Source organism: Sturnira hondurensis, unplaced genomic scaffold (assembly GCF_014824575.4).
Source record: "Sturnira hondurensis isolate 20B ecotype Veracruz unplaced genomic scaffold, ASM1482457v3 Scaffold0001918, whole genome shotgun sequence".
NCBI lineage: Eukaryota > Metazoa > Chordata > Mammalia > Chiroptera > Phyllostomidae > Sturnira > Sturnira hondurensis.
This window is the reverse complement of record NW_028074549.1, coordinates 1,194,938-1,321,206: the sequence shown is the minus strand read 5'-3', so window position 1 is coordinate 1,321,206 and position 126,269 is coordinate 1,194,938. Positions and strand designations below refer to the sequence as shown.

Genomic DNA, 126,269 nt, shown 5'->3' with positions numbered 1-126,269 from the left:
TGTCCCCTAGAGCAAAGCAACATAAAGGAAAGAATAAACAAATGGGATCTCATCAAAAGAAAAAGCTTTTGCATGGCTAAACAAAACAGTATTAAAATAAAAAGAGAAGAAACTGTATGGGAAAACATATTTGCTAATGATTCCTCAGAGAAGGGTTTAATCTCCAAAATATAGAAAGAACTTACACAACTCCACTCTAAGAAGATAAGCAACCCAATGAAAAAGTGGGCAAAGGACTTGAACAGACAGTTCTTCAAAGAAGACATACAGAAGATCCAGAGACACATGAAAAGATGCTCAGTATCCATACCTATCAGAGAGATGCAAATTAAAACCACACTGAGATACCACTTTACACTCGTCAGAATGGCCATGGTAAACAAAGCAACAAACAACAAGTGTTGGAGAGGTTGTACAGAAAAGGGGACCATATTTCACTGTTGGTGGGATTGCATACTGGTACAACCACTATGGAAAACAGTATAGAATTTTCTCAGAAAACTAAAAATGACCTGCCTTTTGACCCAGCAATTCCACCACTAGAATTATATCCTAAGAACCCTAAAACACCAATCCAAAAGAACCTATGCACCCCAATGTTCATAGCAGCACAATTTACAACAGTCAAGAGCTGGAGGCAACCTAGGTGCCTGTCAGTAAATGACTGGATCAAAAAACTATGGTATATATACACAATGGAATTCTAAGCAGCAGAAAGAAAGGAGGAGCTCCTATCGTTTGCAACAGCATGGATGAAAGTTGAGAGCATTATGCTGAGAGAAATAAGCCAGGCGTTGAAAGACAAATACCATATGATCTCACCTTTAACAGGAAGTTAATCAACAAAACAAGCAAGCAAAATAAAACCAAAGACACTGAAATGGCGAACAGGGGAAGAGTGACCAGAGGAGGGAGGGGAGGGATGTTTGGGGGAAAAATGGAAGGATTTACAGGAACTAGTATGAAGGACACATGGATAACAACTAAGGGGGGTGGAAATGGGAGAGAGGTGGGGAGCATTGGAGAGGTTGGGAGGGGAGTAAAGGACAGAAACTGTACTTGAACAATAATTAAATTTAAAAAAAAATTTTAAAAAAGAGTTTAGCCAGAAAGGCAGAAATGGTCAAAGAAATTAAAATGATAGAGAAAAAAATACTACATGTGTATGTATATACACACTATATATATATACAGATGGATACAGTATATATAAAATATAGAGCTATGGATAAGATAAAGTGTTTTCCTTTAAAAAACAGGTATTACACAATAGGGAGAGGTGAAGCAGACCAGTAACAAAACAAAAGGACTAAGAAAATGGAGCGGAAGGAATACTCAAAGATTTAACAGCTCGAGCAGAAAAAAAGATCCTAGTCTGGTCATTTAAAGAATTTTTCTCACTGTAATTAATGATGAGACACCCAAATTAACTGTCCTGTGGTTTTTAAAAGAAACAAACATTCCTCTTTCAAAGTTCATTCCTAAAAAATGACTTTAACAAAAAAGGGATAAAAATAGTCTTTGGATTTCTATAAAGTTAAATGTCACAGGACTATGGAGACAATCTACAGAGTTGTGAGAAGGAAAGTCTATAACCTCATAATAGACGAGGTGGAGTCAAGCCCACAAGAGTTCAACAAAATACATGCTAAAAATCAGAAACAGTTCTTGAGAGAGAGCTTTGATGTTGGCAGGACATGTGTGAAAGGTGAGAATCTACAATAAGAATAATAATAAAAATTCAACTAAATAAGTTAAAAAGGAGACTACCCCCCAAATCCAAGGAAATAAGGATGGAAACAACTAAATCAGAAAAGTAAAAGAATGCAATCTCTGATAGCAATATGGTCCCCATTTCTCTGCTCTACTTCCCTCCTCACCCTACCAAATGGGTGGGAACAGGACCCAAGTATGGCAACAGGATTTCTTCTACTGCCCTAGCTATAGCAACTGACAAACAAATGATTATGACAAGGTCAAGATAATCAAAATGCCTCACCAGGGCTTCTCCCTGTAGGTATTAATTTAGTTTAATTTAAATGTAATTTATTTTAAATATTTAGGAGATAGAGAAAAGGAAATAGAGAACAATATCTACAACCCAGCTTATAAAATTAAAAACAACTGAAGCAACCCCCTTGGTACATCTCAATGATCCTATTCCCCTCTGGCTCATATTGTGACTATCATTTATCCTTCCTAAATATGTTTTCACTTTTTAACAATCTCTAGTTTATTCATCTTACCTGCTGTGTAGCATCCCATCTTATGACTAACATCACTATTTACCAATTTTCTGAAGTGAAAACAAGCAATTGTTTTCAATTGCTTACTGTTACAAACATTAAGGTAATACTATGCACATCTACTTGTACATTTGTATAAGAATTTGTTTAGAATATCAGTTTCAAACTTTTTAAGAGTGATTTGTGGTAGGGAACACATTTTACATTGCAATCTACAAGTTATGTATAAATGATTGAGTGATTATGTAATTATTTCATAATACAATACCTGTCCTCTGGATAGGTATTGTCTATTCTATCCTACATTGTTTAAAAAAGCACTGATCATTATCCCTTAAATTGACTTCAGTACCTCATAATGAGTTACAAGCTAGTTAAGAAAATACTGCTCTAGGCCCTGGCTGGTGTAGCTCAGTGGATTGAGCGCGGGCCTGTGAACCAGAGGATTGCGGTTCAATTCCCAGTCAGGGCACATGCCTGCGTGGTAGTCCAGTTCCCTGCAGGCTAACTCCCAGAAGGGGACGCACAAAAGGCAACCATACATTGATGTTTCTCTCCCTCTCTCCTTCCCCTCTAAAGATAAATAAATAAATAAAATCTTAAAAAAAAAAAAGAAAATACTGCTCTAACATGGATTCAAAGGGACAAACAGTATGATCATCTTTACTAAAAACAGCCCAAGTTGTTACCTAATCCTTCCCAACAGCTGGACAGATCAGAATTAAAACTTTTTTTAACAATATGACAGTTTAAAAGGTTATCCCATTATTATTTGTTTTATTTCAAATTAATAAGAATTAGCAGTCTTTCATATACTTACTTAGCTTTTAAACTTTCTTTTTCTGTAAATTTCCTATTTCTATACGTTCCCCATTTATTTAGGTAATTGAAGAAAGCCTTGCCTTGCTTAAAAATATAAATCACAATCAAGGATCTCCAAGGCATTTGAGGAAAGTCAGGAAGTGCAAGATAAATATAAACAGAGAAAATCCATGGGGAAAGGGAGAAAAAAAGAAATTAAAGGAAGAAAAAAATTAATAGCCCCCAAATATGATATGCTATCATAGTCATAAAATAAGGACAGGTTGCTATAAAAGAGAAATAAACAATTAACAATAAAACATTCTTAAAATCAAAAGCACTCATAACAAGAAATTCAGTAATACAGATGACTCATAGAATGACATAGAATTGAAAAATAAAAAGCAATCTGAAGACTAAGCCATGGAAATCTCCTAGGAAGGAGAGCAAAACAGAAAGACAAAGAAGAACCCATTCACAGAAAGGTTGGAAATGCAGAGGACAGATCTGAAGAGACAATATTGACCGACTAGGATTCTTAAAGAAAAACAAAGACAGAAATGTGTGACCCTCTCTTTAGAGTAATAAATAAGTCAACGAAGAAAAACCATGGAAGAAAATTTCCTTGAGCTGAACAAAGACACATGTCCTCAGATATAAACTAATGGTTGTACTGAAATAATGCAACAAGGTCCACTCCAAGAAAATTCTACAATTTCTGAACTCTTTAACACCAAAGAGAAATCCTACAAACTTTGAACGGGGGGAAATCCAGAGCAGCACCTAAGAACCAGACTCTGAAAGAATTAGGATTTATAACTTGAAATCAAATGTTGCAAACAGTGAAACACTGTTTAGGTAGTTTCTAGAGGAAAAGATTTTTAATCTAGAATTCTATACTCTGTCTAAATTATTAGGCATTTGTGAGGGCAAAGTGAAATAACCAAAGATTAATGGAGGAGGATGAAAGGATGAGAAAGGAAGAGACTGGAGAAATAGGAAAATGAAAGAAATAGTTGAAAAGATATGGAGTTGAGCAAAGAACCTGGTAAAATTTAAAGTTAACTTTAAATGAAGGCTGATATGTGCCTGTGAAGCTTAATACAATTGTTTAAAAAGTATTCTTAAAGTATTTTGATAGAAGAAAAATGTAACAAAAACAACAATAATAATACCTGGAAAAATACAAATAAGTTAAACTCTTTTTTAGATTTTATACTTTGTTCAAGGAACAACAACAGATGTAAGAGGCAGAACTTTCAAGTACCAAAAGGGGGAACAAAGGAACAAAAATAATTTGAATCAGGAGTAGAAAATTTGATTATATACATCAAAAACCTAAGATGAACAACTAAAAAGGCTTGGGATTTAATAAAAGTGGAGTAAAGTAGTCAAATAGATGATGAATATACATACACTACTAGCTTTCATACATAACCAACACCAGTTAGAAAATATAATGAAAAATATATCCCATTCACACTAATAACTAAATATACACATTATCTATACCATGTATATACTTGAAAAAAAATACAAAAACTTTTAAAAAGTGAAATATCAAAGTATACTATTATGGCATATTTAAAACCAAAGACATACACAACAAAAACTTTCTAACTAGATTATATAAAAATTCTCAAAACTCAACAGTAAAATAACCTATTATCCAATTAGAAAATGGGCACGTGACATGAAGAAACATTTCAGTGAAGGGGATATACAGATGGCAAATAAGTATGTGAAAAGGCATTTAACATCATTAACTATTAGGGAAATACAAATTAAAACCACAATGAGATATTACATACATATCAAAATGACTAAAATAAAAAACAGTCATAACACATCAAATGCTAGTGAGGATGCAAAGAAACTGGGTTACTCTTACACTGCTAGTGGTAATGTAAAATGGCAGTTATTCTAAAAAACAAAATGGCAGTTTCTAACACATGTGATCATCATACAAACCCCTTTGATCACAGAGAAATGAAAACTTATTTTCATACTAAAACCTGTACACAAATTTTCACAGCAGGATTATTTGTAATAATGAAAGTTTGGAAACAACCCACATATCCTTCAATGAACCAATTGTTAAATTGTGATACATCTATACTATGGAAGAGTACTCAGCAATAAAAAGAAACAAACTATTGCCCTGGCTGGTGTAGCTCAATGGATTGAGCATGGGCCTGCGAACCGGAGGATCAAGGTTCGATTCCCAGTCAGGGCACATGCCTGGGTTGCAGGCCAGTTCCCCCCAGGGGCCAGTTCCCAGCAGGGGATGCACTAGAAGCAACCATTCATTGATGTTTCTCTTCCTCTCTCCTTCCCTTCCCCTCTAAAGATAAAGTAAAAAAAAAAAAAAGAAACAAACTATTGATATATTCTACTACTTAGATCTCAAGGGAGCTATGGTGGGTGAAAAAAGCTAATCTGAAATGGTTCCATATTGAATGTTTCCCTTCTATATTCTTAAAACATTAAAATCATAAAGAGGGAGAACAGTGGTTGCCAAGGGTTATGGAACGGATGAGAGAGGGAAGAAGCTGTGGCTAAAAGTGTAGAAGAGATTGCTGAAATGGAACTGTTCTGTATTTTTATCTTGATGATGTTCACAAGAATCCACATGTATGGTAAAACTGCAAAAGAATTAAATATACACACGTAAGATAAGGGCTGTAACTTTTATCAATGTCAAGTTTCTCATTGTAATATTGTACTACAGTTATGTAAGATGTCATTACACGGAAACTGGATGAAGGGTATACAGAATCTCTTTGCATTATTTCTTTTTTCATCTTCTTTGAAAATTTTAATTGTTGTTCAAGTACAGTTTTCTGCCTTTAACTCTCACCCCAGCCAACCCCCCCAGCCCTCCTCCCCACCTCCCTCCCATTTCTACCTCCCCTTTGTTTTTGTCCATGTGTCCTTTATACTTGTTTCTGTAAACCCTTCCCCTTTTCTCCTGAAATTCCCCCTCTTCTCCCCTCTGGTCACTGTCAGCCTGTTCTGTATTTCAGTGTCTTTGGTTATATTTCGCTTGTTTATTTGCTTTGTTCACTAGGTTCCTGTTCAGGGTGAGATCATATGGTATTTGCCTTTCACTGCCTGGCTTATTTCTCTTAGCAATACCTATTAAATTACCAATGGCATATTTCACAGATACAGAATAAACACTTCAAAAATTTATATGGAACCATCAACGACCCCAGATAGCTGCTACAATTTTGAGAAAGAAGAACAAAGTAGGAGGGATCACAGTACCTGATACTAAACTGTATTACAAGGCCACTGTAATCAAACAGCCTGGTACTGGCACAAGAACAGGCACATAGACCAATGGAACAGAACAGAGAGCCCAGAAATGAACCCAAGTCTCTATGGTCAATTAATATTAGAAAAAGGGGGGCAGTAACATGAAATGGAGTAAAAATAGCCTCTTCAACAAATGATCTTAGGAGAACTGGACAGCTACGTGCAAAAAAATGAAACTTGAGCACCAACTTACACCATACACACAAAAAAATTCAAAGTGGATAAAAGATTTTTTCACCTTATAAAATATATTTTATTGACTATGCTATTACAGCTGTCCCATTTTCCGCACTTTATTGCCCTCCTCCATGCACACCCCTCCCACCTGCATTCCCCCACATTAGTTGATGTCTGTAGATCATACTTGTAAGTCTTTGGCTTCTATATTTCCTATACTATTCTTAACCTCCGCTTAATCTGTCTACCATTTATACTACTTACTCCCTGTACATTCCCCCACCCCTATTCCTTCTCCTCTTCCCCATTGATAACCCTCCTTGTGATCTCCACTTTTGTGATTCTGTTCCTGTTCTAGTTGTTTGCTTAGTTTGTTTTTGATTTTATTCTTTTAGGTTCAGTTGTTGATAGTTTAGTTTGTTGTCATTGTGCTCTTCATATTTTTTATCTTTGTCTTTTTCTTAGATAAGTCCCTTTAACATTTCATATAATAAGGACTTCGTGATGATGAACTCCTTTAACTTCACACTATGTAGGAAGCACTTCATTCTGCCCTATCATTCTAAATGCTAATTTTGCTGAATAGAATAATCTTGGTTGTAGGTCCTCGCCTTTCAAGACTTGGAATACTTATTTCCAGCCCCTTCTTGCCTGCAAGGTTTCTCTTGAGAAATCAGCTGACAGTCTTATGGGCACTCTTTGGTAGGTAACTGTCTCTTTTTCTCTTGCTGCTTTTAAGATTCTCTCCTTGTATTTAATCTTGGTAATGTAATTATGATGTGCCCTCATGTGTGCTTCCTTGAGTCCAACTTTTTTGGGACTCTCTGCACTTCCTGGACTTCCTGGAAGTCTATATCCTTTGCCTGAAAAGAGAGGTTCTTTTTCATTATTTTTTCAAGTATGTTTTCAATTTCTTGGTCTTCCTCTTCTCCTTCTGTCACCCCTATGATTTGGATGTCGGAATGTTTAGGGCTATCCTGGATGTTCCTAAGCCTCTCCTTATTTTTTTGAATTGTATAAGGGATGGAGCCTTAGGTGTTTTCCAGGGTGCGGCAACTCACATGTCTGTGTTGTGGTGCTGTAAGTGGAGAAGGGTTCCAAGCGGGAACAAAGCCGCTTGCTCAGCTCTTGGCTGGCGTTCAGTCACTTCGGTTGCTACTAACAAGCAAATTGGGCCCTTCTGGTGCTAATTCCTGGGTGGGTGGTTTTGTGTACATTCTAGGACCCTATGGGTTTCTCCAATGAATTCTCCTGTGAGGCTGGGAGTTTCTCCCGCCGCCACAACACCCACAAGTTTTTGCAGTTGGAGGCTTTGTTTCTCTGCATTGGAACCCTGGATTGTGTGGTTTGTCTCAGTCCCCAGTTGTTCCTCTCAGTTTATCGACACACAAAAGTGGGATGGCCGGGTCTTTAGCTTCTGCCTCTCACAGTCCTCCAGCCAAAAATCCTTTCCGCCCACCTGCCCATCTCTGCCCCTCTTACTGGTCTGAATGAATGTTTCTTCTTTAACTACCCAGTTGTTTGATGTAGGGTAAGTGAAGGCACTCTGGCTTTCTCAACCAAGTGTCTGGGTAATTAAGGGAAGCAGTGTTCTCACAGCCTTGGAGGGGCCTCATAAGTAACATTCTCATAGCCTTCAGACAGGTCCTGATAAACTTTTCCTATAATATGAAGTGGGCTTATGCACAGAATTATGTTATGTTATGTAATTTCTGGCATCTTGCCAGCTTTGTTCCCCTGTAGTACTTAAACAGGTAGGGACTCCCTGTTGGGGGCAATGATGCTGAGAGACACGCAAGGGGACAGGAGCTACAATGGGTGCCACAGTGGGGAGCAAGGGCCATGACATGAGACATGTAGACATACATGCAGCTTGTAGCATGTGTGGCTCCCCCACCCATGAATAAAGGGCCAGACATCCCAATGGCTCCATGAACATTATCCTGTCTGTAAGAATACCAAGGACCTCCCTATCCTTGAACGGTTGCAATACATCAGACTTCCATATGGCTCAATTTTCTGGCAGTTCTGGTTGGTTTTTGCTTTTAAATTGTTGTTGTCCTTCTTTTGGTTGTATGAGGAAGCACAGTGTATCTACATATGCCTCCATCTTGACCAGAAGTCTTTTTTGTATTATTTCTTATAACTGTATGGGAATCTATAGTTACATCAAAATAATAAGTTCAAAAACAATCTATCATTATCAAAAACTGACAATGACAATCCAAAATAAGGATAAGTACTTGTTCCTAAAGTAGTAGACTAACAAGTGAAAGACATGTTTAAAGATATACAAGATGTGTCTACTTATCTATTCAATCTTTCAGCAAACCATCCTTTTAACTTTACATGTCCAGATAACAATTTCTGGACCATGCTTCAGCTAATGTTCATGGTATAATCTGAACTATAAAATTTGAGATACCTTTAAAAAATCTCCATCTTGGTGTTTTTCTGTATTGTTTACAATGAGAACATTGCTCCTTTCCTGAAATAAAGAGGTTTGAGAAAAATCCCACATAACTAAGAGAGAAAAGATCTGAGCAGAACCCTGATCTTGTTTGCAAGAGACAAACGAAATATTATTAAAGTGACAATTATACTGCAAGTCTTTGGTTTGATACAATTTCAATGACAAGTCCAAAAAAGTTTTTGGTAATAAAATAGGAATGCTGTAAAAGCAAGGACACCAAACTTTAGAAATATGTACTACTTAGGAGGAAATGAAATTAAAACTTTATGAAGTACTATAAGAAAAACAGACTAATGGAATAAAAGATCCCAGATACAAATGCTAATACATGACTCTCTAGATGTAAAATAACTTTTAATTCTAGAAGTGATGAACCACAAAAATACCCACAAAAAAGACTGATAAATCAGTCAATATAAGTGTTACAAATCTAGCACAATGTTTGAATTTTATGAATGAAATAAAATTATAGGTAAACATAAGACAATTCTATGATATGAATATAAAAGACAGAGGGCTAATATAAAAGGAGCTCTGTCAAGGTGAATTAAAAATATTATTAAGGAAATAATATAGAGATAATGTAAAAACCACAAAGGAGGAAAAAGAGTTAAACATAGTAAATCTGTTCATCCTCTATAATGAAAAAATGTGAAACTTAAACTAAAAGTGAAAGACTACTTTGCTCATCATATAAAAAGTATTTTGTTGTTGTATGAAAATTCGATTCTATTGATCATGAGATGCAATTGATTTATTTTTTTACTGGTAGGAAAATAAATTGGAGAGTTCCAGCCAAGATGGAGGCGTAGATAGAAACCTTTCGCTTCCTCACACAACAAAAAGGAAGATAACAATCAATCTAAAATCAATAAACAACCTAAAGTGCCAGAAAGTCAAACTGCACAGAACTCTTACAACCAAGGAATTAAAGAAAGAATCAACCAGAACAACCAAACTGGTAAGGCCGTGGACATTGTGGGTGGACTCAGAAAAAACACAGTGAAGCAGTGGACCAGGCGGGCAGGGCCAGCTGAAAATGAAAATAAGACTCAGAGTTGATCCAGTGAGGACATACTGCAGGGGTTTCCACAGTGGGAGAAAATACCAGTCTCACACCAGATTCTGTTGGAAAGTGTGCTAGAGACTAGCAAGCGAGCTGCATTGATCCCTCTCTGGCCCCTCCCCCACAGGCAGTGTCAAAGCCCAGCAAAGAGAGTTCTCCTGCATGGAGGAATACCTAAGACCTCGCCCCCTTACAACTTATCAGGTGTGCCAAGACAAAAAAATATGGCCGAAATGAAAGAATAGAGCAAAACCTCAGAAAGAGAACTAAGTAATGAGGAAATAGCCAACCTATCCCATGGACAATTTAAAGCCCTGGTGAACAAAATGCTCACAGATCTGATTAAGCTGGGAAGAAAAATGAAAAAATAAATGAAGGATACCCAAACTGAAATAAAGCAAAATAGTTCAGGAACCAATAGTGATAGCAAGGAAACCAGGACTCAAGCAACAATTTGAAACAAAAGGAAAAAATAAACATGCAATAGGAATAAAGAAACAAGAATTAGACTTCTGGCCAAGATGGAGGCATAGGTGGAAATACTGTACCTCCTTGCACAATCACATTTAAGGACAACAAAGATTAAGAAACAAAAACACAACCAAAACAGTAAAAAAAAAATGAACGGTACAAAAGTCCGACAACTACGAACCATTCATCCAGACTGGTAAGAGGGGCAGAGTGGGTGGCCAGTGGAGAGTGGTCCCCCAGGGGAAAAGCAGTGGCTGCTGGACCAACCCAAGTGTGCAGGCGGCAGTTGGCAGATCCCAGGTGTGGGGAGGCAAGGGGAAGGCCCAGTGAGGGCGCAAGGTGGCTGACTGACCATGGTAACAAATTCATTTGCAGATAAATCAGGTGAAAAAATGGACAGTGAGACAGACTGTGCAACGCAGGGCCCTAGCGCAGGGAAATAAACACTAAAAGCACAGACTGAAAAACTTTCAGGGGTTGAGGTGCGGGAGGGGCTCCCAGCTTCACAGGAGAGTTCATTGGAGAGACCCACAGGGCCGGAGAACGTTCACAAGCCCACCCACCTGGGAACCAGAACCAGAACCAGAACGGCCCAATTTGCTTTTGGGAAGCTGCAGAGAAGACTGAAATCCGAGAAAGAGCAGAATGGAACAAACACCACCTCTCCTTTTCCAACCCTGCCCCCAGTCACAAATCAGTAACTGGACTGACCCGCCCTGTTAAACACCTAAGCTTTCACCCCTCATACAGAACAGGCGCAAACAGACCAACATATGGCTCAACCACAAGAACAACTCAAAGTCCGAGAGCCAATATTTCTCTTTTTTTAAGTTTAATTTATTGATTATACCATTACAGTTGTTCTATTACAACCCTTCATTCCCCTCCACCCGCACACTCCCTCCCCCACCATTCTCCCCACCTTAGTTTATAACCATGTGTCTCAAGTTCTTTAGATTCTATATTTCCCACATTATTCTTGCCCTCCCCCTATCTATTTTCTACCTACTGTCTATGCTCTTTTCTGTACCTTCTCCGCCCTTCTCCTCCTCCCACTCCCTTGTTGCTAACCCTCCATGTGTTCTTCATTTCTATGGTTCCACTCATGATCTAGCTGTCCTCTTGGTTTGCTTTTGTTTTAGGTGTGGTTGTTAATAACTGTGAGTTTGCTGTCCTTTAACTTTTCATATTTTTCATCTTCCTTTTCTAATATAAGTACCTTTAACATTTCATATACTAAGGGCTTGGTGATAATGAACTCCTTGAACTTGACCTTATCTGAGACACACTTTATCTGTCCTTCCATTCTAAATGAAAGCTTTGCTGGATAAAGCAATCTTGGCTGTAGGTCTTTGGATTTCATGACTTGGAATACTTCTTTTCCACCCCTTCTTGCCTGTAAGGTCTCTTTTGAGAAATGCGCTGACAGTACCATGGGTACTCCTTTGTAGGTGACTGTACTCTTATCTCTTGCTGCTTCTAGGATTCTCTCCTTCATTTTAGTCCTGGCTAATGTAATTATGATGTGCCTTGGTGTGTTCCTCCTTGGGTCCAACTTCTTTGGGACTCTCTGAGCTTCCTGGATTTCCTGGAAGTCTATTTCCTTTGCCAGACTGGGGAAGTTCTCCTTTATTATTTGTTCAAATACGTTTTCCACTCATGGCTGTTTCTTTCCCCCTTCCGGTACCCCTATAATCCGGATGTTGGAATGTTTAAAGATGTCCTAGATGTTCCTAGGCCTCTCCTCATTTTTTTGAATTCTCAATTCTTCATTCCTTTCTGGTTGGATGTTTTGTTCTTCCTTCTGATCCATTCCATTGATTTGAGTACCAGTTCCCTTTCCATCACTATTGGTTTCCTGGACATCTCCCTTCATTTCAATTAGTTTAGCCTTCATATGTTCCTCTAATTTGTGACTATAATCAACCAGTTCTGTGAGCATCTTGATAAACAGTGTCTTGAATTGTACTTCTCAGAGGCTGGCTATTTCTTGGTTGCTTAGACTTATCGGTTCTGAGACTGTGAGTTCTTCTTGCGCCATCTTTTGGGCTGTTTGTGCCTGTTACGTAGCAGGATCGGAGCCCTAGGTGTTCACCAGAGCAGGGCAACTAAGTCGCTGGGTTTTGTGACGCTGTATGTGGGGGCGGGGTCAACAAGGAGCAAAGGCGTCCTGCCTGCCACCTCCCGCCGTGGCTCCCAAAGGTGCGGCAGCTGCCACCATCACCAGGTCCCGCGTGTTTCGTCCCACTGCACACGAGTGTGCCACCGCTGTCAGTCCTCGCCCACTGGGGCCTGCGTGTTCCGTCTCACTGTGCGCAAATGTGCGACGATGGTCATTCTGCCCCACTCCCTGACTGGGTCCGGGCCACTTGCGCGCCTAGGAATTCGGGCAGGAATCTGTCCTGCCCAACCCTGCTCCACTGCTGGCTCCGCCCCTCTTACTATCCTGGTTGAAAGGTTAGTTGTTGTCAGACTTCTGTATTATTCAATTTTCTGTTCTTTGGCTGTGTCTTTGTTCTCCAAACCTTTGTGGTATTCAAACTTGGTTATGTGAGAAGGCACAGTTTTTCCACCCATGACGCCATCTTGGCGTAAGTCCTTTGAGAGCCAATATTTCTAAGTGACCAAGGGATAGCCAACCTGTCAGATGCCTAGTTCAAAATACTGGTGATCAGGATGCTCAAAGAACTGGTTGATTTTGGTCAAAAATTAGAGGAAAAAATGAAGGCTACACTAAGTGAAATGAAAGAAAATGCACAAGGATCCAATAGTGATGGGAAAACTGGGACTCAAATCAATGGAGTGGAACAGAAGGAAGAAACAAGCAGAGAAGAATGAAGGAACAAGAATTCAAAAAAATGAGGAGAGGCTTAGGAACATATAGGACATCTTTAAATGTTACAAAATACAAATTATAGGAGTACCAGAAGGGGGAAAGAAACAGCCACAAATGGAAAACGTATTTGAACAAATAATAAAGGAGAACTTACCCAGTCTGGCAAAGGAAATAGACTTCCAGGAAATCCAGGAAGCCTACAGTCATCCAGAGAAGTTGGACTCAAGGAAGCGCACACCAAGGCACATCATAATTATATTAGCCAAGATTAAAATGAAAACGAGAATTCTAGAAGCAGCAAGAGATAAGGGGACAGTCACCTACAATGGAGTTCCCATCAGGCTGTCAGCTGATTTCTCAAAAGAGAACTTACAGGCAAGAAAGGGCTGGAAAGAAGTATTCCAAGTCATGAAATCCAAAGACCTACATCCAAGATTACTCTATCCAGCAAAGTTTTCATTTAGAATGGAAGGGCAGATAAAGTGCTTCTCAGATAAGGTCAAGTTCAAGGAGTTCATTATCGCCAAGCCCGTATTACATGAAATGCTATATGGACTGATCTAAGAAGAAGAAGATAAAAATATGAACAGTGAAAGTACAGCAAACTCACAGTTACTAACAACCACACTCAAAACAGAAGCAAACCAAGAGGACAGATAGATCAGGAGTAGAACCATAGAAATAGATATTCCATGGAGGGTTAGCAACAGGGGAGTCAGGAACAGAGGAGAACAGGGGAGGAGATACAGAGAATAAGCAGAATAGACAGTAGGTAGAAAATAGATTGGGGGAGGGCAAGAATAGTATGAAATGTAGGAGCTAAATCACTTCTGACACGTGGACATGAACTAAAGGGGTGCCATGTGGGAGGAGGAGGTGTGCAGGGTAAAGGGGAATGAAAGGGAGGAAATGGGAAAACTATAATGGCATAATCATTAAAATATACCAAAAAAGAAATGTAATTGGTTAATTATAACATCATAATTAATTTGACCTTTTATACTTAAAAACCTCTCCTCCTTAGAAGAGATTATTTGTGAAGTGTTTTTTTGCCACAAAAATATTTTCTAAATAGGTGGATTCATGAATAAATTAAATGCATGTATGATGTACTCCTACAAATGAAGAAATAAAAAGAATTTTTAATTTTGATGAGATCCCATTTGTTTCTTCTTTCCTTTATGTCCCTTGCTGTAGGGGACGTACCAGTAAAAATATTGCTGCATGGAATATCTGAGATTTTCCTGCCAATGCTCGCCTCCAGGGCTTTAATGGTTTCTCGGCTTATATTTAAGTCTTTTATCCACCTTGAATTTATTTTGGGGTATAATGTAAGTTGGTGCTTGAGTTTCATTTTTTTGCATGTAGCTGTCCAGTTCTTCCAGCACCATTTGTTGAAGAGGCTATCTTTACTCCATTTTATGTTATTGCCCCCTTTGTCAAATATTAATTGACTGTAGAGATTTCGGTTTATTTCTGGGCTTTCTCAGTATCAGATAAAAAGAGAAGGAACTGTTTGGGAAAACATATTTGTCAATGATACCTCAGACAAAGGTTTAATCTCCAAAATATACATAGAACTCATACTACTCCACTCAAAGAAGATGAGCAACCCAATTAAAAATTGGGCAAAGGACTTGAACAGACACTTCTCCAAGGAGGACATACAGTGGATCCAGAGACACATGAAAAGATGCTCGATATTGCTAGATATCAGAGACATGGAAATTAAAACCACAATGAGATACCACTTTATACCAGTCAGAATGGCTATCATAAACAAAGAAACAAACAATAAGTGCTGGAGAGATTGTGGGGAAAAAGGGACCCTAGTTCACTGTTGGTGGGATTACAGACTGGTACAACCACTATGGAAAACAGTATGGAATTTTCTAGGAAAACTAAAAATGAACGTGCCTTTTGACCCAACAATTCCACTGTTAGGAGTATATCCTAAGAACCTTGAAGCACCAAACCAAAAGAACCTATGCACCCCAATGTTCATACCAACACAATTTACGATAACCAAGAGTTGGAAGCAACCTAGATGTCTATTGGTAAATGACTGGATCAAAAAGCTATGGTACATTTACAGAATGGAATTCTATGCTACAGAAAGGAAGGAGGAGCTCCTACCCTTTGCAACATCATGGATGGAACTGGGAAGCATTATACTGAGCGAAATAATCCAGGCAGTGAAAGACAAATACCATATGATATCACCGTTAACAGGAATCTAAACAACAAAACAAATAAGCAAGGAAAATATGATGAAAGACACTCAAATAAGGAACCAGCTGACAGGGACCAGAGGGGAGAGGGGGGAGAATCACAGGGGAAAAGGGGAAGGACTCACATGATCAAGTATAAAGGACACATGGATAATAAATAAGGTGGGGGGTGGAAATGGGAGGGAGGTGGGGAGCACTGGTGGGGGGGGGCAGGGATGAGAATATAAGACAGAAAACTGTACTTCAACAAGAATTAATTAAAAAAGAAATAATATCAATTTTGACAAATATTTTTTGAAAGATATTTTAATAATTACTTCTACCTGCAAAAGGGAATTCCTTGCTTTTCCCAAATCAAAGTTCTTTATTTAGACTTTTTCCCATTATTATTAATTAAATTCTATGTTCGTATTTGTTGCTGAATATTCTAACTGTGTGCTCTTATAAAAATGACATTGTCACAATTCATCTGGATATATTTTATTACTTTTTTTAAAACAGATATTATTTATTTTTAGAGAGAGGCAGAGAGAGAGAGAAAGAGAGGAAACTACCTATTGGGTTCCTCTTCCACACCCAGCCCAGGACCTGACCCACACCGAAACAGGTGACCCAAGTGGAAAAAGAACTGGCAGCATTATCCAACCTGCTGACCAGAAGAGTCAGGGTTTCTTTTACTTTTTAAAAATTTCTTTTCTTTCTTGGTTACTTAAAGAATTAGATACAATTGGTACATGTGTAAGATCAAATCATTCTGATTACATTAAAATGGGGGTGCAGTGAGAGATCCTTGGACATTTCATTGGACTAAAACATTTTTTCACAAATTTTTCGTGCCCATATTATTCCTGTTCTATTGATGAATACAGAAGTAAAAACAATATCTTAAAAACAATATCTTCAAGTTCAAAGAAGTCACAATGAGCTACAAAAAACTACAGGGGATTACAATAAACTCATTGCAAACTATTTCAACATGTAAAAGAAAATAGAAACTATCAGCAAGGGCCATGAGGAAATGAAGAATACAATTTCTGAACTGAAGAACACAAAGGAAGGAATCAAAAGCAGGATCGGAACACGAAGTTGGAGGACAAAGTAGAAAGAAACTCTCAGAAACAGAAAGAAAAGGAAAAGAGGCTCAGAAGGAATGAAGATGGATTAAGAGAAATGCAAGACAATATGAAACATAATAATATTCGAATAATAGGGATACCAGAAGGAGAAGTAGAAGAGCAAGGGATAGAAAACCTATTTGAAAAGTAATGATTGAAAATTTCCCTAATTTGACGAGAGAAAAACTCACAGAAATCCAGAAAACACAGAGAGTCCCAATCAAGAGGAACCCAAAGGGGCCTACGGCCAGACACATCATCATTAAAATGGCAAAATTCCAAGACTAAGAGAGAATCTTAAAGGCAGCAAGGGAGAAAAAGGAAGTAACATACAAGAAAGCCCCAATAAGTTCAGCTGCTGACTTCTCAATGGAAATGGCCATGCTAGAAAACACTGGGAAGAAAAATTCAAAGTAATGAGAACCAGAGGCCTGCAACCAAGGCTACTTTACCTAGCAAGGCTCTCAATCAACATAGAAAGCCAAATAAAGAGCTTCCAAGACAAAAGAAGTCTAAAAGAATACACCTCCACCAAACCAGTTCTGCAAGAAATACTAAAAAGCATTCTTTAAGGAAAGAAAGGGAGAGACAATGAGGACAGGTATAAAAATAACAATGAATAAGTACCTATCAATAACAACCTTAAACATAATGGATTAAATGCTCCAATCAAAAGACATAGAATAGCTGAATGGACAACAAAGCATGACCCAAACATTTGCGGCCTACAAAACACCCACCTCAGGACAAAGATTACACAGACTAAAAGTGAACAAATGGAAACAAATTTTCCAAGCAAATGAAAAGAGGGAAAAAATATGGGGTAGCAATACTCATATCAGACAAAATAGTCTATAAAAAAAGGGCCATAAAAAGAAACCCAGAAGGTTACTTCATAATACTCAAGGGAAGAATCCACCGAGAAGACATAAACATTATAAATATATATGAACCCAACATTGGAGCATCCAAATATGTAAAGTACACGTTAGAGGACTTCAAGAAAGATATTGACAGCAACACAATTATAGTAGGGGATTTTAACCCCCCACTGAAAAAAATGGACAGATCTTCCAAACAAAATATCAACAGATATTGTAGCATTGAACAACGCCCAAGATAAAATGCACTTAATTGATATATAGGGAGCCCTTCATCCCAAAGGTGCTAAATACACATTCTTTTCAAATGAGTATGGAACATTTTCAAAGATACACATGGCAGGACACAAAACAAACCTCAACAAATTCAAGAAAACTGAAATCATACCAAGCATTTTCTCCAACCACAAGGGACTGAAACTGGAAACCAATCCCAAAGGAAAAAACCCAAAACACCCAAAATGATGGAGATTGAATAGCATGCTACTAAAAAATGGATGGATGAAGAATGATATTAGGGAAGTATTCAAAAACTTTCTGAAAACAAATGAAAATGAACTCACAACAACCCAAAACTTACGGGACACAGCAAAGGAAGTCCTAAGAGGCAAGTTCATAGGAATACAGGCCTACCTAAAAAAGATAGAAACATTTCAAAACAAACAACCTAACCGTACGCATACAAGAACTGGAGGAACAATAACAAAGACAGCCCAGAGCAAGTAGAAGGAAGGAAATAACCAAGATGAGAGAAGAATTAAATGACAGAGAGAGTAAAAGAACAATTCTAAGGATCAATAAATACAGAAGATGTTTTTTTGAAAGCATAAGCAAAATAGACAAGCCTTTAAGCAGACTCATCGAAAAGAGAGAGGACCCAAATAAACACAATTAGAAATGAAAGAGGAGAGATTACAACTGACACCACAGAAATACAAATGATTGTTAAGAAATTAGTATGAAAAACTGTATGACAAGGAAATTGAAAACCTAGGTGAAATGGACAAATTTCTAGAAAAATATAATCTTCCAAAACTCAACGAAAAAGCAGAAAGCCTGAACAGCAGATGGAATTGAAGCAGTAATCAAAAAATCTCCTGACACATAAAACCCCTGGACCAGATGGTTTCACAGGGGCATTATACAAAGCATTTAAGGAAGAGCTAACCACTATTCTTCACAGACTATTCCAAAAAATCCAAAATGATGGAAGACTCCGAAACTCTTTTTATGAAGCCAGCATCACTCTAATCTGAAAGTCAGAGAAAGAAAAAAACAAAGAAAGAAAACTTCAGGCCAATATCACTGATGAATATAGATGCTAAAATCCTCAACAAAATATTGGCAAACTGCATCCAATAATACATTAAAATAATCATACAGGATGACCAAGTGGGATTCATCCCAGGGATGCAAGGATGGTTCAATAGCCACAAGTAAGTAAATGTAATACACCACATAAACAAAAGAAAAGACACAAATCATATTATCATATCAATAGAAGTAGAAAAACCTTTTAATAAGGTATAGCACCCAGTTATGATAACAACACTCAGCCAAGTGGGAATAGAGGGAGCATTCCTCAATATAATAAAGGCCATATATGGGACACCTACAGCCAACATCATACTCAATGGGCAAAAACTAAAATCTTTTCCACTAAGATCAGGAACAAGACAAGGTTGTCTGCTTTCACCACTTCTATTCAATATAGTATTGGAAGTTTTAGAGTTTTAGTTACAGGAATCAGACAAGAAAAGGAAATAAAAGGCATTCAAATCGCAAAGGAGGAAATAAAACTGTCAGTTTTCAGATGACAGGATAGTGTACATGGAAAATTCTATAGACTTTACCAAAAACTGCTTCACCTAATCAATGAATTTACCAAAACAGCAGACTACAAAGTCAATATCCAGAAATCAAAGGCACTTTGATACCAACAATGAAACAGCATAAGCTGAAATCAAGAAGACAATCCCATTTGATATACCAAAAAGAAAAATAAAATACCTAGGAATAAACCTAACCAAGGACATAAAAAACCTGTATGCAGAAAAGTACATAATATTGAAGAAAGAAATGAAGGAAGACACAAACAAATGGAAACATATACCATGTTCATGGATTGGAAGAATTAACATAATCAAAATGTCCATACTACCCAAAGGAATTTACAGATTCAACACAATACATATTAAAGAACCAATGACATACTTCACAGACAAAGAACAAACACTTCAAAAATTTATATGGAACCATAAACAACTCCAAATAGCAGCTACAATTTTGACAAAAAAAAAGAACAAAGTAGGAGGGATCACAATACCTGAGATGAAAGTGTATTACAAGGCCACTGTAATCAAAACAGCGTGGTACTGGCATAAAAACAGGCATATAGACCAATGAATCAGAATAGAGAGCCCAGAAATAAACCCAAGTCTCTATGGTCAATTCATATTTCACAAAGGGAGCAGTAACATAAAATGGACTAAAAATAGCCTCTTCAACAAATGCTGTTGAGAGAAGTCAACAGCTACGTGCAAAAAAAAGAAACTCGAGCATCAACTTACACCATACACCAAAATAAATTCAAGGTGGGTAAAAGACTTAAATATAAGGCGTGACAGCATTAAAGTCCCAGAGGAGAACACTGGCAGGAAAATATCAGATATTTCACACAGCAACATTTTTCCTGACATGTCCCCTAGAGCAAGGGATATAAAGGAAAGAATAAACAAATGGGATCTTATCAAAATTCAAAGCTTTTGCATGGCTAAAGAAAGTATTAAAATAAAACGAGAACCAAGTATATGGGAAAACATATTTGCCAATCATACCTTAGACAAGGGTTTAATCTCCAAAATATACAAAGAACTCACACGATTCCACTCTAAGAAGACAAGCAACCCAATTAAAATGTGGGCAAAGGACGTGAAAAGACATTTTTCTAAAGAAGACTTACAGAAGATCCAGAGACACATGAAAAGATGCTCAGTATCAATACCTATCAGAGAGATGCAAATGAAAACCACAGTGAGATACCACGTTACACCAGTCAGAACAGCCATCATAAACAAAGTAAAAAACAAGTGTTGGAGAGTTTGGGGAGAAAAGCAGACCCTAACCCATTTTTGGTGGGGTTGCAGAATGGTACAACCACTATGGAAAACAGTATGGAATTTTCTCAGAAAACTACAAATGGACCTGCCTTTTGACCCAGCAATTCCATTGCCAGCAGTATTTCCTAAGAACCCTAAACACCAATCCAAAAGAACCTACGCACCCCAATGTTCATAGCAGCACAATTTACAGTAGCCAAGTTCTGGAAACAACCTAAGTGCCCATCAGTAAATAAATCAGTCAAAAAACTATGTTATATACACACAATGGAATTGTATGCAGCAGAAAGAAAGAAGGAGCTCCTATCATTTGCAACAGCATGGATGGAACTGGAAAGCATTATGCTGAGTGAAATAAGCCAGGCGTTGAAAGACAAATACCATATGATCTCACCTTTAACAGGATCCTAAATAACAAAACAAACAAGGAAGCAAAATATAACCAAGGACTCTGAAATGCAAAACAGGCAGACAGTGACCAGAGGGCAGAGGAGAGGGAATTTCAGGGGAAAAGGGGAAGGGTTTAAGGGAACAAGTATAAAGGTTACATGGACAACAACTAAGGGGGGTGGAAATGGGAGGGAGGTGGGGAGCACTGTGGGGGTGGGCTGCGTTGGGAGTAAAAGTCAGAAACCTGTACTTAAACAACAATTAAATAAAAAATAAAAAAATAAAACATTGAAAAAAGAAAAAACCATCATTGTTGACAACACAGTATTAACTTACAGTAATTAACCTTACTCATTATTGCTGACATTTAGTCTATTTCCCACTTGTTACTCATATGGTCAATAGTGTCAAAATTGTTGGTGCCTTCTTTCCCTCGCTAAAATAACTCAAATAATAAAATAATCTGAGTTATTTTATTAGGATAAATTCCCGCAAATAGGTCTTCATGAAAACATACACATTTTGAGCACCTTGGTATATGTTTTTGATTTCAACAAATGTTATACTAATTAAAAATGCTACCAGCATGAGTACACGATGAAGTTCAGGAATCTCACCATCTTTAAGTAACTTTCTGAATTTTTGCTTATATAGAAAGACAAAAAATGTTTTATCACAATTTTAATTTGCATGTTTCTGAACATTTCCCTTTGTGTTTGTTTTGAAGTTCTTTTTTTAAGAAATATAAGTTCACATCAGTATTTCATTTATCCATCATGAACTTGAGATTTTCTTTTATAAAATTTAGTAAGTTCTGCCCTGGCTGGTGTAGCTCAGTGGATTGAGCGCGGGCCTGCAAACCACACAATCCCGGTTCGATTCCCAGTCAGGGCACATGCCTGGGTTGCAGGCCGGTTCCCAGCAGGGGACTCAAGAGATGCAACCGTACATTGATATTTCTCTCCTTCTCTCCTTCCCTTCCTCTCTAAAGATAAATAAATAAAATCTTTAAAAAAAATTTAATAAGTTCTTTATTTTTTTAAACATTAATCTTTGTTATTTGGTTCCAAAATTTCTTGTTTTCTTTTTCATTTTGGTTTTACTAACACTCATCTGTATAAAAATATCATATAATATTAAAATGTATAAATGCTCTTTAGTGTTTTGTTTTAGATTCCAATGCTGAGAAAACTAGCATTACTTGCTGTAATGCTTATTTTCCTCTTAATCAGCCTGGAATATATTTTGATCTGTCATGTTCAATTAAATTTAGTTACAAAGTAGAAATGTATATCTTTCTCATACTGCTAACTGATGTGAGATAAAATAGATTTCTTTATGCTGTAGATATGCGGGGGCAAGTGGAGTTAAGATAACTCCAGTAATGTGGAACTACTATAAATAATATGAATACTGTGAATTTAACTCTAAAATTTGCCATAGAAAATGAGTAGACATGTACAGTAATGCCCCTGTTATCTAGGGAGATATATTCTAAGAACCCTAGTGGATTCATGAAACTATGGAACTATGAAACTATATGTACTGTTTATCCTATACATACACACCTATGGTAACATTTAATTTATAAATTAGATACAGTAAGAGATTAACAATAATAACTAACAATAAAATAGAATAATTATAACAGTACATGGTAATAAAAGTTATATAAATGTGGTCTCTCTCCCTCTCTCTGCAAAGTAGCACACATTTCTTTCTCGTTCTTCACAATTTCACAGGTAGAAGACTAGTTTTTACCTTAGACCTTAGCAATTTCAGCATGTGATATTTTTTCTTTCTTTATTAAGTCAAGGACCTTTACCTTTTTGCTTTAAGGAAGTACTTTACGGCTTCTCTTTGGCATATCTGAATTGCCAAGGTCACTATTCTTAAACTTTGTGGCCATATTAAGTAAAATAAGGGTTACTTCCACAGAAACATTGTAATACCAGTAAGGTACACCTGATAACCACGACAGCTACTAAGTTACTTAGAGGCAGGTTACTTATCCAACTTGGAGTTCATATCCTGAGATGGGCTGAGTAGGGCAGTGAGAGATTTCATCAAGCTACTCAGAAAGGCGTGCAATTTAAAACTGATGAATTGTTTATTTCTGTAATTTCTCATTTAACATTTTCAGACCTTGGTTGACCTTGACTAACTAAAATCCGAGGAAGTGAAACTGTGGATAAGGAAGGACTACTATATAACATTACCTAAAAGAGAAAAAATGGCTCTGAGGCCCATATAACTTGGCTATAATTGGAAGTAGGTTTTTTTTCCCCTTTCTTTTTTTTTTAAATTTAATTCTTCTTCAAGTACAGTTTTCTGTTTTATATTCCCAGCCCTGCCCCACCCCAGTGCTCCCCACCTCCCTCCCATTTCCGCCCCCCACCTTAGTTATTGTCCATGTGTCCTTTATACTAGTTTATGTGAGTCCATCCCCTTTTCCCCTGTGATTCTAACATACCTATTTTAAAAGACAAATAGGTCATTCAAAAGAGGCACTGGGCAGCCAAGGAGCATATGGTGGGAGTGAAAATGTTTAATTTAGCAAGACCTCCCTCCCTCCCCTCTCCCCTCGGGGCACTGTTAGCCTGTTCTCTATTTCAGTGTCTTTGGTTATATTTTGCTTGCTTGTTGGAATTTCAGGGTAAAAAGGAAAGGGTTTACAGGAACAAGTATAAAGGACACATGCGCAAAAACTAAGGGGGTGGAAATGGGAGGAAGGTGGAGAGCACTGTGGGGGTGCACTGGGATGGGGGTAAAAGACAGAAAACTGTACTTGAACAACAATTAAAAATTTTTTTTTGAAAATTTAGCAAGGCCCATTCAAGTACACTCTAGGAGAGTTATCTGATTCCATGTTCTTGTATACTTCTGCTACACAGAAGAGGCTAGTATAGTGATATGCAGCACAGTGATATTTCTCAGTCAATGAAGGACCACATATATGACAGTGGTCTTATAAAATTACAATGGAGCTGAAAAACTTCTATAACCTAATGATGGTTTAGCCATCCTAACACTGTAACACAACATGTTACCCATATACTTACCACTGTGTTACAATTTCCTATAGCAACGATTCTCAACCAATGTGCTATAGCACACTAGTATGCTACAATAATTTTTAAAGCATGCAACACCTGACTATTTAGTCAGGGGCACTGACCTCTAGTTCCCTTAGACTGTCCAATACAAAATGATAGCACTGGGACTTCCGCCACGATGGAGGCGTAGGTGGAAACACTGTGCCTTCTCCCACAACCAAGTTTGAATACAGCAAAGGTTTGGAGAACAAAGACGCAGCCAAAGAACAGAAAATCGAACTATATGGAAGTCCAACAACAACGAACCCTTCTACCGGACCGGTAAGAGGGGCAGAGCCAGCAGCGGAGCAGGGTTGGGCATGAAAGATCCCCCGACTCCAGGCATCAGGGTTAGCATCAGGCGGACCCAGTAAGGGCTCTGGACGGTGGGAGTGAGCAGTGAGAGGGACCGCATAGCCCCCGCAAAGAACCCAGCAGCGGCTGACCACAGTCGCACATCCCCTAGCAATGGGATGAATCGTGCGACCCACTGTGGTGGTGGGAGAAAACAAAGGGTGCCCGCCATTGCTTTCCTTTGGCCCGGCCCCCACATATAGCGTCACAACCCAGCGACTGGGTTGCCCGGCCCTGGTGAACACCTAGGGCTCCGCTCCTCATATGGAACAGGCACGAACAGTCAAAAATATAGCTCAAGAAGAACTCAAAGCCCCAGAGCCAATAAAGCTGTGACCAGGAAATAGCGAACCTCTCAGATGCACAGTTCAAAATACTGGTGATCAGGATGCTCACAGAACTGGTGGATTTTAGCCACAAATTAGAGGAACATATGAAGGCTAAACTAATTGAAATGAAGGGAAATGCACAGGAAACCAATAGTGATGGAAAGGAAACTGGTACTCAAATCAAGGGGGTGGACAAGAAGGAAGAAAGAAATGACCAAACAGGAAAATGTGAAGTTACAAGAATTCAAAAAAATGAGGAGAGGATTAGGAACCTCCAGGACAGCTTTAAATGTTCCAACATCTGGATTATAGGGGTACCAGAAGGGGAAAAGAAACAGCCATGAGTGGAAAACTTATTTGAACAAATAATAAAGGAGAACTTCCCCAGTCTGGCAAAGGAAATAGACTTCCAGGAAATCCAGGAAGCTCAGAGAGTCCCAAAGAAGTTGGACCCAAGAAGGAACACACCAAGGCACATCATAATTACATTAGCCAAGATGAAAATGAAGGAGAGAATCCTAGAAGCAGCAAGAGATAAGGGGGCAGTCTCCTACAAAGAAGGTCCCATCAGACTATCAGCGGATTTCTCAAAAGAGACCTTACAGGCAAGAATGGGCTGGAAAGAAGTATTCCAAGTCATGAAATCCAAAGACCTACAGCCAAGACTGCTTTATCCAGCAAAGGTTTCATTTAGAATGGAAGGACAGATAAAGTGCTTCTCAGATAAGGTCAAGTTCAAGGAGTTCATCATCACCAAGCTCTTATTATATGAAATGCTAAAGGGACTTATATAAGAAAAAGAAGATAAAAAATATGAACAGTGAAAGGACAGCAAACTCACAGTTATTATTGCTTTTGTTCTCCCACCTAGAACAAAAGCAAACCAAGAGGACAGCTAGATCAGGAATGGAACCATAGAAATGAAGAACACATGGAGGGTTAGCAACAGGGGAGTGGGAGGAGGAGAAGGGGGGAGAAGGTACAGAAAAGAGCATAGATAGTAGGTAGAAAATAGATAGGGGGGAGGGCAAGAATAGTATGGGAAATATAGAATCTAAAGAACCTGAGACACGTGGTTATGAAGGGGGGGAATATAACAACTGTAATGGTATAATCAATAAAATATATATATTAAAAAACAAACAAATATTACACATTTATTTTACATATTAATAATTCTAACACCTGAAATCTCTGTAGTACTGTTTTATTTTCTGGTTTCTGATTCTTGCTCATAGTGTTTTGATTTTTTCCCCTTGTGTTTTGAGATTTTTTATTAAAAACTTTTTTTTATTTTTAAAGATTTTATTTACTCATTTTTAGAGAGGGAAAGGGAGGAAGAAAGAGAGGGAAAGAAACATCAATGTGTGGATGCCTCTCACAGGCCCACTATTGGGGACCTGGCCTGCAACCCAGGCATATGCCCTGACTGGGAACTGAACCAGCAACCCTTTGGTTCACAGGCCACAACTCAATCCACTGAGCCACACTAGCCATGGCTGATTTTTTAAATATGTGTATGAGCTTACTTGTTATAATTTTAACTATGATTATTTGATAATGGGGTTGATAACTCCTTTCATGGAGCATTTGTGATTGTTCTGGCCAGGAACCAATGAGCATTATAGACCCAAGTCCACTTTAAATTAAAATTCTGCACTTGTGGAGTTTTAGGGACCATAAAAGTAGTGTGATTTAAGACCACAAATCCAAAGGAATGTGAACTGGTAACTGGGAATTATTAGGGGAGTATCGTCCACCTAGGGTTGTATGCTTCTCCAAAATGGTCTGTGATCAGGCCCCCTATACTTTGTAGAACCCAAGGAATTTTCACCAGTCCCCATTTCTTTCCATGCACAAATTTCTATGCCAATAGAAATCCATAGATGCCCCCAAAGTATTCAGTGACTTCAGTACTTGCTTACCTCACAGAATGTACTTGTTTTGTTTCTAGCCCCAGAAAATTTCCATTATTTTCTTATAGGTTTTATCCATTTATTGTAAAACATTTTTTTTTTTTTTTTATCAATGTATGGTTGCCTCTCCTGAGTCCCCTACTGGAACTGGCCTGCAACCCAGGCATGTTCCCTGACTGGGAATCAAACTGTGATCGTGTGGTTCGCAGGCCTGTGCTCAATACACTGAGCTACACCAGCCAGGGCCATTTATTGTAAAACATTTTTAAAATACTGAATCTGGTATTTTATATATTTGGTGGATCTGTAGCCTAATATATTAACAGAAATGGAAATCTATTTAATACTTCTGCAATTGCTTTGTAAAATTTAAATCAAGGTATCATATTTACCCCTGATGAATTTTGTTTTAGTGTGCTACTCTAGTCTACATATCTGTCAAGAGCACTTGCGATCTTGATTGAATTATTATATTAGCTTACCTTACAATTTGTGTGTCATTGGCAAATTCATTTCAACTCTCTCAGTCTTCACCAGTTACTGATCAATACAGCTTCTGAAAACAAAGCTTCATAACTAATTTTGAAAATCTTCATAGCAAATTCAATATATTTTCTTGTTATCAGCATACAGAATTATAAAACCAAATTTTTATCATCATCTTATACAGACAAAACAAATTAAAATAAGAAAATCCACCTAACCCAATGACTTTAAGTGTCAAATATTTTAAAAACTAGTAGTTAACTGAATGCAAATATTTTATCTCTGGGGGAACCAGCAAAAGTGTGAAGGTGTAGCCTGGGTAAGGGAAGCTCCAGCACCTCTGAATTCTCTATCAGACCTTGTCTTCCACAGAAGAAAACACTACTTATTCAAACTAGCACAATGAAACTGTACAAAGCTTATAAGACCTTTGTTTGAAGTGTCACATAGAGATGTTTGAAGGGCGTTTTGCTTTTAAAAGCATCATGAAAACCCAAGCCCACTCATTTTTTCTGCTTTGTCATACTTTTACTAATTTCAATCATCAATGAACTTTTGTAAAATTATTATCTCCAACAACAGTATAGGACTTGTGTCAGTGGGTATGTTTACATTTTCTCTATCAGCATTAGAGAAAACTTACTCTTCTGTCCTTTAGTTCATTGCTCTTGCATGAAGAATGATAAACAACTAATTGTGGGTCTGCATCTTCACTTTCTGAGCAGCAACTACAGGTTTACATAGAACATTTAGCTCTTGATTTTCTTCCTTCTCAATATATGATGTATATCCTGCAATAATGTAGTAGAAAAAGGCATATGCTTTGGAATCACATAGATCTTGTTTAAATCCTGTCTTCTCTGAACCTCTTAGGAAAATAATACAATAGGACCTTTTTTATTTTTAAAATTTTTTTTTTAGATTTCATTTATTTATCTTTAGAGGGGAAAGGAAGGAGAGAGAGAGAGAGAGAGAGAGAGAGAGAAATATCAATGTATGGTTGCCTCTGGTGTGTCCCCTGCCAGGAACTGGCCTGCAACCCAGGCATGTGCCCTGACTGGGAATCGAACCGCGATCCTGTGATTCGCAGGCCCGTGCTCAATCCACTGAGCTACGACAGCCAGGGCAGGACCTTTTTTAATTTAGTTGATTTCTAGAGAGTGACAGGAAGGCAAAGAGAGACACACATTGATTTGTTGTTCTACGTACTTATGCATTCATTGGTTAATTGTTGTATGTGCTCTGACTGGAATCAAAACCGTGACTTTGGCATATCAGATGATACTCTAAACAACTACGCTACCTGGCCAGAATCAATATCGTTAGTCCTAACTGGGTAGCAGCAAGAATCTAATGATACAGCATATTATTATACAGCATATTACTAGATAGCAGTTACTGCCATATAAAATGCACTCTATTACGTCAGCTGTCCTAATTTTGTACTCCATTTTCACTTTAGTCAATCTGCCAAAGGTCTCTCCAGACTAAATTTAAGTTATGAGGAAGTTGATATATGAGTTCATGTAGCAAATAAAAAAGATAAGTTTCTAAGGCTTTGTTCAGTAACTGTCAACATTTTGCAACACTTATTTTACCCCCAAATAAACACAAAATACTTTAAAAACAGAAATATTAAAAAAACCCTCAAGGCAACATTATACTCAATGGACAAAAACTCCATGTGTTTCTCTTAAACTCATGAACAAGACAGGGATGTCCACTTTTACTAATCTTATTCAACTTAGTACTCGAAGTCTTACCCACAATGATCAAACAAGAATAACAGGCATTCCAAATTATGAAGGAGGAGGTAAAACTGTCATTATTTGCAGATAGCATAATAGTATACACAGGAAAAAAAAAACCCTCTACCCCCCAAAACTGCTCAATCTAATAAGTGAATTTGGCAAAGTAGTGGGATACAGAGTCTATTCAGAAATCTATGGCATTTTTGTACACCAACAATGACCTACCAGAAAGAGAAAGTAGGAAAAAACCCTCCCATTTACTATAGCAACAACAAAAGATAAAGTACCTAGGAATAAATTTAACCAAGGAGCTAAAAGACCTGTACTTGGAAAATTATAGAACACTGAAGAAAGGAATTGAGGAAGACACAAATAAGTAGAAGCATGTACCATGGTCATGGATTGGAAGAATGAACATCATTAAAATGTCCATGCTACTCAAAGCAATCTACAGATTCAACATAATCACTACTAAAATACCAGTGGCATACTTCCCTTATCTAGAACAAATGCTACAAAAATTTATATGGAACCAAAATGACTCCAAATAGACTCAGCAATCTTGAGAAAAAAGGATAAAGTTAGAAAGATCACAATACCTGATATAAAACTACACTTACAGGGCCACTGTAATCAAAACAGCCTGGTACTGGCATAAAAACAGACACATATACCAAGCAGACAGAATAAAGAGCCCAGAAATAAACTCATGTCTCTATGGTCAATTACTATTTGACAAAGCAATTGCAAGCATACAATGGAGTAAAAATAGTCTCTTCATTAAATGGCAGTGGGAGAACTGTACTGGTCGATGAAGAAAAATGAAACTATACCACCAACTTAAACTATATACCAAAAAAATTCCAAATGGATAAAGTACTTAAATATAAGTCATGATACCATAAAAGTCCTAGAGCAAAACATAGGCAGGAAAATTTCAGATATTCCACAAGAATATTTTTGCCAATATATCTACTAGGGCAAGGGAAATAAAGGAAAAAAATAAACAAATGGGACCACGTCAAATTAAAAAGCTTCTGCATGGCTAAAGAGATCATCACCAAAATGAAAAGGGAATTGACTGTATGGTAGAACATATTAGCCAATGATATTTTGGATAAGGGTTTAATCTTAAAAATATATAATGGACTCATTTGACTCATCAGGAAGACAAACAACCCAATTAAAAAATGGACTAAGGACCTGAATAGTAGACACTTCTCCAAGGAGGACATAGAGGTGGCACACAGATATCTGAAAAGGTGATGAACATCACTAGCCATCAGAGAGATGCAAATTAAAACCAAAATGAGGTATCACCTTACACTTGCCACAGTGACTATCATTAATAAATCAACAAACAAGTGCTGGTGAGGATGTGGAAGAAAGGGAACCCTACTGTACTGTTGGTGGGAATGCAGACTGGTGCCACCACTGTGGAAAACAGTACAACACTGGAATTTCCTGAAAAAATCTAAAAATGGACCTGCCTTTTGACCCAGTGATTTCACTGCTGGGAACATACTCTAAGAATCCTGAAACACCAGTTCAAAAGAACGTATGCACCCCAATGTTCATAGCAGCAGTATTTACAATAGGCAAATGCTGGAAACAGCTTAAGGTCCATCTGTAGATGACTGGATCAAAAAACTGTGCTACATTTACACAATGGAATAATATGCAGCAGAAAGAAGGAACTCCTGTCTTTTGAGATGTCATGGATGGAACTAGAGATTACACTAAGTGAAGTAAGTCAGCTAGTGAAAGACAAATACCATATGATCTCATTTATAAGAGGAATTTAATGAACAAAATAAACTAATGAGCAAAATACAACCAGAGTCATGGAAACATGGAACAGACTGGCAGCGGCCAGAGGGGTGGAGGAAGGAGAATAAGGGGGGGAAAGGAGGGAAAAGGACTAATTAAAGAACATGTATGAATGACCCATGGACATAGACTATGGTGTGGGGATTGACTATGGGATTTGGGGGTGGGTTGGGCAGAGGAGGACAAAAGGGGAAAAATTGTGACAACTGTAATAGAATAACAATAAAACATAAAAACAGCAATACAATAGTACTGAATATACCCCATTAAATACAGTTGAAGATCTATATTCTAAAATCACTAGAAATTGTTCTTTTCCTTGTGTGGTATATCACCAAAACGCTATAGTTATATAAATGTTTCATTCCTTTTCATATTTTTCTTTGTACCTTTTTATATCACTTTACTTTTGAATATGTAAATATGATTCCAAGATTAAAACTATATAAGTTGTATTCAGAGAAATCTGTTTTCTACTGTTGGCACTTTTCCCATAACCTCCTTCTGCATATAGATTATTCTATATACTGTGCCTTTTTTCCCCCCACTTTGTAATATATTCTGCAGATCATTCTATATTGGTACATGCAAACTTTCTACATCTCTTATGACTTCTGGGAAGAAGGATGACTTGAAAGGGACATCATCTACCTAGAGACAGCCCCATGGTTGCATGTAACTTTAGTCAATTCTCTATTAATTGGCATTTTGGTTGTTTACTTTTATGCCAGTGTCTTTAGAACAAATTCCTCTAAGTTAATTACTGGGTTAAAAGATAAATGCATATGAAATATTGCTGGATATTGCCAAATTCCTTCCTGGGCTTTTGTATCCCTACCAGCTATGCATCAAAGTGTCTGTTTCCCCACAATCATAGAGTATGCTGTATAATTTTTAATCTTGATGAGAAAGACTTGGTGTCGCTATAATTCTCAGCATAGCTGTCATTTGCATTTATCTTTGTATGACTAACACTGAATTATCTTTTAAAGAGTTCTTTTTAAAAAGTTAATAGATTTATTGATGATAGAGAGAGAGAAACATTGATATGAGAAAGAAACATCAATCAGTTGCCTCCAGTATGCACCCCAACTGTGGACCAAACCCATAAAACAGGCATGTGCCCTGACTGGGAATCAAACCCGCGACTCTTTGGTGCATTGGTTGGATGATGCTCACACCAGCCAGGGTTAATTTCAACAGGTTTTGCATGTTTGTTATCTGCATTTCTTTTTCTGTGAACTGTTTTCATCTTTTTCTACAGGGTTGATAATTTATTTGCCTTGATTTTTAGATTATTTTCATTAAGGAGGTTAGCTCTTTGTGGTATACAAGGTTTGTCTAGAAAGTATCCAAATATGTAATGTGCAAAATAAGAACACTTATTGAAGATGATACAAGAAACACTGTACATAGGACAATGATGCCTCAGTCCCCTTCAAAGTAGGTACCTAGGGACCTCACACAGTTATCCCAATCAACATTAGCTATCCCGTAGTATTTTTCTGAATCTCAGTCGTCTAAAATCACTTCCCTTTCAAAGGTGATTTTAGTTTGGGGAACAGCCAGATGTTGCAGAGTGCCAAATCTGGGCTATAGAGGTGTTGAGCCACCTGGGTTATTTGATGTTTCACCAAAAAACTGCCCAAGATGTGATTCATGAGCAGACACACTGACACAATGAAGCTGCCAATCACCTGTTGCCCATAGCTACAGCCTTCTGAATCATCTGAATAGTTTTTGCAGAGAAATGTTCAAGCTTAGTGCAAAATTTGATGTAGATGTGTTGGCTCTACTCACTCATTTATTTTGAATGTGTTGGCCATACAGTACACATCCTCACTCAATGGCATCTACCACCCCCACTGACTAGTACAGTGAAGATGTCATTGTTCACGCATGTACATTCCAGTCCACTCTCTTTGGTTGCCAGGTTACATTGATGTCCATATCCTGCAAGCTATTCTCACTATATTAACAATGCTGGACTTTTTCTGGACAAACCTTGTAAGTTTAAATATTTCTTCCCACTTTGTCGCTTGTCTTTTTCACTTTGTTCATGGCATTTTCATCATGAAATTTAAAAAAAGATATAGTGGTATTTAGCATGGATTTTACTTTATTTCTGGAATTGAATAAGTTATAAAATTCTTAGCTTACAAATTTCATAGACTTTAAACCTAAAATTTTTCATTATCCTCAAAGTCCAATGGTTTTACTAGAACATGACTCAGAGCTGACCATTTTGATCAATTTTCATGGACCAAAGCTTAGTGATTAGCTCTACTATTGTTTTCCTTCTTAGAAACTTTTTTTTAAAGATTTTATTTATTTATCTTTAGAGGGGAAGGAGAGAAGGAGAGAAATACCAATGTATCCCTCTCATGAATCCCCTGCTGGGAACTGGCCTGCAACCCAGGCATGTGCCCTGATTGAAAATTGAACCACGATCCTCAGGTTCGCAGGCCCGCACTCAACCCACTGAACTAAGGAACTCTTAATTTTACATATTGTCTGTATCACTTGTCTCTTTTTACCTTTCTTCATTTAATTTTCATTCTTTTAGCTGTCTTCATGTCTTTCCCCAACGCCCTTTATTCAGTCAAATTTATTCTCCTTCATGAAGGAGAATAAATTATTCTCATTCAATGAAGCACCTTGAATGTTAGCTTCATTTATTTTTAAATCCTCTCCCAAGGACATTTTTTTTTCCTTGCCATCAGACAGAGGAAGAAAGAGAGAGAGGGAGAAGGAAGGGAGAGGTGGAGGCAGAGGGGCAAGGAGAGGGAGAGGAGAGAGACACATAGATATCAACTGGCTGCCTTCCCGTAAATCTACAACCTGAGTATGTGACCTGACTGGGAACTGAAGCTGTGACCCCTCAGTCCATGGGAGAGCACTCCAAACTGTGTTACACTGGCCAGGGCAATGTTAGCTTCAATCTACAGAATGATTTTTTCTTTATTTTATTTCGTGAGTTCAGTAATTAATTTTTCCTATCTTCCTCTTTTTGTGCATTTTGGAGAAGCTCTGAATCTGTATTTGAGACTTAATTTCTGAAAATGTTTACTTAAGGATATTTAATTTACACAGGAGTTTAATTGTGCAGTTTTCTTTAGCTCTGCAGTTGAATGTTTTGGGGAGTATTTTGACTCTCCAAAAATACAATTGCTGAAGTATTTTGACTCTCATTTCATGTTTCCTACTTACAGTAACTTTATATGGGTATTGTGTACCATTTTCTGTTAATTCTATTTTAATTTTCCTAAACCAGATAACAATAGTACAATAGGCAGGAGTGAGGGATTTGGAAGAACTGGTAAACTTTTTTTCCTAATGCTCATTCAAGGATATGTTTGTTGATTTTTAGAGAGAGAGGACAGAAGGAAGGGAAGGTGAAGGGGGAAAAGGGGAAAGGGAAAAGAAACACAGATGTGAGAGATCCAACCGGGGATGGAACCTGCAACCTACAGATGTGCCCTTTTGGTATAGCGGACAACACTCCAACCAACTCAACCACCTGGCTTAGCACACTTTTTAGTTCAACAGTACCTTCCTTCTATTGGTTAATAAAGTACACTTTTTGAAAATCAATGACTCCTATTTTGGGGGCCAGAAGGAGAACATATGATCTATTGTTTCACCAAGATCCTTAATTTCTAGCACTTCTTCTCTTTACCATCAAGCTTCCAGGTAAATGGTGCCCCTTCCAAGTCATCTTTTCCCAGAAGCAATGCTTTTCTGAAACTGCCTCTTTGTTACATGCACTTTCAAGTTCTTTCATTTCCCAGCTCTCAAACCTTAGTATTTCCCTCCTTAGAGTGGAGTTTTCTTTTTCTACAGTTATTTCATATGCATTCTACTGACCCTATCTCCTGCTTACCTCTCCTCTGTTCTGAACAATCTGAACTTCACTTACCACTTCAGCATGAGTTCCACAGCTTGCTCTGCTACATTTCAGTCTTTACTTCCCTACACACCCATAATTTTTTATTATGTTAGGCAAGGGTGGTGGTGGTTTAATCTGCTCCCTTCATAGATCTGTATAATCTCTTAAAGGTGTGCGGAGAGATCTGCATTTAGACAGCTGTCATCATCCTACAGAAACTTGGAGTCAGATTTTTATTATTTTTACTTTTTAAATCATTTTCTAGTTTTATTGTACATAAGCCAAAATGTTGACTTTTCACTTTTTGGAACTGAAGTTTTCTTTGTGGCTTAATATATAATAAAATTGTCCTTAAAAAAAAAGATTTTATTTAGAGTGGGGGAGGGAAGGAGGGAGGGAAACATCAGTGTGTGGTTGCCTCTTGCATGCCCCCTACTGGGAACCTGGCCTGCAACCCAGGCATGTGCCCTAGACTGGGAATCAAACTGGTGACCCTTTGGTTCGCAGGGTGGCACTCAATCCACTGAGCCACACCAGCCAGGGCTATAATAGATTTTTATAACTATCCCATGTGCACTTAAGAAAAATGTATTCTCTATTTGTGGATTTAGACTTTGATATGTTTATTTACTACCTTTTTTTGGTCCACTTAACATGACTTTTCCTTTTTTGGAAAAGGTGTGTCAAAGTCCCTTATTATTAGCAGGTTTCTATTTCCCCTTAAATCTTGTATAGTTTTTACTTTATCAAGGTTGTTGATTTGTCATTTGGTAAACAGGCATTTCAAAAATATCTTCATTGTGCATACTGCCCTTAGTCTATAAACATCAGCCACCTTAATGATTTTTGAGCTAAATTCTCCCTTGTCAGATACCAAGATGAAGTCTGCTTTTTAAAATTTTGCATGTATCTGGTATCTTCACCCTTCATTTTCAAGTTATTCTTTAACTCCTTTATTTACACATTTTACAGCTGACCTTTTGTACACAGTGATCATTAAGTTGAGCTCATGTACATTTATTAATACAACTGCTCTTTGTGTTGTGATGTTTCATGTCATATTCATTTTTTGTCTGTGTATACACAAATCCCAGTGCATCACTATATGGCTGGTTTCATTTGCTCTTTTTAGGAGAGGTTTCTTTGAGTAGTTTTTGAGTGTTTTGTTCTTGAGGTTAATTCTTCAGTAATATCTTTATACAATACTGTTCATTCCCTTCCCCTCTTAAGATACAAGTTCCCTGCTTTTAGCAGTAACAAAGTTAGTTACTGCTAATTCCCTTCCTTCTCCCACACCATCTAGTTTTAAACACTGGTATTATTTTTATTAGTATTTTGTCTCAGATCGAAGTATGCATACTTATATGTTTCAGCTTCCATCAGTCAGCTTCAAGTGCTACCCTTTACCTAACAGTTAATTCTTAAGAGGAAAACACTTTATTCTACTTTTCATTTATTTACCCTCCCCTCCCGTTTCTTATGGGTTATATCATTTCTACATTGTCAGACTATATAACATTTACATACCTTCTACCATCATTATTTCTATCTTTTAAACTTAGTGCTACAAAAAAATGTATTTAATGATCACTACTTGACCTAATGTTGAAGATCTTTAAATCATTTCTCGATTGTCTGAAATTTGTTCTCTGGTATATTCTTCAGGAAGGATTCATTGGGAATGATTCATAGAAACAATTCCTTGAGTTGTTCTTGGGGTTAATTCTATAGTAACAGCTTTACATAACACTGTCCATTCCCTTCCCCTCTTAAGATACAACTATTAATTTAGCTGTTTCATGTTTACAAATGTTTGTTGAATCTTCAATTCTTTTAAAAAAAAATCCTCACCTGAAGATATGTTTATTGATTTTAAGACAGAGAGGAAAGGGTAGGGGGAGAGATCCTAAAATCTTGAAAGATAGTTGGTAAATAGGAAATATTTTGTCAACATTTGAAAAATGTTGCTTTACTATTTGGCATAAAATGTTGCTGCCAAAAATATAATCGCATCTGCTTCTTTCCCAATGAGTTGGTTTTTTTTTACCATGAATGCAAAAAAGATGGTTTTGTGTGTTTCTAAATTTTTTAAATCCAACGACTGTATAATACATCTCAACATTAACTGTTCTGGGTTGAATTCCCCAGATTCAAAGTGTGTCTTTCAACATACGGAGACTTAACTTCTTTAATTTCAAGTACTCTTGAATTCTAATAGCTGTTCTATTCTATTACTGTGGTTTACATTTTTTATTGTACTAAACATAATTTGTCCTTTTAAATATTGTTAAGTATACAACCCAGTAGCATGAAGTATATTCACAATTGTTATATAAATATTACTACAGTGATTTGATTTACATTTGGGGAACTCCTAACACATATATTTTGGCTCTTTGCCTGTCTTGTCACTTTTTCCTTACTCCTTAAATTTTTCTTCCTCAGTTTTCTCTTTTCTATTCTCCATTTCTCTTGTTGTGCTGTCTATAATGTGTATTCACTCCTTTCTAATTTCCTTTTTCCTAATTCTTTCTTGAGTTGTCATCTGTCATTGCACATCCTTCTATGGCTTAGTCATTTATGAGGTCTAATTTCTGATTTGTGTGGTTGCTCAAAGGTTTCATCAGATTGTGAAACAGATTACCATTGTCATGTGTTTTATCACCATTTTTGGTGTGTTTTCATTGTATGATGGCTTGTTTTTTAAGTATTTTCCCTATAACAATATATAGTTATATCACAGGCCCTATTCCCACATATTTGTATCATCTGGACTAAGAGGTTCACCCCCGTTATTTATGGATATACTTCTGTTTTTAAAAATCCATCTCTCAGTTGAGAGACAACTGGAATGCTTCCTGTTTTAGATGATTATACATACAACTGCTATAAATATTTGCAGAGAAGTAATTATAGGTTTTTATTTCATTTTCATGAGAAAAGCATGTTATTACAGAAACACTAATTGAAATCCTAATGAGATGCCACTACATCTCTCATATAACGCCTAAATTTTTAAAACAAAACTGATAAAGCCAAGTGCCGACAAGAAAGCTAATGGAGCTCTCATATTTTGCTGGTAAAATTCACCCCAGGAATGGTATTGCTAGGTCATATAATAAGGATATGCTTGATTTTATAAGAAATTATCAAACCATCTTCCAACTGGCTGTAGCATTTGAATTCCCACCAGCAATATCTGAATCCCATTTCTCTGCATCCTTGCCACTTGGTCTTTTTGTTATTTTTGGCTATTCAAAGTGACAGTTTAGTGGTATCTCACTGTGATTTTTTTTTTAAAGATTTTATTCATTTATTTATCTTTAGGGGGGAAGGAGAGAGGGAGAGAAACATCAATGTATGGTTGCCTTTTGTGCGTCCCCTGCTGGGAGTTGGCCTGCAGGGAACTGGACTACAACCCAGACATGTGCCCTGACTGAGAATCGAACCGCGATCCTCAGGTTCGCAGGCCCGCGCTCAATCCACTGAGCTACACCAGCCAGGTTCACTGTGATTTTTAATTTATTTTTATTCAATGATTTTTCTATACTTTTCCCATTTAACACAAAATGGTTCCCATTTTCCTATGTCATTAAATAGCCTACATCACGACACTCCCTTTGAAAAACATTCCTCTCCAAAAGTTGAAATATAGTCTATCATGAAATGTAGCCTATCATGGGTTTGCCCATGGGGTATTTTTATTATTATTTCCAGTTTTTCACAAGTATGAGATTACACAGATCATAAAGCTTTAACTCCAACTCCATCTCCATAGAAGTTTCCTAGAAAGGGTCAAAGAGTACATATATTTTTGTCTCTTCATGTATAACAAATTGCTTTGTTCAAATATTTACTTCTTTATTTGCAATTTAATTATTTTTCGTGAAAGTCATTTGTTTTCTTCTTTTGTGATGCAAAGTTCATGTCCTTTGCTCATTTTCTATCAGGTACTGACATTTTTATATTAATCTTTAAGAGATAAATACACTCCCTAAAGGCAGAACACACTTTACATACAAAGATAGGTTTACCTCTGAATTCCCTTCTCAATTGTTTTCTGTTTGAAATCAAATGAGCAAACATACCCAAGGATCAACTGTGGTGCAAATATGTTCACCAGACTAAAGAAGGACTCTTGCCTTCCAAGAAGTTGTTACTCACAATGTAACATAAAATGTGTGTAAATGAAGAATTTAGGTATAGGGCAAAAGGATATTGTGGTTGAATAAAACCTGTCCATACTTCAAGAGGAAGCTGAGGTAGGCATCAATTACTTTCAAAAGAAAGTAATTTGAGGCAGTAGGAACCATTTTTACAGAAAGGGAAAGTACAGTCTCTAGGTCTGCAAGTAATAATATATTCCACAAGCATAGTATCTGGTAGACACAAGCTATCAACCTTACTCCTTCCAGATACAAATGTAGAAACCAACAGAACCATCAAAAGGTCATGAAATCAAATTGTTACTTAAAACACACAACTTTATAAAAACTGATAGAAAATAAAGCCCTATTCCTACTACCACTTATAAATATTCTGTGTGCCTAACTATAGTCCATCTTAACTGTTGGGAACAAGAAAAATAGTCTCAGCCCCAAGGAGCCTGCGTCCCTAGCAAACATCCTGTAAGTTGATTGCCATCTGTTTAGTTTCAAAATTTTCCTCTCAGTTGAGTTAGACCCCACCCTGTTCCCACGTGCGCACAGGCTCTGTAAGCCAACAGCTAACTGCCACATCTGCTTCTGTGCAACGCTTGCTTGCTTGCCCCTATATAAGGACTTGGCTATAAGCGCTAGGCACGACTCTCATTTGCAGCCCCTGCGGGCACTGTGTCTCCGGACACTTTGAGAGTTTGCCCCTGCGCAGGTTAAACTTGACCAATAAAGTAACATCTTTGAAACCCTTAAAGTCTCCGACATTTGTTCTTGCAGTTGGTGGATGCAACATTAACCTGTTATATAAGCACATGAGACATATTGGCAGCAAGTGAAGGAGCAATCTTAGTCTGTAAGATGGAGCTGCATGACGATGGTAGAGTAACAGTTTAGAGGGAGTGTGGGGTTCCTGACAGCTTTCTATAGCAAAGCCACTTCATCAACTCAAACGTTTAAAAGGGAAAAAAGTAAACTTTTATTAAAAAAATTCCTTAGTCACAGAAGCCAAACCTGTATCTTAATACAAATTCTAAGTTGAGGAGTGCCAACTTTGTCAATACAATGTGTCATGTAAGTGTTTTCATGAAAAAGGAAAAGGTCTAAATTAGGGCATTAGTGATGAGAATAGAAATCTGGAAAGAAAAACCATTTTGAAGGTTGAACCAATAGATAATATAGTTGGGCAAAAAGGGAGTGGTAAGATTTCAAGTTACTTAAAATAAGAAACATAAAAGAGGGAGAACTGTACACAAATTGGGTTGATTTAACTGTCCAAATGTTGTGAGTAATGTGTTAAGCACTTGAGAGAGAACTTAACAGTCCTGAGGAGTATGGCTCAGTTGCCTGGGTGTCACAAAAGTAAAAGGAGGTAATTTCAGGAGAAAAGGGGAAGGGTTTGCAGGTACAAGTATAAAGGACACATGGATAATAACAAGGGGGTGTGGAAATGGTAGGGAGGTAGGGAGGACAGGGGGGTGGACTGGGATGGGGGTAAAAGGCAGAAAACTGTACTTGAAAAATTAAAATTAAAAGTAAAATGTCTCTCCCTGGGTGGTGTAGTTCAGTGGATTGAGTACGAGCCTATGAACCAAAGGGTCACCAGTTCAATTCCCAGTCAGGGCACATGCTTGGGTTGCAGGCAGGGTGTCTGTGTGTGTGTGTGTGTGTGGCAGGGGGTGGGAGGGGATGGCATATGAGAGGCAACCACACACTGATGTTTCTCTTCCTCTCTTTTTCCTTCCCTTCCTCTAAAAATAATTCAAACTCTAAAACTCTAAAAAAAAAAAAAAAAAAGTAGGGCTCAAAGCGAAAGGTCGGTTGCTGGTTCAACTTCTGGTCAGGGCACAAGCCTGGGTTTCAGGTTCATCCTCTTTTGGGACGAGTACAAGAGACACTGATCCATGTTTCTGTCATATATGGATGCTTCTCACCTTCCCTCTAAAGAAAACGACAAATGAGATCACAAAGGGAGAAGTAACAGTAACATCAGTATCTCTATTCCTCCATTAAAAAAAAGCCAAATATATAATACTTCAAACGTTTCTCCTTTAAGTGAAATGATCTGTTTATCTCACAAGCATTTTTATCTCACAAGCATTTTTAGCAGTTAATGGACATCCTTATGATTCAGGAGTTCAATCTCATTGATTAGTTGAATAGCACAAAGTGCAGTGGTCATTTTGATGTTTATATAGTATCAAGTTATTTTAAATTTTTAGTTACATTGTTCAATTTGTCTCCGTAATAGACCATGCTGGTTAAAAACCAGAAAAATGATGACAAAATGCACTAAATTATTGAGAAATAGAAAAACTTTTCTGAAAAGTAACCTCAAAATTTTTGCCGCAAAGTGACATTTTATTTACATGATCAAAACTCTTCCAAAGCATAACAAGGTATTTCTAGATTTTGGAAATAACTTTTGAGAGAATGACTATTATTTGCAACTTGGCTTTTGAGTTACTGAAGCGGGAAGGAAACCTTATATTTTAAATGTAGTTCTTAATAAAAAAAGTGCTAGGAAAGATACATAGTAAACCAAGGCAGGGAGTACGAGGGAGACACGTTTCACCCATTAATTAACTTAGTAGTCCCGAGCGTGGTCCAGTAAGATTGCCAGGTGTTCTAACATCACAAGAAAAACCATGATAGCGGAGCCCTTGAAGTTCTGTATGTATCATTTCCACTATCTAGGAAATAACTTAGTAGTCCTGAGCATGGTCCAATAAGATTGCCAGGTGTTCTAACATCACAAGAAAAACCATGATAGCACAGGAGGGGAGCCCTTGAAGTTCTGTATGTATCATTTCACAGTTTCCTTGAAACTGTGTATTAATCCCAAAGTCTAGAAAAGGGAGGAGGTAGGGGAACCTAGAAACTGGCTTCAAGCATAAAACTCCTAAAATCCCAAGAGTTGGTATACTCAGACTGGTCGAGTGCCTGCCTGCAGCTTCATGCTCATATGTAAACTTGCAATTTTATTTCCACTAAACGTGGGGCTCTCAGACCAGCTGGGTGCCCCCTGTCAGCTCCTGCTCAAGTGCACTCTACAAATAAACTACTCTCTCATTTCCACCATACCTGTTGTCTCTCACCTGAATTCTTAGCTTGTGAGCAAGGCAAGAACCTAAGAGTGGAAACCTTGTAACTCGGGTCCCCCAGGTAACAAAAGTACTCTAAAATTTTTGCTCATAAAATCATTCAGATTATTAAAGTACCAAATGTAAGAACTCCAAACAGGTCCTGAGAGCAGTTTTTTTATTTTTATGCTAATTTAGATAAATTTTAACCTATATTCTGTCACAAAACACCACATTCATTTAAAAGGTATTATCAAAATATTTTATAATTACACAGCATATATAATTTGATAATGGGAAAACCTAAACTTGTATACGACTGCAATGAAAACTAATCTCTAACATAAGTTAACTCATTTTTACTTGGTCACTTAACATTGTTCATGCAAATGTGGTATTTTAAAAAATTTCAAAGAATCTTCAGATTATATTGTTAAGTCTACAAAACTGTATTCCTGAAAGAAAAATTGAGGATACTTGCCTATTTTTAAATTACTTCTCTGTTTAAAATAACAGAATATACTTATGCAATATAGTAAATTTAAAGCTGAAGTCTTTTTAAGTTGGTAAAAAGAAACTAGAAAAGTAATAAATTAGCAAATGAGATGTACGACTGATAATTTTGTATTCATTTACTGAGAATGTATACTTTCAAGAAAAAATGGCAAATAGAATATTATCACTTAAGGCTTATCTTCATTATTTAATTATTATTTCTCTGTAGTACAGAAACAGACCTTAGAAAAAGGATATGAACCTATCCTTAATATTATTTTTTATGTATAAATTGGAAGCAATAAGTACAGTTCAAACAAACTGAAAGTCAAATCTTCCAGAAAACTTGCGTTTCTTAGCCACTTATTTCTAACATGTACCTTAGCCATCAATTAAATACAACTTTAACACTAATTTAATGATACCTGAGGCCCCCACCAAGCAGCTCAAATGGTTTGACCATTGTTGCCAATATGCCAAGGTTTGTGAGTTCAATCCCAGGTCAGGGCACACACAACAATCAACCAATGAATGCACAAATAACGGGAACAAATAGATGTTTCTCTCTCTCTCATCCCCCCACCCTCGCCTCACAAATCAAATTTTTTAAAAAAGAATCGACCGATGAATGCATGAATAGGTAGAAAATCAACGTTTCTCTCTCTCATTACAATTAATAAACGACTGATACCTGAACTCTCGCAACTTGTGTTTTATAACATTCATGAATTTTTTAAAAATTAAAAGAAAATATTTAATCATTATTTTACTGTTTTCTTTGGAATTCCTACAACAAAACACTGTTGACTCTGCTAGACCATCAGTTAACCGTAAATAGTTGAAAACTAAATTCAAGACAACAAGATGAATATATTTGCTTTCTTCTCATACATGTCAAACTGCTAAAGATAATCTCTCACACAATCTTTTATCCTGTAGGTTTTCCGATTCGATACAAATTTCCCCCTTAAATGAAGACAACTCGAGCTTTCTACATCGATTAAAAAAAAAAAAAGGAAGAAGAACTTCTTGCGTCCTTCTCTCCAACTCATATAGAACTCAGCAGTTAAGATGGACATAGACCAGAGGGGAGAGGGGAAGGAATTTCAGGGGAAAAGGGGAAGGATTTACAGGAACTAGTATAAAGGATACATGGACAACTAAGGGGGGGGGTGGTAATGGGAGGGAGGTGGGGAGCACTGGGGGGGGTGGGCTGGGATGGGAGGAAAGGACAGAAAACTGTACTTGAACAACAATTAAATTAACAATTAAAAAAATTTTTTTAAAAAGATGCTTTGCTCACAAAAGCCTCCCCCAGGCACATAGGAAGCGACCAAGCATGCCAAAGCAGAATCAGAGATTTCTAAATCTCCTACAGACCGTAACTAGGGAAACCAAGATTTAACACAATTGTTCCTTCACTTCTGTTCCTTACAAAGACCAATATTTTCCAGCTTAAAAAAACCCCACAAAAATATATATAAATAAAAAAGATCACTGCAGGAATGTTGGCTGCACACTTGTGAAAAAAACCTGCTCAAATGCAGACCCTAGCGCGCACTGCTACCAAATGAAGGCCTTAGTCAAAACATAATTGTACACAAAGGCAAACACTTCCAGAGCTGCTCCCTCGCCAACAGCTGAAAATGACGACGTCTCTTTCGAACCAGAGTATACAAGTGTGGCATTCCCTCTCTCCCCCTTTCATTAATTACCAGTCTTCTTCCTTTCTGAACCAGTCCTTCAGCCAACCTCTCAGTAAAATTTACGGTCAGAGTCTTAATGAGGCAAAGATTATTTGAATGGCTCCCTGAAATTCAATAAATCGATTTCAACGCATTATATTCCGCCTCCAAGCCTTCATAATGATGAACAAACCAAAGCCACCAACACCATTCACTGCTATCTCCACCCAGGCGTGAGAATTAGGGCAAGAAGACCTTTCCCTTTCAGGGAAGTGAAACCCAGCGATCGGTTTGTCCAACCAGCCTACCCCCCGCCCCCCATGGGTCCCTCAAGACCCCTCTACACCTTGAGCAGATTAGCTTTAAACGCAAAGAAGCACAGTTTCAGCCACACACAAAATGGCAGCCAGATACCTACCGGTCGGAGCAGCTTCGCAACTAAGAGCAAACCCAGCCTCTCGACTGAGGATATCCCTATTGGCCCAGAGAGAGAGCGCGAGACAGCTCGAGACCGCTGTCAGCAAATCGGACGGCAGCGCACTTCCCCACTTCCGTGTTGCCGAAGGTACGCGCGCGGAAGTCGGAGGCGTGGAGCCCTTGGGTTTTACAACCGATGGGCATCCGGCTAGGCGTTGTCCGGCTCCTCTCAGTTAGGGTTCGCATTTGGGAGGCCTGGGTGTTACGGATTGGGCGGTCTTCCCTCCCGCAGAGGTTAAATCTAGTAAATGGGGGTGTACTTGCTGGCCAGGGGGTACCCCGGACTATAGGGTCCTTCGGAAAGTATCCTGACCTGCTGGTCAACTCAGGCTCACCAACGAAGTGGGTGGAGCGCAGTCTTCATTTAGCTTTGGTGGGCGACCAGGAAAACTTAGCGAAGCTGGTGTAACTGAGGTACGGCTTTGAGTGGCCCTCAGACGGGCCCCTCGACCCAGGACCTGGGTACGTGGGGGAGCCCTTGCAACCTCTTTTCTTTCACCCATGTGCAGATCCCTTCTGGAGAAGGGACTGCGGGAGCACGGCATTCTCAACCCCCACTTCAGTCTCTCTCTTGCGGTATATATATTAATGTGAGGTGATTACTGAGCAACTGGGAACCAGAGGCTGTGAAATGCACTGCAGTATAAAAGCAAGAAGCAGAACTTGAAGGTTTAACCACTGATCCATTTCACAGGTAAGGCTACACAAGCCCTAATCATTTATCCAAAATCACGGAGTTGAGTTCAGATCCTAGGAGCATCTGACTTATTCGTCACAACCCCGTAGGTAGTTCTCCAGTGAGTAATAAAATAAGGAAACAGTATGTAATTAACTGTGCTCTTCCGCATGTGAAAACCTGCAGTTTGTTCTGTATGTATTAATGAATAAGACTAAGAAAAGATGTACCTGACGATAGAGTGGAATAAAAAAACATGGGCTCTGAAATCGTAGTGCCTGGTTCGTTATGTTTTGTTTCGGGCACTTTCACTCGAAATGCTAATGTGTCTGATTGTTACGCAGAATAAGAACAGGGAAGTAGTATTTAGAAGGGTACCTGACACATGCTTTATACTCAAATTATGCTCCTTACTGTTAAAACTAAAACATAAGGAAACAAAATGATAAAAGTTTCATAAGGCCCTATTTTTTAAAAACGAAAAAGAACCGCAAATTCAAGTGAAATTGACTACTTTTCTGCTAAAATAAAAAAAGTGAGAAAGGGGAAAATTTACATCAAGTTACACTCCAAAATAGTAACACCGGTTGTCTCTGGATCATGAAATTATGAGTGATTTTTAAATTTTCTTCCTTACGCTTTACTATATTTTTGCATATTTTCTCCAGTAAAAGCTTTACTTTTGTAAGTTCAGTTACTTTTAAATTTTTAGGAATTATGAACAATACTGATGAGAGCTTTTTTTAAAAAAGAAGCTATTACTGAGTGTGCTGATATGCTGTAGATGGAGGTGTAAATAGGTGGAACCTTTCCGAAAGCAGTTTAGCAATATGCTCCAGAAAGCTTTGAAATGGGCAGTCCCTTTATGAAAATTATATATTTTTGAAATTAAGTACACTTTTACATTTCCTTTTACAAAATTAGAACTTTACAGATATATAAAGAGAACAATCCACAATCCCTGAATTTACTCTCCCTCCCCCAATCCCACAACAAAGCCTCAAGTCCTTTTTTGTATTTATATATTCTCGGTAGGTGCATATATGCATTTATAATTTTTAAAAGGGAACTAGTATACTATATAAATCTAACTTTTAACTTGATGATGTTTTGCAGTGTATGCATGTTATAGCTCATGTTATTAATGGTTTGTTTCAGGTTGGATAGTGTTCTAGTGTGTGACTAAATTGTTCTGTTAATGTAAAATACTTATTTTTGTATCTTATTGGTTTTCATATTAAATTCTATTTTGTTTGATGTGTACTGCATAGCATATATTATTTGCCATTCTTTTGATGGACATTAGGTTGTTTCCAATTTTTCACCTTGTGGGGCAGCCCTTTCATGTGTTTTCTTGTGCACATGTGCTATTTCTCAAGATATATATCTAAAACTCAGATTGCTTGGTTTTAAGTTATGGACATTTTTAATGTCTTACCACATTTGCCTTGAAAATATTTCTACTAATTTACACATCTCACAAGTGGTTTGTTACCATTCATTTTTCCTATAATCTAGACCAGTGATTTTTAACTGGTGTGCTGCAAGAACTTTTTAAAACATACAATTCCCAACTATTTAGTCACGAGCACTGACTAAATAGTTTGCCAAGTTAAAAAAAAAAAAAGACAGCAGCCAACACATCAATAGCTGTCTGGTGTGAATGAATCAAAATTATATTTTTTGTCAGGTCAGCAAAAAATATAATACATTTTTTGGTGTACTGCAGAATTTTAGTAATTGGTTTATGTGTGCCATGGGATGAGAAAGGTAGAAAATGCTGATCTAGACCAACACAAGATAGTATCTTACCTTTTGATCATCTGACAAATGAAAATGATACTCATTTTTTAAAGATTTCATTCTCTGATTACTAAGATTGCAATATCTGTTCATGTTTATGAACTCATTATTTATGTAGATTTCTATTATTTTTTAAATAATAACCACTTTCTATTTAGTTATCTTTTTCTTAATGATTGAAGGAGTTCTTTATGTGTCCTGGATACTGTGTATCATGTATAATTTAAAAATTTTTTTTATGTGACTGCTGGTTATGTCCCTTTTTTGTTAACATTGTTAAAATATGTTACATTTTCTCCCAGTTCTTTTCTTGGCTTTGAATTTTATTTTGTTAGTTTTTGCTTATTTATTTCACAGATTTTTTTTTATTTATAATCTTTAGGTCTCTTATTATACTGCCTTTCTCTAAGACTTCCAGTACAATATTGAGTAAGAGTAGTGGTGGCAAATGTCCTTATCCTGTGCCTGACTTAAATGAAAATGCTTTGCTGCTAGGTGTTAGTAAATAGTCTTTGTCAAATTAAAGAATTCTATTTTTATTATTACTTTGCTGGGAGTTTGCCCTCTTTTCTCCTCCCTCCCATAGTTGTTGACCTCTCTGAATTATTTTGTTTTCTTGTATCACAGATGATAGTTTTCCTTTATTTATCTGTTAATATAAAAATTAACATTGAGAAACTTTCCAATGTTAAACTTTTTGGGTATTCCTGGGATAAATCTTACATTAATAATATACTTGTCTACTAATGCATGCTTTTACTTTCTGTTTTTGCTTTTATACCCATAAGTGCTTTTGGCCTTGGGTTTTTTTTCTTTTCTTGTCAAGTTATACTAATCTTTAAAAAAAAGTTCAATAGCTTCCCATATTTTCCCTGCTCTGGAACTTTTGTATACATATAGAAATTACCTGTTCCCTGAAAATTTTGTAGAATTCATCTATAAAACTTTATGGACATGGTATGCTGGAAGTAAGAGGTGGGGATGTGTGGCATGCAGCTTATTTTTTTAAAATATTTTATTTATTTACTTTTTAGAGAGAGGGGAAAGAGGTTAGAGAGAGAGAAAAAAATATTAATGTGTAAGATACATCAATTGGTTGCCTGTCAATAAGACTGCCCTTCCCATAAGACTGTCAGCTGATTTCTCAAAAGAAACCTTGAAGACAAGAAGGAGCTGGAAAGAAGTATTCCAAGTCATTAAAGGCAAGGACCTACATCCAAGATTATTCTATCCAGCTAAGCTATCATTTGGAATGGAAGGGCAGATAAAGTGCTTCCCAGATAAGGTCAAGTTAAAGGTGTTCATCATCACAAGAAAAATATGATAAAAAATATGAAGAGTACAATGACAACAAGCTCACAACTAATGATAACTGAACCTAAAAAAAAATGAAACAAAACAGAAACAAACTAAGCAGACAACTAGAACAGGAATAGAGTCACATAAATGGAGATCACATGGAGAATTATCAGTGGGGAGGGAGAGGGTGTAGAATTGGGGAAAAGGTACAGGGACTAAGAAGCATAAATTGTAGGTACAAAATAGGCAAGGGGAGGTTAAGAATAGTATAGGAAATACCTGGCTGGCGTAGCTCAGTGGATTGAGCGCGGGCCTGTGAACCAGATGATCGCGGTTCGATTCCCAGTCAGGGCACATGCCTGGGTTGCAGGCTGGTTCCTTGCAGGCTAACTACCAGCAGGGGACGCACAAAAGGCAACCGTACATTTATGTTTCTCTCCCTCTCTCCTTCCCCTCTGAAGATAAATAAATAAAGAAAGAAAGAAAGAAAGAATAGTATAGGAAATAGAGAAGCCAAAGAACTTATATGTACAACCCATGGACATGATCTATGTGGATATGATCTAGGTGGGTAATGCAGGTGGGTATGGGGCAGAGGGGAATAAAGCGGAGGGGGGAGGAATAAGTAATGATATCCCCCCGATGAAGAACTTCCCTTGCTTTTACTTTGCTTTTTCAGATCTTTTGATGAGCCCCTTCCATCACCCCTCCAGAAAAGAATATAATTTCCTGTGGTTCTGTCTTCTAGCATTTTTGTGTCATTGGTTATTAGCATCCATTGGTAATCTGTGTTTATCTAGCATTAATTTGTTTTACTCAGTTTCCAACTATGCTCTTGTACCCCAGTACTTCTTTTCAGATAGTTTTTATTTATGCTGTACTTCCTTATTTCATTGAGAGATTCTGAGTGGCTCTTTGAATGTATGTAAACGTTTTTAATCTCAAGTATTGAAAGATAGCTTGGCTTAAATAGTATTCTGGCATTCAGAATACTATTCAGAATTATTGTCCTTTAACATCTGGCATTTCTGATGAGAAATCTGATTACCAATCTATTACACATTCCTTTCAGATAATCTAGATTTTTCTGGAAGCTTCTAAGACTTTGTCTTTTTCTTGATATTCTGAAGTTTATCATAAGTTGTTTAGTGGTGTGTATTAAAAATTTTATCCTGATTGGTACTCAGTGGACCCTGGTGGGTTTATGTGTTTACCAGTTCTGAGAAATTCTTGGTCTTTATGGTCTCTTTATTCTATTTTATTCCTCCTCTTATTATTTCTTTGTTCAGTGTTTTGAGTGAATTATACTCAACTCAGCCTTCAAGCTTACCAAATGGCCCTTCATCTGAGTTTGTGCTATTACCTAGTCATCTGTTTAGTTTATTCAACAACTGTTTTTATTTTTAATACTCACTTGAGAACATGTTTATTAATTTTAGAGAAAGGCAAAGGGAGGGAGAGGGGGAGATAACATGGATATGAGAGAGAAACATCAATCTGTTGCTTCTTGCACTCACCGTAATTGATGTCAAACCTGCAGCTCAGGGATGTACCCTGATTGGGAATTGAACCCACAACCTTTGGGTTCATAGGACTACACTTCAACCAACTGAGCTCCACTGGCCAGGGCAACAACTGTTTTTATATTCAATATATGTATCTAATTGGTTATTTTTCAAAATTGTATGTTATTTCATAGATGAGGTTTTTCTCTTTTGCTCTTTGAGGATATTAAATACAGTAACATTTATTTTAAAATTATTTTCAGGATGCTCTATTAATTCTTCTCTTGAATTTAAATCCATCCATTTGTGGTTCTGTTAAATCTTTTTCATGGTATAGCTTTCCCCAGAGGTTTGATGACTCTTCAGTGTGCACTCCTCTCCTCTGAGAGGTTTTGCTCTTCAGTGTGCCATATTATGATGGTGGTTGACATTATCTCTGCAGCTTCTCTTTTGTTTCTTTCCCTAGAGAGGTCTCACAGACTTGATCCATAAATAATTCCTTTTTTGTTTTCAGCGTAACTACATAGTTTTAAATTTAAAAAAATAATACTAGTATATCTGTGGGAGTGGGAGAAAAATTTACCATATGTTGACTAGTGTCTTGAGACTGAAAACTGTTGATCTCTTTTTGACCTGTTCCCCTTCTAGGTATATATCTTAAGGGAATAAATGTAGATATGCGTAAAGCATATTCCAGCATTAATTAGTACTGAAAAAATAAAAATGATATAAATGTTCAGTATAGAGATTTATTTACAGTACTAATGAATAATTTTCCAAATTTTAGTTATTAAAATTCTTTAGCATATTTTAATAAATGTATTATTGACCAAAGTACATTGTATACTTAAAAGCCATATTATAGAAAAATATTAATGACCGGGGAAAGTGCATTATATGTTACCAGAGAAAGATTATAAAAAATTACATATACTAAATTCCAGATTTTGTTTTAAAAGTATACTTACTGAAAGAACAATAATTACTGCTGGTACTTATTGAGTCCTTTGTGTGTGTCAGGGGCTATTTTAAGTGATTAAGTCTTATTCTGCAACTCTATACCCATTTTAAAAGTTTTTATAAAGTATTTATTAAGTGAGGATAGTTTATGTTAATTAAAAATATATTAAATATGGACAATTTTAATTTCTCTATAGTTTTCTAATTTGGACATTTTATACATTTTTCTAATTAATATGTACTTCTAAAATAAGAGATCATGGTGTTTTTAAAAGATAGAACTATTGATAGCAGTCTCTTCTTATGTATTTTGTTCTTTACAATTATGCACCATTCTTTATTGTTTTCTTTACAAAATGTTTTATACATTTATGGACCAATGATGGAGTTGGTTTTTATTTTTATAAAGATACTGTCAGTGATCTGATACAGCTATAAATATGTAATTGATGGAGATTCATGGACTTGTCACAATGTTGGACTAGTTATTTCTTAAATTGAAGTTTCTTCAATCACAATTTCTATTTGAACATTCAAATATCAAAGAATACTGGGTTTAGAGTGGTATAATGATTTATTTTTCTCTGAGGACTGCAAATTTCACACAGTTGGATTACAGTTATGTTCTCTATCAAAGTGATTCAGCCATTTGATAAAGTTAATTTTGAAGAGTTTTGTGTGTATGAATAACACCAAAAGATGGGAGAAAGAAATGGTAACTTGAAAATCTATTGTTAAACTTTATATTTGAAAGTATGTAGACTACTTCATGAAGCTGAATAGTGGAATTTTCAAGGTGTTTTATTGCAAGTGTCTTTCTTAATTAGAAGGAATTAAGGGTACATTTTGATGTGGTCAGTAGTTTCATTTGTTCATAATTAATTGTGTAAGTATCTGTAATGCAAAGTCAGTACTTTAAGGTGCTTTTAAAAATATTTATTCTTTAGAAACAATTTATATTTACAGAAAAATTAAGAGGCTAGAACAGAGTTTCCATATTCCCTGCTCCCAGTTTTGCCTATAATTAACATCTTATATTTGGCTGATACATTTGTTACAATAAGTAAACCCGAATTGACCATTATTATGAACTAAATTCTATGGTTTATTCCTGTTTCTGTAGTTGTTACCTGATGTCTTTTTCTGTTCCAGGATCCCACATTACATTAACTTGTCGTGTCTCCTCAGGGTCCTCTTAGATGTGACAGTTTCTCAGACTTCCTTTCTTTTTGATTTTGTAGGAATTTGTCGTCAGATACTTTTTTAGTATCTGACCTTCTAATACCCTCTATTCGAATTATTGACTTACATTTTTTCTCATGATAAGCCTGGGATTTATAAGGTTATGGGAGGTAAAATGCCATTTTACCACATCATATCAGGGTTGTATTTATTAACATGATTTCTCACTTGTTGCTACTGAGCTTGATCACCTAGCTTAAAAGTAGTATCTGATTTCTCCATTGTAAATTCTTGTTTTTTAATATTTTATTTCATTTTTTTAAAGAGAGGGAAGGGAGGGGAAAAGACAGGAAGAGAAACATTGATGTGATGTGCAAAATATACATCAATCAGTTGCCTCTCACACTCCCCCAACTGAGGACCTGGCCCACAAGCCAGGCATGTGCCCTGACTGGGAATTGAACCAGTGATCTTTCAGTTCACAGGCCAGTACTCAATCCACTGAGCCACACCAGCCAAGGCTCTGGTTTTATCTCCCTTTCCCTACTGTACTCTTTGACAGTAAATCACTATGTGCAGCACACACTTAAGCTGTGGAGATTTATGCTCCCCTTCTTTCAGAATAGAATATCTACATCAATTATTTGAAATTATTCTGCAAGAGGGATTTGTCTCATTTCTTCCACCTTTGTATTTTTTAAATTATTTATTTATATCAGTATGGAGTAGTAGATACTTATTTTATACTTTGGGTTATAATGTAGTACTGTTTTATTTTGTCACTCAAATTATCCTAGGATTGGCCATTGGGAGCTCTTTCAGTTGGCTCTCTGTCCCCTTAACATATCCTTATTAACGTAGGTGGGTTTTTTCTCATTTTATTTTTTAGTACTTCCTTATTTTCTGGTGTTTTAAGATGCTCCAGGCTCATGTATATTTCCTGTTCCAGCCCTAGAATCAGCCATTTCTTGAATGAGCCCTGGTTCCTTTTATTGGAATATGGTATTAGAAACTAAGGGCTGGACAGTAGGTATGCTCTTTGTTGCTGGGTCCTATTGCTTTAGGCTCTCTCAGCTTACAGAGCACAGCAATATATATATATATATATATATATATATATATATATATATACATGTATACTAATATAAGTGCTCAGCTGATAGAGCATGGAAATATATATACATGTATACTAATACAAATGTGTATACTAAACTTTATATATATATAGCTATATTTCTATATGTAATCATGTGTGTTCAACATGAGTTTATATTGATGTGTCCAACTCTAATCCATTACCACATGGATCATTTTAGTCTGCTTTCCTTGTTTACCTGTACACGCCCACTCCAACAGTAAGAAATTTGGCTCCAGCCATCTGTTATCCATTTGTTTAATTGCTCAATTCCCATATACAAACATCCCTTGGAGATACTGCTGGTTGGATTCCAAACCACTACAATAAGTTATCAAAGAAAGTCATGACTTTTTTGCTAGTGTAGGTTCTTGCTTCAATTTGTAGAAAATGCACTATGTGTAACTATAATAAATGAAGCACAATAAGATGAGGTATACCTGTTTATGTATAGCAGTATAAGAAATCATTTAACTCTGGCTGGTGGGGCTTAGTGGATTGAGCGCCACCCTGGGAACCAGAGGGTTGCAGGTTCCATTACTAGTTAAGGCACATGCCTGGGTTGCAGGCCAGGTCCCCAGTAGGGGGGCGCATGGGAAACAACCATACATTGATGTTTCTCTCCCTCTTTCTCCTTCTCCTTTCTCTAAAAATAAATAAATAAATAAATTTTAAGAAATACACATTTATTCCTAGGTGGGAAACTACAGTGCTTGTGCACACTTCCTGTTACTTTTACTGTCATAGACTCTATTGATTTCTAAAGTTATTTAGGTCAGTGTCTTTTCCACCTTGCCCTTGAGTGAGGCTGTATGTATATTTTTTAATAGTTAGATTTTCTTATTACATTCCTTCCTGGGATCCCTAACCTCTTAAATTATACTTTAAAATTTGCATACCAAAAGGTTTACTTTTTTGTGCTTTAAAGTTCTTTGGGTTTTGACAAATGCGTAATGTCATGTATCCACCATTACAGATTGTACAGAATAGTTTTAATACCTTTTAATGAACTTGTAATATGTGGATTGTTAAATAGATCACATAGTACTGATTTCACTGGACCATTTCTAGGCCAGTGGTTCTTAAACATTCTTTTGCTCCCAGAACTACTTTATACTCTTAAAACCCCTAATAGCTTTTGTTTATGTGGATAATACATTTTCATATTTTCTGTATTAGAATTTGAAACCAAGAAATTTCAAAATATTAATTGGCTCATTTAAAAAAATTAATAAATTAAAAAATTACTTGGTGTGGCTCAGTGGATTGAGTGCAGTCCTGTGAACCAAAGGGTTGCTGGTTCGATTCTCAGTCAGGGCACATACCTGGGTTGCAGACCAGGTCCCCTGTTAGGCAGCATGTGAGAGGCAACCAAACATTGATGTTTCCCTTTCTCCGTCCCTTCCCCTCTGTCTAAAAATAAATAAATAAAATCAAAAATAAATAAATAAACCAAATATTAATATGAATTATATATTTCTGAGAAATAACTATTTTCTAAAATATTAGTGAAAACAACATTGTTTTACATTTTATAAATTTCTTTCATAGTTGGCTTAATAAAAGAGAGATTCTGCATTTAATCTGTTATGATATGTTGCTTTGGCTAAAATGTATTATAAAAATGAGGCTTCACACAGACAAGAAATTGGAAAAAGGAAGAAAGACTATCTTAATAGCCTTTCAGATAATTGTGGATATTTTCCTTTAATACAACTCCAGAAATCAGCAAGTAGTCATTCCTTCAAGGTTATAGTATAGACTCTGAAATTATATCAGTAAGTGTCTTTATACTCCATTGCATTAAAATTCGTTAGTCTGTGTTGAACTTTGATTTTAGTATGTGTGCTGCCAAAGTGAGCACTGTCTTTTACTTTGAGTGGTTCTTTTACACATGTATGATTTTATAGCATCATGAATTGACCATTTAGAAGATATTGATTCAGTGAATAATACAGATTTTTCCAGTGCTGACATATTTTATCATACACTTAAAAAATCATGTTTCTTAATATTGCTACCAATATCATCATAAAGTGATTAATTATTGAGAAACTGTCAAGCTTACCATGGCAGGTGCAAGATTTCCAAATTTCTAGTTTTACATTGGTAGTTTGAACCAGCATTATTAGCAATAAATGCTGTCAGTTCTGTCCTTCAAGTGATAGTCTCACTTTTTTCATTTTCAAGAAAATGTATGCCAAACACCCAAGTCCATAAAACCATAATTTTATTATTGGGCCTTTTAAGGAAAAATAGTTTTCATGAAAAAAAACCCCAGATAATTTAGCATACAGGTCAAACATTCTGAAGTGAAATTGGTGGTGAAGAATACAGTGACTTACTGGTACTTGGTGCCTTCCTTAATTCATGCTAAAAGCAACACTCACCAGTGCTTTTGTACCATCAGTACCAATATAGGAAAAAAGGGCAAATAATGTCTTCGTATTACTGTAAAAATAGTTTGACCTAGTATATTCTCTGAATAGGTTCGGAGACCTCCCCAAAAGGTCATAGACCATACTTTGCTGATTGATACTAGGCTCCAAGATGTCTTAGAGACCCTCTAGACTAATGTCCTTGAAGCTCCTCAAGGAATATATAGAAATAAAGCTTTTTATAGAAATGAATATATTTCTGTGTACCTAGGACATTATCAATGTACTTGGTAAGTACTCCCTGTATATTCACTTAGTGAATGAGTTTAAATCGGTGTAATTCATGAGCATTGCCTGTTTACAAAGATGGTCTATCTGAAGTAAGTTTGGGAGACATATAGTGTAACTATATAATTTGCCTTCCTTCTTTAAGCCGCTGTACTTCTTCATGATTATGCTCTTGTAATAAATTATCATATCTAACTAAGTAAGGGAGCAAGTTTAGACAGACAGTAGCTGTCAGATAGTGCTCTTCATTTCTGCAGGCAAATGGCAGCACTGATAGTAACTAATTTGATTGTCAATTGAACACCTGCTTCTGTACTCCTTGTAACTGTCACCTAGTGACATGTACTGAAATATTTGCAGTTTTATTTATTTTTATTTTTTTTAATTTTGAAGATTTTATTTATCTTTAGAGGGGAAGGGAAGGAGAAAGGGAAAGAAATATGAATGTATGGTTGCTTCTCGTGCGTCCCCTACTGGGAACTGGCCTGCAACCCAGAATTGTGCCCTGACTGGGAATCAAACAGCAATCCTTTGCTTCACAGGCCCGCACTCAATCCATGGAGCTACACCAGCCAGGGCCAATATTTGCAGTTTTAGATTATAATCCTCAGCATGCATACAATGCACAAAAAAGTAAAGGAGCAAGAAACTAAAATTGCTTACATTGTAGTAACCACCTATCTATACAGTTGAAAATGAAAGTTAGTTATAATGTTTCTTATGAGTCTTCATTTGAAAAATTTATGAACTGAATCTCTTAATCTCATTTATCAGATAGGTTTATTACCTCTTATCTCACTTAATACTACTGTGGTTAAATTTTCCATAACAAGAAGATGAAGAATGATCAAGAAGGAAGAGATGAGGAACAGTAGCCATTGAAATACAAGAAATAAACCTAGCAGTATAAGATTATATCAGAAAAATAAAAACATTAAAAACTCAAAACAAACAAATATGAATTACTGAATTACATTTATTTATTCTGTAAGGAAATAGGTTCAGTATTTGCTGATTGACTTTATTTTCTTAAATTATATTGGCAGTGCCCTTGTTATTAATCCACTCCAAAATTAAGTTTTTACCCTTTTTACCATTCATTATTAAGTGCTTCCCGTCAATATCATTTGGTATCATGTGTTGACATTTCTAACTTTTATTTTTATTTAATCATTTTTAAATCCTCACCTAAGGAAATGTTTCCTGAGTTTTAGAGAGGATTGGGAGAAGGGAGAGAGAGAAACATTGATGTGAGAGGGAAACATCAATCAGTTGCCTCATGTGTGTGCCCTGTCTGGATATTGAACCCATAACCTATGAATGCCCTGACTGAGAATTGAAACCAAAGCCTTTTGTTCTACAAGAGGATGCTCCAATCAACTGAGTCAGGGCTCTAACAGTTTTAAATGATGGTCACTGAAAAAAATACTTTTAAATCCTGACTGCTGTCTTTCAGTATCACTGCTTATTTTCTCTACCCTGAAGTTTAGCAGAGGATTCTAATGATATCAAAAGCTATTTCTAAATATCTTTCAAAATCCTTCCTTTCTAGGTGTCAACCTCAAATAAAGACAAATCCCTAGTATGAAGTAATGATTCATGTACATGAAGAGAATCATGGGAACAATAATCAATTACATGTTTTACAAATAGTTTTGCCTAAAAGAAGTGGGTTTTTTTTGGTTGTTGGTCAGTGAAAAACTTAATGATTTTAAGGATTCTGAGAAAACCTTGCTCTACCTAGCTGAATGGTCACTAAAATTCCACATTTAAAACTTAATTCCTTTTGTCTAAGGCTGTATTCCCTTTTAAATTATGAGGGAGTATCACCCAAATAGAGTTTATTTATTTAAAAATTGTGTATTTAGCCCTGGCTGGTGTGGCTCCGTGGATTTAGTGCCGGCCTTCGAATCAAAGTGTCACTGGCTCTATTCCCAATCTACACATGCCTGGGTTGCAGGCCAGGTCCCCAGTATGCATGCGCAAGAGGCAACCACATATGGATGTTCCTCTCCCTCTCTTTCTCCTTCCTTTTCCCCTCTCTCTAAAAATAAATAAAACCTTTTTAAAAAAGATTTTATTAAAAAAAGATTTTATTAATTTATTTTTAAGAGAGAGGGAAAAGATAGGGAGAAAAACATCCATATAAATAAGATTTGTTAGCATTGTACACAAGGCCCTTATGCCCTGGCCACTGCCTGCCTCTACAGTTCTCATCCCTTTTGTTGTAACATTGTTTTAAATGTTGAAACCTTCTCTGAACAGTGCCAATGGGAATTAAAGATAGGTTGTCTTGTGTAGTACACATCTAGCCTGAATGTTAACTGGGAAATAACACCCCTCCTGAGGCTGCTGTGGTAGCAACAGCCATAATTAGCCAGGGTTCCCTTATGGGTAAGGTGACTTTGCCAGGAAGAGTTTTAAGACTCTGAGGCCCAAGCCTCTTAGGAAGATACTCACTCCTTTACAAAACTTACAGGTCTTAGGTTTAGTTTTTATTAAGGAAAATGGTGGGTTTTTTTTGTAAACTTAATGGGATCTCATTAATCCTAATGTCTTCTCCAATGACCTTTCTAGAGTGCAATTATTATGTTCCTCCATTGTCCCCATTAATTGATTTTAACATTTTACACATTAACTTAAGTAGTGTTTAATATTTTATATATATTTTATAAAATATATAAAACATGTGTTACTCTTACACATGTTTTAAGTTAGATTTGGCTTTTGCAAATGTATTTTGATTGCTTCATTCTTTTATTTAAAAATTTTTATTGTATTTTTTCCATTACCATTTATCCACCTTATATTCTCCCCGCCCCCCACAATCACCACCCTGTTGTCCATGTCTGTGAGTCATTTTTCCTTTGTACTTTATGGCTCCACCCGTGAACCACCCTCCCATAGATGTCATCTTGCTCTCTTTTATTGCACCTGTTTTGCTTGTTATTTCAGTTTATTAAGATTCCACATATGAATGAAATCATTCGGTATTAGATTTCATTTGGCATAATGTTCTCCAGATCCATTCATGCTGTTGCAAAGGGTAAAATTTTTTCTTTTACAGCTGAGTAGTAGTCCACTGTGTAAATATCCCTGTTGTTTTATCCACTCATATACTGATGGACACTTGGGCTGCTTCTGTATCTTGGGGATTATAAATAATACTACAATGAAATTAATGGCACTTATGTTTTTAGAATTAGTGTTTTAGGTTCCTTTGGATATATTTCCAGAAGTAAGATCACAGGGTCAAAAGGGAGATCCATTTTTAATTTTTTAGGTATCTCCATACTACTTTCCACAGTGGCTGCACCAACCTGCATTCCCCAGAACAGTAGAAAAGTGTTCCCCTTTCTCTACATCCTTGCCACCACTTGTTGTTCATTGATTTATTAATGATAGCCATTCTGACCTGGGTGAGGTGATATCTTATTGTGATTTTAATTTGTATTTCTCTGATAATGATTGACATTGAACCTGTTTTCACATGATTATAGGCAATGTGCATTTCCTTTTTAGAGAAGTGTCTATTCAGGCCCTTTTCCCATTTTTAAATGGATTGTGTGGTATTTTGATGTTCAGTTTTAAAAGTTCTTTATATATTTTGATTATTAACTCCTTTCCAAGATGTATTGGTGAGTAACTTCTCCCATTCTGTGGGTTATCTTTTTGCTTTGTTGATGGTTTCCTTTGCTGTGCAAAACTTTGATTTAGTCCCATTTGTGTATTTTTCCTTTTGTTTCTCTTGCCTGAGGAGATATATTAGAGAACGTACTGCTACAAGCAGTGCTCGAGATTTTATTGCATGTGTTTTCTTCTAGGATTTTTTTATGGTTTTGAGTCTAACATTTAAGTCTTTAATTCCTTTTTGAATTTATTCTTATGTGAAGTTTAAGGAGGTGGCCTAGTTTCATTTTTATGCATGTATCTGTCCAGTTTTTCGAGCACCATTTATTGAATAAACTAGTTCTAGCCCATTGTACATGCTTTCTTCCTCTGTTGAATATTGACTATAAAGGTGTGAGTTTATGTCAGGGCTCTCTCTTTTGTTTCATTGATCTATATATCTGGTTTTATACCAGTACCATGCTGTTTTGATTACTATGGCCTTATATTATACATCGGTATTAGGTAGTATGATTCTTCTAACTTTCTTCTTTCTCGGGGTGGCTGTTGCTATGCAGGGCCCTTTGTGGTTCCATACAAGTTTTTGAAATATTTATTCTAGTTCTGTAAAATGCATCATTGGAATCTTGATAGGAATTGCATTGAATCTGTATATTGCTTTGGGAAGGATGGACATTATAATGATGTTAATTCTTTCTATCCACGAACATGGTATGTGCTTCCACTTGTATCTTCAGTTTCTTCGGTGTCCTATAATTATTTGAGTATAGGTTTTTACATCCTTAGTTAGATTTATTACTGAATATTTTATTCTTTTTGAAGTCATTGTGATCTCATATTTTTGTTTTTAACATTGATAGGATTATTTCTCTAGGAATTGTTACGGTGTTAGTTGTTGAGATATAAAATTTTAGCTCATGTTTATAAAAATACATATAAAAACTTATAAACATTTTGTTTCACATAATTATTTAAAAGTTGATATAAATGGCATTTTAAAAGGCATTATTTTGGGATATTTAGTAATTTCAACAATTGTTGAGATGTTTCTGAAACCATCAACTTCAATGGACCTTACAGCCTAAAATTTTTTTAATTAAAAATTTTTTAACTTACATTCATTATGCTATTACAGTTCTCCTGACAACTTACAGTTTTCCTGTGCCCTCTCCATCTACAGCAGCAATACTGCATCAGGAAGTCTTGCCATCACTGTTCATGTCCTTTGGCCATGTAAATGACGAGTTGGTCAGGTTCTTTAGCTACTCCCTTTCCTGTGCTATACTTTCCATTTCCATGGCTATTCGATAACTACCTATTTGTACTTATTTTTTTCATGTATTTAATTATTTTTCAAGTACAGTTTGCTGTCTATTACTCCCATCCCACCCCCCATGTTTCCCCCAGTCCGATTTCCACCCTTCGTAGTTGTTGTCCCTGTATCTTTTATATTTGTTCCTCTAAATCCCTCCCGTACTTCCCCTGAAACTTCCTCCCCCTCTACTCTCGTCACTGTCAGCCTGTTCTCTATTTCAGTGTCGTTGGTTATATTTTGCTTGCTTGTTTGTCTTGTTGTTCAGCTTCTTGTTAAAGGTGAGATCATATGGTATTTGTCCTTCAACACCTGGCTTATTTCACTCAGCATGATGCTTTCCATGCTGTTCCATCCATGCTGTTGCAAAAGGTACGAGCTCCTTCTTTCTTTCTGCTGCATAGAATTCCATTGTGTATATGTACCATAGTTTTTTGATCCATTCATTTACTGACGGGTACCTAGGCTGGTTCGAACTCTTGGCTATTGTAAATTGTGCTGCTATGAACATTGGGGTGCATATGTTCTTTGGGATTGGTGTTTTAGGGTTCTTAGGATACAATCCGAGCAGTGGAATTGCTGGGTCAAAAGGCAGGTCCAATTTTAGTTTTCTGAGAAAATTCTATACTCTTTTCCATAATGGTTGTACCAGTCTGCAATCTCACCAACAGTGGACCAGAGTCCCCTTTTCCCCACACCCTCTCCAACATTTGTTGTTTATTGCCTTGTTTATTATGATAGCCATTCTCACCAGTGTAAAGTGGCATGTCATTTTGGTTTTAATTTGCATCTCTCTGATAGCAAGCAATATTGAGCATCTCTTTATATGTCTCTGGATCCTCTGTATGTCCTCCTTAGAGAAGTGTCTGTTGAAGTCCTTTCCCCATTTTTTAATTGGGTTAGTTGTCTTCTTAGAGTGAAGTCATGTGAGTTCTTTGTATATTTTGGAGATTAAACCTTTGTCTGAGGTATCATTGGCAAATATGTTTTCCCATACAGTTGGTTGTCTTTTTATTTTAATGCTGTTTTCTTTAGCTGTGCAGAAGCTTTTTATTTTGATGAGATACCATTTGTTTATTCTTTCCTGTATGTTCCTTGCTCTAGGGGACATATCAGTAAAAATCTTGCTGCATGGAATATCTGAGATTTTCCTGCCAACATTCTACTCTAGGACTTTAATGGTGTCATGGCTTATATTTAAGTCTTTTATTCACCTTGAATTTATTTTGGTGTATGTTATAAGTTGGTGCTCAAGTTTCATTTTTTTGCATGTAGCTGTCCAGTTCTCCCAATACCATTTGTTGAAGAGGCTATCTTTACCCCATTTTTATGTTTACTGCCCCCTTTGTCCAATATTAATTGACTGTAGAGAGTTGGGTTTATTTCTGGGTTCTCTGTTCTGTTCCATTGGTCTATGTGCCTGTTTTTATGCCAGTACCAGGCTGTTTTGATTACAGTGGCCTTGTAATACAGTTTGATATCAGGTATTGTGATCCCTCCTACTTTGTTCTTCTTTCTCAACATTGCAGCTGCTATTCAGGGTCATTTATGGTTCCATATAAATTTTTGAAGTGTTTGTTCTATGTCTGTGAAATATGCCATTGGTACTTTAATAGGTATTGCATTGAATCTGTAAACTGCTTTGGGTAGTATGGACATTTTGATGATGTTAATTCTTCCAATCCATGAACATGGTATATGTTTCCATTTGTTTTTGTCTTGCTTGATTTCTTTCTTCAGTGTTGTGTAATTGTCTGCATTCAGGTCTTTTATCTCCTTGGTTAGATTTCTTCCCAGATATTTTATTTTTGTTTTTGCTACATTGAATGGAATTTTTTCTTCATTTCTGCTTCTGCCGATTCATTGTTAGTATACAAAAATGCCTTTGATTTCTGTATATTGACTTTGTACCCTACTGTTTTGCCAAATTCACTTATTAGTTCGAGCATTTTTTTGGTAGAGTCTATAGGATTTTCCATGTACACTAACATGTCATCTGCAAACAATGACAGTGTTATTTCCTCCTTTCCGATTTGAATGCCTTTTATTTCCTTTTCTTGCCTAATTGCTGAGCCTAAAACTTCGAATACTATATTGAATAGAAGAGGTGAAAGTGGACAACCTTGTCTTGTTCCTGATCTTATTGGAAAAGGTTTTACTTTTTGCCCATATAGTATGATGTTCGCTGTAGGTCTATCATATATGGCCTTTATTATATTGGGGAATGCTCCCTCTGTTCCCACTTTGCTGAGTACCTTTATCATAAATGGGTGTTGTACCTTATCAAAAGCTTTTTCCCCATCTATTCATATGGTCATGTGGTTTTGTGATTGCTTTTGTTTATGTGATGTATTACATTTACAGATTTGTGGATATTGAACCACCCTTGCATCCCTGGGATGAATCCCCCCTTGGTAGTGGTGTATGATATTTTTGATGTATTGTTGGATGCGATTTGCCAATATTTTGTTGAGGATTTTAGCATCTATGTTCATCTGTGATGCTAGCCTGAAGTTTTCTTTCTTTGTTGTGTCTCTATCTCGTTTTGGAATTAGGATGATGCTGTCTTCATAAAAAGAGTTTGGGAGTTTCCCATCATTTTGCATTTTTTGGAATAGTCTGTGAAGAATAGGGGTTAGCTCTTCCTTAAATGCTTTGGTTTCTCCTGTGAAACCATCTGGTTCAGGGCTTTCGTGTGATGGGAGTTTTTTGATTACTGCTTCAATTTGATCTGTTGTTATTGGTCTGATCAGGCTTTCTACTTCTTCATTGAGTTTTGGAAGATTATATTTTTCTAGAAATTTGTCCATTTCACCTAGGTTTTCAAATTTTTTGGCATACAATTCTTCATAGTAATTTCTTTCAGTCCCTTCTATTTCTGTCGTATCAGTTGTAATTTCTCCTCTTTCATTTCTGATTGTGTTTATTTCGGCCCTCTCTCTTCTTTTCCTAGTGAGCCTAATTAAAGGCTTGTCTATTTTGTTTATCTTTTCAAACAACAAACTCCTGGATTCATTGATCCTTAGAATTGTGCTTTTAGTCTATATGTCATTTAATTCTGCTCTGATCTTGGTTATTTCCTTCATTGTACTTGCTGTGGGCTGTCATTGTTGTTGCTCCTCGAGTTCTTGCAGGCGTTGGGATAGGTTGTTTGTTTGAAATGTTTCCATCTTCTTTAGATAAGCCTGTATTGGTATGAACTTCCCTCTCAGGACTGCCTTCACTTGTCCCATAAATTTTGTGTTATTGTGAGTTCATTTTCATTTGTTTCAAGAAGCTTTTTGATTTCTTCCCTAATTTCAGTGTTTACCCATTCATTGTTTAATACTGTACCATTCAGTCTTCATGAGTTCGGATGTTTTGGGTCTTTTTCTTTGGGGTTAGTTTCTAATTTCAGTCCCTTGTGGTCAGAGAAAATGCTTGGTATGATTTCAGTTTTATGAGTTTGTTGAGGCTTGTTTTGTTTCCTATCATGTGGTCTACCTTTGAAAATGTTCCATGTGCATTTGAAAAGAATGTGTATTTAGATTCTTTGGGATGAAGGGCTCTATATATATCAATTAGGTCCATTTCATCTAGGGTGTTGTTTAGTGCAGCTGTATCTTTGTTGATATTTTGTTTGGAAGATCTGTCCATCTTTGACAGTGGGGTGTTAAAATCCCCTAGTATAATTGTGTTGCTGTCAATATCTTTCTTGACGTCCTCTAGGATTTTCCTTATATATTTGGGTGCTCCTATGTTGAGTGCATATATATTTAGGATGTTAATGTCTTCTTGGTGGATTCTTCCCTTGAGTATTATGAAGTGACCTTCTGGGTCTCTCTTTATGGCCCTTTTTTTGAAATCTGTTTTGTCTCATATGAGAATTGCTACCTGGGCTTTTTTTTCCTGTCCATTTGCTTGACAAATTTGTTTCCAGCCTTTCACTTTTAGTCTGTGATGGTCTTTTGATCTGAGGTGGGTCTCTTGTAGGCAGCATATGTGTGGGTCATGTTTTCTTATCCATTCAGCTATTCTATGTCTTTTGATTGGAGCATTTAATCCACTTACATTTAAGGTTATTATTGATAAGTACTTAATCATTGCCATTTTTGTACCAGTGTTCCTCTCTGTCTCTCTCTTTTCCTTCCTTTCCTTACAGCAGTCCTTTTAGTATTTCTCATAGAGCCAGTTTGGTGGAGGCATATTCTTTTAGACTTCTTTGTCTCGGAAGCTCTTTATTTGACTTTCTATCTTGATGGAGAGCCTTACTGGGTAAAGTAGCCTTGGTTGTAGGTCTTAGTTCTTATTACTTGGAATATTTCTTGCCATTTTCTTCTTGCTTAGAGTGTTTCCATTGAGAAGTGAGTAGTTAACCTTTTTGGGGCTCCCTTGTATGTTACTTTCTTTTTCTCCCTTGGTGCCTTTAAGATACTCTCTTTGTCTTAGAATGGTGCCATTTTAATGATTGTGTGTCTTGAAGTGGGCCTCTTTGGGTTCCTCTTGAATGGGACTCTCTGTGATTCCTGGATTTGTGTAACTTTTTCTCTTATCAAATTAGGAAAATTTTCCATCATTACTCTTTCAAATAGGTTTTCTATCCCTTGTTCTTCTTCCTCTCCTTCTGATATTCCTATTATTTGGATATTATTACGTTTCATACTGTTTTGCATTTCTCTTAATCCCTCTGCATTCTTTCTGAGCCTCCTTTCCCTTTCCTGCTGTTTCTGGGAGATTTTTTCTACTGTGTCCTCCAACTTTCTGATCCGATCTTCAGCCGCATTGATCCTGCTTTTCATTCCTTCTACTGTGTTATTCAGTTCAGAAATTGTATTCTTCATTTCCTCGTGGCCTTTGCTGGTAGTTTCTATTTCCTTTTTAATGTTGATATAGTTTGGGTTGAGCTCATCATAGCTCCCCTCTAGTTTCTGGTAGCTCATCTGTTGTTTCTGGTTGCTCATTGTGAGCTCTTTGAATTTCCTCATAACCAGTGCTTTGAATTCAATATCTGATAGCTGACTTGCCTTTCAATCTAACATTATTTCTGAGACTTCCTCCTTTTCTTTCATTTGGGCATTATTTCTTTGTCTTCCTATTGTTTATGAGACTGTTCTTGTTAGCTTCAGCTTCTTAAATTGATCTGTTCTGACTTCCTAGGTTTATGGTGTGAACTTCTGTGGTAGAATACCTGTGAAATTCAGTGGTGCAGTGTCCTGCGGGTATCTTGATGTTCTGTACTTCCACCTACTCCTTTCTTTGTGCATGTGTGATCAGTTGGAGTGGGAGGCAGAATGGTTTATGACAGCAGGAGAGTACTTTATGACATTTACAGTCACAGCCGGTAGAGAAAAGATAGAAGATCTGTAGGCTATATATAGTGTTAACTGTAATCTTCAACTCAATTTTTCACGTTTAAGAAGGGATAGAGCAAAGATAAGTCTCTATTTGGGGAGGGAAGGCTTGTGAGTTGTATTTAGAAAGGAGTGTGGTTGCAGGCGGTCAGATTTTGAGGTAAGGTGAGAGAGAGTAAGGAATAGTAAATAGGTGTAGCCTGTGAGCAAGTAAGAGTTAATCACTACAGTAATAGAATTCAGGAACCTGTAAAGAAGGGTAAGACCAGAGAGATGTGTTGTGAAGTATTTAAGTGGTATAGAAAGCAGGAAACAAACAAACAAACACAAAAAAAGGGCAGGAGAAGTGAGCAAAGTGGTAAGTTTGGGATGAAAGGAAGAAGGACTAAAACAGGAAAAAAGAAAGGAGAGGAATAAAGTACTGAAAGATACAGCAACAATAAAATTTAAAAAATATACAATTACTGAAAGAAAGTTTAAAAAAGTAAAGAAAAAAAAACAAAAAACCTTCCCTTTTTGGTTTCAAACTGTCCAATCCGGTTTTCCTGGTTTCAGCAGGACCCCTCTGTGGGCTGGGTTGTAGGCCCAGGCGCACACCCACCCACCAGCCAGACTACCAGACTGGGGTGCAGGTGCCCGCCCACCTGACAGGCTGCCTGGGTTTCAGGGGATCTGTTACTGGTCCTTTCCAGTCCTGTGGCTGGGTGAGAAGCAAGTCAAGGTGCCTTCACAGGAGAACACCTCAATCCACTGTCCAATAAAAACTTCTCCAGAAAGCCTGCGTCTCAGCCCAGCCCAATCACCAACCGTACTGCTTCCGACAATGCTCCTCTCTAATATCCCGGGCTGGCGGTCTTGTGGGCTGGCGACCACAAAGATCACAACTGAGCATGGCCCCCCGTCCTTGCCATCCTCCCTGCAAACCTAGGCAGACAGGTCTCTGCCACCCAGCATCGCCTAGATGGGGAGGGAGGGAACCAGCTCTCTTCCAAGGACCCTGTAGCTGGCCCAAGGCTCCACTGGGTGCCAAGCTCCCGATGAGTCCTCCGAAGTAGACACCCTCCACGCTGGCTGCAGGGGGAAGCCTCTACACCCCTGACACGGGGGCAGCAGTGTCTCCGAGGCCATTAAGGGCTGGCCGAGGGCAGCAGGCCCTGCCACTGCCGCTTTCGTCTTTACTCACTGGTGCCGGACTCCTGATGAGTCCTCTGTGGCAGATGCCCCTGTCACTGGGCCCAAACTGAAGCCTCTGGGCCCCGAGTGCTGCGGCAGCAGCAGCTCCGAGGTCTTTACACGCTGGCCAGGGGCTGTTGTCCTGGCCACCTCCGTCCTTACTCACGTTCCTGAGACTCCACCAACCCATAGCTGTCTGGTCCATCACTATATCTGGTCTGTTATTTTCATAAATGCTGGTGAATTGTTGGTTGGGGAATTGGTTGCACTGATTGCTCAGTAGATCTGCCAGGATTTTTTTCCAGGAGTACGAGAACTGGAGTCGCTCTGTCCTACTCCGCTGCCATTTTTTTCTCCTCTTCATCTTTAATATTTGGCATTTTCATTATAAGTGTCTTAGAGTGGGCCTTTTGGCATCCATCTTGTTGGACAATCTCTCTGCTTTCTCGACTTGCATGTCCATTTCCTTCACTAAATTAGGGATGTTTTCTTTCATTATTTTTTCACATAGATTTCCAATTTCTTGCTCTTTCTCTACTCCTTCTGGCACCCCTATGATGTGAATGTTGGGCCACTTGAAGTTATCTCAGGGGCCACTTATGCTGTCCCCATTTTTTAGATTCTTTTTCTTGTTCTAATTTGTTCTTTTTTGCATACTTATGTTCCAAATCATTGGTCTGTTCTTGGCTTCATGCACTCTGCTGTCGTTTCCCTGTAAATTGTTCCTTATTTGAAAAGAGCCTATTATTATAGGCTTTGTTTCTGACTGGATCTTTTTTATGCTGCCAAGTTTCTCACTAAGTCCCTCGAGTATCCTTGTAACCAATATTTTGAATTCTGCATCTGATAGATTGCCTATTTCCATTTTGTTTAGCTCTTTTTCTGGAGTTTTGATCTGTTCTTTCATTTGGGCCATGTTTCTTTGTCTCCTTTGTTTGGGGAGCCTCCCTGTGTTTGTTTCTGTGTATTATGAGGTAGAGCTGCTTTGACTCCATGCCTTCGCTGCATGGACTAATGAAGTAGGTGTCCTGTTGGGTCCAGTGGCACAGCCTCCCCTATCACCGTAGCTGGGTACTTGAGATGCACCCTTCGTGTGGACTGAGCACACTCTCCTCTTGTACTTGAGCCTTGGTTGCTGTTGGCAGATCAATGGGAGGATTTACTCAGGCCAGTCAGCGGCAAGGATTGGCTGTGACAACTTACTACCAACCTCTGCCCTCTGTGGAGGATCAGCAGTGCTGAGGCCCACTCCATGGAGCAGAACTTACTTCATCAGGACTCTAGTGCCTGCTTACTCTGCCCCTTGAGGGTGTTATTTGTGGAGGTGTTTAGGTGGTACTGATCTGCTGTGGTCTGTAGCTCTACAATGGATGCACAGGCTCTGGAGTTTCCCAGGAGATAGACTTGCAGTGCAGAGTCAGCCACTGCCTGTGTTCTATCTAGGTAACTTGGAATAAGCTATAAAGCAATCTGCAGATGGACACTGCTTGTGCTGGGTTTAGGAGTGCCCATGGCCAGGCTGTGAACCAAAGCCAGCTGCTGTTTGTGCCAGGCCTGGAACCATTTTGTGATAGGTCCAGGGGCTTGGTGAGACCAGCTGTGAGGATTTAGGAAGATCCTAAAGCATGAGCCAAGAGAAGCATTCATATGGAAAAGCCACTGGTAACAGGTTTGGTGGGTTTGTAAATTGGGTTGGGCTGAGAGCCTCAGGGAATCACCAGGGCTGGGCAAACAGTGTTAACCAGGTAGATGTTATATCACATATGGCACCTGTCTGGTGGCTGTGTGGCTCTTTGTGGGGAGGGTACAAAAAAGCAACAATGGCTTCCGCCTGCTGTTTTGTCTGGGAGAAAACTGTCTTCAGCTCTTGCCCTGATGCCAGGTACTTCATTTCCTCTCCATGTGTCACTGGTGCTTTTTAAGCTGCTGCCCCAGTGCTCAGCTCAGAGGAAGTAAGTCTGGGTAAGTCTGTGTGTGGGTTCTTTAGAGGTAACTGCTGGGGAATTCAACAGTTTCTTCCATCTACTGAGTCCCTGGTGGTTTTACAGCCAGAAGTTATTGGGGCTTATCTTCCTGGCAGTGGAACCCTGGGTTGGGGTTCCTTGCTCCCAGGATATCTCTATAGATTTTTATCCACCACACATTGGTATTTTAACTGGCCCATTCTACGTCTCTGTGTCTCTGCCCCTCCTACCACTCTGGATAGATGTGGTTTCTTCTTTAATTCCTTGGTTGTAGGACTTCTATTCAGCTTGATTTCTGCTAGTTCTGAGTGATAGTTTAGTTGTAATTTTGATGTGGTTATGTAAGGAGGCAAGGCGTGCTTACCTAACATCATTATTTTGGGCAAGGCCCTTGTTGTTTGTTTTAAAAATCAAGTGATTTCTTCATCATCTAAAATCCTGACATCAGTTCCGTTTGCCTTTTTTATATGTGTGCTTGGTCTGCTTCTATAAAATCTTGCTTTTACCGTACCATGGCTATATTGTAAAAATGGAGAAGATGCTTATTTTGAATAGCCACTAAATATATCTCTTTAACTCAGGCTACCTTTTACCCCACCCTATTTCTTTTTTCTCTTTTTTTTTGGGGGGGGGGGGTATTACAAAAATAATGTCTGTTAATGTACAGCATTTGGTACACATAGAAAGCATAGCAAAAAGTATCCATTATCCTATCATTCAGTGACAACTAGTGTTTTTTACATACAGTGGTACATATAACTATATTGTATCTTGTTTAAGCAGAACTTGCTCTATTAGGCTTCTGAAAGCAAAACTGTGTATAGGTAGGTGGTCAGTACAGTCAATGAAGGTTTGAATTTTTTTCTTCAACTCTGGTTGGTTGTAGATCATAAGACTTTCATGTGGAAACCTCCTCGTTCCATTAGGAGAGATGATTTTCAAACAAAATTTTCCCCATGTTTCTGAGCAGAGTGGGTCCCATCCACATGGCACCTCTTTGAATGACCAGACATGTGCCATGTTACTCTGGATCATGGTGAACCTCAGGAAAGACACAGATCTTAAAATCCAGGTAAAGTCCAGGTGCAGCAGGACAGGATCTTGCAAGGAAGCCCTTTCTTATTACTCCTTTCTTATTACTCCAGGTCGCATGGCCTCCTTCTTCGTTATAAACTGCACAGCTGCTTGTTTACATCTCCCATCTCACTGCTGTCTTTCAAACAGAGTAGTAAAAAATCACTTACCACAGATAGCATGTCTCCTCCTTCACCACTGCTTCTCTCATGGCCAAGAAAGCCCTTCTCCTTCCCAAGCAAGAACAGAGGGAGAATTGCTGCTGCACCTTGTTTAAATATAGGCACCTCTTCCTTAACCCCATTTGCAACTCCTCCCACAGTTGACTACATCTGCCAGTTCTCTGTTATCTTCTGCCTTTCTCTGGCTGCTGTTGTTAGTGCAGGCAGGTGTGGCCCATGACTGGGAGTGAACCCATTTTCTGCTTCTCCCAGGCAGGCACAGCAAGCTTCTCAAGCTATGTCATGAGTCAGTCATGCCCATCTCCCTGGCTTAGCACATCTATTTGCATAACTGTAACACTGGCCTCCTGATATTGATTCACAAAATAGCTCATCTCCTAGCCTTGGCTGTGGAGGCTTCTTTGGGATTTTTCCCCTATTTTCTATATTCCTGGGAGGAGGAGGGACTTCTCTGGTTTCAGGAGTCCCCCTAGCTCAAACACTGTTCTGAGCCTCATACCACATCTGTTACACCCAGATGTTTCTTTTTTTCTAGGCTATTTTGAGTTCTTTCTGGATATTCTCATAACATTGGCTTATTATGTACTTGTCCAAAAAGTGAGTACTGTTTTTCACTTTAACATTATTTTCCCATGCTTTCATGAGTCCACTATACCTAGGACTGAATCAAGTACCACTTCCTAGCTGAATGTCCCGAAAGGAATAGGTTAACCTCTAAACTGTAATTTGTTGCTCTCTAATACAGATATTTATAAGGCCATCTCAGAGGAGTTGTGAAGATTAAATGAAATAAAATACGTAGATTGTTTTATACAGTTGGCACTTGAATAAAGGTAATACTACTGCTGATTGCTTTTGTTCTTTTTTTCCTTTCCTTAACAGAATACATCCAAGCAATGATTCTAGTGAATGAAGCCACTAGACGTAACAATTCAACACTGATAAAAGGTATGTACATTTCTAATCCCAACCTAGAGTATTCTCTGTTATTTTCTTGATCTGAAGCAGGCCTCTCAGGCTAATTAACAAAAGATAATTTAAAATAAAATGTAAGACCTATACTGGTAAATTATATAAATAAGTTTCCCTATTAAATGAAAATCTCTACCCATTCAGTGATAAGAAATGCATACCCTACAAAGCCCCCTAGGGAAGGAATGAACAAATGTATCTCTTCAAAAAAGTTTTTGTATACCAAGGGCAAATAGAATTTTAAGACTCCAAACCACTGTCATCCAGTTTTGTGTGAAGAACAATACTAGAAAAGAATGTTCTGGTATAGGTAAATGGGTGGCAAATTTTTTATTTTTACATTATTATTAGACTATCAGTCTGCTAAACTCTAAACACATTTATTTTATTTTTTAAGATTTTACTCATTTATTTTTAGAGAAAGGGGAAGGGAGGGAGAAAGAGAGAGAAACATCAGGTGTGATTGCTTCTCACATGGCCCCCACTGGGGGGACCTGGCCTGCAACCCAGGCTTGTGCCCTAACTGGGAATTGAACCAGCGACCCCCTGGTTCGCAGCCCACGCTCAGTCCACTGAGCCACACCAGCCAGGGCTAAACAAATTTATTTTAGAAGGAATTAATCAAAGATAGTATACCAGGGCTAGAAAGAGAAAAATTAAACATTACTTTATTAGAATTATTATCTTACAAATCTTAGTCTTTCACTGATTTGCTAAAGTATTGAAGAAGTACATTTACTAGATTTTAATTGCTACTATGAAATATCAATAAATTATAATAATTTTCACTGTTATAATTTGGAGCCCTAAGGTTTTAAATCTCTGAAAATATAGCTTAGCATTATCAGTATATTTTAAAGAAATCTTTTGTTACTGATAAATATTCTCAATTTCAATAACTAACATTTTTAGAATAGTAGATTCTGTAAGGAAACAGTTAAGCTATCACACTATCCTTCATTTGCACTTGGAATTAACTTGCCCTTCATACATTAGTTTGGAAGAAAGGCTTTTAAGTGCAGGAGGTGGTCAGAGGAAATACAGGTAATTCTAAACAATTCTTTTTTTCTTCTTGAGACAGTCTGTTTACCACTAAAATAAAGTAAGTTGGGTTTTAGTTTCAGTCTTTTAAAGTAATAATTTTCTCAATGGGAATGCTTATTAGTATTATAATTTCATCTTTTTTATGCAGTTAATTTGAAATGTAATGAATGTATTAAAATAAAAGTACGTGTTTGCTAGTGGTAGACCAGTGTTTGTAAGTGATGGGGGAAATATGCAATTAACAGTTTTGGCAAATACAAGTATTAACAACTTTCTAGTAATAAAATTTTATGTTAGTATTTTAAAAAATACTGAGACTGGGAGAAACAAAAGGATTTGGTGTTGACGTCAAAACAAGCCATCCCAGAGCCAGCCTAGTGTACTCCACAAGTCATAAATTACCTTTATTTTTCTTGCTTCTGTATAACAAACTATAAATATTTGCAGTGTGCTTATACAAAGGATTGGATATCATATTCTTGATAGAAATTTTTCCCCTTTCCCCCTTCAATACATGATTAATTTTAAATCTCCATTTTTTTTCAGTAAGTCTTACTTTTTTATTTTAAAATGTATTTTATTGATTATGTTATTACAGTTGTCCCATTTTTTTCTCTCCTTTATTCCCTTCTGCCCTGCACCCACACCCACCGGCACTCTCCTACCCCTTAGTTCATGTCCATGGATCATACATGTAAGTTCTTTGGTTTCTCCATTTCCCATATTATTCTTGACCTCCCCCGTCTATTTTGTACCTACAATTTATGCTTCTTTTTTTTAATATATTTATTTATTTATCTTTAGAGGGGAGGGAGAGAGGGAGAGAGACATCAATGTATGGTTGCCTTTCGCGCATCCCTTGCTGGGAGTTGGCCTGCAGGGAACTGGCCTGCAACCCAGGCATGTGCCCTGACTGGGAATTGAACCACAATCCTCTGGTTCGCAGGCCTGTGCTCAATCCACTGAGCTACACCAGCCAGGGCCATATGCTTCTTATTCCCTATACCTTTTCCCACATTCTTCCCCCTCCATCTCTCTTCTGATAACCCTCCATGTGATATCCATTTCTGTGATTCTGTTCCTGTTCTAGTTGTTTGCTTAGTTTGTTTTTGTGGGCTTTTTTTAGGTTTGGTTGTTATTAGCTCTGAATTTTTTGTCGTTTTACTGTTCATCATACTTTTGATCTTCTTTTTCTTAGATAAGTCCCTTTAACATTTCATATAATAAAGGCTGGGTGAATGATGGACTTCTTTAACTTGACCTTATCTGGGAAGCACTTTATTTGCCCTTCCATTCTAACTGATAGCTTTGCTGAATAGAGTAATCTTGGGTGTAGGTCCTCACCTTTCCTGACTTGGAATACTTCTTTCTAGCCCCTTCTTGCCTGCAAAGTTTCTTTTGAGAAATCAGCCGACAGTCTTATGGGCACTCCTTTATAGGTAACTGTCTCCTTTTCTCTTACTGCTTTAAAAAAAAGAGAGATTTTATTTATTTATTTTTGGAGAGAGGGGAAGGGAGGGAGAAAGAGAGGGAGAGAAACATCTGTACATGGTTGCTTCTCAGCAACCTGTCCTGCAACCCAGGCATGTGCCCTGACTGTGAATCAAACTGGCGGCCCTTTGGTTGACAGGCTGGCACTCAATCCATTGAGCCACACCAGCCAAGGCTCTTGCTGCTTTTAAGATTCTCTGCTTGTAATAGCATAATCAATGAGAAAAATACGTTAAACAAACAAACAAAAGATTTTCTGTTTGTCTTTAATCTTGGGTAATGTAATTATGATGCGCCTTGGTGTATGCTTCCCTGGGTCCAAGTGCTTTGGGACTCTCTGAGCTTCTTGGACTTCTTGGAAGTCTGTTTCCTTTGGCAAATTAGGGAAGTTCTCCATTATTTTTCAAATAACTTTTCAATTTATTATTCTTCCTCTTCAACTTCCAGCATCCCTATGTTTTGGATGTTGGAATGTTTAAAGTTGTCCCAGAGCTTCTCGTTTTTTTGAATTCTTGTTTCTTCATTCTGTTCTGGTTGAATGTTTATTGCTTCCTTCTCCTCCAAACTGTTGATTTGACTCCCTGTTTCTTTCTCTTCACTGTTGGTTCCCTGTACATTGTTACTTATTTCACTTTGCATAGCCTTTACTTCTTCCTCTATTTTGCAACCATACTCAACCATTTCTGTTATCATCCTGATTACCAGTGTCTTGAACTGTGCATCTAATAGGTTGGCTGTCTCTTCACTGCTTAGTTCTATTCTTGGACCTTTGATCTGTTCTTTCGTTTGGGCCATATTTTTTTGTCTGGGTGGGCCTATTGCGTAGTAAGGGGCGGAGCCTTAGGTATTCATCAGGGTGGGACAGCCAGTTCACTGGGTTGTGGTGCTGTATGTGGGGGATGGGTCTGAGGGAATAGTGTCACTTTCTCTGCTCTTGGCTGGCTTTCCATCACTTCCCCGGCTAACCACAATCATAATTGGGCTCTTCTGGTGTGATTCCTGGGTGGGCAGGTGTGTTTGCATTGTAGGACCATGTGGATCTCTCCAGTGAACTCTCCTGTGAGGCTGGGTGTTTTTCCTGCTGCTGCAACCCTCACAGGTGTTTTTTCAGTCAGAGGTTTTGAGGCTTTCTTTCCCTGGCTGGAACCCTGGGTTATGAAATCTCTATCACTACCTTGCTCCTCCTGGTTTATCCACACACAAATGTGGGACTACCCAGTGTGCCAGCTACCACCTGGCCATCCAGGTCCTGCAGCCACCTCCTTGCCTCATTTCGTCTCCATCCTGGCTGCCCATCTCAGCCCCTCTTACCAGTCTGGATGAATGTTTCTTTAACTCCTTGGTTGTTGGACTTCCATGCAGTTTGATTTTCTGGCAGTTCTGGTTGTTTTTTGTTTTTAATAGTTAGTTTATATAGCTCTCTTCAATTATCAGATTTTAAACCTTTTTTCTTTACCTAGGTAAGTAAAGAAGAATATTTGTTTTTCCATGAATCAAGGAGTGTCCTTGGGTTATAACTTAAACTTTTATTTATTTAAACCTTTTTCTCTTTTTATTAATAAGACTGTTCAGCACTAAAGGACCAAGACAAGTGAATAATCTGAGGCAGGATGAGAAATCTTTTTTTTCTCAGGTCCATCATTGTGTAGGAAACAGCATATTTTTTAAAAATATATTATTTAAACCAAACATACAAAGTATTCCACATACCATTTTTTACAATAAGAACTGGAAATCTGTAATTTTTTTCATTAAATACATAGCTTATTTCTATATTATAGTCATGTTAAAAGAATAGATTAAGAAAAATGGACAAAAAATGAAATTAAGTTCAGGAAGATATAGGAGAGACTAAGAGAAATGTGAAAATACAAATGGAAAGACAAAAAGAGATACACAGATATCCTACCCCATTACCCCCCCATAAAATAGGTAATAGTAAAACAATGAGAAAACAAAGAATATATAAAGTTACCTCTTTGTGACCTTTTTATAGAGCCTTTAAGAGTTATGTTATTTTTCTGTAAAATGCCAGCTGAAGTAGGGACACTTAATGTGGATCTTAATGGTTGATTAAAAATCAGATACAGTTTAGGCCAAACTGGAGTTTCTGAATTAGAAATCTATTCTTTCTTAAGTCTTATTTCATCTTGTCTTTCTTTCTTTTTTTTAAAATATTGACACCTAACTTTTGGGGTAAATCGTGTTTATCTTGATATGTTTTCAGATTTAAGGACTTCATATATCTCTAGTTAATTAAGGTATTACTTAGACATTAGACTGGATGATTTTTAATTGGCGTACTTGTTCCTGATATGTGTATTTTTCTTTCATGTAGCTCATAAGTCTGTGACTGAGAATGAACAGGAAAACAAATCACATTCATGGCCATCTACATCATACGAAGAATCCTTTCCAGAAGACTGTACAGTTCTGTATGTGTATCAGTTAAATTTATTCATGTTCTTAATGCTCTTGCTCCCAGATAGAGATTTACTATTTATAATCATTTGACAGAAGAGTAGATAGAATATATCAAAGAAAATTCCATCAAAAGCATTGAAAGTTGTACATTTTAGTATTTTGTATGGGATAAAGGTTCATTAGTCCCTTAATAGGTTATTTATTTTGTTAATATCCTTAGATAATCAAGTCTTTCAATAAAATTTAGCTTAAGATGTCTTTGTATATTATTATTATACTGAAATCTACCAAATTGTTTTTTCTTTACTATGAAAATCTTTTTCTTGTTTTTTTTTTTAAGTTGAGTATTTTTCAAGTATTTTTTCAGTATTGGCTAAAATCTCTAAATTAGTAGCAGAAAGTTTATAAGAATGGCTACATTTTTCTGACCTTTTCTTCTTTTACAAGTAATTTCAGTAAAGATTCTGCAACAGAATTCCTCAGTAGAATTGTATAGGAAGAAATCTGCCACTCTTGACATTTAGTCTTTATGTTTAGTAGATAATGCCTGTGCTAAAACTTTTAGCTACTAGTTAAAGGGAAGTTTATGAAAATGTTTTATGCTAGAGTAAAGAACAGAATATCAAAAATCTAAAAAATGTCTTTAGAAAGGAAGTCATTAATTTGATTGTCCTTTCAGCTACATATTAAAGTGACCCAACCAATAACCCCGACTGGTGTGGCTTGGTTGGGTGTTGACCATGCAAAGCAAAGGATAGCTGATTCAATACTGGGTCAGGGCACATGCCTGGGTTGTGGGTTCAGTCCAGGTTGGGTTACATACAAGAGAAAACCAATAGATGTTTCTCTCTCATATCCATGTTTCTCTCCCACCATTTCTCCCTCTTTTTCCCTTTCTCCTAAAATTTAATAAGTAAAATCCTTTAAAAATTGTCAATATAGAATTATTTTTTTTTGATCATGAGAGTTGTTGGTTGACACTATTACATACAATTTACATTTACAAATATTACAGATGTCTTTGCAGTTTGAGTCTAAAAGGCTCAAAATTTATTTCAAACAGCTGTTAGAGAATGCTAAGTTCACAGTTTTAAAACTAAAAAAAAAACCACCCAGATTTTATTTATTTATTTTTAGATAGAGGGGAAGGGAGGGAGAAAGGGATGTGAGAAACATCAATGTGTGGATGTCTTTCACACCCCACAACTGGGGACCCAGCTTGCAACCCAGGCATGCCCTGACTAGGAATTGAACCAGTGACTCTGGTTTGCAGGTCAGTGCTCAGTCCACTGAGGCACACCAGCCAGGGCACTTTTAAACCTCTTTAACTGGCCATTTCACTAGCCTACTTCTGACCTTCTTATATATAGCATAAAATTTTATTACCTTTAACACTCTAACTCATTAAAATAGATTTTTACATAAATTACCACCAAACTTCCCCGTCTTATGTTTATATAATTATATTTTAAGCCTAAATGAAAGAGTTGGTTTATTCTTGTTAAGTGCCTCTCTTGGTTTTAAGTTTATTGTTTTAGCTTATCAGAATCCTTTTGAGTTTTTAATCTCTTATGTTTTCTTACTAGCTTTTCACCTTGCACAAATATATTAAATAAGCTTTCTAGTCTTTATTGTAGCTCACTGCTAGAGACCTCTTTTCATTACTCCTCAGAAAGAACTGTTCAACCAATTGGGAATTTATTTAGCTGTACTATTGTCCCAGCTACGTTCCTCTGTCTTAAAAGATTCACTGCTATAGCATTCTATATTATTACCAAAGTTTATCAATCCTTATCAAAAAGGATAATTATTTGTATTTTTTCATACCTTGTCCATGTTGTCTTTTCAAATTATAAGTAGTATTTAAAACTCAAATGCCTGATTCTGTTTTTCAGAATTCTTTAGGGATCTATAGTAAGGTAATTATTATGTACTTTCTGGAATGTTCCATTTTAAAAACAAAAATCAGGGCAACAGTTTTCCATTTTTCATTTATATTTAAAATTTTGTTAATACATTGGGATTTAATTTGTTTGGGCCTAGAATCTTAAATATCTGTAAAACTAACATTCTAGGACCTATTTTTAACTATCACAGACTTCTGTTTCTTCTAATTTTTGTCTGATCTTTCCAACTGAGGGCAGTGATAGTTATAGATAAAAAAGGCAAAGACAAATTGTTTTTGAACTTCTTTTCTCTATTATCGATTAACTTATTATGGTCTTTCCGCAATAGATTGTCATTTTGTTCCAAACATAGCTTGAAAAATTTTGTTGTTTTATTAACATTTTTGGAAATTTTAGTTCTTAATAGGCTTGAGCCTTTGTGACACTTTTCTTTATTTTGTAGTATTCTTTTAAAAGTCTGAGCTTCCCAGAGAATGAAATTGGCTTCTCTAATTGCTTTCCCATCTCATTAAGATTATTTGTGATTGCTTAATCAGGACTTGATTTCCTTAGAACCTGCAATTCTTGTGCTACATTCCCATTTAGAGGCTTTGTCCTGATTTGAGGCTTTGAGTTGAACTTCCTGAGATCTTTTCATTTAAAGGGATGAGTCTATTTAGGCTCAGGATTTTCTTATGTAGCCATTGCAAAGTCCAAGACCACATTTTAATCTTGAGCAGAATTATGTTTAAATAATTCTTTTGTATTTCCTCTGCAGATCATGAGTTTGTTACTGTTTTACTTTCAGTAGTTAAACCTCTCACAGGCCAGTAGCCCACAGGCAAACTGGCAAACTAAATGGTGAATAATTTAAAACGCAGGTTCTCAATCCCACCTGAATTGCTTAATGTCATATAATTTGTCAGTGGCAAACCAGAGTGAAAATCTTTTGTCTGATAGGAAACTGGCTTTCTATCTTTCATTCTTGAGTTTAATTTCCACTTCATATATGTGAGCTCTGACATAGGTAAACATAAAAATAAATTTATTCCAATGATAATTTTTTTACAAAGATACCTACTTTTGTGATGTTAGGAAACCAGTCTTAATTCTTTTTCTTAGTTAAGTACTTTGGTTTGTTAGGACACGCAGGCAGCTTAATTAGTGGAATTTATTAGAGATATACCTGGTGTGTAGTTTTCGCTAACAATACATGGTGAAAGTGGGGTTTTGCTCCATGCTAAAAGACCCAAGTGTGAGCTTAAGCCATTTGGCTTTACATATCACATGCACACAAACCCAAAAGAGCTTATTTTTTTTTTAAATACACAACACACCCCTGACCAGTGTGGCTCAGTGGGGATGGGCATCACCTGTGGACCAAGAGGTCATAGGTTGAGTCTTGGTCAGGGCACATGCCTAAGTTGTAGGCCAGGGCCCTGGTTGGGGGTGTTGAAGAGGCAACTAGTCAGTCTTTTATCTTGCACATTGATGTTTCTCTCCTCTTTCTTTCTCCCTTGCCCTCTCTTTAAAATATAAAAAGTTAAAAAAAACTAAACATGCAACACACATACACTCCTAACCTACACAAATGTACATTCACACACACATATAAATAAAATAGGTATTCAAGAACAGAAACTGTAACATAACAGGCTATATAGAGACTAGAATTGAAACTGGAAAATCAGTACCAGAGGTTCAAGGTCCACACTGTTGAGATCTACTTTGTTTGTTTGTTTGTTTGTTTAAAGTGATTATTTGTTTGTTTGTTTTTCAAGTATAGTTGTCTCTATTTTGCCCCATCGTCACTCATACCCACCTCCCACCCTCAATCCTACCCCCCATTGGCTTTGTCTATATGGATCCTTTATACACATTCCTTGACCACCCTTCCCCTTCTTTCCCTCATTATTCCCCTCTCCACTCCCCTGTGGTTGCTGTCAGTCTGTTCTTTATTTCAACGTCTCTGGTTGATTTTGCTTGCTTGCTTGTTTTGTTGATCAGGTTCTGCTTGTAGGTGGAATCATATGGTATTTGTCTGTGATGAGATCTTCTCTGTATGGTATCAGTAGGTTCTTCTGGTTCCACATAGTCTAACATAATCTTTCCCAGCTAAATACTACATGATTTTCTACGAATGTTACCTTGATATTTTTTTATATCTTAATATAAATTTTTGAGAGAGACTGTTAATAGCCCAGTATGAATACATGATCCAACAGATTTGTATACACTGGAATTAAAATGGCCATCTTTCTGAGGAGGATGATAAAAGAAGGAACTGAGCAGAAAACAAATGTGTATGTTGCAGTCTTTAAGATGAATATAGTTTACATTAATTTCTTTTTTTAATAAAAATATATTTTATTTACTTTTAGATATATGGGAAGGGAGGGGGGAAAGGAGGGAGAAAGAGAAGGAAACATCAATATGTGGTTGCTTATTATAGATCCCCCCACTGGGGACCTGGCCTGCCACCCAGGCATGTGCCTTGACAGGGAATTGAACCAGCCACCCTTTGGTTTGCAAGCAGGCACTGAACCCACTAAGCCATACCAACCAGGTCTACATTCATTTCTTAAAGTGTGTCCCTTCAAAGGTCATAAAGGATAAAATGACTTTTTGCCTCAGACTTTCACAAAGCTAGAAAATAAGTTGGCAATCACTGAAGCCACACTTTGCCTTGTAGTTCAAGGTGTCTAATGACAAAACAGTCCTTAAGCAACATACAGACTCATATGCCTCTACAAAGAGGCTGGCATACAGGTACAGATAATGCCATTCTTACATACTTACTCTTTGTTTATCTCCAGCCTTTTTGTATTTTTAGAAGGCCAGTAACACTACTCATAGGATTAGTACTTTTTATTTTTGGTTTCTATAGTAATAGATCTTTATACATATAAGAAAGTTAATCTTCCTCGCCATAAAATGGAATTGAAATTAGATTACTCCTGAGACTTTTGTCAGGAGTAGTAAGTTAGTTTTCATTTATTTATTTTATGAGATGAGGCACAGATAAGAAAAGAATCATTTGTACTTCCACCAAGATGGAGGCGTAGGTGGAAACACTATGCCTTCTCCCACAACCAAGTTTAAAGACAACAATGGTTTAGTAAACAAAAATGCAGCCAAAACACAGAAAATTGAACTATACGGAAGTCCTACAACAACGAGCTATTCAACCGGACCGGTAAGAAGGGCGGAGCCAGCAGTGAAGCACGGTCAGGCAGGAAATATCCCCCAACCCAGGTGCCCAGGAAGCTGTGGACGGATCCTAGGTGTAGGGTAGCAACATGCGGACCCAGTGAGGACGCAAGGCAGTAGGCTGACTGCAGTCACACATTCGCGAGCACATAAACCAGCAAAGGAGCGAGCAATGAGACAGACCTCGAAGGCCCAAGCGGCAGGAAGCAGCAGAGGGGGCCACCATGGCTCTTCTTTGACACCAACCCCACATACAGCATCACAACCCAGCCACTGGATTGCCCCACTCTCATGAACACCTAGGGCTCTGCTCCTCATGCATAACACGCACGAACAGTCCAAAATATGGCTCAAGAACTCAAAGCCCCAGAACCGATAACTCTAGGCAACCAAGAAATAGCAAACTTCTCAGATGCACAGTTCAAAACATTGGTCATCAGGATGCTCACAGAACTGGTTGATTTTAGTCACAAATTGGAGGAACATATGAAGGCTAAACTAATTGAAATGAAGGGAAATGCACAGGAAACCAATAGTGATGGAAAGGAAACTGGGACTCAAATCAATGGAATGGACCACAGGAAGAAAAAAAATGGCTAAACAGAAAAATATGAAGTAACAAGAATTCAAAAAAAAATGAGGAGAGGCTTGGGAACCTCCAGGACATCTTTAAACGTTCCAACATCCAAATTATAGGGGATACTAAAAGGGGAAAAGGAACAGCCATGGGTGGAAACCTTATTTGAACAAATAATAAAGGAGAACTTTCCCAGTCTGGCACAGGAAATAGATCTCCAGGAAATCCAGTAAGCTCAGAGAGTCCCAAAGAAGTTGGATCCAAGAAGGAACACACCAAGGTACATCATAATTACATTAGCCAAGATGAAAATGAAGGAGAGAATCCTAGAAGCAGCAAGAGATAAGGGGACAGTCACCTCCAAAGGAGTTTCCATCAGACTGTCAGCTGATTTCTCAAAAGATACCTTACAGGCAAGAAGGGGCTGGAAAGAAGTATTCCAAGTCATGAAATCCAAAGACCTATATCCATGATTGCTCTATCCAGCAAAACTTTCATTTAGAATGGAAGGACAGATAAAGTGCTTCTCAGATAAGGTCAAGTTCAAGGAGTTCATCACCAAGCCCTTATTATATGAAATGCTAAAGGGACTTATATATGAAAAGGAAGATGAAAAATATTAACAGTGAAAGAACAGCACACAGTTATTAACAACCACACCTAAAACAAAAGCAAACCAAGAGGACAGCTAGATCAGGAGTGGAACCATAGAAATGAAGAACACATGGAGGGTTAGCAACAGGGGAGCAGGAGGAGGAGAAGGGGGGAGAAGGTACAGAAAATAGCATAGACAGTAGATAGAAAATAGATAGGGGGAGGGCAAGAATAGTAGGGGAAATATAGAATCTAAAGTACTTGAGACACATGGTCATAAAGGGGGAGACTGGTGGGGGAGGGGGTGTGCAGGGTGGAGAGGAATGAAGGGGGGCAAATAGAACAACTGTAATGGCATAATCCATAAAATATAATTTAAAAAAAGAGCCCTGGCTGGTGTAGCTCAGTGGATTGCGTGTGGGCCTGCGAAGCACACGACCGCAGTTCAATTCCCAGTCAGGGCACATACCTGGGTTGTGGGCCAGTTCCCAGCAGGGGACTCACAAGAGGCAACCATACATTGATGTTTCTCTCCTTCTCTCCTTCCTTTCCTCTCTAATGATAAATACATAAAAAGAAAAGAATCATTTGTAAGGACCATATCAGTGTTTCATTTCCATGTTTTACTGCTTATTTTTCTGACTTTTCTTAAGTATAAGAAAATACTTCTCCCTTAATTTTTATTAAAGTTTCGTCACCAGAATACTCCTTTGAGCCAGGTTGGCTAACTTTTTTAAAATCTTAAGTTCCAAATTACAGATTTTTACCAGCATGTTTATTATTACAGATTTTAGTCCAAATTGTTATAATTGTATATTGTTCCAGTAATAAGTAACTTGGAGCTGTGTTTATTGTTACATTTAGGAAATTATATGCAAGTACATTATAAATTATAAACTACTATATAATTATTAGTTATTATTTAAGAACTAATGATAACCTAGATACCTTCTTTTTCACATATACCCTTGGTTAATTCCTTCATATTCAGAGAAGAACCTTTTGAATTATTAAATTGGTGTTTCATATTCCTCTTCTCTCCCAAAAGGAAAACAGGAACAAAGACAAATCTTAGTTTAAAAAAAGGAAATCATGTAATTAGATTTGGAGAGAGGATGCCACAGAAACCAGTGGGAAATACTTTATTTGGTTAAGGGAAGTTGAAAAGGGAAATGAAACATTCACTATATTTACTTAAGAGTAACAAAGAACAAAAACCCATGAGAGCCTAAGAGAATTTATTACAGTGAACACTGAAGGAAACAAAAGAGAGATATGTCCCAGGTAGACAACAGAAATGCTCACAGTTTGAAGTATACTGTAATGCTTTATGAGAAAAAGTAATAGAAAGAAACTCGGCACTTAATTAAAAGGGGAAAGCTATTCTAGGCACAGGCTTTTAAAAACAAGTAAATAACAGGGAACCAAAATAAGTAAATGAATAAAAACAATTACTAAATTGAACTAGTAATAGTTTCTAAAGCAAATAGAAGTTAAATGAAAGAGTGAAACAAAAAGTACATTACATACAGGCTGTAATTTTTACTATGGCATGAACCCCCAACATTATTCAAAAATTCTTTTTTTAAATATATTTTATTGATTATACCATTACAGTTCTTCTATTCCCCCCCTTCATTCCCCTCCACCCTCACACCCCCTCCCCCAAAATGCTCCCACCCTTAGTTTATAACCACGTGTCTCAGGTTCTTTAGATTCTATATTTCCCCCACTATTCTTGCCCTCCCCCCATCTATTTTCTACCTACCGTCTATGCTATTTTCTGTACCTTCTTCCCCCTTCTCCTCCTCCCACTCCCCTGTTGCTAACCCTCCATGTGTTCTTCATTTCTATGGTTCCACTCCTGATCTAGCTGTCCTCTTGGTTTGCTTTTGTTTTAGGTGTGGTTGTTAATAACTGTGTGTTTGCTGTCATTTCACTGTTAATATTTTTCATCTTCTTTTTCATATATAAGTCCCTTTAGCATTTCATATAATAAGGGCTTGGTGATGATGAACTCCTTGAACTTGACCTTATCTGAGAAGCACTTTATCTGTCCTTCCATTCTAAATGAAAGTTTTGCTGGATAGAGCAATCTTGGCTGTAGGTCTTTGGATTTCATGACTTGGAATACTTTTTTCCAGCCCCCTTTTGCCTGTAAGGTATCTTTTGAGAAATCCACTGACAGTCTGATGGGTACTCCTCTGTAGGTGACTGTCCCCTTATCTCTTGCTGCTTCTAGGATTCTCTCCTTCATTTTCATCTTGGCTAATGTAATTATGGTGTGCCTTGGTGTGTTCCTTCTTGGGTCCAACTTCTTTGGCACTCTCTGAGCTTCCTGGATTTCCTGGAAGTCTATTTCCTTTGCCAGAACTGAAGTTCTCCTTTATTATTTGTTCAAATAAGTTTTCCACTCATGGCTGTTTCTTTCCCCCTTCTGGTACCCCTATAATTCGGATGTTGGAACATTTAAAGGTGTCCTGGAGGCTCCTAAGCCTCTCCTCATTTTTGTAGATTCTCATTTCTTCATTCCTTTCTGGTTGGATGTTTCGTTCTTCCTTCTGGCCCATTCCATTGATTTGAGTACCAGTTTCCTTTCCATCACTATTGGTTTCCTGTGCATTTCCCTTCATTTCAATTAGTTTAGCCTTCATATGTTCCTCTAATTTGTGACTATAATCAACCAGTTCTGTGAGCATCCTGATGACCAGTGTTTTGAACTGTGCATCTAAGAGGTTTGCTATTTCTTGGTTGCCTAGAGTTATCGGTTCTGGGGCTTTGAGTTCTTGAGCCATATTTTGCACTGTTCGTGCCTGTTATGTATGAGGAGCAGAGCCCTAGGTGTTCATGAGAGTGGGGCAATCCAGTGGCTGGGTTGTGATGCTTTATGTGGAGGCAGGGTCAAAGAGGAGCAATATCAGTTCGGTCTGCCACCTCCCCCGCAGCTGCCACCGTCACCGGGGCCCTCTTGTTTCGTCCCACTGCTCTCGAATGTGCCACCGCCGTCAGCCCTCCACCACTGGGTTCGCCCCTGGGGCCTGTGTGATCTGTCTCACTTTGCCCGAACGTGCAACTACAGTCAGTCTGCCCTGTACCCCGACTGGGTCTGGGCTACCTGCATTCCTGGGTCGGGGGAATCTTTCCTGCCCAACTTTGCTCTGCTGCTGGCTCCGCTCCTCTTACCAGTCCTGGTTGAAGGGTTGGTTGTTGTCCAACTTCTGTATAATTCAATTTTCTGTTCTTTGGCTGTGTCTTTGTTTACTAAACCTTTGTTGTATTCAAACTTGGTTGTGAGAGAAGGCACAGTGTTTCCACCTATGCCTCCATCTTGGCAGAAGTCCAAAAATTGTAAAATAAGTATATCCCACCTGGCTTGTTTAACTCAGTGGATTGAGTGCGGGCCTGCGTACGGTTCGAGTCCCAGTCAGGGCACATGCCTGGGTTGCAGGCCATTTCTCAGTGGGGGACCCATGAGTGGCAAACATACATTGATATTTCTCTCCTTCTCTCCTTCCCTTCCCCTCTAAAAATAAATAACATCTTTTAAAAAATTCTAAAATAGATTGAAGTTATTTAAGAAGAAATACACCTTTATTTTTTACCCTCATTTTTAATGTATTAGGTGCCAATGCATAGTAGTCCATAAGTAATGATAGATTTACATTAATCTTTTATAGCTACGTTGTCATCCAGTATTTCTTACTATCTTTTCAAGAAATTTAAAAGCTTGAAAATACATAAAGGTATATAGGAAAAAACCATATTCACACCATCTGGAATTAACAACTATTAACATTTTGTTTTATTTGCCTCTGGTTTCTTTATTAAAAAGAAAATAGAACATTTTGAACCAAAGCTAATTTCTCACCATGACAACATCTGTTCCCCTATCTGCATTTTAGAATCAATCACTATTACCTATTACTTTTCTAGTTCATTTAAAAATATTTTCAGGGCCGTAAATACTATACAGTGTTGTTACTTTTCATCATTAAGTTTTACATTCATATTCATACATGAACCTTCTTGTTTTATTCAGTATTATTTTCAGAGATTTATACTAAAGCTTTTTTATACCAATATTAATCTATTAATAATTTTCTTCATTGATTTTAGAGAGAGAAAGGAAAGGAGGGAGAGAGCAAGAGAGAGAAACATCAATTCATTGCTCCACTTATTGAAGCATTCATTGGTTGATTCTTGTATGTGCCCTGACTGGGGATTGAACCCATAACCTTGGCCTATTAAAACAACACTCTAACCAGCTAACCTACCTAGCCAGGGCTATTAATAATGTTTAATTACTAAATCAATTTAGTCATGATGCTATATATAGATCTATTTCATTTTCTTTAATTCTTGTTTGGGTTTCCATAATGTAAAATACTAATTATATTTATCTGTTCTTTTAAGTGTGGATAATTAGATTGTTTTAAATATTTCCTAGTATAAATAGTAGTATAGGATCACAATGACATAAGTCTTTTTTTTAAGATTTTATTTATTTATCTTTAGAGGGGAAAGGAAGGAGAGAAGGAGAGAAACATCAATGTATGGTTGCCTCTCGTGAGTCCCCTGCTGGGAACTGGCCTGCAACCCAGGCATGTGCCCTGACTGGGAATTGAACCACGATCGTCTGGTTTGCAGACCCGTGCTCAATCCACTGAGTTTACACCTGCCAGGGCTTTTTTTAAAAAAAGTATTCATTGTGGAAGTCATCTGATTAAAGGTATAACCTTGGATCTATAAGATTATCCAAAAATGTAGATGAAAAGGGCAAATGGATGAGAAAAAAAAAGAATAATGAGTAATTAGTTGTCTTTAAAAAGCTAACAAGAAAAAAACAATAACTCCAGTGAAGACTGTGAAATATTTTCATGATCATCCAGATGTTATAATGTTCTTTATGAATTGTAAGAATTTTCAAACACCAGAATTAATTCTCTTTCTTAATAGGAAAAACAAGAACTTCAAGTGAATGTGGTAGGTTTAAGTCTAATGTACTGCTGTTCACAGTTCTTTTAAAGGAAATTACAGTTATCTAAACTAGGAATTAGAATTGCTCTAGCAACTAGAAAGTGAAATGCATGGTTTTTCCATTAAATATAAAATATAGATGTTTTCAGTATATTAACAAAAATTAATGTAAGCCAGCTTTACAAAAGCATTGCTTGTGGAAAAGTCTGCCATATTTTGTTCTGAACTAGAGCAAGTAAAAGAAATGCCAGAAGCTAGAATAAGTGAAGCTATAATCAAAGAAGATAATTTCTGAGTATAAGAAAACTGGAGAGTATTATGCTAAGTGAAATAAGACAGACAGTGAAAGACAAATACCATATAATCTCACCTATAAGTGGAACCTAATCAACAAAACAAACAAGGAAGCAAAATAGAACCAGAGACATGGAGGTAAAGAACAAACTGACAGTGACCAGTGGGGGAGGGGGATAAAAGGGGAAAGAACAGGAAGGGTCAAGTCAGGGAACTTGTAGGAAGGACCCATGGACAAAGACAACAGGTTGGGGTGGGGGGGTGGGGAAAATTACTATTAGATTAAATTGGCTAAAAAAGGATTTAGTATCAGCCTTATGTTTCAAATATCTAACCAGTATCAAGACAGAAATGAAAACCCAACAAAATAACAGTAATTAGGTTAGTGCCATATTTAACCTCTACAAAAGCTCAGAAAACATACCATCCACATGTTCTTTTGGAAAATATTTTCAAACATCCTTTTGCTAACCAAAAGATGAAACACAATGAAGAATTTAGAATTGGGAAAGATAGTATTTAAATGGAAGTAGAATGAAAATCATCTAAGTGTGGAGTTAATTACAATAAAGATGAGTCGCTAAACTACAGGGTTATACAGCTCCTGAATGGTATGCAGATTTTTATATTACTAGTATATTTCTAGGAGGAGAGTTCATAGCTTTAAACAGATTATCTAAAATGGTTGATGGTCCACCAAAAGTTTAAATACCAACTATTATGGGTACATAGATTCTAAATAAAATTTTAGCATTCTAATTCAGAGAAATATTTTAAAAGAATGAAGTGACTGGTAGAATTTATATTAGTCAAGCAAGAATGATTTAGTATTAGAAAATATATTATTTTATAGAACTAGACCTCAGGAATACTTAAGAAATGGCCAAAGATTTTAAAAAGTCAATAACAATTGTGAGAAATTGAACCTTTTTTAATGTGGTATAGAATGTATTTCTCTAACCAACATCCACATCCTGTATATTCATGAAACTTTAGAGGTATTTATTTCCTTTAGGATTAAAACAGGAATGCCTGCTTATCATAAGTAAGTCAAAAGTCCCAAGGTAAAAAAGGACTTGTTATTTAATAAATGACTCTGGAACAGGTGGATATCATTTGGAAAATTTAAGTTAGATCTTGTGGTACATCCAAATTTCAGATGAATTGGAGTCCCAAACTATGGAAAAATAAATTTAGAACCCTAAAAAAACCAAAACTAATGAAGATTAGATGTCTTTCCATGACATTAGGCATCATGACTTCATTCATAACATCATCTCTACTTTATTATACTTAGTTCTCCTACTAGAATGTAAGCTCCTTGAGATCATGGAGGTCTCATCATTTTTTCCATAGCATGACCTGTTGCATAGCCAATGCAAGACATCTTTGATGGAAATATGAATGAATGAAGAAACCCCCAATAGGCAAATGGACAAAGCATATGAATAGACAGTTCACCAAAAGGAAAATAAAAGACCGATAAATATGAAATTATGTTCAAACTTTGTATAATTAAGAGAAAAACAAATTAAGGAGGTAATAAAATACTACTTTTCATCTATCAAATGATTAACATTTATTTATTTTTATTTTAATTTTTTAATATATTTTATTGATTATACCATTACAGTTGTTCTATTCCCCCTCTTCATTCCCCTCCACCCGCAAACCCACTCCCTCACCATTCTTCCCCCCTTAGTTTATAACCACGTGTCTCAAGTTCTTTAGATTCTGTATTTCCCCCACTATTCTCGCCCTTCCCCCTATCTATTTTCTACCTACCATCTATGCTATTTTCTATGTCTTCTCCCCCTCCCACCCTCCTGTTTCTAACCCTCCATGTGTTCTTCATTTCTATGGTTCCACTCCTGATCTAGCTGTCCTCTTGGTTTGCTTTTGTTTTAGGTGTGGTTGTTAATAACTGTGTTTGCTGTCCTTTCACTGTTCATATTTTTCATCTTCTTTTTCTTAGATAAGTCCCTTTAGCGTTTCATATAATAAGGGCTTGGTGATGATGAACTCCTTGAACTTAACCTTATCTGAGAAGCACTTTATCTGTCCTTCCATTCTAAATGAAAGCTTTGCTGGATAAAGCAATCTTGGCTGTAGGTCTTTGGATTTCATGACTTGGAATACTTCTTTCCAGCCCCTTCTTGCCTGTAAAGTCTCTTTTGGGAAATGAGCTGACAGTCTGATGGGAAGTCCTTTGTAGATAACTGTCTCCTTATCTCCTGCTGCTTCTAGGATTCTCTCCTTCATTTTTATCTTGGCTAATGTAATTATATGTCCCTTGGTGTGTGCTTCCTTGGAGGCAACTTCTCTGGGACTCTCTGAGCTTCCTGGACTTCCCGGAAGTCTATTTCCTTTGCCAGACTGGGGAAGTTCTCCTTTATTATTTGTTCAAATAAGTTTCCCACCTGTTGCTGTTCCTCTTCCCTTTCTGATACCCCTATAATTCGGATGTTGGAATGTTTAAAGATGTCCTGGAGGTTCCTAAGCCTCCTCATTTTCTGGAATTCTTATTTTTTCATTCTTTTCTGTTTGGTTGTTTCTTTCTTCCTTCTGTTCCACTCCATTGATTTGAGTCCCAGTTTTCTTCCCATCACTATTAGTTCCCTATGCATTTTTCTTCATTTTACTTAGTGTAGCCTTCATTTTTTCATCTAATTTGCGACCAAATTCAACCAATTTTGTGAGCATCCTGATCACCAGTGTTTTGAACTGTGCATCTGATAGGTTGGCTATCTCTTGGTTGCTTAGTTGTATTACCTGTGGAGCTTTGATCTTTTCTTCCTTTTGGACCGTTTTTGTTTTTGGGTTTTTTTTTTGTCTCATCATGCGAGTTACGTATGAGGGTGGAGCCTTAGGTGTTTACCTCTGCAGGGCAACCCAATTGCTGGTTATGACACTGTATGTGGGGGTGGGGTCAGAGCAGGAACAATGGCTCTTGCTCTGCTCTCTGTTGGACCTCAGTCCCTTCTGCTGCTTCCCCAGAGCAAACTTGGCCTTTCTGGTGCTGATTCCCATGTGGGTGGGCTTGTGTACGTTCTAGGACCCTGTGAGTCTCTCCAACAAACTCTCCTGTGAGGCTGGGAGTCTCTCCCTATGCCTTAACCACAGATGTTTTCAGTTGGTGTTTTGAGTCATTATTTCCTGATGCGGTCTGTCTCACTCCCCAGTTTTGCCTGGTTTATCTGCACGCAAATGTGGGAGCGCTGCCTGGTCAGCCAGCCACCTTGCGTGCAGTGCCTGGCTTCACAGTCACCACCTTGCTGGGTGTGCCAATTGCCACTTGGCACCCGGGGTCTTCCAGCCGCCGCCTGCATACCCAGGGTCTGCCCACTGCTGTCTTGCGCATCTGGGGTGCCTTGAGCGCCTGGAGGCATCGCTTCTTGTGCCACAACGCCTCTCTGCTGGGCTGTCCAACTCCACCCCACCTGCAGGTCTGGATGAAGGTGTTTATTTCAACTCCTTGGCTGTCCGACTTCCATACAGTTCAGTTTTTTGTCAGTTCTGGTTGTTATTTTGTTTTTACATTGTTGTTGTCCTTATTTTGGTTTTGCGAGGAGGCACAGTGTTTATACCTATGTCTCCATCTTGGCGGGAAGTCTAGGAAAATTTCTTTTTATAAAAATTCCAACCAGAAAATTCTAGGGATGATAGAATAAAAAGATTGTTATTTTTACAACCCCCAGCCTTCAAGAAACAGTGGACTCACTAGGACAATGCTCTCAAATTAACCGGTGAGAACAGATGGTTTTGTTTTTGTTTTTAGATACTCTTATAAAATGCAATGAAATGTGGCAATGTCAAATTGCTGTAAAAGTTCTAAAGTTTTGCAACTTCCAACTTTTTTGTGTTTATCATAAATTGGTAGCAAGTCACTGGGGACTGATACTACCACACCCTGAGTAGCACTGACCTAGCCAGTGGTCACAAGTAAATGACAAACCTGACAAACCTGACTCATGAAAAGCTTTCAAATAGAAGGATTAGGTTGAAAACACCCTAATCCACTTACTGGGTTGGCCTAAAAAATCCATTACATCCTTTCGGTAAAGTGAAAGACATTTTTTCACTTTCACTAATAACTTTATTGACTTTGATATTTTGAGAATGTTGGCTATCTCCCACTTTTGGCTTCTAATGGGTAGAGGCCAGGAGTGCTGCTAAACGTCTTCCAATGCATAAACTAGCCCCAACAACAAAGAACTGTTTGGCCAAAATTTAGTACCAAGAAATTTTGCAAAACATTCTTGACACATTCGATGAGTCACAGCACCTTCTCCAAACACCGCACAAATCTTTTTTTTGCGTTTTAGTTTAGTTTTTACTTCTCTTGAAATAATAAAACATATTATGCCAAAAATGTTGTAGATCTTTATCCATCTTCACTACTAGAATGGCTGCACAAAAATTCACCAATTTCGATAAATTTTTTTAAGGCACGCTGATATGACAGCTGTCACAATACAATGTAAAAAAGTTGTTCAAAATGAAATTAATGACAACTAAGCAATACTAGAGCCATCATATGGAAAAATCTAATGGACTTTTTGGCCAATCCATTACAAATCTTAGTGTCACTAAAAGTGAATCAGACATTGTGTGCCACCTTACTTGACTTAATAGGAATTTATAGCATCACCTATAAGTTATTACACACCACACCACCATCACCAAAATTGAACCTGAATATAATCAAGCTTCTAGAACTGACTCCTGAATTTACCAGGAATAGAAAAGATGGAGGAATAAGTTAACACCACAGAAATGCATCAGTCAAATTCTACAATGTTGGAAAGGATACAGGACTAATGACACAATTTACTCAACTTTGACAAACATCATAAAATGAAGAGACACTCTTTTAAGGTTAAAGAGACATAAAAGACATCTGAATAAAATACATTATATGGGGCTTGTTTGAATTTTTATTCAAACTAATTTAAGAGAATCAGGGCAATGTGAAAATGGGCCATTGAGACTATATATATTTTTAAAAGCCTTATTTGTTAGAAATGCATATTGATTTATTTCAGCTAAAAAAGAAGATGTAATGTCTAGTATTTGCTTTAAAACATTCCAGTATGTTTCAGTATGGAGCAAGAGGTAGGGAGAATAGATAAAATAGGCAAAATATTGATAATTATCAGTTTGGTAATGTGCCAAAGATAAACAAAGATATTAGTTAAAGTAGTGAAAACTGATTTTACTAAGTGCCTACTGAAAATAGAGGAAAGAGTTGAGCTCCATTCTGATTTGTGCTGCTGAGATGACTGGAGTTTTAAAGGGGAATGGGGGAGGGAGGAAGAGCAAGCACTCAAGTGTAAAATTACAGGGAGCATGAATACCCTTGAGGCCAGCTGTGTGTGCTGCCTGGCAATTATGGAATTTAGGATTCTGTTCTTCCACAGAGACTGGAAGACAGGCCCCATCCTTCCTGACCATTGCCTTTCAAAGGAATGGCCTTCAGTTCCTTGAGAAACACATTCCTGAGTTGTGGGAGATGCATATGCCTCTCAGAAGGAAGGAGGAATGATTCACAATTGTAACTTTTTAGTAAATGGTGTAAGAAAGGAAGGTCAGAGGTTTATCTTCAGGTGTTGGTTGGAAGCAGTATATTTTCTTGGCAGCCTTGAGCTTTCTCAGGCAGGCATTTTATTGGCAAACAGGGTCAATCTAGTGACTTCTTATGTTGCTAGAAGCTTTGCTAGAGTTTGATTGTCTCTTAGTGCATTGGTTTGGACAGAGTTGTGCCAAGAGTCTGCAGTTCTCACAAGTACATGGGGGTCCAATATATCAGTCTTTTTTATGAGAAATAAGTATATTTTAATGTATTTTGAACATGTTATTAATAAAGTTATTTTTAAATGTATGTTCCTGTTGACCTAGTAATTCCTCTTAAAGGAATGTATACTAAGGTAATAATCAGAAATTTGGTCAGTGATTTGTGTATGAGGATATTCATTAAAGTAGTAAAGGAGCCCTTGGACCAGTAGTTAAGTTGGTTGGAGTGTTGTCCTGATGCTCCAAGGTTGCAGATTCAATTCCAACTCACGTGTATACAAGAATTAACCAGTGAGTACATAGATGGATGGAGCAACCAGTTGATGTTTCTGTGTTTCTCTCTTTCTCCTTTCCTCTCTCTCTAAAATCAATCAATAGAAAAAAGTTAAGTAGTAAAAGAAAAATTGGAAACAAATATATCTAACATTAAAAGACTTATAAACTTCTATCCTTTAGGCTATTAGATTGTCAGAAATTCAAAAGCATCAAGAGCCATTGATTGATGAGGCTTTGGAAGCAGGTACTTTCATAAATTGCTGGAGAGACTAATCCTAAGGAGAACAATTTGGGTATCTTAACAAAATCACTAATCACTTTACTCTTGATACCTTTACCCTGATACCCTGATAGTATTTCCATTTCTGGGAATATATTCTGTAGTGATATCTTTACATGTATGAAATTGTTATGTACAAGGTTATTTATCACATGGTGATTTATAATAGCAAAAGATTGGAAACAATAAAGAATAAATTGTGAAATGTATTCAGAGGATTACTAATATGGCTGGAAGAAAGGGAGATACACCTCATATCTATGCATTCAGTATAGCTGCACATGGCTATTTAAATTTGAATTAATTAAAATTAAGTAAAATTTAAAGTTCAGTTCTTTTGTTGCACTAGCTCATTTAAAAGTGCTCATTAGCCACCTGAGTTCCCAGTACATACGGAATATTTTCACAAATTATTTTTTCTTAAAATGATTAACTGCCCCATTTTCTCCTATCAGTTTACCACTTTCAGATGTATCATTATGATGCCAGGTGAATTACATATTACGGAAAAATTTCAATTGGTAACTGGTTGAAGGCAAACACCATGTAAAGGATTCTTAATGAGTGAATTAGTTTTTGTCTAGCCTTTACTGTTTTATGCAGGCAAAAAGCTTGAATCAAGCATGCCTGAAGATAAAATCTTCCTTACCTATTTATTGAGTGCGTGCTCTGAATAACTCTCAATTTGCTAGGTGCCATAGCAAAATGTTACAGCTATAATCACAGCTCTCTGGAATATTCTGAAATTAGGTTGTGATATAAGAAAGATACTTGGTTTTTGTCTTAGTGCCTGGCACATAGCTTCTGAAACCTTTGGAACCTCCTGAATGAGAAGATTATCTTTGGTGTACTAATGAAATGACTGTTGGCTAGGGGCTCCTAGATAGCTTCAGGATGGTGCCTGGTTACCAAAAAGACTAAATAAATGTTGATTAGAAGCTTAAACTTTCAGCCCTACATTCCAGCCTCTAGGGAGGAGAGAAGGGCTAGAGATTAAGATAATCACCTGCAGCCCGTGATATAATCAATCATACTTACGTAATGAAACCTCCATAAAAACCTCTAAACAATGAAGTTCTGTAATCTTCCTGGTTGAACACTTAGAGATGCTGGGAGGGTGACACACATGAGGAGGGCATGCCATAACCCTTCCTACTTATATTGCCCTGTGAATCACTTCCATTTAACTGTTCCTCAGTTCTATCTTTTATTATAAATTGGTAATAGTAATTAAACTGCTTTTCTGAGTTCTCTGAGTCTTTCTACAAATTACGAAATTTGAGGGAGGGGGTTGTGGGGACCCCAGGGTCAGTCAGAAGTATGGCTATGCAGGACTTATATTTTGTATCTGAAATGGGGACAGTCTTGTGGGACTGAGCCCTTTAGCTTGCGGGATCTGATACTGACTCCAGGTTAATAGTGTCAGAATTGAACTGAATTATTTGACTCCCAGTTGGAGATGTGCTGGAAAAAAAACACCATGTATTTGATTTCTGGAGAGGAGAAAAGACTCTTGAGGCAAGACCTGCAAGGCATACCTTTAAATGGCGGCAGGACATAGTATAATGTTTATTTCAGAGTCTAGCTTATTTTTGTATTGTCTAAGAAAGTATTAGCACTAATTACCACCTTACTGTGCAGTGTATTTTTAAAATGGGGAGTTGTACTATACATATGAGATACTAATAAGTAATTAATTTTAAACAGCACTACAAAAAATAAGGACTCTCCGCCACTGGGAAATAAAGCTGTGGACTTTGGAGAAAAAGAATCCTCTTTGAATTTATCTTACCAAAGTCATGACTGCTCTACTGCCTGTCTGATGAAAATGCCACTAACCTTCACAGGAGAAAACCCTCTGCAGCTACCAATTACATGCCACTTCCAAAGACGACATGCAAAGACAAACACTCATTCTTCAGCACTCCACGTGAGTTATAAAACCCCTTGTGGAAGGAGTCTGCGAAACATGGAGGAAGTTTTTCGTTACCTGCTTGAGACAGAGTGTAACTTTTTATTTACAGATAACTTTTCTTTCAATACCTATGTTCAGTTGACTCGGAATTACCCAAAGCAAGAAGAAATTGTTTCTGATCTGGATATTAGCAATGGAATGGAATTGGTGCCCATTTCTTTCTGTAATGAAATTGACAATAGAAAGCTTCCATACTTTAAGTACAGAAAAACTATGTGGCCACGAGCATATTATCTAAGCAGCTTTCCCAACATATTTACTGATTCATGTGACTGCTCTGAGGGATGCATAGACATGTAAGTAGAATATAATGGCATTTCAAAAAAATCTTCTGAATGTAGGGGTACTTGTTAAGTCCTGCTGTTTCTCAGTTTATCTGTCTATCTAAAACTGTTCACTAAGAATCTAAAATGGAAAGATATGCTCTCACTAGCAATGGGAAAGAAGACTTTTCACCAATAATTATAGTAATTTGAAAATTATTTCCTCTAAGGATATTTCTTATTTAAAATAAAATATGCTTATTGATTAGAGTGAGAGAGAAACCTGTGATAGACAAACATCAATTGGTTGCCCTGACTGGGAATTGAGTCCTCAACCTTTTGGATGAGTATTTCTTTAAGCTAGTATCATAATCATAACAGCAGCAATTATAGTTATTAAGTGCCAGACACTGTGACAATTGCTTTATATACATTTTCTTATTTAATTCTCACAAAATTCTATGAGGTAGTAGTATTATTTCCATGTTATAAAAGAGGAAACTGAGATCGAACAAACTAATTGTAGGATCATAGGGCAAACAAATGGAAGAGCTGCAATTTGAACCCACGCTTTTAGTTTTACTGTGTTATGTGTTGTGGTTTACTTCTATATATCATTTCCTTGCCATTTGTAGAAAGTTAATGGTGCTTATAATTAGTACTCTCTTGATCCTAACATTGACATTCCATAAAAAATGAAAACATGTTCCATATATTAGGACTTTCAAATCATTTTAAGGGTATATAGTATACATGTGTTTGTATGTATGCATATATAGAATGGAGTTACATTATATGTACATTTAATTTAATGTAAATTTAGCTTCCAGTAGTAGGCAAAAGAATGAGAGAGGTAAAAATAAATAAGTGGTATGGATAGTAGTTTTCACCACCCTGTTAGTTGGAGTGTGAGATGAGATATATAAATCTGCTGTTAGGTCCTTTTGGTTCAATTCCTTTGCCCTGTCATAGAGGAAATCTGTTGCTAGCCAAGTTTAATTCTTCTTAAAAGCAAGTTTTGGGTTTTTTTTAAGCATTACCTCTAAGTGTAACCCACCTGTATCTGGCCAAGCTCCATCTCTTTCAATAGTGGGGGAAAAAAATTACTGGACCAGGCCGGTGTGACTCAGTTGGTTGGGCATCAACCCGTAAACTGCAAAAAATGACTGTTGAACAATGTTTACTCTGGTCAGTTCTAGAGACTTTTTAAAAAAATAATTTGACTGTATGTAATTTTAGAATACACAGGTGTAAACCCCACAAAAGTATGATTTCAGACTGTCACAGCAAACAAAGGCAACTGTTAAGACCCCAAAAGCAGCTTGAATCCCCCAAAATGGGAGAATTCACACCTGAAGAATCAAAGATAAATGTAGAATCTGATTGAAAGGTACTTTACAATAGGTATATTTAAAATGTCCAAAGAGGTAAAATATTAGCATCCATAAAACAAGAAAAGGAGATTATTTTTATAAATGGGTGTGTGTGTGTGTGTGTGTATATATATATATGAAAAAGAACCATTTGGAAATATAGGAAATAAAACATATGGTCATTGAAATAATTGAAATAGATGCACTAAATGTTACCATTGGCATAGCTAGAGAAAGAATTAATGCATTGGATGGCAAAAACTAAGATCTCTCAGAATGCAAATAGATAAAGATATGGGTAAAATAATTTACAGGTTAAAAAATATGGAAAAGTAGCTGTAGCATACACATGCAGAAAAGAAAAGAGCACCATTCAAAGATGATAGCTGAACCCTGGCCTATGTGGCTTAGCTGGTTGGAGCGTCGTCTGATACACCAAAAGATTATAGGTTTGATTCCTCGTCAGGGCACATACAGGAAGCAACCATTTGATGTTTCTTTCTCACATCTATATTTGTCTTTCTCTCTCTCTCTCTCTCTGTTTCCACCTCCCGATACCCCCTTGTTCTCTCTATAAAAGGCATGAAAACGTGTCCTTGGAAGGGGTCGAAAGAAATAATAGCTGAGAATTTTACAGAGGTGAAGAAAGACAGAAATCCTGAGGGAAAGAGACTGCTAAGTACTAAAAAGGGAAAATAAGATAAATCTAAATGTATTGATGCAACTTAAAAAGTATCTAGGGTAAAGAGTAAATTTTAAACACTCAAAAAACAGGAAAAAGAGACTGACAACACACTTTTCATCAGAAATGATACAGCAAAAAAAAGAGATGCATTAGCTTAAAATCTTGAAGGAAAACAAATTAAAACTAGAATTTTATACCAAGCCCATCAGTTGTTTAACAGGGAGAGTGGGGTGTTCAGCTACACAGCGATAGAAAAGGTGCATACCTACTTTCCAGCAATAGTACTTTAAGTATGTTTAGGACATTGTATTCCAAGCCATAGGTTTAGTTGATGTAAAATCATTTAAGGGGTTATAAGTGGCATTTTTTTTAAGTTAAATAATACAAAAAAGGACCCAAGTACATCACAGATGATAAGACTAAAGTTGCGTGCCACTGTTGTTTCAGTTTGCACATGTATTCATACGTGTGCTTATATATGATCCTGAAAAATACGTATTTTCTACTCTGGGTCAAAGTAAAAAATATTTGAAAGCTACACTCTAGAGATGTTTACACATCTGTGTAAGAATAGGATGTTCATTTCAGCATTTGTTATATTGAAAACTTGAAGCAACTTAATTAAGCAACCTAATTTTATATCTAAATGCTGTGGAAAAGTTTTTTAAAGGAATTAACTATATTTGAATATAACATGGATTGGGTCTCAAGAACAACATTGAAAGAAAAAGCAAGTTTTAAAATAACTAGAGTAAATTTTTTAAATTATTATGTAAACAGTTTACAAGGACTGTCTGAAAAATATCCATTCTTATAATATTAAAAATACATTTATTGAAGAATATACAAGATACAAGAAACATTGTACATAGGACAGTGATACCTTAGTCCCCTTCTAAGTAGGGACCTTAAGACCTCTCAGTTGTCCTAGTCACTATCAGCTACCCTGTCATATTTTCCTGAATTTCACTGATTGTCTGAAATCTCTCCCCTTTGAAAGGTAATTTTAGTTTTGGGAAAAGCCAGAATTCACAGGGTGCCAAATCTGGACTATAGGGTGGCTGAGTCATGTGGGTGATTTGGTGTTTCACCGAAACACTGGGCACAAGACGTGATGCATGAGTAGGCACATTGTCATGATGAAGCTGCCAATCACCAATTGCCCATAGCTGCAGCTGTTTTCATTGTATTGCACATTGAGGTAGTATTCCCTATTAATTATTTGGCCTGGTGGGGTGTACTCATGGTGGACAACACCCTTCCAATCAAAAAACACCGTTAACATGGTTTTGATCTTGTTGGGACTTTGCTGCGCCATCTTTGGGCATGGAGAAGCAGGTGACTCCTGTTGGGACTACTGGGTCTTTGTTTCCAGATCATAGTCATGGACCCAGAATTCATCTCTGATTGTGACCTTAAGGAAATCTGGTTCATTGGTAGTAGTTTTAATGAAGTCATTAGCAATTGCAATATGATGTTCTTTTGCTCTGGTAGCAAAAGTAGTAGAACGAATTTTGCCACAACACATTTCATACAAGATCCTTTATCAAAATCTCAGACACAGTAGTTTTTGGAATCCCCAGATCAGCTTCTAGTTCTCATACTGTCAGTTGTCGATCTTTGTTGATTGCAGCCTATACACATTCAGCATTCTTAAGGTGTTCTGCTTATTGCAGGCCTTACAAAATTTTCATGGATCACTTTCAACAGATTCTCAACCATCTTTGAAACATTTGTGCCACACTTTTAGTTACACTGCACTCACTGCATCGTCCCTGAAAGTTTTCTGAGTCATCCAAATAGTTTCTGAGGGGGAATGTTCAAGCTTAATGCAAATGCAGATTTGTTCCTCTACTTGCTCAGTCATTTTGAATGCAGCAGCCACATAGTACACATTTGCACTCAGTGGTTTCTAATGCCCCCAGTGACAGTATAGTGAAGTCATCATTGTTCATGCATGTGCATTCCAGTCCATTCTCTTTAGATGATAGGTTATAGTAATGTCACATGAACAGTTCTCATTATATTAACAATGGCTGGACTTTTTCCAGACAGACCTTGGACATATTTTAAATAATACAGAAAAAAAAGGACTAGGTAAAATGATAACAATTCTATGTGGTAGAAATATGAGTGCTTATTATATTATTTGTATTTTTCTGTACTTTTAAACCTTGTAAGCAAAATCATATCAAAAAAGCAACTTTACATTTCCTGCACTATAATAGATTCCAGATTATTGAAATTTCTATTGTTTTTTCTGTTGCAAACAGTAGCCACCACTCTTATGCATGTATTATGTATATACAGAAAAATACAGAAGAGAATCACCAAGAAAGAGACCTCAAAGTAACTTATTGAACAAAGGAGATAGATCCAGAGATTTTAACCAGCTCATCAATAGTCACATATCCAGTGTACAGATAAGATACCCAGGTTCCTTACTCCCTATTAAGGTATAAGTTTCTCTCAAGTTAGTCATTTAAAAAGAGGGAGAAAAATTATGGTTGCATGTTTTTTGTTGAGGAACATTATAAAAAAATAAATTTAGTAACTAGATATCCAGTGTCAACTTACCCAGTCTGCTTTTGTATCATTGGAAAGAAAGATAATTTAAGATATCTACAAATCTATGGTATACCTTTTTGAGTTTGACACATATCAGTTTGCCCATTGTAGGAGGAGAGTGGACTTAGGGGAACAAACAAGCTTCTGCTGAAAAGGAAATTAAAGGAGTTCATTTTGAAAAGTTAAAGAAAACTCATATGGTTAAGTTATTTCATGAACAAATAAAGGTAGAGGGCAGTTTATAATTATTTATAGACTTTTGGTAAATAATCTCTTTCAAGGAGGTCTATCTAGGGAAGAAGTTCAAAGTTCATGAGGCAGATGACTATCCTGAATACAATTAATTCCTTTACTATATCTTTGACACTTTAATCGGGTCTCCTTAGTTGATGCTTTTTTTATTCTCACTTCTCCCTTCATTGCCTTTCTTTGTAGAACAAAATGTGCATGTCTTCAAATGACAGCCAGGAATGCTGAGATTTACCCCTTGTCAAGAGATAAAGTAACCATTGGATATAAATATAAAAGACTACAGAGACACATACCAACTGGGTAAGATACCTTGAGAATTTGTTACAGGGTGTTTGTATCTTCGAAGGTGGGTTCTTTATTATTGTACCTGTAGTCTTACAGACATTAAATCTAAATTTTTTATATCAAAAACCTAAATTAAGGAATTAAAAAACAATAGCAAAGACAATAACAAATCTGTATATTGTTTCTGGAAATGGAGTGAGAGACCACATATGTATCATGCAGAATGTACATGAACCAAACATTCATGTGCTTTGGGTCTGGCTTTTACCCTCTAGGGTTAGCCTTCTTTGGGAAGCCGTTCCCCCTTAAGAAATATCTGTGCTAAGCTCTTCTAAGAACTGGGAATTTTCAGACTTTCAAGGTTGTTATTAAAAAATAGCCCTGGCTGGTGTAGCTCAGTGGATTGAGCGCGGGCTGTGAACCAAAGGGTCGCCGGTTCGATTCCCAATCAGGACACATGCCTGGGTTGTGGGCCAGGTTCCCAGTGGGGGCCACAGGAGAGGCAACCACACATTGATGTTTCTCTCTCTCTCTTTCTCCCTCCCTTCCCCTCTCTAAAAATAAGTAAATAAAAATATTTAAAAAAATAAAAAATAAACAACCCTGGCTTGTGTGGCTCTGTGGATTGAGCTCTGGCCTGCAAACCAAAAGGTCGCTGGTTTGATTCCCAGTCAGGGCACATGCCTAGGTTGCAAGCCAGGTACCCTAGGGAGTATGTGAGAGACAACAACACATTGATGTTTCTTTCCCTCTCTTTTTCTGTCCCTTCCCCTCTGTCTAAAAATAAATAATAAAATCTTTAAAATATATAGATAGATAAATAAATAAAAAATAATCAGAACATTTTTCCTTCTAGACATTCCTTTCCCAGACATTTTCTTCTTAGACATTCTGGATTTTTAAAGAGCTAATAATTACTGTGTGCCAGGTATTGTCCCAAGCACCTTGTAAATGCTGACTCATTTAAATTTCACGAAACAATCCTGTGATACTTTATATATAAATAAAAAATCCAGAGCTTCTGGTCAAGATCGTGATGTAGGCAGACATGGCTCACCTCTTCGTACAACCACATTAAAATTACAACTAAAACACAGAACAACCATCACTCAGAACTGTCAGAAATTGAGTTGATTGGAAATATGAGAACTTCGGAATTAAAGAAACCACACACCTCCAAACTGGTAGGAGGGGTACAGATGCGGAATGGGCTGGTCTGTCACCCATGTGTGATGGATAAAACTTTGGAAAGTATATTGCAGGAGTGAGCAGGCCCACCCCCATACCAGGCCAGCCAGTCCAGGGTTCCAGTGCAAGGGAGATAAGTCCCCATAACTTACGGCTGCAAAAACTAGCATGGATTGAGTCAGTGAAAGTAACTGCTGGAATCACAACTAGTTCTTCTTAAAAAACCCACACACGGACTCACCTACTCTAACTCACTCTCTCTGAGCTCCAGCACAGGGGTGGCAGGTTGAAGGGCCCCAGTAGCATACTGGCATCAGGGCCAGCAGAGGACATTGTCCCTTTTCTGAGCCCTTCCTCCACAGAGCCACGGTGCCAGCAGGGTGGAACCATATTTGACTCCATCAACCTGGCTGACACTGTTTGACTCATCTTGGAGATCCCCAGAGACTCCTCCCAATCAACCCATGCTGCTTTTACACGTGAATGGTTTCTTCACAACTTCCTAAATCCTATCAAACAGCAATAGTTGGCCTCAGTGAGCTCTAGGCAGGGCACTAGCAATAGCCAGTTTAGCTTCACAGGTTGTCTTTACCTAGGAATCTCCCAGCCCAGCACAACTAGCAGCCTTCTTAGATTGCTTTATAGCTCAGGAAGGGTTGCCACGCAAAGCATAGGTGAGGACTGACCTTGGCCAGCACCCCCTTGCAAACCTCAGGACCAGTGCACCCAGCGGACAGCTACAGATCACTTCAGAGGACCACCACCCTGCCTCTGCACAGCTGATCCTCCACAGAGGGCAGGGGTTGGAAGTAATTGATCCCAGCCAATCCTTGCCTGGGTGAATCCCTCCCATTGATCTGCCAGCAACAGCTAAGGCTCAACTACAAGAAGAGGGTGTGCTAAGCCCACACGAAGGGTGCACCTCTCATACCCAGCTTGGGTAAATGGGGAGGCTGTGCCACTGGGCCCTATAGGACACCTACTACTTAGGGTAAACTACCAAGACATGGAGTCAAAGCAGCTCTACCTAATACATAGAAACAAACACAGGGAGGCTGCCAAAACAAGGAGATAAACATGGCCCAAATGAAAGAACAAATCAAAACTCCAGAAAAAGAGCTAAAAGAAATGGAGATAAGCAATCTCAGATATGGACTTCAAAACATTGGTTGTGAGGATGCTCAAGGAACTTAGGACCTGATCATCATAAGAAGATCCAGTCAAAATCAAAGAATTTACTAATTGAAAGACAGAACAATTTACAGGGAAACTGCAGAGAAGATGAAGCTAAGAAGCAAATCAATGATCTGGAATATAAGGAAGCAAAGAAACAACCAATCAGAACAAGAAAAAAAAGAATTTAAAAAAATGAGGATAGTATAAGCAGCCTCTGGGACAACTTCAAGAGGCCCCACATTCACCTTATGGATGCTGGAAGAAGAGAAAGAGCAAGAAATTGGTAATCTGTTTGAAAAAAATGAAGAAAGGAAACTTCCTAACTTGGCAAAGGAAATAGACATGCAAGTCCAGGAAGCACAGAGTCCTAATCAAGTTGGACCCAAAGAGGACCAAACCAAAACACATCATAATGAAAAAGGTTAAACATAAAGAGAAACTCTTATAAGCAACACTAGAAAAGCAGAGAATTACCTACAAAGGAGTTTCCATAAGTCTGTCAGCTGATTTCTCAAAAGAAACTTGGCAGGCAAGAAGGGCCTGGCAACAAGTATTCACAGTGATGAAAAGCAAGGGGCTACACCAAGATGACTCTATCCAGCAAAGCTATCATTTAGAATGGGAGAGCAGATAAACTGCTTCCCAGACAAGGTAAAGCTAAAGGAATCCATCACCACCAAGCCATTATTACATGAAATGTTAAGGGGACTTATTTAAGGAAAAGAATATCAGAACTATGAACTTTGGCAACAAATTCACAACTATCAACAACTGAATCTAAAAAATAAACTAAGCAAACAACTAGAACAGGAACAGAATAATAGGTATGGGAGTTATTTGGAGGGTTATCAGTTGGCAGGGGGAAGGGGGAGATGGGGGGAAATGGTGGTACAGGGATAAAGAAGCATAATTGATAGGAACAAAACAGACAGGAGGATGTTAAGAATAGTGTAGGAAAGGGAGAAGCCAAAGAACTTACATGCACGACCTATGGACATGAACTAAGGTGGGGGGTATTGCTGGGGGGAAGGCGGGTACTGGGTGGAATGAAGCAAAGGGGAAATAATTGGAACAACTTAACAGCATAATCAATAAAATATACTTAACAATAAAATCCCCATTTTTAAAATGGGTAATTGAAGCACAGAAGTTAAATAATTCATCCAAGATCACATAGCTACTTAATGCTGGAGTTGTGATGGGAAACCCAGGCAGTCTAGCTCTAAAATCCTTCCTTCTCACTTAGTCTGCAATTATTAGTGATTAGCAATATTAACTGCTTTTGATTTTAATTTAGGATGCCTGATTGATTTTTCTCTTGTGTGTTTATTGACAGCATTTATGAATGCAGCCTGTTGTGCAAGTGTAATCGACAAATGTGTCAAAATCGAGTTGTTCAGCATGGACCTCAAGTGAGGCTACAGGTGTTCAAAACTGAGAAGAAGGGATGGGGAGTACGCTGCCTGGATGACATCGACAGAGGGACATTTGTTTGCACTTACTCAGGTAAAGCAAGGGTTTATTTTCAAATGACTGTATCTGCATCTCTGAATTGCCATTTTACTGGTCAAGGCCATTGAGTTCTTATAGCAAGGACAAGAGCAACAATATATAGGAAGAGTATACAGAGGAAGTAAAGTGACTGGGAACTTGGGTACTGAAGGAATGAGATGCCTCAAGAGGTGATATTCTAGAAAATAAAGGCTCAGAAATAAAATTTGGGTTATTGTGTGAGGCATCTTTTTTGGCTTCATGGCTACAAATGCTTTGGTGTAAGATAAGAAAACATTTTAAATATGAAAACTAAATTACTGAATTATCCATTCAGGACAACCTTATTCAATGTTTTGAGTTATTAAAATTTAATACGGTTCCCTGACTGGTGTAGCTCAGTTGGTTGGGTGTCATCCTCCAAAGCAAAGTATCACCAGTTCAGTTCCTGGTCATGGCACATCTCTGTGTTGGCCAGTCCCCAGTGAGTATACATGCGAGAGGCATCCCATTGATGTTTCTGTTACACATTGATGTTTTTCTCCTCTCTTTCTCCCTCTCCTCTCCTTTCTGTAACATTAAATAAATAAAATATTTCTCAAAAAGGATTTAATAAGGTGATTTTGTAATAAATGCATGTATATGATGATTCAGGCAATGACTTTAGGCAGCACACTTCATTTCAGATCCTCAGGAGTTCCCACATTCTGAGCAAAAACCTTGCAACCATTGTGTTACAGTTGTAGTTATTGGTTCTTTAGGATCACAGCCCCAAGGTCAGACATGTCAGCCTCCAGGAATCTTAACCATTTACCTCAGAGTGTTAGGCAAAGTTCCTTATTCTCTCTCTTTACCAAGAAATGAGGCTTGAGAAAGCATGGCTCTACTAGAGCCAGTCTAAAGGTGCTGGTCTGAGTCGTTGAGCTAGGCGGCAGGGACCAGAGCAACCCTCCTCATTTGAATTTCCAGGTTCACTTCAGTGAGGGCAAGAATTATCAGAATTCAGAATAGTCACACTTGGATCCCTGCCACATACCACTTACAGGCACACAACTTGCCTAGATTGTCATCTCTTATATTTTTCAAAATAACTCTTCGATGAAAGTCAGCTGCCTATAAAATGCCAAATATGTGCAGGAAGTATTGCCTTTATTTGTATTACCTATCTAGCAAAATGCAACTAAGGTATTTGACCTGGCTGCTTACTCTGGCTTGTTAACTATAATTTTGTGTCCCTTGGGGAGAAAAAACACATAAACTTTAGACATTTTAATTTACACTGGGACTTAACATGAGAACAATAGACACATAGCATCACTGATTTAAATGTCACTTTATAAAACCAGTGTTGATTTTAAGTGGTAAAGCTTTTTTTATCTAGACACAAAATCTTCAGTGCTAATTCACCTTGCTAATTTTCTGGAACGCTTTCTGATCTATGTTTTTGTTTTATATTGTAACTAAATCTCTCCACTTTCATGAATAGACAAGTGCTTTTTTTTAAATGTCCTTTACTTCTTCATATACTGGAAGACATGAAATCTCTTACTGGTCTTTTATTATTCCTTGCCATAGTTCTCTAAGATGTTAATGTGTTTATCTTCATTCTAGAGATAAGGTACACCTCACAGGGTTCTTTAGTTATAGAGCAGAATAGAGATACCGTTTTGTTGCTTAGCCATTACCACATTATTTTTAATCTTTCTAAACTCTTTTACTTTCTCTTAGGAAGATTATTAAGCAGATCTAACTCTGAGAAACCTGATGATATTGGTGAAAATAGAAAAGAAGAAAATACTGTGAAAAATGTGTTTTCAAAAAGGAGGAAAATGGAAGTTGCAGATTGTGAGGTTGAAGTTATCCCATTAGAATTGGATAAAAGTGCTGAAACTGAAGAGTGTCCAGCTAAGTTTACTAATAATCCAAAAAAGCCTGTTATGTAAGTAAGATCTTAGGAACTCTAAGATCAAAAGATCAAAGACCAAAAGATCAAAGATCAAAAGATCTTAGATCAAAAACTGATCTATAATATTGGTCAAGAGTGGTTGGTTGTCTGTCCTTCTTCCTTCCTCCCTCCCTCCCTTTCTTCTTCCTTCCTTTTTTGCTTCCTTTTTTTTTCTTTCCTCACATTCCTATATACTTTATATCTATAAACTTGCTTCACAGTTGTAAGTTTAACACTGAGAAATCTAGGACACGTAGATTTAAAAATCTAGCCAACATACTTTATTTCAGGAGTTTTACCTTTAAAAACTTTATGATTTTAATCAGGTTCTTATGGATGTCATACTTTGCAGTTTTATTTTCTCTCATCATTCTATTTCCAACACTTTTTGTAGATTTTCTTTTTTGAACATATTTTAAAATATGATTGACTTTAAAATATGATCATATTGTTTTTTTCTGGTAAGGGTCAGGCATAGATGTTATTACTTAGATTAATTTCTAATGGCTATTTCCATAACATTTATATTATCTGTATTTCAAGGTTTAGTAAAGAGAATAACTTTGATTTTCTTTTCAGAGATATGAAATATAACAATATTTCAAGAATTCGGTATCATTCGGCCATTAGAACTCTGAAGACCAAGATAGCTATTATTCAACCTGATGGGAGAAAGATGGTAAAAACTGCAAAATGTAGATGGAGTCCTTCTGAGAACACTGTTATCTCACCTTTCTATCTTTTACTTAGTTCAAATTGTTTGTGCTACCTATTAATGTGTAGGTTTCTTTTTACTGCTTTGGAATGGGTATACTGTTGAAGTGTTGATGGTCATGGTTTATTTACTTAGTATCCTCCATGGTGGTTGGCATGTTCCCAAATTTAGACTTTTAAGGAGAATGTTGTTCATGATCTAATAGTGTAGTCCACTGAGACTGAGAGCTAGCTATTCATTTGAGAATTTGTAGACACTAGTGTTTGAGTTGATAATAATAAGAAAAATAGTAAGAAAGAGGTTGGAGTAATTTAGGTTGTGGTGTATATGAAAAAGAGGAGATGCAACCTAATGAAACGTCATCCAGAAAGCAACATTTTACATGATAACCTCCGGAGATACAATTTTCAATCTGAACTGAGAAGAATGACTAGTCAGAGACCGTAACCTAGAAGCAGAGAAAGATGCAGGAAAAAGAAGAGAGGCAAACATAATGGTAGTTCACATTAGGGCTTTGATGAAAAATAAAAACTTTGCCCTGGGTGTTGGACAAATTTCGCCCTCTGCCTACTAACATGGATCAGGAACCTCCTTAGTATCACATGATTATGAAGAGGTTGGGCCATAGTATCACACAGACATAGATTTGACCTTCAGTTATGCTGCTTACTAACTGGGTGACCTTCTCTACATTTTTTTTATCTGATAAATAAGGGTAATATCTAAGTCAGTTAAGAGGATTAAATGAGATAAATATCAGAAACCCTTTATATGGAGCTTGACACCCAGGAAGTGCTCAATAAATATTGGCTATTTTAGTACTTGAATAACAACAATGCCAGCATTTCCTGAGCAGTTAGTTTAGTGCTATGCATTGTGCTATGTAGATAACTCCTTTGTTTTATGTTTATTTTTATTTTATTTTATTTATTTTTTATTGGTGTTCAAGTACAGTTTTCTGCCTTTTCCCCCAGTAGATAACTCTTTGAAGAGTTATTGTCATTTTAAGTGACTGCAGTGTCTACACTGCATAAACTTTTTACCCTGGCCGTATGGCTCAGTGGGTTGAATGCCAACCAACAAACCGGAAGGTTGCCTGTTCAATTTCCCTGGTCAGGGCACAAGTCTGGATTGCAGACCAGGTCCCCAGACAGGGTATGTGAGAGACAAGTGATCTGTGTTTCCCTCTCTTTCTTCCTCCCTAATCCTCTTTCTAAAAATAAAATAAAATCTTTAAAAAAAAAAGGCAACTTTAATCTTTTTGGGGGGGATGTAGAAACTAGCCACAGTATTTTTATCTTTGTACACCTTATACTTGAAGCCAAATTCATAGTCTGGTATCAGAATTGAGGAATACAGATGTATTTGAATTTTATTTTAATTTTAATGCTTAAAGAATGTCTTGAATGTTTTGAAAGTTTTTATACCTGTAGCTTACTAACATGCCTACAAGCAGAACACAGCCAAAAGGGCTCCATCATTCCTAAGTTCCTTCTGAGATCTGCTTCGAGGCTTTCAAAACTAATGCAGTGGCTACAGGCCATGAAGATTGACACTTGATGAAAGAGGCCTAACTGCTGAATGAAATTTTTTTTCCTAACCTAAAAAGTAACATTTTCCTTGTTTTCTTTTAAGGGATTTGCTTCCTCAGAATCTGTCACTTGTGAAGGTAATGATGGATTTAAATCAACTCATACATCTGACCACTAAAACCAACGATATGAAAAATAGGCTTTGTTTAACTTTGTGCCTATCTCTTCTGCCTTTTTGTCTGTCTTGCTCAATATCTGTGGTTTATTTTCTCAAACTCCAAAACAAACATGCTGTATCCATCATAAAAGTTAGTACTTGTCTAAATCAGATATTGGTAAGCTACATACAGTTTGTGGGCCAATGTATGATCCACCCATCAGCTAAGATGATTTTTTACCTTTCTAAATAACTGATAAAAAGATGAATAATATTTGATGACACTTGAAAATTACATGAATTTTTAATTTGTGTCTATAAATAAACTTTTATTGAAACATAGCCACACTCATTCATTTACATATTGACTCTACTTTAACACTATAGCAGCAGAATTAGATAATCATGACAGAGACCATATGGCCAAAAACAAGCCTAAAATGTTTGCTATTTAGCCCATAATACAAGTTTGTTGACCCCTCTTCTAGTTTCCACTAGTGATCTATCTATATGGCAGGAAGGAGTAGGGTGGACAACTCTTAGCCTACATTATCCATGATGTTATCTGTGGCTGTGAAAGCATTTCAAAGCAGCCATTTCCTCACTCTTTGGGGCCCCTTTGAAAATGAAGACACAGCATTCTCTTGCAATTTTCCAGCCAAAACTATTACTGGGGATACTCAGCAAAAAGTGAAAATATTGCTACCCTGAGTGTTACCAGCCTTGCCATAATTAATATTATGACTTGACAAGCTTGGGTTTTGGTACTTTTGCATTTCAATATATCCTTTAGTGAGGAGACATTGCTGAGAAGTGATCCTTTTTGAAGAACTGATCAGCCATTTGTTCTTCTCCCTTTGAGATTCTTTATATCTGCACTCCCAATTCCCTACCTGTCTTAGAGGATGGAGATTGGAAGAAGCTCCTTGTGTTGACGGAAGAGACCTGGTTCTTCTTACTAACACATACAAAGAATTACAGATCACCAAATCTATTAGCATGTAGTCAGTTTATTAGTGACCCATTCCCATGGAAGAGAATGGGACTGGGTAGAGTAGGGGGTGAAAGGCAAAGTTTCAGGGCAGAGCAGGATGGCAAAAGTAAGAATAAGAATGGCTGAAGACCAGGGTGGCAAGCTCCCAGGCAGCCTGAGACTAGATGGCCAAAGGCCCAGTGGTCCGGGAGCTAAGAGCTCCAAGGGCTCCAAGAATGGGTGGAGCCCCCATGAGAGATAGAGCGAGTCCTTTGTTCTGAGGACTTACATAGCTGGTGAGATAGGAGAAAAAAACTTACATATTGACTAATGGGTAAATGTGCCAGCTTTCCTGGGGGAATGTGACTACCCAAACTTAGGTATGTGTGCAGGTCTGTTATCCTGAATCCTTATTTTGCTCCAGACTCCATTTGTTCATCTTGTAAAACAAATGTGATAGGAGGCAGTTACAGTTGTCCCTCGCTATATTGCGGTTCACTTTTTGCAGCTTCACTGTATCGGGGTAACTCGCGATATAGCGAGGGACAACTATATATTTCACTGGTGAGTACCCATATAGAATTTTATATGTTGTTAAAATTACATAGGTTTAATAGTATAGAAGGTGTTTAAGAGCATATGGAGTGTTTACAATACAGAGTGTGGGAAAGGTTATTAAGAGAGTGGGAAAGGTTTATAGGAATATGGGAAGGGTTTCTAAAGCCTTAAAATATATATAAATAATAAAATAAATATAACATGCTGCTACTTCTCAGATTTTCACCTATCATGGGGATCTCTGGAACATAACTCCCACGATAGGTGAGGGATCATTGTAATTAAAATTGAGGCACTTTCCAAAGTTATTTATGGGCTCTTTCTGTAAGCATCGGGGACTCCCTCATAAAACAGTAACCAGAGGTAGACAGTTAACCAAAGTTGTTTTATGGGCTCCTTCTTTGGGCACCATGGACCGTCTCCCACATTCAAGGCCTTGGGATGAATCAGGGCTTTCTTTCCCAGATAGTAGAAATTCTACATAGAATTTCAAGGACTTCCTTTCTTTGCTAACATAGTGTTTCTTGTGATGTTGGAACACCTGGTATATTATCAGACCAGGCTCAAGACTGCTGAGTTAGCGTGTGAGACCTATCTCCTTCCTCCTTCCTGCCTCGGTTTACTATTTATTCTACCTAATTGGTAAAAGGCATTCCCTAGCAGCCAGGATGCTAGATGCTGGCCAGTTACAGTATTGCAGTCTCAGAGTTCTTCCTGTGCTGTCTCCTGCCTCAGTTGACTGAAAAGGTCTATCAAGAAAAAGCATTCATGTATTATAATTAAATCACCATTGTAGGGGAGAAAAGAATTTCTTCCTCTACCCATCTTGGGTTGTCAAGCTGAGGCCCTGTAAATTAGGCTGACAAAACAAACAGAAGTTTATTACTATGTATTACAATTACCATATGTGTTATGTGTATAAATTTAGGAGTAGAGTAATCCCCCTTATCCACTGGTTCACAGTTCAGTTCACAAGTTTTAAATTTTGTGCCCTCCTGAGTAGCATTATGAAATCTTATACTATCCCACTTCATATCACCCAGGACATGAATCATCCCTTTATCCATGGATAAAGTACCCATCATAAAGTATGGATAGTATTTCACTGGATATGCATTTCACACATTTGAATATTCTAAAAAATTATTTCTAAAATTGATTGAGCAGTTCATCTTCCAAGGTATTATTGTTTGTAGAAGTGTGATTATTGAATTGTCATCTAGAAAGACTAATGTGTACAAAGCCTATAGCAATAGGCTCTATTGCAATACAGTTATTGCAATACAGTCACCCTCTATAGCAATACAGTTATTATAGAGGGTGACTTCAACAGGGTCTTTTTAGGCCTTTCATTGGTGTCTTAAAGGCCTAGAGTACTCCCTACACACCACTATTACAGCTATTTAGAATATACTTAGGCCCTGGCTGGTGTAGCTCAGTGGATTGAGCACGGGCCTGCGAACCAGAGTATCGCGGTTCGATTCCCAGTCAGGGCACATGCCTGGATTGCGGGCCAGTTCCCAGCAGGGGACACACGGGAGGCAACCATACATTGATATTTCTCTCCCTCTCTCCTTCCCTTCCCCTCTAAAGATAAATAAATAAAATCTTTTAAAAAAAGAATATACTTAAATGCAGACTCCAAAGTTGAAGAGGGGTAAGTCAGTTTGTGAAGAGTAGAGATTAAATGTGGTAACAGGAAGCAACATATAGATTCAATAAAGGGTGTTGTTATGTAGTAATAACATTTCTGGGTTTATTACCCTACTTCTCTTTATTACTGTGGATTGGGTGAGTCCCTTAAACCCTCAGAGGCTCAAAGTTTTCATATATAAAATTGGAGCACTGTCTACCTTAACACATTGTAAGGATTAGTGGTAATTAAAGCAAGTACTGTTTAATTAGCATTGTTAATTTCAGCAGTATTGCTCAGCCAAGTGTTTCCTGACAATTCCTTCCAGAATGTTTTTTAGTGAACGCAAGCTCAAATCAAGTTGAAGATTCTGAAGACAAACTCCTGATTGAATCAGATGTGATAGATATAACTAAATGTAGAGAAGAAACTTCACCAGGGGGCAGATATAATGAAGCAGCCACATTGGATAATCAGAATATTATGAAAGAATTTGAGGTTCAAATACTAAAGCCCCAAGAGAAAAAATCTCCAGCATGTCAAAACCAGCAGGTCATTTGTGGTAAAGAATTGTCAGGTGAAACCAAGAATACTTCACCTGATTCTCTAAAGTTCAGTAAAGGAAATGTGTTTTTACTGGATGCCACAAAAGAAGGAAATGTGGGCCGCTTTCTTAATGTGAGTATATGGGCTTTTTTCCTGTGCTTCTTAACAAAATTATAAGGAAAATATGAATAACAAATTCTAATGCCAGACTACCAGGATTAAGATGTCAATTTTTTTCTACTTGTATGACCTTGGGCAAGATATTTAACCTTATACCTTATTTCTGACCTCTATAATATTGAGATGATAATAATAATTGACTCAGAGGATTAAGTAAATTATTTATATTTTATATAGTGCTTATATAGTACCTGGCACATAGTAAACATTTGCTTAAGAAAATGATGTAAATGGTATGTAAGAAAATTATTTACATTTATTGAAAGATTTTCAAGATTTGTTATTTCCAAAAACACCACAGTGGGACTCATAGAATAAATTTCTCTTTTAATTCTTATATAATATAATACATCTAATTCAGAGATGCCTCTAATAGTTCAAAAAAATCATTTAGAGGTATTTATGTTTTACTTACTTTCAGTAAGTTTTGAATGATTTAGTGGCTTATTATAGAAAACCAGTACATTTATCAGAATATTGCATTTAACTATTCTACTCATTTTTTTTATTCCCAAATCATATTCATTTTCTGTCTGTGTGTATGTTTGGGAAATATTTAATAAGATTTATTTTCATTTATATAGAGAAATACTTATGAGTCCTCTGATTATTAAGGTTAGTTGACATTTAAGACTCCTGTCATCTTCATGATAAGAGGTATAATTTATATTATTGGTCATATCACCTGTGTGAGGTAGATTTGGCATACCTTGTGGCCTTCCCATTAGACTTTTACCCTATCTTGCTTCCAACCATCAGACATGATTATCAAAGAATGTATGTTCTCAGGAATTCTATAGGGGAAAAAAAAAACCTTTCAACCTCTAGTCCCATTATTTATATAGTCTGTCCTGTCTTTGGGGAACTGGACCATGCGGAAGCCCTGAAGTGTCTGAGAGCTGAGCTAGGCTCTCCTGTATCCCTCTCTGATCTCTGAGCTCCACTTTGTCTTTGCTTATCATATCCAAGAGAGTGAGGAGATGTCATGGAATGAGGAAAAGGACTTTTCTCTCCTCCACACATCCTTTGGAAAGGTCCACTCTATCACACTGACCCCTGGATAAGGCCTTAATTATTCTCCTTGATCTGTATCTGAGCGCTTCTTCTTCCCTGTGGGGTGGAATTAGTGGGATTGGCAGCCTTGACTTTTTCATTAAAATAAAGATGAAGGAAGGGAAGCCTGAATGACATGTGATTATCAAAAGCATTCCTTTTGACACCTTTAAAGTAAGCTCAGTGCCTCTTAAAATGTAACTTTTGAATGGTTTAAAATTTATGTGCAGTAATAATTTTACATGTAACTCAGCTGTCATGAGAGGAAAAAAAATAGTGTTGTTAGAAAATCTTTAAAAACAAAGAGATTTTTCTTGCTAGGTGAATCTGCTAATTTGACTTGTTTCTTTTTCTCCTAATCAGAAGACTACTTGGTTAGCAGAGAATAGAATCCTCTCTTCCCTTCCTCTGTTCCCCAACTGCTGTTCTCGTATTCTACTCTGACTACTTCTACACTGTTGTCAACCGTGTCAGGAGGTCCATTAAAGAAGGATTCCCAGCAAAAGACTGTTATGGCTTTATTTCCCATCAGTTACATTGAGTGGTGGCTGCACTAGCACAATTGGTTTGTTTTCACCTCTCCCAATCAGCACATCAGCCAGGTCCCTCACTTTGTAGGAGAATAAAAACAGGTTCTTTCCCTCCCACTCTCCCTCCCTCCTTTCCTTCTTTCCTCTCTATCTTTTTAATTTTTCTACCTAGATAATACATTTACATGATTTAAAAATTAAAGTAAAATAATAAGCTGTGCAAAATATAAACATATAGCTAAACAGAATTCTGTTTCAGGGTAGCTCTAAGCCTACCAAGTAAGCACCATGACTAAAGGTCATAGGCCCCAATTAAAAAAAGGTATGAACAGCCCTGGCTGGCATAGCTCCGTGGACTGAGTGCGGGCCTGCGAACCACATGATCGCTGTTCGATTCCCACACATGCCTGGGTTGCAGGCCAGTTCCCAGCAGGGGACTCACGAGAGGCAACCATACATTGATACTTCTCTCCTTTTCTCCTTCCCTTCCCCTCTAAAGATAAATAAATAAAATCTTTTAAAAAAGATATGAACAGGAAATTATTAACATTGAAATTAAATGTTGGCCCAGATGCTCAAGGAATATTGTCATTTGATTCTTTTATGAATCTGGTGATAGATGAATGTGTGGAGATGGCAGCTGGTGGGCAAGGGAACAATATTAGAATGGAGGTAATAGGAGGAAATAGTATTATGTGTAGAAGCCTTGAAGCAAGTAAATTATGCTTTATGTTCAGCAGAAAAATAAGTTATTTACACACATCCCCTTTTCCAAAGGGCCTGTTTTTATTATGGTGTAAAACTCAGTTTGTATATAGTCTTCATATTAAAAAGACAGTTATAAAAAGACACATACCTTGAGAAGTACTACCGTATTTTTTGGACTACAAGACACACCTTTCTCCCACCAAATTTGTGAGGAATAATGGTTGTTAATGCTGCTGTTGAGTTCTGTTTACATTTACATTGGTGAAATACTGTTATTTATGTTATTAAATATTTTACCACATTTTAAAAAAGATTTTGCTTATTTATTTTTAGAGAGGGGAGGGGAGGGAGAAAGAGAGGGAGAGAAACAGTAATGTGTGATTGCCTATTGCATTGCCGCCTACTGGAGAACTGGCCCGAAACCCAGGCATGGACCCTGATTGGGAATTCAACCAGCAACCCTTTGGTTTGCAGGCCAGGACTCAATCCATTGAGCCACATCAGCCAGGGCTATTTTACCACATCTTTTGCTTCAATTTTTTTTCTTATTTTCCTCTAAAACCTAGGAGTTTCTTGTCCAAAAAATGATGTATGCCCCCATTCACCCTGCCCCCACTCCACCTATAGTAAAATAATTTTTATTTCTTTGTTGTGTATTCTTAATAATGTTTCTTTATGCAAATACAGGTAAATATAAATAAGTGTTCTTACACAAAAGACAGTATATTGTAGTCACTGTCCCAAACCATGTTTTTTAAATTAACAATATACCTTGGAGATCTTTTCCATATCTGGACACAGAGAGAGCTACTTATTTATTTTTTTTTATTTACAGATTCAGAGAATTCCATTGTGTTGATAATACCACAGTTTATTTAACCAATTCTCTTTAGATAGTCTTTTAGTTTGTTTCCATACTTTTACTGTTAAATACAATGCTCAGTGAATGATCTTACACATAGATACATGTGCAGATGTATCTGTAGAATACATTATCAGATATAGGATTGCTGGATCAACAGATAAATGCATTTATAATATTAATCTTGATAGATTATCTTTTATGGAGGTTTATACCATTTTGCATTTCTACCAACAAGATGTAAGAGTGTCAGAAGGCTTTTCTGAATGAATTACTATTAACAGGATTGTAGTGAGCTATGATATTTTACATATTAGTCAACAAAAAAAACAAAGAAAAAAGCTGTGTTGGAAATGATGGTATTCTAATTCTTCAAAGAATAAGACATCAAACTTTATGCTATTTCTAACCTCTGTTTTAATGTTTTTTAACAGCATAGTTGTTGCCCAAATCTTTTGGTACAGAATGTTTTTGTAGAAACACACGACAGGAATTTTCCATTGGTGGCATTCTTCACCAACAGGTTTGAAATTTTTTGTGGCCTAATTTTGAAAATGTGACTTTAAAAATGACAATAGAAGACAAAAAGAAACTAGACAAAGGGTCAGGATAGGAGCAACAAAAAGGAAAAACATGAAAAGATATGTGCTGTAGCCTCTAATATCTGGTATCCCAGAATATTCAGTTATTGCAAACTGTTTCTATTCAACCAAATTTTAAAGAACTGAAGTTTTAGCCCTGGCTGGTGTAGCTCAGTGGATTGAGCACGGGCCTGCGACCCAGAGGATCGCAGTTCAATTCCCAGTCAGGGCACATGCCTGGGCTGCAGGCCAGTTCCCAGCAGGGGACACACGAGAGGCAACCATACATTGATGTTTCTCTCCCTCTCTCCTTGCCTTCCCCTCTAAAGATAAATAAATAAAAATTTTTAAAAAATAAATGTTAAGAACTGAAATTTTAATTTTTATTTTCTCTTAGCTTTAATACCTGAAAGAGCTAAGAATGGCAGTTCTCACCCAGTTCAGTTCAGGGAATAAATGATGCAGACTGCTACAACTTCCTGAAGTCAGGACTGTCCCCACCTACCACACTGCAGGCCTCATCACATCACTGGTTTCCATTACTCTCAAAGTACACATCCTTCCTTGAGAATATTGACAGATTTCTTCTAACTCAGGATTTAGTAGATTGAAAATAAAACTCAAATAATTATTTTTTTAATGAAAGCATTCTTACTTGATGGTTGTCAGGATAAACTGTATTTTTAAGGATAGTTAATGATGTTAATATGAAAATTGATATAATCAATTTGGCTTATTCAGGGTAATTTATCATTTTTTAATTTCTATTTTCTAGGTTTGTGAAAGCAAGAACAGAACTAACGTGGGATTATGGTTATGAAGCTGGGACTGTTCCTGATAAAGAAATCCTCTGCCAATGTGGAGTTAATAAATGTAGAAAAAAAATATTATAACTCTGCAGCTGATGCTTGTTCATGAAATCAGCTTATAAAGCTGAAATTAGAGCCATGCAAAAGAATACCCAGTTGTCAGTGGAGTGTAGTTGGTGACCATCAAGAGAATTCCTCTCAGTGTGTCCTCATCAGGGGGTTCATTTATGTGACTTAGAAATTCTAGGAACAAAATAAGAACATTTTCATAAGCATAGGGTATCTGTTCTTACCACTGTTTGCCTTTACATATGTATCCTACATATTTTAAATGAAATACTACTATACAATTTGTAACTTGCTTGTAAATTATATATGAAGAGAAACCAGTGTCACATAGAATTCAGTTGTTCTTGTTTTTATTGTCTTTGAGTTCATGGACCCAAATGGCCACATTTCATGACTTTACCTATTTATGTTTAATTCCTGGCAAATAATTTACCATTATGGGGCATAAGGTAGGCAACAGAGTGAGGAATATAGCTCCATGAAGTACGTACAATGCTGTGAAACCATTTGAGTGAGAAAGGGTGAGACGCTCTTCTGTAGGGATCATTTTAGCAAACTCTTTGAGGTGAAGCTAGTTTCCCACAGATTCTCTTTACTCCTTCAATATAAACAGGAAAAGAGGGAATAGAAACCTGAAGGAGTTGGAAGATTTTTGTTCTGGAATAGAGCCGCAAGAAAAGGAAACCTGGAAACTAGTCAGACTTGATTATTCAGGCCAAAAGGTATTATGTTGGGCAAGAATTTCATTGGAAAAAAAAAAAAAAACAACCCTGAGCTGAAAAGTTTGATATACTTACTTGGATTCTGCTGGGTATGATGTACAAATTGTTTTTCTAGAGAAAAAGAGAAGTACTTACTTTTGTATGGGTTACTTAGCCCTGATCATTTATGTATTGGAAAGGGGGATGGGAACCTCCGAGAGTCAAAACTAATTTTATTCTTAACAAACACTTATATTTGGCTGCCAGGAACTTCTCCTCTTGGAACTTGGATGGGAAATTCTACCTCAAAATGGAGTAATTAAAAGTAGTTCTCATTTTTGAGAGATTATATGTTTGTTTTTTCTGAATCTGATTCTCATTTTAGTTTGGTTTCCTTTCAAAGCTTGTTCTAAGTTTAGATCCAATTTAATTTTTAAAAGATGTATACATTTATTTTTAGAGAAAGGGGAAGGGAGGGAGAAAAAGAGGGAGAAACATTGATGTGAGAGACATCCATCAGTTGCCTCTCATATGGGGACCAAACCTGCAACCCAGGCATGTGCCTCCTCTGATAATCAAACCAGCGACCTTTTGCTTTGTGGAACAGCACCTAACCCATTGAGCCACACTAGGCAGGGCAGACCCAATTTAATTTTTTAAAAATAATGAACTAGGTGACAGTTTAACTTGAAAATGTTTTAGAGTGAAAAACTAAAGAACTGGAAAAAGGAGTAAAAAATAATCCAACAGCCTGTAGATAGATAAGGAAAGTTGAGAAGTCCATTTATTCACAGTAAAGATGCAGAGATTTTAGGCAGTGCACTAAAATAAAGTGAGGACACTTGATCAATATGGGAAATATTCTTGTGCAGAAATCCTGATGTCTTGATCTGCTTCAGTTTGTATTGGTTCACAGCTATCATCTTCCATCAGTGCCCTAGAGATTCCCTTTGTCTCTCTTGTGTCAGATGTTTACAGTTAAATCCCATTATTCTTCTTTTCCTTGGTGTACGTCCATGTATTGGTGAAGCACATCCTTCATTATGTTTTGAAAAGAAAAAATGAGAGGCAAATATTTTGAGACCTTGCATGTTTGAAAATGTACCCTTACACCTGGTTCCTATTTTGTCAGAGTATAGAATTCTTGAGGAGTCTCCATTCCCACTTTTAAATGTATCTGCTAAGCTTTCAGATTTCCTGCCAGGAAGTATGAAAACCTTGCTTTGAAATCCAGGGTGACTATTGGAAGTCAGATGCCATTTTGATCTTTTTGTATATGAAACTACTTTTTTAAAAAGATTTTATTTATTTATCTTTAGAGGGGGAAGGGAAGGAGAGAGGGAGAGAATATCAGTGTATGGTTGCCTCTCCTGGGTCTCCTGCTGGGAATTGGCCCACAACCCAGACATGTGTCTTGACTGGGAATTGAACCATGATCCTCTGGTTCGAAGGCCCACACTCAGTCCACTGAGCTATACCAGCCAGGGCTGGAACTACTTTTTATCACTATTGAAGTTAGTCCCGTTAGTTTGTCCCAATATTCTGTTCCAAGTAAGGGTCCATTTTCATCCCTTTTACTGGGTACTTGGTAGGATCTTTCAATCTTTTAAACTTTGTCCTTCAGTTTAGGGAAATTTTTTTGAACTATTTTTTTAATGATTGCTCATCTGTTCTCATTCTAGAATTCCTGTTATCCAGATGGTAAATGTCCAGGATTGGTTCTCTGATTTCCTTTACTTTTAGTTTCCAGCTCTGTCTTCTAGCTGTACTTTCTAGATTACCTTAATCTAATCATCTAATGTGACTGTGTTTTAGTTTTCTGATCTCAGATTTTTAGTTTCCATAAACACACACACAGGTGACTTCCGGCCAAGATGGAGGCGTAGGTGGAAACACTGCCTCCTCACACAACCAAGTTTAAAGACAACAAAGTTTTAGTAACAAAAACGCAGCCAAAACACAGAAAATTGAAATGTACGGAAGTCTGACAACAAACCATTCAGCCAGACTGGTAAGAGGGGTGGAGTCAGCGGCGGAGCGGGGTCAGGCAGGAAAGATCAGCTGGACTGACCCAGGAGCACAGCTGGTGTTTGCCAGATCCCAGGTGTGGGGTGGCAACGGGCAAACCCAGTGTCTGGCTGACCGTGGTCACACCTTCATGCGCAGATAAACCAAGGGAGCAGTGAGCAGTGAGACAGACCGCTCAGGCTAGGGCCCTAGTGGCGGGAATTAGAGCCCGAAAGCACCAATTGGAAAGACTTTTCAGAGTCAAGGTGCTAGGATAGGCTCCCAGGCTCACAGAGAGTTTGTTGGAGAGACCCAGAGGGTCCTGGAGGGTGCACAGGCCCACGCACCTGGAGCTGGCACCAGGTGGGCCAGGTTTGCTTTCAGGAAGCAGTAGAGGGGACCAAAATCCAAGAGAGCAATAAACGCCAGTGCCCCTCTCTGACCCCACCCCCACATACAGCATCACAACCCAGCCACTGGATTACCCCACTCTTGTGAATACCTAAGGCTCTGACCCTCATACATAACAGGCATAGACAGACCAAAACATTATGGCTCAAGAACAGCTCAAAGCCCCAGAGCCAATAATACTAAGTGACCAAGAAGTAGCCAACCTATCAGATTCACAGTTCAAAACACTGGTGATTAGGATGCTCACAGAATTGGTTGATTTTAGTCACAAATTAGATGAAGAAATGAAGGCTAAACTAAGTGAAATGAAGGAAAATGCACAGGAAACCAATAGTGATGGAAAAGAAACGGACTCAAATCAAGGGAGTGGACCAGAAGAAATAAAAAAATGACCAAACAGGAAAGAATGAAGAAACAAGAATTCAAAAAAAAAAATGAGGAGAGGCTTAGGAACCTCCAGGACATCTTTCAACATTCCAACATCTGAATTATAGGGGTATCAGAAGGAGAAGAGGAAGAGCAACAAGTGGGAAATTTATTTGAACAAATAATAAAGGAGAACTTCCCTAATCTGGCAAAGGAAAGAGACTTCCAGGAAATCCAGGAAGCTCAGAGAGTCCCAACGAAGTTGAACCCAAGAAGGAACACACCAAGGCACATCATAATTACATTAGCCAAGATTAAAATGAAGGAGAGAATCCTAGAAGCAGCAAGAGATAAGGGGACAGTCACCTCCAAAGGAGTTTCCATCAGACTATCAGCGGATTTCTCAAAAGAGACCTTACAGGCAAGAAGGGACTGGAAAGAAGTATTCCAAGTCATGAAATCCAAAGGCCAACAGCCAAGATTGCTTTATCCAGCAAAGCTTTCATTTAGAATGGAAGGGCAGATAAAGTGCTTCTCAGATAAGGTCAAGTTCAAGGAGTTCATCATCACCAAGCCCTTATATGAAATGTTAAAGGGACTTACCTAAGAAAAAGAAGATAAAAAATATGAACAATGAAAGGACAACAGACTTACAGTTATTAACAACCACACCTAAAACAAAAGCAAACTAAGAGGACAGCTAGATCAGGAGCAGAACCATAGAAATGGAGATCACATGGAGGGTTAGCAACAGGGGAGTGGAAGGGGGAGAAGGTACAGAGAATAAGTAGCATAGATGGTGGGCAGAAAATAGGGGGGAGGACAAGAATAGTATGGGAAATATAGAATCAAAAGAACTTGTGACACGGCATAAACGAAAGGGGGAGGAATGGTGGGGGAGGAGTGTGCAGGGGGGAGGGGAATGGGACAACTAATGGCATAATCAATAAAATAAAACACACATGCACATACATATGTATATGTTCTCCCTGCATATTCTGTGATCTCTTGAGTTTTATTTTGTTTTCCCTGTATGTTTCCTCTGGTCTTTGATTTTTGTGTTATAGGCTTTCCTCAATAATCATGGTAGTCTACTCCTGCTTAAGAATAGAATACTAAAATCCTGAAACTATAAACTGAGAGTGGTGGAAGGTGTTTTTCAATTGCTTCACCATGACCTACCTGAACTATTTGTTTTCTAATTCAGTCTCTTTAGGACTTTCTGTGATACAGGCATAATTCTGAAATATTACGGTTTGGTAATACCACAGTAATGAAATGAATATCACAGTAAATTAAGTGGTAATCTTTTTGCTGATGGAGCATCTTTTAATTTGTAAAAAAACACCTGTGAAGTGAAATAAAGCTAAGCACAATAAAATGAGGTATGCCTGTAACTCTTCTACTCACCTGCTTAAAATGCAAAAATACTTGGCTGTGAGAGTCCATTCTTTTCTCCTGTTTTGCAGCTCTGCACTTTTGCTTCTGTAACCTATTTATGTATTTATGTAATCCATTTATGTATTTATATATCTTTCAAGACTATCCTAGTCATCTTTTTTTAATATTGTTTTTCTTTGCTGCTGTCCCCAACTTGCTTCCTTTCTTTTTGAAAATCCGCTCAAATGACAAAACGTCTAGAAGTTTCCTCCCTCCCTGCCTGCCTTCCTCCTTACCTGAGGATATTTTATTACTGATTTTAGAAAGAGGATAGAGGGAGGAAGGGAGGGAGAGAACCTACCATTGATTGCTCCATGTGGGTGCCCGAAATTGAATGGCAACCCAAGGAGAGAACCTGCACTTTTTGTTGTAGGGAAGATGCCCCAAGCAACTGAGCCACCTGGCCAGGGTGAGAACTTTTAGTTCCTTTTCCAGAACAACCTACTTTTCAAGTGTAATCATATGCATTTACATTATATATATACTTAACGTCCACTGAGAACCTTATATGGTGCTGTGTACCCCATGGGTGCCAAATAAAGGCTTGCGAATGGCAGTTGGAATTACGGTTGGGTGATTCTGCATCAGTTTATGACATACATGCAGGCCAAACTCGATGTAATACAATTTTGTAAAGAAACTGAGTACCTCTCAGAAAAGCAGTCATTTCTCCAAGAACACGGGGGCTTTGGCTACCTGGGGAAGCAGGACGGTGAGCTCCTGGCAGTTTAAAAAAATAATTAAATTCAGACTCGGATCTAGGGGAGATGCGAGCTCCTGTTTGGCAGAGAACGACATCTGCAAAACCGACATGGCATTTGTTCTAGCAGGGGACTTTCCACCGAGCAGGGGAAATCAGTTTCGCCGGTTGTAGAAAAACCAAAAGGCTGCTGCCGAACTTCCGGAAGCGCGAGCGCAGCGCGCAGCCGTTGGTCGGCGGCCGGGGGAAGCACAGCCATGGACTTGCCTGAGTTGGCCTCCAAAGCCTGCCGGTCCAATGCGCCAGACTCGTTACTCTACCCTACAGGTGAGTACCACGCGGCTGGGGCGGGGCTGAGGGCTGGCGGGGTCGGCAAAGACAGATTTGGCCTAGGACCTTCTCTTGCTGGTCGTGGGCCTTTGCAGCGCTGGGCCCCAATTCCGGAGCAGCCAAGGCCGCGTGGACAGACTTTACTCAGCAGCTCTGTGCGCCCCCCGCCCCCCACCCCGGAGTTCGTTCCATGGAGTTGACTTCCAGTGGCCCTGGGACAATTCCGCAGTGGCCAGTGTAACATGTTTATTCCTCCCACTGCTGATGAGACAGCCCATTGTTACTGTCCTTTTCTATTAAGTTTAGCATAAAAAAACTGACGTGAACCCCAGTGGGTTTTGTCTTCGTGCACAGCCCCTTCCACCTGAGAAGTGCCTGGAAGAAGTGGTCAGCTAGATCTCTGGAAGCAGTTTAGAAAATTTCCCTAGAGAATGTGACTTTCTAGATCCACACCCCCACTTCACTTTGTCAAGTCCTTAACAGCTCTCTCCATGGGTGAGGCAGCAGTCTTCTGAGTGGACTCCTTCCCTTCACTTAAAACAGGCATACATTTCCTACCATGAGCTACGTTCTGGAATACAGAGATGAATTATGTAGACGCTGCCCTAGAGAATCTAGGGCATATGACCTGGTAAGAACCACAGAGGCACGCCCTGACTGGTGTGGCTCAGTGGACTGAGTGCTGGCCTTTGAATCAAAAGGCCACCAGTTTGATTTTCAGTCCCCAGTTGGGGGCGAATGAGAGGCAACCACACATTGATATTTCTCTCCCTTTATCCCTTCCCCACTCAATCAATCAATCAATCAATCAAACAAACAAACTACATAGGCACAAATGAGGGACTCAACTCAGCCTGGTGTTCTCAGAAAGCTTTTTGGAGGTGAGGACATGAACCTTAGTTTTAAAGGGCAAGTCAGTCAGAGGTAGAAGGGTTTAAAGGGTTTTCCAGACAGGTGATAACAAGAATAAATGCATCAGCCACAAAACATCATATGTCGCAACCACAAGTCAAGCAGTTGAATATTTCATTCAGCTAGTATATGTATACAGTGAAAGATGAGGAGTTACTGGAGGTGATGTTCCATTCTGACCTTTTCCCTAAACACATAACCAACTTTATCAACTACTGGAATTGTTTCCACACAATACCCACATACTCTAAACTTGTTCAGCCAGCCTTCCCCATTCCATTCACCCAGTTACTCAGGCCATAAACCTTTCTTTCCTTCTGTCTTCGGAATATATCTCAAGCCACACTGCTTCTCATCACCTCCATTACTACCCCAAGCCACCATTACTTCCTGCCTGAACATAGGTCTCCTGGTTTCTACTCTAGACTCATACAGACAGGCCTGTACAGTAGCCAAAATGATCTTTAAAAATCAGAAAGTGAATGCAATCTTCCTACTCAAAGCCCTCCAATAGTCTCTCATTACTTTTAGAATAATCTCTTACTGTGCTATTCAGTGTATCCCACGTCTTGATCTGATCCAATCTCTGCCCATCATGATGACTGCCACACCTTATTGCCTTGTGGGTCCTCTAAGTTCCCAAACGTGTCCCTGCCTCACGGTCGTTGCATCCTATTTTTCACTTTTCTACCATATTCAAGTCTCTGCTCAAATGTATCATCCACAGCCCGGCCTGCCCATCCTGTTTTTTTAAATGAGCACCACACCCCCCACATCAACCCCACCGCCAGTCCTTATTGCTATATTTTCTCCCTGTGCACCTTAGTTCTTCCCAAAGTACTTGAAAAAAAAAAACAACCCTGAAGTTTCAGTGTTAACTGTCTCTACTACCAGAATTAAGGCCCGTGAAAGTTG

The 126,269-nt window shown here is 37.5% G+C and overlaps 2 protein-coding genes and 1 long non-coding RNA gene across 4 annotated transcripts in view; all 3 read left to right on the top strand.

Moving 5' to 3' along the window:
• Positions 1-44,758: 44,758 nt before the first annotated feature.
• On the top strand, positions 44,759-47,685 carry LOC118981162 (uncharacterized). The gene is made up of 3 exons (XR_005065283.1): positions 44,759-45,085; positions 45,366-45,453; positions 47,533-47,685. It is a non-coding gene; the product is annotated as an uncharacterized LOC118981162 (long non-coding RNA).
• Positions 47,686-51,337: 3,652 nt separating this feature from the next.
• Positions 51,338-118,820, top strand: SETDB2 (SET domain bifurcated histone lysine methyltransferase 2). The gene is given in 13 exon segments (XM_037037862.1): positions 51,338-51,629; positions 71,445-71,510; positions 76,408-76,504; positions 96,088-96,651; positions 101,680-101,796; positions 105,482-105,651; positions 107,365-107,575; positions 108,161-108,260; positions 109,932-109,987; positions 109,989-110,023; positions 113,478-113,827; positions 117,463-117,551; positions 118,385-118,820. Coding segments are annotated over 13 exon segments (1,989 nt in total). The 5' UTR covers positions 51,338-51,613; the 3' UTR covers positions 118,503-118,820.
• A 5,540-nt stretch (positions 118,821-124,360) lies between these two features.
• PHF11 (PHD finger protein 11) overlaps positions 124,361-126,269 on the top strand; it is a 66,855-nt gene continuing 64,946 nt past the window's right edge. For both annotated transcript variants that reach the window (XM_037037869.1, XM_037037875.1), the window contains exon 1: positions 124,361-124,439. In XM_037037869.1, coding sequence (XP_036893764.1) covers positions 124,370-124,439 — 70 coding nt within the window. In that variant the 5' untranslated portion in view covers positions 124,361-124,369. The remainder of the gene's footprint in view (positions 124,440-126,269) is intronic.